Here is a 126,006-nt window from a genome sequence, read left to right on the forward strand (position 1 = left end):
AAAATAATGGAGGTGGTCTGCAGGACAGATAACTAATGATGGCAGGGCTCTGTTTGAACTTTAAAATGTGAAACAACTGACACCCATCTGGCACTTGTGTGAAACAGTTGCCCAACAAAGCTGGCATTAAGATGCACATGCATGAGAAAACATTTGCACTCTTAATGTGTCAAGTTGTACTTTAAAAACAACCTTAGTGCTATGATTTGAAACACAGGAACTTCAATATATTTCAAAGCCATTTTATTAGAAAACCAATCTGTTTATTTTAAATTTAGGCAATCTTTATGTAATTAAGCTTTACATTTAGTCTAACAATTTCAAGTGGCTCACGCTTTGCCAAGACTCCTGGAACAAAGTCAATCCTCATGTACAGCACACCCCACCACATAAAACTGCAGCATTTACGTGCTTACTGGCACAAAGTGCTACTCTGGGTGGCTCCCAAACTAATCCATTGCAATCACCCACCTGGCACCCTCAATGGAGCATTTGGATAAAATATATGTATACAGTAAAGGTCAAAGGATAGCCAATCAGCCCTGGTTATATCCAAGGCTATATGGACAATGGCCAAGCTAGCCTGAATGCTAACAGTACCAAATAAGCTAGACAAGCCCTTACAGCACTATGCCAGAGAGAGATGGGCTTGAGTATCAAAAAGGGCAAAGTTGCCCTTAATAACATGCCTTTGTGGCACATACTTCCAAAAAAGCATTTTTTTCCTTCTTCCATCTTTACCCAAAATGCATTACCTTGGCAAAGCAGTAATCTTCTTCTGAAGCAGCTCTCCACCTTTCCACTAGACCCATGATAAAAAAGTGCAAAATATAACAGCACAAGACCTCAGAGGTTCAGTGCATCTTGAAAACTTCTTGAAAATGAAATTGTGATTTGTGCGTGTAAAGAAACTCCTGTCCTGCTTATTACTCGAGGTGGAGAAGCACAGAAAGAACCGTCAGCATAGCCAGTCTGCACACAGTTCTGCCTGCTGCAATACTGAGCACATGTATGGCACATTTAGGGTTGGAATAAAATACTGAATGAGAGAAGCTGAAAGTGCCTCCTAGTAAAGGAGTACAGCTCTCCAGAGATGAACAGCGTGCTGTTTACAGCTCTCCACAGAATAAATAAATGCAAGTGACCGTAGGAGTAAAAAAACAAAACCATGGCTTATTAATCCAGCGAGAAGCCGCTGAAAATGACAGTCCTGCGGAGCATGCCAATGTAAAAAAGTGACATGTGAGCAAGGGAGTGAAAGGATGAAACAAACTCTGCACGTGCACTTCGTCTTCTGTATCCTTCAATGTGATGGACAGCTTCTGCCTGGCTCAGATGCAGTCAACTTGAAAAGCTTGCATTATCATGCTGGAACTTCTGGGGTTTCGTATATGGGTGGCAAATCGGAGGAGGTAGGGGTACTTCGGGCTTCACTGACATTGAACACCGACCACACATCACTGAGCTCTGCAAGACAGGAGCCAGGAAAGGGATGAATACAGTATTATTATTACATTTTATTTATTTGTAGGCACCTTTCTAAACAATCAAGGACACTGAACAATAAACAAAATACAGATTATAAACAAAAGTAAAATACAGAAGTTATAAAGAAAAGTGACACATCTGTAACACTCACAATCTTAAGTAAAAGCCAAAGGGATGGACAAGATGGTTAAACTGAGGCTTATGGAAATGTCCAAAGGGGGTCAACTTTAGTATTAAAAAAATAAAAATAAATAAATAGGAAGGAATTGTTAAAAGCATTCAAACAGTGACACTTAATACAGAGGGGACAAGACTGCAACTAATAAATGAAGACAGAATAACTCCTTCAGTTATTATATTCTCTTGGGAATACATCTTCTTTAAAATCAGTCAGCAGTTGCAATGCTTACCAGTCCGGAATTTGCTGTACGGCCCAGTTTCGTGAGTCCGACTCCTGCCAGTGCAGCATGGCAGTCCCCTTTCCCGCCACCTACAGGAAGAAGCCCCCAAAACAAAACCATTCACTGTAGAGCTAATTTCTGTAGCAAGTAGTAGTAGTAGTACAGGGTCTCCAAGGTGGCCACACAAATATTAAAAAAATATTAAATGTCAATCTAAGTCTTTGTGCTAAGTCAGAGGTGTTGAACTCTGGGCCTGGAGGGCCGCAGTGGCTGCAGGTTTTCATTCTGCCCAGAGGGGACTGGGCGGTCTCGTGGTCTGGAACCCCTGCAGATTTTTTTTTTTTTTTCTCCAGCCCTTGGAGTTTTTTATTTTTTTTATTTTTTTGTCCACCCTGGCCATCGGATCGCACTTTGAGCTACATTTTTTGTATGAAAATGTGCTATATAAATAAATATTGATTTATTGATTGATTCTAATGCTTTTCCAAATCAGTGACCAGTTTTCACTGCTAATTAACTTTTTCATTTTAATAGCCTTGTTTTTAAGGATTTACTTCTCTGAATTTATTCCTTTCTTCATTAAATGACAGCCAATCAGAAATGAGATGTGAAACGAGGCAACAGATGGCCAGCTAAACTGGGATTTCAAACTCCAACCAATCTCTTAATGAGAAGCTGATCCTTGCTGTTAATTAAACCCGTTATTTAATTCCATGGCTTGCTGCTGCTCTCATTCTGCCACAGCAGACATTTCCAAAATTGTCAACTTCCATCACCTTTCTTTATTTTCAGATATTGTGTGATGGGTGCAGGTGAGCTGGTCATGTGGCGCCTTGTTTTGTATCTCATTGTTTGGCTGCTAATTAAGGAAAAAAAAAACAAGGGGACTGAGTCAAGTTAATGAAAACTAAGGCCAAAAAAGTTAATTAGCAACAAAAACTAATCACTAATGAAGAAGATGGTGAGAATGAAAACCTGTAGCCACTGCGGCCCTCCAAGACCAGAGTTTGACACCCATTTGCTAAGTGAACAATAAGTGAAGGACACATAACTGCAAAAAAACTATTTCAACAGTCATTGATAAACCACTTCCCATCAGGACAGTTTCTGCTGCCTGCTGTCAGCGATGTAAGCTTTTATTCTTAATTGTATCCCTTTACTAACTATGGGGAGTGGAGAAGCAACAGAGATGGGGGATGAAGACGGCCTATCCCAACAGAAACCACAAGGCAGGAGGCAGCTTTGGATAACCCGCTGATCCACTCCAGTCTACACACTGCATTTGTCGTCACCTAACAAGCACCAACAAGGAGCACCATGAAAAACCCACATGAACAGAGAACAAATACATCAAATGCACTAAAATGGCCTCAATGGAGAGAATGAAGGCCAAACTCCTGAAGTGAGAAACCTAAATGGTTTCCACTTAACATGCAACAGTTGAAAACAATTAACACCATACAGAAGTAACATTACTGGAGGAACAGCAAAAAATCTAGCCAGTCCTCTGCACCGTCCCCATTCTAGCAACACAGGGCACAGCATTCAATGGTCAGAAGTCCTGCCCTGCTGTAGCTCACTTATTGGCTATCATGGGGATATCAACAGTGTAGAGTGCAGTGTGAGAGAGGTGTACGCTTAAGAGATCAAACATAAAGGAACAGCGAGAGAAAACAATCACATGGAAAGTGCCCATCGTATTTGTATGTATCTGAGATACTTCAACAACCAGAAGTTCACTTCACTTACTGCCCATAAATAACCGAGAAGCACTGCAGTTGTGGCAGGACAACCGGCAACACAGATCGGCGGCAGGTCCTCAACTCAGAAGCTCATGTGCACAATTTTATTTAACAATATTTTACCCTAATTACATGTGTTTGGCACATTTTCAGCGTACAACTTGATGCCTAATTTGTGAATTTGTTTTTTTTTTTTTAAATGGACATTTTGATATTATTTGGATTCTCATTGAAGCCAACAACTTCATGTGATGTTTTCATGGAGAACACCAAAAGCTTGGCTTACTCATCACTACAAACAAACTGGGGTAACAGCAACAGGAAAGAGCGCTTGTTTAAAGGATGATGCAGGACTAGAATATCAGCTTCATCGATGCTGAAAACCCCCTACTGATTTTCGTGGTTATAAGTTGCATCTAACAGGCAAAGAGTTGCACCACAACCAATTTACCACACCAGAATAAAGACGGTGAATACTATGGACTTCTATTTGATGACGTCTATACAGTTTGATTTTCACTCATCAAAGAGTGTTTGATGCTGACCAATGGTCCACTGAAGACCCTATATTCACGTAACATTTTATATCAACTGGGTTGCAGAAACTGGGCAGCATTATAGTATAGCATTATATAGTTATAATTGAGCATAGTGAATACACGGATTTGGGGCCAAGTGAGCCTTTGAGACTGTATTTGGGGGTACCCACAACCCTGGAGGTGGGCCAGCAAGGTTAGTCAGCAATTACTAACCTTTATCAACAGAAGCCAATTAAGTTTTAATGAACTGAGAACACTGAATATTAAATATGTGAACTTCACTCAAGAGTTTACTCAAAGTATCAGAAGACTGACCTGCAGCAAATGGCCTCCTGGAGCTCCAACCCAAAAACAAAAAACTCTACACGCAGTAATGATATTTCTTGAAACCAACAGCATTTTGTATCCCTAGAAGGTACACTGTTTCTAGCCTTGCATACAAGAATGAAATGCTGAGCAGTTTGTGAACAGGAGCTCACACAGTTTGGGTATCATTAAGGAGTCTGCACCACTGCAACTCCTTCATTAATGCCAAGTCTTTATTTAGCATCCATTGCAACTTTTAAAGCAGATTCAACGCTCCACTAGACGGCGCTGGCCATGTTGCACTACAAACCCTGAGACAAATTCACTCCCAACAGAAAGAACACCATCCGAATGAGGAAGCTCACCAGTGAAAGGTGAACACGAGTGTGATGAGGACCGCAGACAGGGCGTCCGTTAGGATCCACATCATGCTGTACTCCTGGAATGTCTGCAAAAAAAAAAAACAAAAGATAAAAAAAAATGAAAGGGCAAGAAAGCTATGCAGGTACAGAAAATGTATAAGATTTAAATTCAGAATAAAACTGTAAGACGATAAAATGCACTGGCAAGACACCTTAGATGATGATGTCAAATTGGCAATGCCACACTGGCCCTAGTGTGGCTCTGGTGGGAGTGTGTTGTACAGTATAAAGAGACTCTGCTGCGAAGGTATTTATATGTTTTGGTGACCATCTTTGCCTGTCCCAGCATATGTCTTGTAAACCACCTCTGCACTGCACTAGAATTATCTATAAATATCCACAGAAAGAAAGGTAGGAATGAACAACTTATTATGCAAAAATTATTAAAATAATCTTCTTATAACATGCAAATAAACTGTAAGTTTGAATAGTTAACCAAATCGTGCTTTTGTTTATTTGTGGATTAACCGGTTAGTCATATTTGTGGTTAAAGGCGTCCAATGTTCCTTCCCCACAAACATGTTTTTAAACTCCAAAATGTTAGGAAAATGCTCTAAATCAATAAATAGATAAACCATAAAGCATCTGAACTAGTCATCTTGCCCGATAAACAAATTCAAAAGCTTTCCATAAGTTGTCTTATCCTGTGGTCCATTTTTGAACCAGGATTTATCTTTTGTCGTTCTGTCCGTCTTGTGTCTTTGTACGCTTTCACTTAATTATTTTATTCCTTTTTTTTTTAAAGGGCAAATTGGATACATGATACCAGTGACAGAAACCTTCATTTGTAAAACTATTATTATGAAGTACATTTTATACTCAAAAAAAAAAAAGGTACCACTAGCATAGGTACTGCAAAAATGTGTCTATCACTCCTTTACTCTTAAGTAACAAGACCTTAAAGGCTTCTTGTGGTGCAAATAACGCTTACAGAGCATCAGTGAAGTGGCCATGCATCTCAGCAATGGGGCCTACTAAGAGATGTTCACTTTAGAGCAGTCTGACGTGTCTCTAACTTGCAAAGCGTTCATATTAACAAGTCATTTTACCAGCACATCAGAGTCTTATTAGGCCTCACTTCACTGAGATGAACCTACTAATGTTTTATAAGTGTAATGAAGACCAAAAGAACTTTTCAATTAAGCTCTTGTTACATAAGAGCAATAAATGCATTCTTGCAGTACCTAAACTAATGTTTAAATAAAAAATAAATAAATAAATAAAATAAAAAAAACAAACCCACAACAAACATTTCTTCAGCATATAAAAGGCCTTTGAATCAACGAATAAGTCTGAAGAACATCAGCGCTGCACAAAAGCAGTGAGGACAGCGAATACAGGCCTGCACGCGGGATTTCTTCCATGCCTGCTCACTCCCGGCACATTCCCTTTCTGATTCCACTCATACAGTATATCTCAGACAACCTCTCCCTGTTCTCCCCCACTGTACATTCAAACTTTGCCATACCTGACATAGCTCAGATAGTTCAGCTCCTCTCTACGTGCATCTAAAACCAGTGGAAATCTGCTTGAAATGTCCCCCTTATCTACTTACCAGTTTCAATCCTTTTACACATCTGCTGACTACATTTTCTAAATACCCAGGCTTTGGAAAATGGCATCCTAAAAATGACAGCGTTGTGATTACTATTTTAATATTTAATCACCACACTATTTTAGCAAAAATGTGGATTTTATTCATTCAACCAAAGTAACAAAACTTGCAGGAGTTTTACTGAACGTCACATGCCTTTTCTCATCCTTCATCAGTCCTCACCTCCCATTCCCACCAGCATGAGTGTGACAGGGTCCGGCATTCAAATCTCATGGGTCCCTAGTCCCAATTCACAACTCAAAACTAAAAATGGAGATCCAAAGCATCAATCGTGATTATACCTTTGCAAACTTCTATGCATACACGTTATTGTTTTAAACTGATTTTTGAAATGAATCCTAAAGAGGCCAACACGTCACAGATGTGTCTTCTTTTTCAACTGCATGTGCTATTGATTAGAACGTGGGTAACACATTGCAACTGTAAAAGAACCTCATCAATTCTATTTGACTGCTTTTGAGGAAATCTTCTTCTCAGGCTCCCTTCTGCTCTGACTGACAGCCCTTCCTCAACTGTACAGTAACTGCCCACCCGAGTCCTGCAGGACTTTCACAGGAATGCAGACCGCTAATCTATAACTAAGCCCCTTTTCATTTCTAATTAAACCAAACATGAATTAAAATCATCCTATTTATTTAATTGTAGATTCTTGTCTCACACTACTCACCCAAGGCGAGTTACAAGATCATCATGTTTGATAGCCATTTAGGTGCTCTTACAATGCAAGTTAACAGACAGATACAAAGGTCACACTAAAGCAGAGGCAGAACCTGAACTTACAGTCTTCTGTTTTTAAAGTCCAGTCCCTTGACTGCCATGCCACACTCCATGTAACTTGTGTGGCACCTTAGTGAATAGTCTACAGAATTAATTTATTCATAGCAGTTGAGCCTGTTGCTTGCTAAGAAACAGAAAAAAAAATAAGAAACTAGCCAATGCACTCCACTTGAATTTTGGACAGGAGAACAAAATGTTCTTGTCATTTAAGTAAACCAGCTTACCATGAGAAACAGGGGACGCTGCAGGTTTCTGAGTCCTTGGACTGCATTGGTGGTAACGGAGTGTGTTCCTGCACACCACGCCAGAGAGTACAGCCATTGCTGGTTGACCACATACAGGTTAGTTGTGATGTTAGAAGCAGCATATTCACTGCAGAAAAGAAAGAAAATAAAAAGGTACATAAACACTTCTTGTTTTTGTACTCGTGAACAGCCACTTAAAGGGCACTTCAAACCAGAGGAAGCAAGTATAAGATGTGCAGATTAAGTACTTCGGCAATTTATACATTAATCTATGAATTCTTAAATAAAATCTCAGGAAATTGCATAGGTGAGGCTGGAGAAAGTGTGACAAACAGCAAAAACTACGGAACTGGTCATAGTCTTTGGAAGACAAAGCATACTCATGCCTGTGCTGTTGAGAGGGTTAAGCAGCTATACAATCTGCTGGAGTGACCATCACTGAAGAACTGAATCGGACAGAACACATTTCAGCTCTTGTCAAAAGGCTCACAAAGCCTCAGCCTTAGTCAGATATCCGAGGAAAAGCTCTGATCTCTCCACTTGTTCATGGACTTCTACAAGTGCACAGCGAGGTCCATCCTAACTGGCTGCATAACCTGCTGGTATGGCACCTGCTCATCTGAAGATCATAAAGCACTGCGGAGGGTGGCACAGAATAACTGTTCTGTGGGCATCAAGCATGCATTGTCTTATGTGGCATTCATTACCCGGGACTCCAGTGATTTTAAAGTGTAGACTGCATTTGCAAAATCTTAGCGAATTGTGAGTGGCAGTCGTGTAGTGTGACAAACCCAGCAACTTAGTCTGATGCTCATCCCACAAAGCAGATAATGATGTCTTAAGTCGCATGGGTGAACTCTATATACATGAGAGACGACAATCAATGCGCACTCACCCGGATATACAACATGCATGATGCAGCCACAAGGGATGAAGAACACGGGTGTTTTACACCTTGAAAACAGATGATGTCTTGTGTTTTACGTATTATGACTGAATGGACAAAACAGAAAGAAAGAGGCCGAGACTGTGGCTTTATAACTAGTCACCACACCTGTAAATCCTTCATATGCCACCAACCCTGTCAGACAGCAGGTTATTAAACAGTCCTTAAAAGCCATCACACACTCGGGTAATTTGACAGTCCTAGCAATTTATAGTCATAAAAACTGGCATACATCAACAACTGCAGTTTTCAAGTCTGACATAACCTGCGACTAGACGTAGTGTAATGTGAGAACAGTATACACTGTTACATATACATATACACACACACACACATAAAAAGAAAGTGTATGTATGCTGGCTGTAAGTTACATGTACAGGTAAATTCTATATATGCTGGCTTTTTCTGATATCTGTCTTTTACATTCCTGCCACTAAACTATGATAGACATGCAGGTAAGACTTACTTGAACTTGGTACACTTGACAAACAAGAGGCTTGTAAAACCTCACAGGGCTGACCAAAGGTGTCATTTGCTTTCTAGTTTTCGACTCGATTCGCATTCGATTTAGCAAAATCCGCCCAAAGCACAAGGAGCACATGCTACATCTGCAATTTAAAGCCTCACACATCACTTCTCCAAGTCTGCACATGATGAATACAATCTTTACTCTGACAAATCTTTTTCAGGAGTGGACTTTTCATTTATACAACAAACAGATAAGAACTGATATTTCAGGAGACATTAAAGAAAATGACAATTGCACCATATAGTCTCTTTTGGTTCACATATTTACTTTCAAAACCCATCTTTACAGTGTGTAGTGTGGATTTTGAAAAATAAGTTTGAAAGCTGGGAGCAAAAGATCAGTAGAAGAAAATGAGCATATTCAAAGGAACTAAAAGGGCTCTGAATTACCCGTACTTTAGCTTAATTATCTAGATGAGCAGCTCAATGGACATGTAAACTGCATTTTACAATTTACTGTATTTCCTAACCTTTAGGGGCCAGATCACATAAAGAAATTGTGTTTTTTTCACAGAACTCAAATGGCTTGCATTTTTTGTGTCTGCCCAGATGATCATTTATTTATCACGTGAAACAGTAATTCTTTATCATTAGTCAAAAGTAGCATGGGGAGTTTGGTTATTGCTTACTGCCTGTGTTTCACTTCTGGACCATCAAGGTCCTCTTTAGGGTAAGAGCAGAGAGGGTGGATCCTCGATTTGCTTCTATTTGGAGCAATTTGGCTGGTTTTGCATGCTGAGAGCTGATCAAGGGTACAGAATGATCCAAGCATTCAGACATTCCCGCTTCACCAATAACTGATGTATGTCCTGCGTAGCAAACCCCAATCACACACAAGCAATATAATTTAAGTCTATCTGCTGTGTTGAATTTAGAAATGACGAGTAGATGGCGAAGGCATTTATTGTGCTACCTTACTTAAATTGGGAATAAATGAGAATTTCAGGTTGGGAGAAAGTCAACTTTGTTATATTTGAAATACTTGGACTTGTGTCCATCTTGAGCACTTACTTTATTAAGAACATCTAAAAGGTGTTATTATTCAGAATACGTTGTGTGTTGTAAATAAAGAAAACATGGGCCCTTTAAAAAAAAAAAAAAAACAAAAATGGACCCAAATACACTGATCTGTATGTAAGTCCAAACTGGTCTACTTGAGCAGATGTCGAATTGTACAAACACACACACTACTTCAAAACAGTCCACACTCCCTTCGTGCCTGGCTCATTACCTAATTTGCTCTGCAGACATTTCACTGTAGGGTAGATTCAGCTTGACAATATGATCCTCCTTTAGCTGCTCGATTGAATCCTTTTGGCTGGAGGTCTGCTGGAACTCGGGTACAAGACTTTGAACCATTGACCTCTGCTCTTGTGGCAGCCACAGAATCTGTAAAATAGAAGCCATTAGATCAGCCTGTTACATTCCAGCAGTCACATTTAGTTTGTGAATGAACACCATGGGATCACTCATTAAGAAAATGTCACTTTGCTGCCTAATCCGAGCTATGCAAACTGGATTGACAATGAAAAGGAAAAGCTAAATTTCTACTGCAAAAGCAGAGGGCCATATGCCAGGACATTTTACTGTCACAACATGACACAAATATCAAATCTATAAAAACGAGACGGCGTGACTGCACTGGTGATCGAGGCACTTTCTTTCATGCTTATGCCCTCATGTTTTCCAAGCCATGCTAACTAACCCATTTGCTCAAAGAGTCTCGTGTTGCATATTAAGAGTGAGTATAATACAAAGCCTTGCTGCTAAAGTCATGAAGTGTCCACGCAAATACACATTTAGTACATTCTGTGTACAGTGCATACACACCACAAATGGCCCAATACTTAATTTCAGATCAGTTGTGTAAGGAAATAATCACAAACCTACCAAACTGGGGTCAATGGAGGATTCATTGATGACTTCCAGAGTCCTGTTAATCCAGGAATCTCTGTAGGGATGGCCAGGAGGAGGCTGATACAAGTCAAATATGACAAGTTTTTTGTGACTATCAGCTAAATGTAAGAAATCAATCAGTCTACAAATGGACTGGTTTTCTGCAAGTCTCTGGTCTTCGTATGACAGTGAAGATTTTGTTCCAAATGGATCATTCTGCAAAAGAGAATTAAAGAAAAAAGAAACATTGTGGAGACTACACTTCAAAAGACAAAATCCATAAACATGACTGCTTCAGTTTCAACATCAGTTACAACTACAGCAAACTTAAAGAAAAGCAAAAATCTATTGTTATTACTATTGCTGTAACAACTTGTGCATAAATTACTTTGGCTAACAGACGTGGAATTCCTGGTATAACTGTAGAAAATGCTGCAGTAGTCCACTCATCCATTTTCAGAAACCATCACAGGGATGCAGGATGCCAGGACCCCGTCAGAGAACACTGGGCGCAAGGTAGAAACCAATCTGGCTTTCCACAGTCAGTCATCGCACTGTGGGATTTGTCACATTTCAGGATTTACTTTATTCATAATCTCTCTGTGCCAGTCAGCTCAACACACTTTGTCTGTACTTCAGTTGGTCTTTACACGGAGGGGAACCACAAGTCACACATGGACTGAACAGAGATGCACCGTCACCATTTATGACGGCCAGCACAGAGAACATTGGGAACACACTGGGTCAGTAATGGGTACTTTAGAAAAAGAAAGAAAGAAAAGAATACTACTTCATTTTCAACATCTAATGTATACAGGCAACACGGCAAGGCAAGGTTTATAATATGCTATAGTGAATGAAATGTACAGCTTTTGTTTAAGGAGGAACATTCATTTTTAATATTTATTAGAATTCACAACTTTTTCAAATGTCTAATATTTAGCCATGCTATTAAATGTATTTCAATTAGAAAAGGAAAATAAAAAAAATTAACTTCTGCCTAATTTAAGCCTTAGCTACAACATCACTTCAGTGCTCTCTGGTTCTTTTCTTTTTTATAACTCTTGAAGCCCCACTCAAAGGCTGTTCAGTGCCTGCACGGCCACATGGTGCTGACAGAAGCCTTTCAGTTAAAGCCACCAAGAAAGGGAACCAGAATGTAAAACTTTGCCAGTCATGGAGAACACTACCTGATGTCGGGTTAGAAGCTTTAGTCTTGTGTGTGCACTGCAGAGGATACACCTGAGCACAATACTCATGCAAACAACCTTCATGAATTTAATCAAAAGTTGGAGAGAGACACTCAGGTGGCTTAACAATGTAGCAGCAGTGTACCTGACCAGCGTATAATACACACAGAAGAACTCGGCTTTCAGAAACCCTCACGATTTGTAAGCAAACAGGCTGACAGCAAGTTCAAAGTGCTGTTTTATTACTAACCATCCATTATCTTAAGATTGACATTATAGCATGAAAAATAAACTGATAGTTGGTCAAATGAAGAGTACCAGTACTACTAAAGCTGGTGAAACCAAGAGAGCTGACCAGAGCAATCACATGGCCTCTTTATACCCGGAAGACTCAAATGAAATCCAAATAATCACTTGTGATGGCTTACATGTGTTAAAACACACTCATTGATCGGTTTCTTTTGTTCCCCGGCTATGTTGCTATGGTTGCTCCTGGAGGCCACAGCATATAATGTCTACACTAATCACTCTTTTATATAAAACCAAGGATCTAGCAGTTTCAGAACAGATGAAACAACTCCTTGTAGTAAAGACTGCTTTGTGACAATACAGTATGCCCTCCTTATTATAATTAGTTATTTAGCAGATGCCTGTATATTTAAAGCAAGTAACAAAACCACTCATAAAAATAACTTTGAATATTATGGGGAAGCTACTAAACAATACAGAACAAAATCCGAGAGCAAGGCAAAAGAATTGTGGCAAGTGTTGGTTTTCATCCTCTAGTAGAAGGAGCAAGGGGTGACGTGGGACAAATTAGGGCAGGAGTTATATGAAGAAGGAAGAAAAACAAAAACTCATACAATGAAAGAATTGTTGATCCCTTCATGATGGGAGTTGCCCAAGACAATTCAATTGATTTTTGTAATAGTGCTCTTCACTAAGTGCAGGCTCAAAGTAAAATACAATTTCAGTGGTATGTGAACATTAGGAAAATGTCATCTACTGTATATTTTGTATTAATATTTTTTATTATTACTGTAACTGTGCATCCAGTGGTCACTTTTTTGTTAGTGCAGGGTTTGTGTGACTGCTCCACTCAACATACAGGCAAATGAACGCCTCTTGTGGCATCAAGACATAATGTTTGGCTGCAGCCATCTTAGGCCAAGAGGATGAACCTTACTGTGCAGAGCAGTCCTCCAGCAAATGACAGTGGCAGCTGCATTAATACAAGGTTGAGTGGAGAGATCTGAAACATATCTCATTTCAAATCATAAAAGGAGCTGTAAAAGAAATATTCTAGTTTCACATTTGAATGTGACAGCTCTATTGGAAATACATATTGTACCCAGAATAACCTGCACAAACACAAAGATCTCGCACACCAGGAAATCCAAGTGGTATGGGAGTAGCATGTGCGTCACTCAGTGTGTCTGCACAGCCGCCATTGTAAAGTTTGCCCACCAGTACTCAGTATTCATTCTTCCAGGCTTCTGTAGGACATGCTGCTTGACAGAGCCGATGCTGTATTAAGGGTCTCATGGTACGTAAAACATAAAACAGACAGACAGACAGCTAGCCTTTCTTCCGTTTGTGAGGTCCTAAAACTCCCCCCTCCCCACCACTCCTGGTTCCTCTTCACTGCATTATAAGCAATGTACTATTGTATGAGATCTCACTGGTTCTCCACATTCATACACACAAGCCCACTCCTTTGACTTAAGGCAAATCCAAATCTGTTTAATTTTGCCAGGGGGAGTCACAGACTGGTTGGAATTACGTTACTGTGTATGTCAAACTACACAACTTCATTATGGGACCTTCTGTGACTGCACCAAACTCACTAAATAAATTATAAATTAAGTCTATGACTGAAAATTGCTACAAAAATAGTAAATGATTAGAACATTATGAAGCAGTCACATTACATGGATTTACTTCAAACTACAATTTTGTCCTTTACATGTTTTACACCAGGAGTGCCCAATGAGTCGATCACGATCGACAGGTAGATCGGAAAGGGAGTGCAGGTAGATCGCATTGCACTCAAAAAAATTATTATTATTTTTTTTTTAAAGTTTTTAAAGTCTATCATATATCCTCCCTATGGCATTTGCCACTTGATTGACATACAGGACAGCCAGTCTGAGATCTCTTTTCTTCTAACACTTGAGAATCAATCTAACCTTGATTTGGGGAACATCCAAAACCTCGCATCAGAGCTGGAGACGCAATGGAAGGCGTGTGTGCAACTTGACAGCATACGCTACACAGAGCAGATTGAAAATTGTCTGTCAGACTTTATCTAATGGAAAAAAAGTGGCGATTCCAGTGTTGCCCAATATAGCGAGTAAGAGTAGCGTTTCTTCTTCACAAATGTACTCAAGTAAAAGTAAAAAGTATGGTGCAGTAAAACTACTCTTAGAAGTACAATTTTTTTAAAAAGTTACTCAAGTTAATGTAACTCATTACACATATATGTATCAAACTAAACAAATTCTTGTGCTTTAAATTTACTAAAGAGATCTTCATTTAGATCTTGATCTTTGTTTGCCCGCGAATTCCACGCATGTGTAGACCACTTTCCAGTTTAGTACGTTGTTGTTACTCACGGATGTCAACAATGTGCCGGAATAACGAAAGGGGTGGTGGGCAGTGTTACACTGGTTAGCTCCTGAGGCCTGGTTAGAGAATGAGATTGCCGAAGATAAAAGGTACGTGCCTATGTAACATATGAATGAAAGAAAGACAGTGTTATGACAATGAAACAGCACGTTCCGGAAATTATTATTGTTACGTTGTAGCCGGCGAGTGCTGTGCGTCTCACAGTTGTACCGCGGCTTGCTCACATGTCAGTGAAGTGATCCCCATTCATGCTTTAAAGAGCCTGGATACCTATGTGTCCCCCTTTTATAACCATTGTTCCATGTATATTGCCTTACTCTTTGGATTGCCACAAAGCAATCTGTGAGATTGGACAAAGGTTGAGAAGACATCGTGAGAGGAAACAACAGCATTGTGAAAACTAGACGGACTGTGAACGGACAGAAGCAGAAATGCTCCTACACCACCACATAATTACTAGTCGGACAGTGATTCCGAGTAGGCCGTTCCCATCGAATCAATATCCAAGGGTTTTCTTTTGTAATTTTGTTTCCCTTATAAAAAATAATAATGCTGTGCGACGAAGGGCCCAGTTCCTGGCAGCCACGCTTTAAACAGGGAGCCCTTCACAGACAACTTTAACACGCGCAACGTAGTTGGGCGCACATGGCTAGTATTATAATATAATTTTTAATGTGGGTAGATCATTTTGACCTGGTCATTTTAAAAGTAGCTCACAAGCCGAAAAAAAAAGTGTGGGCACCCCTGTTTTACACCCACTCCTTTGGAGTCCTATACTTGACCAGTACTCAGAAAAAGCCATAAACACAGCAAACACCAAGTGAATATAATGATAAGTAGTACTAGAACACCCCTGCTGCTGAGTTCTGCTCAGAAAACACCCCTACCTGCTTTCTCCCATTCTGGAGGCAGTGAGCACATGACATTGAACCCTTGTACTCCTTGCTTAATTATTTAAAAAATACTTTCTGTAAAGATCTGTTTCAAATCAGTTTCAATGCAATGTATGTTAACCTCATCTTCATGGGGGTACAAATTAGGCTGGACACTGTTGCCACACAGGATACCAGCCAGCCTAGATCCTGTTCATGTGAATTCTCCACATTCTGTGGGTTTTCCCCAACTAGTCCAATCTATTCCCATGGCTGCACATTTAATGCCATTGTGTTGTTCGTTAATTTGTCTCCAGGGTTATTTATCCATGCACTTTATGTTCCTACACAGGGAGGCCTAGACGTAAATACTTGTCATTATTGTACTCCAAGACAAAGCTGCAAGCAGCTGAGCTAAAAAATGACTGGCCACTCAATACAGGCCCTTGTAGGCGAGTGGCAGTATGAGCACAAGTGCAATGACAGAGATTTCACTTTCAGGGCAAGTTCCTGCCTTGCACTAGATGTTGTCAGCATAGGCTTGAGATCCCCACAGGCCTGAACTGGTATAACCAAAATAAATGACAACTTTGGTCATGTATGACAAGATTATGTACAACCATTTTCTGATCCAGCTGACATATACTGTGCAATGTCACAGTCAAGTCATTGTGAATGGTAAGTCACTTACTGCAATGAACCATGCACCAGCATTGAGGGTTTCCAGTTCGCTCCAAGTGAAAAAGGCAGCAGGCTGACTTGAGCGGTTTGGGAAAATCTGAGCCACATTAGTAGTCCTCTTCAAATTCTTGTCATGCATCAAGAATGGTTCTCCATCATAGCTTTAATTAGAAAGGAAAAAACACTTGGAAAAACTAGATTTTTAAACAAGATTTACATATATTTACCACTTATAAAGTCAGTCCAGATGGTCAGGTGGAGGTGCAATTGTCCTGCAATATTTTCACAATTTATTTTATGGATGGTCTGCTAACACAAAGGAGCAAGGGCCTAATTGACAGGGTTGAATCAATATCATACCTTTCTAGAAACATCACAAACTTTTTGAAAGTGGCCTGAATTAAGTAATATCACAACTACACTATTTGTGTGTTGGTCTGGTGGGGTTATTAGAAAGGTGGTACTCATTTACAGAGTACTAATTAAGGAAGGACTGTTTGACAGCATGGTGTGTAATGGAAGAGAATACAAGTCATCCAAACTAAAATGAAGCATGTGTGGTAGTACAATGTGACCTGCACATAAAACAACTAAATTAAGATAGCCCATTAAAAAGTTTATGGTCTTGTCCGCTTGAGCATAAATCACGTAGTACAGAAAATGGTATGAATATGATTGAGTTTAATGGGCTAAATGGAGACCCAGTAGGAATCTATTCTTTAAAACAGGTCAGGTAAACACAGGGCCAAGGCACCTGGGAGACTACACCAAACAGATTTCATCTCTACAGAAAAGACTGTTCCTGCAGCAACAGTCATTCTGAAGCGTGATGTTACATACAGAAGCATACATTTGTGTGTAATATGGCTAGGTTGCGCTCTTGCAGTACCCAAACACAAAAAATGCCAAAGAAATTAAAAAAATCTAAGGGAATTCAGGTTTCATAACATCTGATTAATGAAGGTTTCATGGCATAGGAGGCAAATCCAAACTCCTCTGAAGCACCTCCGGGTAGGCATGACCCTACAAAACCCCTAAGGTTGTTGGCCCTGAGCTCCCTCTAGTGGCCTCAGGTAATCCTGCCAGACAGCTACCCCACTTCTAACTAAAGGGCTAGACAAGCTTGCAGGCTTCAACAGGCCTCAACTTTATTGTCCTGCCGCTATTTACATCCAGTAACTCAAAGGATGCTTTTACTAGCATCTCCCTGTGGACTCCCTACTGGGGAAGGTTATGCATGGTTTTCTGTCTGAATAATGTCCTGACCCTGATCACCTTTACAACAGTTTTAACTGCTAACCTGCTATCAAATCAGTTGGAGTAAAAACTTTGAACCACTGAAACCTTCCATGTAAAAGATTGTGTGTTACAGAACATACAATATGGAAAACACAACACTGCGTTTCGATTCACATCAGAAGAAACAAAGACATTTTGCTTCAATATAAATGAAACATTCAGAAATACACATTTAACTTCCTTGCCTTTCTGATCATTTGTTGTGGTAAGTGAACAGGGTAGAATTCCAAGCTCAATCTCTGTCAACCTAACAAGTAAGCATTGAAAATTTTAATACAGTGGAACCTCGGTTTGCAAGCATGATTTGTTCCGGAAATGTGCTCACAATCCAAAGCACTTGTATATCAAAGCGAACTTCCCCATAAGAAATAATGGAAACTCAGATGATTCGTTCCACAACCCAAAACTAGTCATATAAAAATGATTAATACAAAATCTAAATTAAAAATACATAAAACAAATTAACCTGCACTTTACCTTTGAAAAGAATTATGGCTGCTGTAAGTGTGTTTCTAAGCTCTTGTGGGATTCCAGCCAACAGAACGACATGCGGAAGAGTGTCCCAAAGCAATCGCAGTCTCCCAGCGCTGTAGCAGTTCGCCGTAAAAGCGAATCCGAAAAGATCGCGGACATGCCATAAGCGCCTGCCGTTAATGGGTGATACAAGAAACATTATAAACGTGCAGGGCATAGTATTACTTGGCCACTAACCTGGGCATGACCCTGCCTGACTGCTGTGTCTGTGTATAGGAGAGCGGCAGATCCCACTACAATAAATAACCGCACTGTTACTGTTTCAAGCTGAATAAAGCTGGTGTCGCTAAAGTACTAAGACTCCACTTCATGTTTTGGGGTGCAAGACGGGGACTCGCATGTCGCAGCACACACACACACGGTCACAATGCTGTAATAAACAGTATATGCTTGTACGGATGTTGACTATATGAGTGAGGCACGGCGACTGACACTTACCGTATTTTTCGGACCATAAGACGCACCCAGTTTTTAGAGCAGGAACACAAGAAAAAAATATTCTGAACCAAATAGTACCGGTATACTAAAATATTTATTAAAATATAGAAAAATACGGTAATATTTAACAGCATAAACTCAACAGTGGTATTAAGCAGGGCCGTGGAGTCGGTAGATAAATGCTCCGACTCCCCGACTCCTCTGTATGTATATACTATGCTAATGTATTTTCTACATCCATTGAAGGAAAGGAAGGCAACATACCTGTCATTTCACCACAGAACTACTGGCTAGGAAGCCAACACTCTACTATAATGCCAGATTAAAGACAAACACAATTGATTGGCGGCCGCAGATTGCAGGTGTCCACATGGACGGGCAGATCCAGCTTGCCGAAAATCTCGACCACCGCCCCCATCCAAAGTAATGTGATGCCTCTGTCTGCTAGCCGGAAGTTTAGTGCATTGTGTCACTCACCGGCCAGCTGATCAGCAGAACGAGCCTCTGCTGGAGACAGGTAGGGAGATCTGTGTTCTCGGCTCCTTCGGCCCCCTTCACTAGCGCATAGCGAAGGGGAGCTGACGGAGCTGAGAACACACCAGATGATTTTTCAGGCGTTTGACGCGTGATGACTTGTTGAACGGGCGAAAAATCGGCAGTGCATCTGTAAATGTATGGGGGGCTTTAGGCTAGGTTCACAGTTCCCTGTAACAGTGGAACACGACACAATGGAAAGCGGTGCCGCACCTTACCTGTGCATTACATCCCATATAGTGACGCATACAGTCAATGAAAAGCATGCTTCATGGTTACTTGACATGTTCGTTTTGTGGTAACATTATGCACTGCATGCATTGGGCTTTATTCTTACAGCAGAGAAGTAGTTCATTATGACTGTTTGTGAATTGGGACATTTCAACTTACTTTTTTAATTCCCATTTAAATTTAGTAGGAGTCGGAGTCGGTTAACTTTTTGCCAACTCCGACTCCGACTCCAGGTACCCAAAATTGTCTCAGACTCTGACTCCTCGGCTAAAACTCCGACTCCACAGCCCTGGTATTAAGAACCATCATCACTTCCATTAACAAATGAGCAAAGACTTACAGGCTCAAGCACTTTCTAGTTTTCTGGAAACCAAAAATTCATCATCGCTAGTGTCAGAATTTATGAAGCTCAGTTGCTCACAATCACTTATATCACTTTCTTCGCTATCTTCATATATGATATTATCTTCAGTTCCATCTAAGACATTGCTAATGCCACATTTTTTGAATGATCGTGCAACGATTTCCTCCCTCACTAACTGCCATGATGTTTGAGCCGATTCACAAACTTGAGTGATAGAGGGCCTCTTCATTCGTCCAGTAGGAGTCAGATCATGATTCCCAGTAGCCATCCATTTGTTCCACTCTTCTCTCATAAAGACTTTAAATGGTTTGTTGATTGAAACATCGAGTGGTTGCAACTGGCTGGTAAGACCCCCAGGAATTACAGCTAGATGAGTCTTCACCTCTTTAAATCTGTTTTTTGTTGTTTCGCTAATATGTGCTCTGAACTGGTCAAGCACTAATAAAGCAGATTTTTTCAGAAGCCCTCCAGGACGTTTGGACCACACTTTTTCAATCCATACTTTCATTCCATTTTCGTCCATCCATCCTTTTCCATGAACATGTACAACTCCTCCTTGTGGAATAACATCTTTTGGAAAGGTGTTCCTTTTGAAAATTAGCATCGGTGGCAATTTGGTGCCATCAGCACAGCAGGACAACACAGCAGTGTAATGTGTTTTCTCATGTCCTGAGGTTTTCACGGTTATTGTTTTGGCACCTTTGAGGTCAACCGTTTTATTAGATGGCACATCAAAGGTTAGTGGGACTACATCCATGTTCCCAATCTGGTCCATTGGAAAATCATTTTTTTTCCTAGCATTAATTACAAATTTATGAAAAGACAGAATCTTCGATTCATATTCTTGTGGCATTTTTTGTGCAATTCTAGTTTTGGTGCACATAGCAAGGCCGCTTCTCTTCATAAATCTATAGCACCATGATGGTGAGGCAGTAAAATCCTTAATGCCTTTCTCTACAGCAATGCGTTTGGCTTCATAGATGATCATTTTTGTAGAAACTGATAAGCCCATATTCCGGTGACGTGTGATCCATTCTTTCATGTTCATTTCTAACTGTGGCCATTTTGCAGCATGCCCACGCAATATGTGCTTACCGGTACTTTTATCAAGTTTTTGCAGCTGATCCTCCTGTTTCCTCCACTCTCTTATCATTTTTTCAGTTGGAGGTGGCCCAAAATGTCTCTCCGCTGCTCTGTTTCCATGTTCTTTTGCATATTTTACTACCTCCAGTTTAAACGGAATTTTATATGCTAATCTTTTCGTCTTTGACGTCTTGCACCCCAAAACACGAAGCTGAGTCTCAGTACGGTACTTTAGCAGCACCAGCTTTATTCAGCTTGAAACAGCAACAGCGTGGTTATTTATGGGATCTGCCACTCTCCTATACACATACACAGCAATCAGGCAGGGCCGTGGCCAAGTAGTACCATGCCCTGCGCATTTATAATGTTCCTTGTATCATTCATTGACGGCAGGCGCTTATAGCATGTCTGCGATCTTTTCGGATTCTTGTTTACGGCGAACTGCTACAGCGCTGGGAGGCTGGGAGACTGCGATTGCTTTGGGACACTCTTCCGCGTGTCGTCACGTTGGGTGGAATCCCACAAGAGTTTAGAAACTCACTCACACCAGCCATGATTCTTTTCAAAGGTAAAGTGCAGGTTAATTTGTTTTATGTATTTTTACTTTATATTTTGTATTAATCATTTTTATATGAATAGTTTTGGGTTGTGGAACGAACCATCTGAGTTTCCATTACCGGTATTTCTTATGGGAAAATTCACTTTAATATACGAGTGCTTTGGACTGCGAGCACGTTACCGGAACGAATTATGCTCGCAAACTGAGGTTCCACTGTATTTTGTTTTGTAAGTGCTGCTGGTTAGTGTCCTTTAAAAAAGCACCTAGGCAGGGCTTTTTTTATTTTAAATTTTTTTTAATATACCACTGTACATTTGTTTTTTGTTTAAAAACATTTTGTTGTAGAAGTACGGTACCTAGAACACTTCTGGTGATGGAATTGAATTCTGTCTGGACCTGTCCTTGATGATCTGATCCTGTCAGTCAGTCAAATCAGTATCTCACACACACACACACACACACGGGAGGCGTGAGCTGTGCTGATCGTGTGAACTGAATGACTGACTGACCATTGAGACTCCAGGAGGCAGGACTTGCAGTGCTGTCACGAATACAGCTACAACAAGCTGGACATGGAGCAGCACATTAGTACCAGCACAGTAAGAAGCGGGAGGAGGGAGAAAGGGAGACGACTGTCACAGGCTGTCATGGTTTTAATAATCTTTTATTTTCCCAGGTACCAGTACATTAAGTCCTTTCCCCTTCCTTCTTCGCGGCATCATCGCCATCGAGGTCATCTGACTCCTACTGTTGGCAGACGCTATCCCGCCTCCTTTCGTGTCATTTGACGCAGGGTGTGTGGCATGTCAGAGTCGTGGGCGGGCATTGCCTCGGCGCCTGTCCATACGGCATCGCTGATTGAGTGACTCTGGCTATGAGGGGCAGGGAGGTCTGACATCCCCTCCAGCACCTGATTGGTTTGGTGTGTCCAAGAGTGGTGGGCAAGCGTTCATAATCAAAAAGGTAATTTAAATAACTTATCAAAATTGAAGGTAAAGGATAAACAAATATAGCTATGATAATTAACTTATAAAATATTTTAACGTTTTGTTGATTCAATCGGAAGAGCCTAATTGCACATTCAATCTTGTATGTCTGTTATCATCCACTTGACGCTCGGAAACGTTTGCACAATCATTAAAAATTACTGGAATCAATTTGGACACAGTCTGTTTCTCACATGGACAACTTTATGTGGCATGTTCAAGGGTACAAAGTCCTAAGAATCTTTATGGCTAAAGATGGAAAAACTAAAAACACTGTATATAACAAGGCACTTCAGTAAATAATACAAGCGATATTAGTGAGTCTTCATTGTTTGTTAATTTATTTTTATTTTTAAAGTTGTGTTTTGTTTTTTTTGTTTTTTTTTAAATGATATTTGTCTCAAACAATTAAAAAAAAAAACCCAAAAAAACCACTATTTTCCTCCCAGGCAATGCCTGGTATTTCAGGTAGTTTATGCTAAGGGTCAAAGTTCCTTTTTAGATTCAATTATGAGTCATTACCTTGTACATTTAAAGATTAACCACTTGCACATTTAATGTGGATGATCTCTTGTCAAAAGTGCACGGTTTATACAGAAAACAATCCTCACATGCAGCATTCCACCGTTTAGCCAAGACTCCCATTTACAAATGGTGGTTACACACGGGGCACTATTATGGTCTTCACAGGATACCCTGACTATAAGCTACTCCTACTGGGTGACCCGATGCATGGCAGCCGCCTCTATTCACAATCAGTGTTTAGGGACTTACCTAATAGTGACATCCGTCTCCAGTCCATCAGCTTCCAATTTAATGGCTTTCTCAAATGACATTCTGGTGTTTTCTGGTGCTAGCTGCCATTAAGGACAGACAACTCCATTAGATAAAGGAATTTCACATAACATTAAGTACAATCTACTTGTATATCTAAATGTTATTGTACCCATAATGGTGCCTATCCAATGCAAGCAAGTCTCATAATAAAAATGTAGACAAGTACAATAATCAGAAGGCACATACCATTGGTGCACCTCTGTGCCCAATAAGCAACGGTTTAATTCCAAAAGACTTCTCTTCTTTAATGCAGGAAGAATATAATCCAAGAGGGAGCAGAAACAATGTCAGCAACACAGAAAAATATATCGCCATTGTCAGCCCCTGGTATACTGAAAGAGAGGCGGAACAGAGATTGTTACATACCAGCATGACATACAGAGAGACACCGGCCATGGCACCATGAACTGTATATTACTACCAAACAAACAATGTGCAAAAAAGCAGGGCCTGGTCATTTACTTCATTGGCTTTGGAATGGCAGCAACTTCCTCCACATCCTGCAAAATACACTAATGAGTGACTAAAAGATCTTCTAAATTCTAACGAAACAAGACAAAAGGATTAGAGGGTTATGAAATAAATGACAGTAATCATTCTGCCATATAGCATACTGAACAGTCCTTAACCATCTTCTGACTTTACTTCTTACCCTAATAAAAAGTAATAACTATTTTTCTTTGGCTATTGTGCTACCCACTTCACTCCTCAGTGCAGCTCCACCTCGATTGTACTGCATTCATGCGGATGACCCATATGGCATGGTTTCACTCCTCTTGGCTTAAATGTGCTTCATATTTGTAGATATTTCACTTTGTATAATTTAGTGTGTTTATTCTACTATGACAGTCGTCTGTACTAAGACTAGGAATGAGTAGATTTGGTTGATGGACGGTAGCCAGTAATGTAGAAGCTAACACACTCACACTTCAACTGACCAGCGTCCCAAAGAGTACATTCAACAATACAAACAGCAAACACCACTACAATAATGGATACCGATTAGACCAAAAGCCAGATTCACAAAGAGACATGTGGATCCTTTTAAGATTTTCAACTAGGTGATCATCAGCATAAGGACTAATCATTTTTCAATTATTAAGACTAGTGTTGCTCAACCCATCAACCAATGCTGTACTACTATACACAAGAGAATTAAGAGCAAATCAGCAGCAGAGGAAATGATGGCAGGGAGACCTGACATTAATTAGCAAAACTGCAGTTGTGCACAGGCTTTTTTTTTTTTTTTTCCCTCCAAGGATTATATTGATACAGCACACAGACATAGCTCTTTTAAGTTAACTGTATCAACCAGGCAACAAGTAAAGCAATTAAAGTCTGTTTTAAAGCAATGGTAGTGGAAACCAATTAAATTTCTTTTCTCGTTCTCTTGTGTAGACATTCGCGTTTTATTTAGTTTTTTGCTGTTGCCCTTGAGATGTACAGCTAGACATATAACTGATGTGTAAATAAAACAGTCATATACTGAGGCTGCTTGTTTCTTCACCATAATAGCTACTAGTCTTTCCATAGACATCATTAGCAGAGTAATGAAGGACTGAGCAGCAGAATGCAAAATTGCAGGCCCATAACAGAAATACTTATATTCAAACAAAACATGCTTTTCTTACTTATATGTCTCTCATTAAAATAAATTAATTCCCCAAAGGTGAACTACACCATGTCTTTAAATGGGACAATATGAATTTGCATATTCCCATGCATATTTATGGTACATTAACCACAGATAGAGTTGCATATACAGATTACAGAAGGTCACACAAGTCTGTCCAAATGAAGTGTACTACTGTGGAGCAGAATGAGTGATACATTCCTTACAGGAAGAAGGAGATTAAAAAAAAATAAAAAAATCACACAGGGTTATTGTACAATATGCACTTCAAACACCAGTGAAGAACAATCAGATAAATCTACTGGTGCCCTTACATTCAGTACTGATTCTAAAGGTTATTTCATTTTCAGAGTCTTCCACACTAACCACAAAATATCCATTTTAGACTAGGCTTTTCGGTTTTCATTATTTATTTATTTTTAAATACAGTGCAACTGTCAGGCTGGCCTCAAGCAACAATTGTTATGCTTGTTTCTAAGCAAGTAAATCCACAAAGGGTCACACGGTTTGAGTGTCATAAAATGCTATCGCTGGCTGTCACTTCTGAGTAAAACAATAAAGCCTGCTACAATTGGACGCCTGCCTGGTCACTGGGGCAGAAACTGAAAGCAGTGAAACAAAGAGGAGAGATCAAGGCAATTCCAAACAAGTCTGCGTTACTATGGCAAAACACTCCGCAAAATAAAACTACTTCTTCATTTCATTTTTCTTCCAAATTATCAACTTAATCTAGCAGAATAATATTCACTCTTTGAACAATTAGTGTTCCAATACACAATACACTGTGTTGCAGAAAAAGATAACAGGATCGTGTGCTGAGATACAGAACTACCGAGTTTAAATATAAGCCACAATAATTAGCCAAAACCTCTGAGTTATATCATCATTTCACTTTGCAGGATAAAAAGGGTCAGGTGGCAGCCAAGCAATGCGTGTTTAGTTTTCAATATGACCCACTGGATCAAATTTTCAAATTAAGAAAGAAAGAGATTTAAGGCATTTCCAGGCAACATATCATTTCAACATATCAATTGCTTCCAACATAACATATGGGCGGTATGGTGGCACAGTGGGTAGCGCTGCTGCCTCGCAGTTAGGAGACCCGGGTTTGTTGCGTGGAGTTTGCATGTTCTCCCCGTGTCTGTGTAGGTTTCCTCTGGGCGCTCCAGTTTCCTCCCACAGTTGAAAGACTAGCAGGTTAGGTGCACCGGCAATTCTAAATTGTCCCTAGTGTATGCTTGGTGTGTGTGTGTGTGTGTGAGCGCGCCCTGCCCAGGATTTGTTTCCTGCCTTGTGTCCTGTGTTGGCTGGGATTGGCTCCAGCAGACCCCCGTAACCCTGTAGTTAGGATATAGCGGGTTGGATAATGGATGGATGGATGGATAACAATTATTACCATAGATTCTCTTTAATTCAGTCATTTACTTTAGGTAAATGTACTCAAATGCTAAAGACATACACTGGAAAGGTAAGAAACTAAACAAACCGTCTACATTTTTAAGGAGCTGGGCACCACACTGAACTTATGAGGAAGGCAAAATTAGCCAAATGTTTGCCTGAAGGCAATGTTGTCTGCTTGAACCTTCACATTATGTTTGTATGTCAGCATCAATACCTACCCTTCTTATTCATCCGGGATACATGCATTGCCACAGGCCAGGAAATCAGTGTCATAACTGCCACCCCACCGATCTGTAGGTATGGTGCAGTTACCTAGAGGGGAAAAAAACATCAGCAATACTTGTGGGAAACAATCAGACGATCAAGTCTAGGGGGTTTGCTTAGGGAGTCAGTGACAGGGCAGGGCATCTCTTCAAAGATTTCAGTTTGTGGAAACTTAACTCATTACACTTAATGTGGGATTTAAGATTTATTTCAATTTAGGAGAAGCCACCACCTATTTTAATTTCCTATATGTACACAATAATTGCAAAATATGTACATCCTAAAGTGACTCCATAGTTTCACTGCACAACAAATGGAATAGTCAGTCTAGAATATGCAACACATGAAGTAAGTACGGTTTTAAGAACTTCTACTTTTTGAGTAAAAAGCACCCTCACCTGCACCCTTGCTGTGAAAATACAACCTACCTGGAAGGACAGTAGAAGTGTAGTCCATTCTTCATTCCACCGGTCAGAAAAAATCGCTATAGCAGCAACCGAAAATCCCAAAGTGACAACAACTCCAACCTGAAAAAGAGAAGTACTGTACAATATTGATATTTCTAAAAAAAATATTTTGTAGATTACAGTATAGAAAACACAGGTTGCTAAATTAAATACACACATTAACTCCAGGCTATAGTTGAATCTAAGATCCAGCAGGGTTCTGTTCCTGGCTATACAGCAGTGACCCATGTCTTCTTGTCACAAAACATTTTGACAAATTTGGACTTCTTGTGGAAGGTGCTGCCAGAGCCAAGGGTTTCAGGGCCAGGGCTGTTCTATGCCATCTGGTCCTTGCAAAGACTGAGTAGTCTGGGAAGAAAGTATTGTATCTCATTTTTAACTTTTATAAACAGAATAGCACTACTCTAAGACAGCTCAGATTGGATATCCAAGGGTTGAATTCTCTGCTGTCTGCTTTTGTGACCTCATGACCCTGATATCTCAAGCCCACTGAGAAGATTTAGATCTTTGTACAACACAATTAAGACAGAATCTTCTGACAGCTTGAGATCCAAGGTCACGGGCCTCTCCTATCAGAAAAGGAGGGGCTGACCCAATGTTCCTACTCTTAGAGCCCACTGCTTCAAGTGAAAAAAGTTAATTGCCTTGAGGTCTTGTTGACAAGCAAGATTAGAAGCAATCAGGAGGCTGACAAATGGAGCAGCACAGCAGCCACAGTATAGAAGGGGGATGCTGATGAAGGAGATAAATCCTCTGACTGGTGTTAACGAGGCCTGGTCTTAAGAACATTGTCTGTTGCTACCATAATATTTGTCATGAAAAGTTCACCAAAAAAAGTTAACATTAAGAGCACAATCTTATCTGAAAGTAAAGCATTTCTAAGTTCTTTAAAATTCTCTTTTTAGAAACTTCAACCCTTTGTTCAATCAAATTAAAATGTTATATTAATTTCATCACCATGTGGCATTACCTAAAGAAACAGATCACTTTATAAAACCTAAAATGCTACTTCACTCAATTTACAACAGAATGTTAAAATGTGAACATTTACAGAAAAACACAAAAAAACAAAAATAAAAATTACATTCTAGCAAAAAACTTTAATATGGAAGTACTAGCAGGTTCTGCCCCCTGCTCGCTTTGCTTGCCAACCCCCGTGCGGACCCTACACACTAGTCATTTCCCGGATCTGCCACATGCAACAAATCATGCTGTGCTTTTGGATAAACACAAATATCAACTCTGTCTTTGATATCCCCGTCTTTCAAAACTATTATCATAATAATTCGTCACATATTGGTTTATTATATATGTAAGCATGATCTTTCGGATTCATATAGAAATCCAAGAAAACTTCTTTGTCCGTGTTTTGAGGATAAATTGTGTAAAGTGCGATACTTTTGGACTTATGGATTTGTATTCATTATTGGCTGTGGAATTTCTAATATGTACAATCATTTAACTCTTTCGATTCTATGTTGCCTCACTTCTCTATGATCATAAATATAAACCTGAGCGAATTGTGGCTTCTTTGAAATCAAACTTCTAATAGCTTTAATTATTGCAGGACCACAGATTCTCATAACGCAAGATGTAAATCAACGTTTTGAGCATTGAATAATGCGAACATGAACAGATTATCGTAGATTCAGATACTTTGCCTGTAGTGTTTGTGGATTTCACCTTCACCAAATAACAAAACTTTTATTTCTCGCAGATATGCCTCTTCATTGGGAAGAAACACTACTTTTCCCTGATGGCAACATGAATAAGACAATCTGCAAGTCTCTGACAAACTTTAAAGCCAAACAACATCAATATACTTTTGCCATATCGCCTATGTCCATATATTTGATCTCTTTTCGTTGTTCTGTTACTTCACAGGAGTAATAATTTCCATTTGTTAGTGCTAATGCGATCTTTACTATCAGTTTGAGACTTTTGAATTTTAGTACTTTCATAATCTCTAACCTGCTCTGCATGTGTTTGCAACATTTTTGAACCTCTTTACGATGTTCTACTTTGTCTTCTACTCTGTCTTTTATTACCGCCCCTGCTTGGACCTGTTAGTTTTTCAGTTCCACTTGGTCCGGGCTCATTATAACTTTCCTTATTTTCTAAATTTGCACTTAGATTATTATTGTTATTTTTTAAATTCTTTTCTCTAAAATGCTTATGGGCATCTTTGACACACTGCCCTTTTTCCTTCGCTTAGTCGTTGACGTTATAGAACGTATAAAACTATTGTCCAGAAAAGGACTACATCGAAGGAAGTGTAGAGATTGTATGTCTTGTATTAAAATGAAGAAAACATAAAAATTTACAAGAGCGGAGAGCACAGGAACTGTGTCTGACAATAGCATTCACACGAATGAGAGGTGAGTGGACCGTGGGCGCAGTTAAATCTCTTGGCACAAAGTCTGAAAAAGTCTTGTCTCTTCCCAGGATTTGTTTATATGATAGAGAGAAATGTTGGATACTGGGATTCCTTGTTGGACTTCTTAGAAAACCATTATACTCGAAAAGATCATACCTTGTGGCTCCAGTGAAGGTAGAGACGCTGGCCTTCAGAAAGTAAGCATACGGCCAAAACCTGTTTAATACACACAGAGAAAAGTGTCAGAGGATTGGATGGCAATAAAATGTCTCTGCCAGCACAAGAGAGAAATCAGTCATACCAGTTCATTTTTTAAAGTTCATAAGGAATTAAAGTTAGGGAAAGAAAAGTGTAGATTTCCTGTTCTCTCCTCCAATAGTTCAGCAACTATGGTCATTCCTCAAATCTCAACTGAATGTAACTTCACTTTGGAAACATAAGGCCAATAAATGTCAGTGAATCCTGGTAACTATTGTCATTGCTCAAGATAAATTTGACAAAGTTTTGATTTAAAAACAAAAAAACATAAAATACTGTCGTTAAATAAAAAGACGAGAAAAAGGTTTGAGAGAGAATCTTGTTTTTAAACTTCATATTAAACCAAAAGATAAGCAATATTGAAGATAAGAGGCTTTTTCTCAGTCTTTGTCTTTGTCTTAAGGCATCTTACAAACAATACAATCAGAAATTCACCTTGTTATTTTGCTATGTATTGCTTATCTGGTCTGATAAACTTTAGCTTGTTTAAGCAGAGTATTACAGTCATTAATGTGGTTTTGGAAGTTCTTTTTAACATTTGTATGAACCTGGTGAAAGCAGACTTCTCACCAGTCCCAAATAAAATGATCAATAGCAATGTCCAATGCATTAATACTCACATAATCTCAGACTATAGACACGCTGTACCAAAAATGAATGTTCTAAAGGCACAAAAAATTGTTTTTCTCTACTGAAATTAGTATTGTTAACCTATTACTATGCTACCAATCCCTATTATACACACACACAGAGCATTTAAGAGAAATATTTAATGTGTTCTATTCTTATATCTACTGTTCAAGTCACAATTGTACACATGTCACTAGAACTGAAATAATAAGGGAGAAAGGTTATTGGAGAAAAGCACCAGACCGGGCGATACATAAGATATGAAATACTGTAAATATGTTTGTCTGAACTAAGAACATACCAGCAGAAGAGCCACATAAGAGAACAGCACTATAGCAAGTACAAACACCAGCAAAGACCAGGGAAACCAAAAGCCAGAACTCCTATAGCTGAACCTGAAAGAAAAAAAAAAGAAAGAGACTGGCTGGGTTATATGGGTAATCGTAAAGGGTGATGTTTTAGACACTAGAAATCAGTGTTTATGGATAGCTATCCTGAAGAATGAACAGAATAAAAGAGCATCTGTTATACAAACATAGGAATACTGAATTCTTGAAGTGGGCTTGTACATTAGATCACTCCCCGTCATATTCAATTACAAAGCTAAAACTGAATAAATGCTGGTGAGAATTCTAAAATAGCAGTGGTTAAGAAACCGGTCTTTCATCTATTGATAGCAGATTCTGAGATAGTTATGTCCTTGCAAGGTTAAAGCAGCACATTATACTCAGTGATACAAACTAAAAACAGCTACTCCCCGATGTCTTACATGTGAAAGTGCTTTAAAACAATCATAAGATGACCTATTTTACCAATATGGGTCTAAAACAGAACAGAGAGAAACTACAAGTAGATGGATTCACTGGCAGTCATCCAGTTTTGGCAGAAAGTTGGACAAGTGTCAAAATTACTTCAGGGGAAAGATCTTTCTGTTTGGAGTAAAAAAAAAAACAAACTTGGATGAAACTAAGCATTAAAAAAGTAAATAAATAAAAACACAAGGCTTTTTGTAATGAGACCTTTCAAACCATTATCATACAGTGTGTGTAATGTTATATGTACCTATACATTTCTAAAACTGCTGTATAGCTGTCACAATTCTGAAATTCTTCATTAACTAATGGCAATTTAAAGATCAGCTATACAAAGATAACCAGATTATTTTTTGAACGAATACACTTGTTAAAAAGCATCAAAGATTGACACACATTCGAAAGTTAATAAAATTAGTTTAAAAAAAAAAAATAACCGTAAAGGAGCTTTCTGTAGACATTAGCAATAGTTCAAAATTTTTACATTGGTTTACTTGTGATTGCATGACAGTGTCAGAGGTTTTTCAACAAGTCAGTAAAATACAAGTACTGTAGTTCAGTCTTCTTTAAATATTAAATGTAACCTAAAACTATGTTCTGGGGAGATGCTCACTTTGTTCACAGAATGATTCACATGTAATCTAGAATAAGAGCAAAATTTAAAAAAAAAAAAATAAAAAAAAATGTAAACACCTTACCAGTCAAAGTTATCATAGTCATTTTGTGCCTGGCTCCAAAAATATAAAAACACCAAAGACAGCAAGAAAGAAATGATGAGGACTGTGAAACAGCTGCACTCCAACTAAAACGAAAAATGGGTTTCTGTTAGAACAGATTTCAGGAAGTACTTTTCACAATATTTCCTGATATAATGTTTTACTCATACATTTGGGGCACAGTCTGGTAAAGAGGCTCTCAAAGTGGTGGCATTTGAATTTGGGAGCTCACTGGACAAGCAGTCCCCCAGGCACAGAGCCACATCACCCACCACAACCTAAAGTTTAACACGGTTATTACAGTCTCTGCAAAATTATCCTAATGTTGCTACCCCAAAATAATCAACAATATTATCTCTTTCAAATTTTGCAAAATGAAAGAATTCCATTTTATTGCGGAGAAAAAAAATAAAATTCCAGCCAGATAACTCCATTCATAATGTATGCACAACAGGTCACTGAAATTGCTACAATAGCTGTAAACTGCTAAATTTAGTTGTCGAGCCGCAAACAGCCCTCAAAGGACTTTCTCCTCAAGTGCCACTGGCATCCAACTTTTTTTTCCCTTGTTGGAGATAAGGACAATGTGGAACGTGTCAAGGAAAATATGACCTAATCCTTCAAACAGACTGCTTACTATCACCATATAAACTGGCTGGCCTAATAACTTTTTAAATTAAAATCACTGTGTATGTGTTGCTCAAAGGGACAACTCACTAAAAAAGGCGACTTAATTCTGCATTGGTTAGAAGGCAGTTACATATCCACAACATATCAATTTTATGATAACCCCAAAAAGAAAAAGTTATTCTACACCTCAAACCTCCAAAACAAAATACAAGTGGCAATAATCAGATTACATAACCAGATCTGTAATCTACTATGAACCCCGAACAATTCATTCCAGTATATTAAAAATCCACACACTCCAACCTCTAAATTTGTTCAAGAAAAATGACACTGAACAAATGTTAAAACCCGACAGATCTGGCTGGTCTTCCTTGTTGACAAATTTCCATTACATTTGTTACAATTGGTATTAAGAGATTTGTGTTAGAAACACAGCCTCAGATTTCAATGTATGGTTGCCAAAACATGCCTACAAAAACAATAGCAACAATCCCCAAAGGAGGAGTGTTTGCTTCATTAGGAAGCGCAGCCAGGTTAATGCAGCCTGCATTTGAGGTTTATTGCCTCCTGCAGGAGGGATGTGTCCCTGGAAAGGGGAGCCAACCACAATGGAATGGTCTTGTGACTGATGCAGAATTTTTAAATAAAGAAATACATTGTGGTGGTTTGGAATGAGACTTCTTTTAGAAGCCATTGATAGCTGAGGTTCCATAACATTTTTTGAGAGACATCACAGTGTGCCTAAAAACAAAAGGGAGGGAGGGAGAGGTTGGGGGGGGGTGTCTGTTGGGAATCATGCACTGATAGCACATTGCTGCACCAACCACACAATAAACCACCAGGATTGGGACTCAAGTGCAGTGGGTGACACTTCAGCACAACGCTGTTCCAGTGTGAAAGTTATCTTTTTTAAAAACATGGTGGCTGGGGTGCCAATCCTGCCACCAACACCCAAGTTTTCCCAGTAAGCTAGAGGACCTGCTTGCAGGGCTGGATGCAGATTAATGTCATACTCAGAATGAACAAATTGTAGGTTAAGGGCCTTGCTCAAGGGCCCAACAGAGTAGAGTCACTTCTGGAATTTATGGGATTCAAACCGGCAACCTTCCGATTGCCAGTGCAGATCCCTAGCCTCAGAGCCACCAATCCCTAAAAACAAACATACTGTACATACATGACCTAAACTAAATATTTCCCCAAAACAAATGAAACAGAATCATTTTTTATATATATCAGACAGTTTACTAGTAAGAAGCAAATTTACAACATCGAATCAGAGCCCAACAAGGTTACCATGGTAGATCTGTTATAGAAGTTATTACTTTGGCCAATTTTAGGATTAAAAAAAATATATATATATTATACACATATCTCACAGGTGGAAAAGGTCAATTTTACACACCTTGCTGCAGCAGCATTCCCCAGGCTGGGAGCGTGCCCGCTGGTATCTTTTCCACTGGCACCCATAAAAACCAGCTAGGCAGGATATGAAGGGCTGGTGTTCATAACGCTGGAGAAGCTGCCGACGCACCACTTTGAGTTTGCCCAGTTTCAGCTTTGTCAGGGTAGTGGGAGATCTGGCCATCTGTCAGCATTTGCTCAACATCCTCTCCTAGGAAGAAAAAGCATGCAGCCAGGTGGGAAAGGAGCTTAAAAGATGTCATATGGGAGAGAGCAGGCCGGTGGGATGTGCCTGTACACTATTAAATACAAAGAACTAGTCAACAGGGAGCTCTATATTCAATTTAAATAAAAATAAATTCAAGTGTGTGTTTAACTTCATATTATCACACAATATAACTTAATGAAAATATGACATTACCAGACCATACTGATCGAGTTCAGGGACATGTTCCCCAGTATACCACGTCACAAATAAAAATCCTTTTGTAGATTTAAAGACGTGTTAAATCTTCTCTGTGGGAATCTTCACAACAATCATGATATGAAACACAACAAATCCATTGCCCCATCTGTCCACAGCTGCTAGCGGCTACCTGCCCTTTATATCTGCCAGCGAAGTGAATCACCTCAGCTCACAAATTTCATAGTTAATAATGAAATGCACTTGTTCACATTTAATCAGAGCAACTCTGGAAATAAAGCCACGATTTTCTCACACTTGAAGGATTGCCTTTTTAACTAACATTTAAGTGTGCTTTATACAGCTACTCAGTGGCAGTCATTTGCTTGAATATAACGCATCTGTCACGTTCTTAATGCCGCTCTGTCCTGGCGTCTTTTCCTTTAAAGCCCACTTTTTTTTTTTTTTTTTTTATTATTAAATTGGGTTTTCCCCTTTTCCCTTAATAGGGCCAAAGATTTGTACAAAATAATAATTTTTTTCAGTAAAGTGCTAATTTTCTTAAATCCTTATCCTGTATTAGATTCAACTTACTTTTAATTATGGCTAGCTTCTAAATCCTGACTCTGATTTTAACATAAATTACTTCTGCCAATAAAGTGAAGTTATTGTTAATTATTCTCAAACGTTGAGGTGGGATTGCTTCTTTGTAGTGGGTGGGGATTCTAGTTTGTGAGCGCGGCAACAGGAAACAACCTGAACGAAAGCAAAAACAGGGAAGGAGAGAAGTATAAATTGTGTTTCTGCTTAAATACTGGAGGAGAGGAGTCTGTGGTGATCCTTATGACATGGATTGTCACTCTAGATACATAAAGGTCTGCAACAGAAAGAAGAGCAAAGCCAACTATTTTCTCACCAGACCTCCCAAAATGTTGTAATTTATTTTTGAGTGGACCATTGCAGAACCAAACCAGACAAAAAGGAGAATGTGATCACACCTTCGTTTATGGCTTTGTAGAACTGTACTTGAATGGGCTGGGAAACATTTAATTTCTTTACTTGGTGTAAAAAAATATCTGCCTCTGAGCCTTATTAGTATAGAAATGGCATTAATGTCCCAGGGGTGTGTGTTTGCAATAGTTGTGCTCAATAATTTGAAGGATTCCACCAAATTGACTGAAAAACCATTTACTTCTAGAGGGAGAAGGTGTAACTGCTGTTTGCAAAAGCCATATACCATTTCTGTTGTCCTGGTGGTATTGAGTACCAGGCTATTTGTGGCGTACCAAGACAAAAAGACATGTCACCTCCTTTCTGTATGCTGTTTAATTTTCATTAGTAATTAGTCCATTGATGGCAGGGTCATCAGTGAACTTAATGATTTTGACTGATGAATCAGTGGACCCACAGTCATTAGTGTACAGGGAATAAACAGGTTTGAAGGGGATCTGTGTGGATATAGAAGCTATCTGGGAGTGGGAGCCCATCAGAACATACTGTTTCATGTTCATTAAAAACTGTAAATTAAAATTTACAGATAGACACATTCATGTTACAAATCAATGTCTTTGGTGGTGAAGACTAGCATTTCAGAGGCTTCTCAGTTATGTGACAAGGAACCACATCCCACCTATTGGCATGGCCACAAGCCTTAAAGAAAAAAAAAAAAACAACAAACATACTACAAAGGATGCAGACTTTTGGACTGCACCAACAACCAAAAGTTAAAACACAGTAATGTGTAACCATGTAGTGAAAGATATATAGAAGAAAGTGTCACTACAAACACAAAAATTTCAATCCAGAAATAAGGCTCATATGCTGCCTGTGTAGAGATGGAAAACTGCAGCAAAACAGCTGCATGTGTTAACAGTAAAGCATGAAAAGGCATGACAATGGCTTTATCGATCCATCTGAGCTGGTTCCATTTGTTTTCTTGAAGTTGCAGTCAGTAAAAGATTTAACTTGTATCTTTACTATGGAAAAAGACTACCTGAAAAAAAATCCATTCTATATAATTATTCTATACTAGCCAACCCGCGGCGTACCATACGCCGCATAATCAGGCCGTTTTTTAATGATTTTTAAGCACAGGGAGAAAATTAACATTTGAAAAATCGGTAATGTAATAAATCAGCAAGAAAAGCAACATTGTAACAATGCACGGAACGAACCAACACACAATCTTCCCAAGGGCACTCAGGCGGGGAGGGTGGAACGGGAGGAGAGGAGGACGACATCCATTCCGCTCCCTCCGGCCATACTAGTGTGCCGATTTCTCGCTCAGTATGCACTGCCTGCTCATGTGCCCACTTCCAACTTGTCACTCGAGTCGTTGTCGTCTTTGCACAGTCCAGATGCACCTGTGACTCACGTAGACTTTTCATTGCTCTGTGCGGTTTTGGCTGCCTTTCTATATACAATCCACCAAGACACCCGACCACGGTAGTAGCGAGGTGGGAGGGGGGTGTGTACAAAGTTTAGGAGCATCCAAGAAGACGCATGTTTGTCGCGGATGCGAATAGCTGTATGTAGCATGTAAAACAGTTTGCTATGGTGCACGCAGTCGTGAGTCGTCACCGAATACTCGGTTTTTAAAGACTGCTTACTTCATTGTGTATACGACTGTAGGTGAATGAAAAGATGAAACTCTGGAGAGGGCAACATACAATACAGCGATTCACATTCGCACAAATTGTTTTACACATTGCATACAGCATTCACATCCGCGACAAATATGATTCTTCTTAGATGGTGCTGTCGCGCCCACCCACGCCTCGGCATACACACTGCCTGGTCATGTGCCCGCTCACAAGAGCAACTGACAGAGACCCGGCCACCAAGTCTAAAACCATGGGGAAACCCCTCGAAAACTGTTTTACACGCTGCATACAACGGATTTACATCCGTGACAAACATGCCTCTTCTTAGATAGTCCTGCTGCGTCCACCCTCGTTCTCAAAGCATACAAACCGCCTGGTCATGTGGTGCCTCTGTGTGAACCGGTCAGGCACAGAGAAGGCCAGCTGCTGAGAGAGCTGCCTCGACTGTTGCAGGGCCTGCATTGGTGAAGCAGGTGAGACGGTAATGAAACAGAGGCACAGGGCTTATTGGTTTTTAAAGACTGCTTCCTTCATTGTGGTTTAACCTCAGTTTTAAAGGATTTTTTTAAGGATTCCATGGGATACTCCTCACAAACTGTTTTACACGCTGCATATAGCGATTCACTTCCGCAAGAAACATGCCTCTATGAACAGTCAACGTGGCTCAAAGGTGCATGTGGACTCTGACAGACGAACATAAATGACGCCATTTTTCCTGTGTCGTCGCGTCCGAGTTGGTGTGTGTGGTTCTGCAAGTTGTCGTCATATCCAATGGTCTTAGAGTTGGTGGGCGTGGCTCCTTCCTGCATGCGCCATGGGCGTCTTAGTGAATCCACGCCTTCCGCATGCTTTCCATGGGTATCTTGCCTTAGTGAATTTTAATAATACACATATATACATATACACATATATACTAGAGAATACCAAGCGCGTAGCGGAGAAGTAGTGTGTTAAAGAAGGTACGAAAAAGAAAAGGAAAGATTTTAAAAATAACGTAACATGATTGTTAATGTAATTGTATTGTCATTGATATGAGTGTTGTTGTCATATCTATCTATATCTATATCTATATATATCTATATATATCTATATATCAAAATACCCGCTTGGCAGCGGAGAAGTAATGTGTTAAAGGAAAGAGCAAGAAAAGGAAACATTTTGAAAATAACGTAACATGATTGTCAATGTAATTGTTTTGTCACTGTTATGAGTGTTGCTGTGATATATATATATATATATATATATATAGCAAAATACCCGCGCTTCGCAGCGATGTCATGTGTTAAAGAAGTTATGAAAAGAAAAGGAAACATTTTAAAAATAATGTAACATGATTGTCAAAGTAATTGTTTTGTGTATTTGGTGGCAGCATCACAAAGTTATTTTCGTCTAGGTGCATCAGAAAATGTACCACAACGTCTGACACGCCTCCTTTTTACTGTTTTCTCACAGCTTGGATTGCTGCTGTCATATATACACACACACACATATATATATATATATATATATATATATATATACATATCTACATTATATATACACACACACAAATTATATTTTATATATATATATATATATATATATATATATATATATATATATATATATATATAAATATAATTTGTGTGTGTGTATATATGATGTAGATAGGTATGTATGTATGTATATATATATATATATATATATATATATATATATATATATATATATATATATATATATATATATATACATACATACCTATCTACATCATATATACACACACACAAATTATATATATATATATATATACATACATATACATATATACACATACATATACTTGTGTGTATGTTTGTATGTGTCTATATGTGTGTGTATAGCTTTGGTCACATAGTGCAAGGGAAAAATAATAAAATATAGTCTATAAATTATTAAACAGTAAAACATTAACGTTTTAAGAAGTACAGGTACATTGAGCTGCGGTGGGTTGGCACCCTGCCCAGGATTGGTTCCTGCCTTGTGCCCTGTGTTGGCTGGGATTGGCTCCAGCAGACCCCTGTGACCCTGTATTCGATTCAGCGGGTTAGAAAATGGATGGATGGAGGTACATTGAGCACTACTGGAATGGTTTGGGTAAACTACATTTTAAAGACTGTGTAACACAACAGGTAAGTAACTAACAGCAGCTAAAATCATCTCTCGGTAGTAGATCCCTTTTGAAAGCGCTACACGACGGCTGTGGTATAGAAATTACATTTTCTATGTGAACGCTCAAATTTGTGCCTCTGGTAATGTGCCTTACCGCAATTAAAGAAAAAATTAGTTTTGTGTCCTCTGCAGTGTTAAGAGAGAAAGGCTTTGGTTTGGGATAAAAGGAAAAAGGTGTAAAGAAAGGAAAGTTGCCTTTTCTTTTATATAGTATAGAGAGATGTGTTTGCTGACGTTATGATCGCCTTTTAGGGACAGTCGCGTGGGTCTTGTGTAGACTGGTGAGACGCCCCGCCATTAATCGGCTGTGATGGCACTGTCAGTCCTTCACTCCTGTGCGTATCTTCATAATCCGAGCTGAGGACCTCATAATCGTATCGTGCAAAAGAAAGTGTGAATCGCCTTAATATTATTTTGCCGTGGTGTATAAAAGGGGTCCCGTGTTTGCACTTGTCTGGGCTATAGCGCAGGGGGAGGAAGAAAAAAATTAAAAGTGCTCACTTTGACTTAAGGCAGAAGCGCAGTCAGCGTCTCAAAGGCCGGCACAGCTATGCGCACGCGCTGGCTGCTCGACTTTTGCTGGGCAGGAGACCCCAGTTTTTGTACACACGCTCATGATATCAAAAGTCTCAGCGCTCTTTGGAGGTAATTCATATATTATATATATATAGCAAAATACCGCGCCTGCAGCGGAGAAGTAGTGTGTTAAAGAAGTAATGAAAAGAAAAGGAAACATTTTAATAATACGTAACATGATTGACATTGTCATGAGTGTTGCTGTCATATATATTCCTGCCTAAATAAGTCACCTCGCTTTGCTCTTACTTTTTACCGTTCATTTAATCATGGCTAGTGGCGGAAAAATTATAAAATGGAAGGAGGATGGCTTTACCAAAACAATTATTGATGGCGAATCGATTATTCATAAAGCTTGAATTGGTGATCTGTTTTTCTGTGTTAACCTCATATTTTTCATACTTCTTCTCAAACTAAGGTGGTGCGAGGGTAAAATGAATCGGGGTGTGCTGATCAATGTAATCGGTGTACCAGGAAATCATGCATTGACAAAAGCTCCCCTTTGCTTGTAATGCAAAGTGTGATTAAATGCATTATTTTTAACGTTATGGAGCACATGCATCGAAGCTTCTCAGCTGTGCTTGTGCTAAGAAAAGGAAAGATTTTAAAAATAACGTAACACGATTGTCAATGTAACCTTTTTAAGTAGTGCCTGGAGGATTCAGTGTGAAGAAACTCTAGAGACAGCGTGTGTATTAACTTGTGGATTTTTCTGTGAGTATTTGGTGGCAGTGTACGAAATTGCTTCGAAGACGGCGTTAGCCGCGAAGCTCAGCTCAGAGCAAAATGAGGTAAATGGGAGGGGAGATGATGACGTGACTCCCCCACCCACCTTAACTGTCAATCCCCCACAAACACAGTCTCTCGGAATTTGCATAAGCACACCCCTTCACCTGCAATTTTAACTTAGTTACAAAGTGATCAACGCTCTCGTTTATATCCTGCGTCCTCTCATTAAACTTGTATCCCGCATTACCCGTGGGCATGTGAAACGCCAGCGGTAGCCTGTCTATGAACTTAATTTAAAGTTTAGGTTTACACCTTGCTTTCTTTCCGAGGTAGCAGCAGTCATGAATATGGTAGTATATGTCACTTTCGCCGCTTCTTATTGTTTCGCTGCCTTCTCAATTATATAATGCATGTTTTCTTAAGCGCTTTTGGAGGTCTTCCTGGTTTTCTACGCACTGCGCTGACAGTCAGTTCACGTGATTACGTGGGAGGCGTGATGATGTCACGAAACTCCGCCCCCTCACGTCATTCCAGCTCAACTCCATTACAGTTAATGGAGAAAAATACCTTCCAGTTATGACCATTAGGCGTAGAATTTCGAAATGAAACCTGCCCAACTTTTGTAAGTAAGCTGTAAGGAATGAGCCTGCCAAATTTCAGCCTTCTACCTACGGGAAGTTGGAGAATTAGTGATGAGTCAGTGAGTGAGTGAGTGAGGGCTTTGCCTTTTATTATATATATATATATATATATATATATATATATATATATATATATACTAATAAAAGGCAAAGCCCTCACTGACTCACTCACTCATCACTAATTCTCCAACTTCCCGTGTAGGTAGAAGGCTGAAATTTGGCAGGCTCATTCCTTACATCTTCCTTACAAAACTTGGGCAGGTTTCATTTCGAAATTCTATGCATAAAGGTTACTTACCGCATTAATCAAGTCTAGCTTATGATGCTGCAAGTTATTGCGAAGCTAGCCCACACGATGCCGAAGAGAAAAGGTGATTCTGAACATAGAGCCTTTAAAAATCGATGGGAGGCTGAGTATATGTTTACTGACATTGCCGGTAAACCCGTGTGTCTCATTTGTGGAGCTAATGTGGCTGTGATTACAGAATTTAATCTAAGACGGCACTATGAGACAAAACATCAAGATAACCTGAAAGACCTGAATGCAATGCACAAGATACAGAAGGCAGAAGAGTAAAAGAAGAATCTGACACTTCAGCAGACATTTTTACCCGTGCAAAATCACAAAGTGATTTCAAGTGAAGCTGCTTTTATGGGAGACACAAATGCACCAGTGCAACTTGCCCCACTTTCCCTTTTGCCAAGTAATCTTGAACCAAATCGGCACAACGGTGTTCCCAAATACGCACTTTGCTGATAAACTGAGTGCACTGCGCACTGAGTTCGCACGGCGCTTTGGTGACTTTGGAAAAAGAATTTTCAGTTGTTTCACAACCCATTTGCCGTCGATGTGGAAACTGCACCTGTGCAGATTCAGATGGAGGTGATTGAGCTGCAGTGTACGATACTGCAGGGCCCGCACAGTTTATTCACTCCATTCCCGCACAAATGCTCCAGCCCGTCTACATGCGGCTCGAACCTTGTGCATGTTTGGTACCACATATCTGTGTGAGAAGCTCTTCTCAGTCAAGAAGACTAACAAAACAGCACACAGGAGTCACCTCACTGATGAGCACCTGCAGTCCATCCTGAGAATCTCCACAACACAGAACCTCACACCAAACAGAAACGAACTTCTTGCCAAAAAAGATGCCAGGCGTCCAGCTCTGATAAAGTGACATATGAGCAAAGACAACTGAATGATTTGATTTGTTATTGCTGAAAAGAACAAATTTTATTTATATTTCCAGGTTTTGTTATGCACCATGTTCATATTTGAATTTGTATAATTTTGACAGGATATATTTCTATGGAGAGCAAAATCTTTTGGGATATTTAAAATTTAAGTTTATTTTTTATATAAAATTACATAAGAGTAAAGAAATTTGAATGTTTGTTCTTTTAACGTTTACTTTATTTCTAACTTGTATAAGTTAGACAGGATATATTTTTATGGAGAGCAAAATATTATAAGTTATTTAAGGTTTCACTTGATTTATTCCGGAATAATATTCTGTCGACTAAATAAAAATTCCTTCTATTTAAAATTTAAATAGAACTTGAAGAGATATGATCATGTTCATAATATCCACGCAGACTTGCACGTAAGAGCGGGAGTCATCCGTTTTAACAAGCAGCGTAGTGCACCGATCTGAAATAGCCTGCCCATTTAATTATTTAGGAATGGATAAATAAAGATTTTGTACAAATAATGTTTTTCATTTTTCTTCCTTCATGGATTCTGGCACCCCAGCAACAGTTGCTTGCACCCCAAAGACTGTGTGTGTGTGTATATATATCTATATCTATTACACACGCACACAATCTATTACCTATATTTAAATAAACACATACACACACCCACACGCACCCCCACACACACCTGGAAAGTTTTGATTAGTGACACTGGCTGCTCAGGGTGGTCTTCTCTTAAGACAGGTGGCACTGATGAGTAATTAAATAATAGTAGGAAATATTAATTCAAATAGCAAAAAAGGCAAACATACAAGTTTTAAAAATATAATCCATTAAATCACAATCATTTTGGCCCTTTCATAGGGTGAGGAAAAGTGTCATTACTTATACTTCTATACATGCTTAAGTTAGTGGAGGAATTCCTCAGGCACTTTTTTTTTTTTTTTAAATTATTTACTGCAATTTTTCTTTCTTACAGTAAGAGTATTATTGCTTTTAAAACAAATTAATAGTTTTTGTTACTCATAATGAAAAATACTGAATTCAACTTAATTTTTTATTAAACTGTAGAGGGCTCCACCCTGCGCTCGCTTCGCTCGCCCACCCCCAGGTTTGGTTAACCCGAAATATAATTTACAGAGATTGTTATTTTCATTTGAATTGTTACATATGCATTACTTTCACTTGTACTTAAAAACTTCAGTTAAAACAATATTTGCAATGAACTTTTCTTCAAGATCGCATTGAATTTTGATTCTGTGTTTGGATTTACATTGTGATAATGCAACGTATAACTGCCCGTGAGTAAATATAGTTTCTTTCTCTCTAATAAATAAACTGACTTTTTTGAATGTTTGTCCCTGTGATTTGTTAACTGTCATAGCAACAGCTATTCTAATGGAAAACTGCAAACTTTTTAATACGAATGGCATATCAACATATCCTTTTGGGTCTAATGTTATTCGCGGAATATGAACTGCATTACCTTTCTTGTCGCCTGTTAAAATTTTACATGTTAGAATTATTCGACCAATTTTTAATACCACTAATTTTGTCCTATTGCATAGTCCATCACTCAGACATAAATTACGCAATAACATTACGATACATCCTTCTTTCAACAGTAATTTAGCCGGTGGAAGACCGTACGGTGTTAACGCTTGTAGATATTCTACGGGATATTGTTAATTTAGGTTTTCATCTTCCACACAATCACCACCAACTGCTTCAGCATAGTCTACTGATAAGCATTTAATCAATTTGCCATGTAACCGATCGACAATTTTCGCATTAATTCGTTTGACTTCATCATTTCTCACTGCCATATTTAGATGAATGTGGGATTCTAAACTGGATCTTCATAAGTGTTTGTGTGTGTGTGTGTGTATGTTGATAAGTAAGCCCTTTAACAGATTGGTGTCTGTCCAGGTTAAGTGCTGGAATGCACCCGATGACTGTGGTCTTGTCTGAAAATAGTTGTAAGTAGTGCGTGACTTGAAAGAATCTCATGGCAAAAGTCTCAGTCTAGCAGGACTTCCATCAAAAAAGTCTCTTCAGAAAGTCACGTCTCAAGATTTTTTTATCATAACAGAGAGATACAACACAATATAATTCCAAATGGAAGTTCTAATTGGCAGGTTGCAAGATGTTTCAGCATATTGTTCCAGCACAGAAAAAACAAAGGCTAGGTGGAAATGTACCTGTGCTGAAGCATTTTTTTGTTTAAATTAACACCTGGCACTATCATAGGTTTTCTAACTGGACTTTACTCATGTACAATTTAATCTGAATACATGTAAACATTAAAATGAGGTTCCAGTGCTCACATCGCACCCGGACAGAGGACTTACTAGTTAGGTGCATGTACTGGTTTGACACAGAGCACTGCTATTCACTACTCTCCACCTTTGTATATGTTTGGACTGTTCCAATTACAAGTGAAACTATCCATAACTTTTTTTGTTAATTATCATATTAAATAATGAATCCCTAAAGCCAGACTTTCCAGTTATGTAAGCAAGATTAGTGGAATTGTGGTACATATACTGTTGGAAGCATCACTTTCTCTGTATAAAAGTTATGAATCATGTTTATGCATTTATAGAGTAAGAAAGAAAACACACACACACACACACTGTGTTTATTTTCTATAAATGCATTATGTAGGCTATTTCAAGTATTTTCAGCTTACTGCACACAAATACAAGCAAATAAACTAAAATGAAGGGGAAAAAAGATGAACCGACAGCTGTGTACTTACTCTGAAAACTCACTACTTCCTCTAAGCACTTCCTTTTAGTAAAGGGGTTTCTAATTTAAAACTGACAATAGGAACAAGCCATCTAAGTATTAAAGTGAGTGGAAAGAAAGGGAAAGCCACAAGCACTGTCTCAGTTGAATACGATAGCCTGACTTAACATTTAAATTACAATATTCCCATCCATCCATTATCCAACCCGCTATATCCTAACTACAGGGTCAAATAATCATAATGAATTTCAATTGCTTTTTTAAATAATAAATAAAACCTTCTCTAGAAAAGATCTGTGTGTTAGAAAAGATTCTTGTGTATGAATTCTAGGAACTCTTTACACATCATCTTGGCAATCAGAGATCTGGCAACACTTACATTTCAAATTGGTTCAATACAGTAAGTTTAGGTATGATCTGTCCTTATATACATGTATATGAATTGGGAATCCATCTATCCATTTGGAATCGGGAGGGGGTTGGGGAAACTGTATAAATGTATGCAATTAATCACAAATCTAACTTTAAAACATGCAATTATAATATTTATACATAAATCAAGACAAAGGAATTTATAAAAAAAAAATAATAACAATAATGAATGGCAGTTTACTAAACCTGAACTTTTAACAAAATACTACCCGAGCCAGTAGAACCTGAATTTGAATGCCTTCCTAAATGGCATGTTGAAAAGAATGCAACAAGAAAATGAGGCCAATGTATGAAGTATCAAATTGGCATAGCATATAAGAGACAGACGTGTCATAGTAAACAATCAAAATGACTGTTTACTTTGAACGCACTGCTAAAGACTGATCTAATTAAAGAATATGCACATCTTAAATGGGCATACATTAAAATGCATGTTAAAACTCTGTAAATATTCTCAATTGTTCAATGACTTGATGATTATACTCTATACAAGTGCTGTGCTGTGTCTGTACATTGCAAACTCCAAGCTCCCTTTTGTGCCACCCCTTGTCCCACCGTTTTGGACAGTTTAGTACGTCTAAGAGATTTCATACTTTTTTGGTTGGTACAATATTGGTGTGTCTTGGGATTTTTTGTTTTACAAAAAATGTGGGTCACCACAGACAAAACAACTGGAAAACACTGCTCTACCTACAACTTTATTCCTGGCATGCTAAAAAAGATCTCTGTAGCCAAATACTAACTTAAAAACTGACACACTGCATTACTTGGATGGTTATGTTGTTTTCTTAAAATAAATTAGTGAAGATACTGCAAACTTGAATAATGGGTAAGGATAATCAATACACTTCTATTTTGCACAATTTTGTCATTATATTAGGGCAGTCTGGACTTATTTAGCACTGAGGTGGTACACTGCACCTGTGTTGTATGAATAAATCAAGGAAATGAACACCAGTGCTATGTATTGACATGAAGCATATCATTGTGAACAGCACAACACGAAATTTTAAACTGTTAAATGAAAGTTAGTATATAAATTTGGTACTGGATGTGTATGTAATTCTTTAGGTACACACTTAATTTTTTTGTATTTTTGTTTTATAATGTTTAAAATAAAATTTATTTTTTTTAAATTACATGAAAATGCCATCCTGGCCAAAGCACGGCCTGAGGCGTTTGCCTTATTGCCGGCCCTGGATGTGACAATATTTTTTAAATTGCATTAAACAGGCCATATTAATCGCAAAAAATGTGTTGACTTGTGTGTGTGTGTTCGTGTTTATGTATATAATAAATATAAGTCCTGGGAAACTTATTTTTACAAAGTATTCAAAGTGAAAAGATCTAACATAACAGCGGCAAAAAGAAGCTGCAGGATTTTAAGAAGTACAATACACTGTGGCTAACTTGTACCTTCACTGACAGCTGCATAAAGCTTTAGTTTCCATTATACAAGTAACAGGCATCATCAGTTTCACTGCTGCATCTCTGCCAGCTTAATCACTTTGCTAGCTGAAAACACATTCATTTTGTTACACAAAGTGCTGTGAAAGGTCACAATTTTGCAGTAATTGGACATACTTTGTCCTGAGCTAAAATGAAAGCAGCACAGGATCTACAGTTCACTTTGTAAAGCAAACCCACATCAATGCTAGTTTGTGAAAACTCCTAGTCTAGTACTAGACTTGCATGTGTCATGATCCCAGTATTTGACAGCAGCTTCAACAGCACAGTCACACAATGCAGAGACAGGAAATTACTGAGAATCGGTGGTTTAGACCTGAAAAGTTACAGGCTTGAGCTTCCCAGCTTCCAAACTCCCACATTGTCCACAACATGCCTTCAAACTGACCTTTCACTGGCAAGTTCCTCTAACACACTGCATGTGTAAAATGGACTGATCTCTGCTGGGAATTATAGTTTGAGAGTGGAAATGGACTAGATTATACAGAATTAAAATTATAAATACTCTACTTATATGCAGGTATAATCAGTTGCTTTACCGAAGATCACTCAACATTTACTTTGTGTTTTAAATAAAACAATCAAATAACAGTGGTCTCGAGACTACCAATTCAAATGTAATCCTTTAAATACCAAAGTGAGAAAAAAAAAAAAAAGTAAAGCTAAAATTCACTTGCAAAATTTGCACTAATACATGACCCATTTTTTTCTGGCAAGGGACTCTGGATTATAGAAGATCTATACAGTCCCAAAAACACACACACAAGCCTTCAGCAGATCAAGATTAACTAAAATACACTAATAAATATGCTATTATATTGTAAGCTAATGGTTTCAAAATTCAGAGAAATAGTAGTTTTAATCTACACATTCAATTTGTATTCGTATTTTTTCTGAAAAACTAGGTATCTACAGTATGCTTTAACTCCCAAAAATGTACTTTGCCCTTGAGTCACTAGTATATACTATGCGGAATTAAAAAAGGGAACCCACACATGCAGAGAGGACGGTGATAAATGCCAAGAAATAGTTTTTTCTTGATATTTTATTAAGTTTCCCAGAACATTGAAATTTCTCAGCATGGCTGGTTTCCATCCTGCATGTGGAGCACGTGCGCTTGGATAGACAAACTTGTACTAAAAGCTTTGTGTGGAATATAATTTAGAAATTAGACTTTCTGCAAAAAGGAAACCTAACCTTTCTGGAAACAAAATAAAGTCAGTCATTAAAGTACTACTATGGTCCTGCAAAAGTAGGGATTCAATCCTTAGGTTCCACTTTACCTGCATGCATTTACACTACACCACTTTCTCTGCACATGCTTTCAAATGTTCAAATGAGAAAAACCTTAAAATTTAAAAAGCCTAAAGGAAACAAACAAACTGTACTCATATCCCCAACTACTCCATAGCAATCAAGACAATAAAGAGTTTAAAATTAATGCAAGGGAATTATTATATTTTAAACTAGAATTCCTCACACATACAATATGAAACAGTTCCTTAAATCTACCCGTTTAGATTTCCCAGACTTCCTTTCATACCAGGGTCACACCACGTACAGTACAGTGTCTTATTACATGCCTATTGAAACCTGGGCATCCTGAATTCTGAAGACAACTTTAAATAGCTGCTCAGACACAAATCCCATTGTTTCACTGGCACTAGGGTGTGTTTGTGTGTGTGTGTGTGTGTGTGTATTCATATACATTTCCCAATTTTTACATTTTTAAATTCAAGCTTAACCTATAATTTCATTCAACTTCTGCAGCTTCACAACAGCTGCAGATGCACGTTTCCCTAGAATGTCATCCATTTCCTGATTGCAGATTAATTTTAATATACTTTGCTTCAGTTTGATGAGTTTTTATTTCCCTGTCCTTCTGGCCACCTGACCTTCTCATCAGATTCCTCTTTAAAGACTTGCATTATGATATTGTACATAAAGATGCTACTCTTCTAATTATATACTTATGTTTGATGGAATTGTACTGATTTTTTTCTGTGTTACTTATTCATATTCTTACCCAATCTTACTGTATTTGGTTTTTGTTTTCTTGCAACTTTTTGACATCTTGTAAGCTACATTATTTGTATTAAAGAGTGTGCTATATAAATAAAACATAGTCGTCGTTAATCCTCCACAAAAATACGACTTGCATGGCTAATCGAGGACAATACCAAACAAAAGTGTTAATGTGTATTAGAATACCTGTTGTGTGGTCAAATTAGTGTTTCAATAAATACAGCCTGTTCAGTTAACAATAAAAAGGAGGCTGTAAACCGGGACATCATTAAAGTAGAGAACACACAATGAGACTCATTTGATTTTGCTATCCTCACAGAGTAAAGTTCAAGAGACAGTCAGCTGACAACCTGTAAAGTACTTTAAATTCTGAAAAAAATAAAACATACACACAACACCCAGCCCTAATGTCTAAATTCTAAAACATATTTCAATACATATATAACACACACTTCATAATCACAGGACTAGCATTGTTAACAGATTAATTACATGCTGCACAAGCAAGATTGGAAAAATTACTTCTTTGGCCTCTTATCCTATTTTGTGTGTCCCTCCCTTTCACATAACCATAATACAGTGCATCCGGAAAGTATTCACAGCGCATCACTTTTTCCACATTTTGTTATGTTACAGCCTTATTCCAAAATGGATTAAATTCATTTTTTTCCTCAGAATTCTACACACAACACCCCATAATGACAATGTGAAAAAAGTTAACTTGAGGTTTTTGCAAATTTATTAAGAATAAAAAACTGAGAAATCACATGTACATAAGTATTCACAGCCTTTGCTCAATACTTTGTCGATGCACCTTTGGCAGCAATTACAGCCTGAAGTCTTTTTGAATAGGATGCCACAAGCTTGTCACACCTATCCTTGGCCAGTTTCACCCATTCCTCTTTGCAGCACCTCTCAAGCTCCATCAGGTTTGATGGGAAGCATTGGTGCACATCCATTTTAAGATCTCTCCAGAGATGTTCAATCAGATTCAAGTCTGGGCTCTGGCTGGGCCACTCAAGGACATTCACAGAGTTGTCCTGAAGCCATTCCTTTGATAGCTTGGCTGTGTGCTTAGGGTCGTTGTCCTGCTGAAAGATGAACCATTGCCCCAGTCTGAGGTCAAGAGCGCTCTGGAGCAGGTTTTCATCCAGGATGTCTCTGTACATTGCTGCAGTCATCTTTCCCTTTATCCTGACTAGTCTCCCAGTTCCTGCTGCTGAAAAACATCCCCACAGCATGATGCTGCCACCACCATGCTTCACTGTAGGGATGGTATTGGCCTGGTGATGAGCGGTGCCTGGTTTCCTCCAAACGTGTTGCCTGGCATTCACAGCAAAGAGTTTAATCTTTGTCTCATCAGACCAGAGAATTTTGTTTCTCATGGTCTGAGAGTCCTTCAGGTGCCTTTTGGTAAACTCCAGACGGGCTACCATGTGCCTTTTACTAAGGAGTGGCTTCCTTCTGGCCACTCTACCATACAGGCCTGATTGGTGGATTGCTGCAGAGATGGTCGTCCTTCTGGAAGGCTCTCCTCTCTCCACAGAGGACCTCTGGAGCTCTGACAGAGTGACCATCGGGTTCTTGGTCACCTCCCTAACTAAGGCCATTATCCCCAGATTGCTCAGTTTAGATGGCCGGCCAGCTCTAGGAACAGTCCTGGTGGTTTCGAACTTCTTCCACTTACGGGTGATGGAGGCCACTGTGCTCTTTGGAACCTTCAAAGCAGCTGAAATTTTTCTGTAACCTTCCCCAGATTTGTGCCTCGAGACAATCCTGTCTCGGAGATCTACAGACAATTCCTTTGACTTCATGCTTGGTTTGTGCTCCGACATGAACTGTCAACTGTGGGACCTTATATAGACAGGTGTGTGCCTTCCAAATCATGTCTGATAAACTGAATTTACCACAGGTGGACTCCAATGAAGCTGCATAAACAGTTCAAGGATGATCAGGGGAAACCGGATGGACCTGAGCTCAATTCTGAGCTTCATGGCAAAGGCTGAGAATACTTATGTACATGTAATTTCTCAATTTTTTTTATTTTTAAGAAATTTGCAAAAATCTCAAGTAAACTTTTTTCACTTTGTCATTATGGGGTGTTGCATGTAGAATTCTGAGGAAAAATGAATTTAATCCATTTTGGAATAAGGCTGTAACATAACAAAATGTGGAAAAAGTGATGTGCTGTGAATACTTTCCGGATGCACTGTATATACATAAATACCTGCATAAGACAATTCTGGGATACTGGTTTCAAAGAAAAAGCCTTATTTATTCTAATTCTTACTTTGTCTTTTATTTCTCTTTTCTTCATCATGTAAAGCACTGTGAGCTACATTTGTATGAAAATGTGATATATAAATAAATGTTGTTATTTAAAACTGTCAAATGAAAGAAAAAGTTAAAATGGGCACAAGTTTGGAATCGCCCAGAAAAATCCCCATTGAATGCCCCTGTTCATTTTCTCCATATAACCTTTAATTTCACTGCTGTAGAAGACACAGATATTTGGTGTGTACTATATAAAGTAAGCAGCCAACATAGCCAACTGAGGATCTGTAAAATGCATCTGGGCTTTCCCCTTTCTTGCTCTCTAGATCCAGTTTATCTGGTTTTGTGTAAAAATCCCAGCAGATCAGCAGTTCCAGAAATACTCAGACCAGTCTTCCTGGCACCAACAACCAGGTCCCAGTCAGTCACTTAAATCACCTTTCATCCCCATTCTGATGGTCAGTTTGAACTTCAGCTGGTTGTCTTGACAATGTCTACATGCCTAAATGCATCGCGTTTCTGCCATGTGATTGGCCAATTAGATATTTGCGCCAAGAAGTAGTTGAACAGGTGTACTTAACGTAGCCGATAAGTGTATATATTAGTTATTTATTTATTTTTTAAATTTTATTAAATTTACTTCAATCATTCCATACAAATCAATCAATTTTTACAAAAAGTAGAATTGAGAACAAGTCGACCCCCACCCCGAGAGAGAGAGCAAGGCCAACAGAGTAAAACTTAAGGCTTGTAAACATACCTAAATTGATAAGTTTGATAAGCCAATACAGATGAACGGAGAAGAAAAAGAAATACAGAAATAATTGCTTCCTCTGTGCTTTAACAGTGTGACCCGACATTTGCGCGATAGACATATGAGCAGCGACAAAATAGCGCCAATTAAAACGCTGCAACAAAATCGCCCCAACAAAATTGCATAAGTTTCATTAAATATGAATTACTAGTTTAAAGCATATATAAGTGTTTATTTTAGAAGTCAATATTATGAGACGCGGCATGCCATCAGAACAGCACGCAGATAGTCATTAAGATTACGCCCTGCATATGTAGGAAGAATTGCAGCAAGACGTCTTGATAGTTGAGAGTATTTAGACTTGCTGGCTGCCTGACTGCTGGTAATTCCGCTTTGTATACGACGCGTTATACCAACCCTCAACTGAGTTATTTGTTCGCAGCATGCCATCAGCAGTTATAAACTAGCACATAATGTGCACGTACGAGTCCCACTCTCTTGGTCTCTCTCGATTTTAACGGCGCGCATTTGTCGAAAACCAGTTAGTGGGTTTGTTGGCGCTCATTTGTCCGTCGCAGTTTTGTCGGGGCTCAAATGTCTATCGCGCTTTTGTCGGTGAACCCTTTAAGAGCTTATTCTAAAATATTACTGATTAGATCCTGCCATGTTTTGAAAAATATCTGTACAGATCCTCTTTGATTTTTTCCAATTTCAAATAGTAATAAACATCAGTTTCCCACTGACTTAAAAGAGGAGAGTTAGGATTCTTCCAGTTTAGCAAAATAAGTCTGCATGCCAAAAGTGTAGTGAATGCAATCACAGTTTGTTCTCTATTTTAAACCCATCTGGAGGAACCCCAAACACAGCTGTTAATATGTTAGGAGGGATTGTGAGACCAAGGCGGTCTGAAAGGTAATTAAAAATTTTGGTCCACAATGATGTTAATTTGGTGCAGGCCCAAAACATGTGACCCAGTGAGGCTGGGACTTGATTGCAGCGTTCGCAGGTTGGATCTTGCCCTAGAAACATTTTGGAGAGTTTTAGGCGATACAGATGTGCTCAATATATAATTTTGAGTTGAATAATTGTATGCTTTGCACATATGGAGCTCGAGTGAATTCTCTGCATTGCTATTTTCCACTCCTTTTCTGATATACTGTATTAATTGAGAGATCTTTTTCCCAGTGTCCTCTTGGATCTTTGAAAGGGAGGGACTGTAAAATAATTTTATATATTGCAGCGATGACGTCTGAGTCCTTGAAATTGAGCAATATTATTTCCAGCATTGATGAGGGTGCAAGATGAGGAAATTCGGGAAGGTTCTGTTTAACAAAAGTTCCTAATTTGAAGATAGTGAAAGAAATGTGTAGCTGGAATGTTAAATTTGGAATGTAATTGATCATAAGATCCAAAGACGTTGTCTATATAAAGATCTCTAAGCAAGTTAATCCCAAATATTTTCCAGATATTAAAAACTGCATATGTTTGCGAAGGTTGAAAGATGTGGTTCTCTTGCAGAGGTGCCGCAGATAAAAGCTTCTCCATCTTAAAATGCTTTCTACATTGGCTCCATATTCTGAGTGAGTGAAGCACAATTGGGTTATTGGGGCACAGAGCAGGGAATATAAAGAAGTACTGCAGGATTTTACTTCTATTGCGGACCAAGCCTGTGTATGTTCATCTATTTGTGTCCAGGTTTTTAAAGGTTGTATGTTTACTGCCCAGTAATAAAACTGGGAGTTAGGTAGAGCCATGCCACCTTCTGCCTTTTGTCTTTGTAGGGTCGCTCTTTGTATACATGGATGTTTTGAGTTCCAAATAAATGAGGTTATTGTTGAATCTAATTGCTTAAAAAATGATTTACTGATGTACATTGGAATGTTTTGAAATAAAAAAGGAGCTTAGGAAGAACATTCATCTTAACAGTGTTAATTCTTCCAGCTAGAGTGAGATGAAGGGTTGACCATCTATGCAAGTCTAGCTTAATTTTTTCCATGTAAATGGCGAAATTTTGTTGATAAAGAGCTTTATGTTTTCTTGTGATGTTTACCCCTAGGTATTTAAACTGTTCTGCAATGATAAAAGGTAGGGTGTCTAATCTAATATATGCTTGAGAATTCACTGGAAAGAGTACACTTTTATTCAGATTAATTCTGAGAAAAGAGATCTTTTGAAATTCTGTGAGTGCTGTTAAGACTGCAGGCACAGAATTTTGTGGGTATGATATATACAGTACCATATCATCTGCATATAGAGAAATTTTCTGTTCCGGTCGTCCTCTGATAATCCCCTTTATCTGATCAGCATTTCGACAGTGTATTGCCAGTGGTTCAATGGTGATTGTAAACAGTAGCAGTGACAAGGGGTATCCTTGTCTGGTACCACGTTCGAGTTTAAAGTAGTCTGAACAAATGTTGTTCATACAAATTGAAGCTTCTGGATTGGTATACAGTAGTTTGATCCATGCAAAAATGTTCGGGCCAAACCCAAATTTCTCCAGTGTAGTAAAAAGGTATTTCCATTCAATCATGTCAAATGCTTTTTCTGCATCCAATGATATTATTTCTGGAGTGTTTGACTTATTTGGTGAGTATATTACTTTGTACATTAAACAGGCGTCGAAGATTTGAAGATAAATGTCGACCCTTGATAAATCCAGTTTGATCTTGTGATATTACCGAAGGGAGCACTTTCTTCTTCCTTCTAGCTATGATTGAGAGTATTTTAACGTCATTATTCAAAAGTGAAATTGGTCTGTATGATGCACATTGTAATAAGTCCTTGGCAAAAAGTTTGAGGATATTAGTTATTTAACACAACCGCACACACACAGGGACAGTGTGAAGTGCACAGTTTGTAGCAAAAGGTCAGAAAAAACTGAGGTACTGTGACTGGGACCACTGCGAACCAAAGGACAATTTACAGGGTGTTCAGCAGCTCAATCCACTTTACTTGCTGTGGCCTTTTAAGTCTCTTATCTTCTTCTTACCTATAGGCCAAATCTTTTAAAGATAAGTAGGTTGCTAGGTCATTTATAAATACTGCACTTCCTCCCCTACTAAATGACAAGGGTAAGAAACAATTTTACAATAGGGCACAAGTAGTGGGGCACTGGAAGATACAGTCACCTGCAGACTTAAGACTAAGAATAGAAAATTTGTTTAAAGATTAAAAAAAGTCAAAAAGACCAAAAAAGTGCCCTTACCCAATATATTGCCTGTAGTTAAGATTTTATTGACCAAATTGTTCAATTTGTGTTACATTACACACAAAGCAAAAACAAACAAAAAAAACCACAAACAGCAGATTATTGTTATTTGCATACTGAAAAACTAAAATGTACCAACAAGGAAAAAAAAAAAAAACAAAACCAAACACGCAAGCCCATACATCCATTAACTAGAATGCAATTGGTTTTATCTTTACAGCCTTTACTATCTTTAAAGATACCAAATAAAACCAACCACTCACAATACTACAAATGTATCACTCCATTTTATAGCTGCAAAGTGGTTCACATTCCTGTTCTATGACTGTTCACATGGCATTTTGACATTTTCCCAGTACTCCATTTTCCTCTTGCACTCAAGAGATATGTTCTGCTCGTTTGGCATCCTCAACTGGCGGAGCCCTTTGCAAGTGGAATGGAAGTACACAATTAGAAGAGCTGGTGACCGCGCAGAATCAGTTTAAGGAGACCCACTGTTTGAACATCCAGGTTTGGAGGGGGGGGAGATACCAACACAATGAACATGTTAAACAATATCACAACTATAGCTTTAGAGGACAACATGTTACCATTAATCATGTTAAAATGCCAATTGGTTATTAGAGAAACCATTGTAATTGTGCTGGCAAAGCTGAAACCTATTATTACTCTGTTCAGTAAAGCAGATAAGATGGTCTTTCCTTGGCTTGCAAGCTACTGGCATTCCTAATATTCAATTCTAGCTTCTAAAATGCCCAAAATGAAACAAACAAGTCAGTCTGTTTATTTTAAATTATCAGATGCATATACAGTACTGTAATCCACCCTGCAATGTACTGGTGCCTTGTCCAGGGTTTGTTCCTGCCTTGTGCCCCAGTGCTAGCTGGGATAGGCTCTAGCAGGTTAGAAAATGACATATACTGTAAACTGAACAGCTGATTAATGGAAAAGGTAGTAAAGAGTAAAAGAAAAAAATGTTTTTATATTAATTTCTTAGCTTTATGGAAGTGTCAACCTTAGTAAAATATCTAAAATCCTCAAACACTTACCACTCCGATCAGGTACTTTAGCACTTCCCCCCCTATTTTTTTCTACATCTGTAACCTCAACCAACTGGCCAGAGTAGACACAGGCAGGAATTAAATCATACATTTATGATGCATTATTGATAAAATGTTCAAAAATATTAAAGGAAGCAGAATACTACATGAATATTGGCAAAAACATACTCTTAGAGCTTAAGCAGCCATACATCTTGCATCCATATGCAGTTCTCAATTTATCTTCAGCCTAGCTTGCTTTGCTACCACATGATGTATTCAAAAAATCTAAATATGGTTACTAAGATAGAGTTGTTTTCATCATGGTCTTCTCTTTATAGCCAGAGGGTGAGAGAGCGGTAAAAGCAAGCTGGCCAACTTTATACCATTCTTGACGCAAAACAAGCCAGTGGGGTGTCGTAGTACAGAATGGCCTCTGATTCAAAACCAATCATAAACAATAGAATTAGTTTTCCTATCCTTTACTGACGAGTTATCAATGAAAGCACTCAGGTACAACTCATCTCCCAGTTGCTTTGTTCAGACATTTTATGACGTTCCTGTGGTGGATGGCTTATAAGCTCATGTAAATCCTAACATTGATAGCAATCCCAATCCCTTGATAGCTGGTCAGATACATGCTCTATCCTCCTCACCATATATTTCACATTCTGAGCCAGTACTAAAGACAGGTGGTTTGGGGAATTGAGGAGGGATGAGATGGAGCACGGTGGTTGGTTAGGTAAACACCAAAGCACCGCTGTTCTCATCAATGAAGTAAAACATGCCTCACGAAAGACTACCTAATATTACACTTACTTTGTTGTCAACTTCGTTCTCATTTATCTTAAAATAATCTGTATGAACAGTTTCAGTCTGGTTTTTGCACCCTCTATACTACAGAAACGGCACTTATTAAAATTACTAACCACCTCCTTATGGCAGCGGACTCTGGTTTAACCAATATTCTCATCTTTCTTGATCTGCATGTGGCCTTTGGCACTATTGGTCACGCTACTCCTCTCAATAGATTATTTTCGACTGGCATTACCCACACTCCACTAGATTGGTTCAGATCCTACCTTTTAGGCCATACTAAGTTCGTTCAGCTTAAAACTTTCACATCCCAAGCCACTGCTGTTACTTCAGGTGTGCCCCAGGGCTCTGTCCTGGGGCCCCTCCTTTTCATTATTTACCTCCTTCCCCTCGGCAATATCTTTCATAAATATAACATTAACTTCCACTGTTATACTGATGACACCCAGCTTTACCTCACTAGCAAACCTACTTTTTCCTTTCCACTCTCCTCACTTATTGACTGGAAGAAATTAAATCAAAATCAACATTATCCAGAGCTGATAATTTGTCATTTGTTATTGATAATGGCCTGCACCCATGGGGCTCGGCCGGGCACAGCCCAAGAGGTAACGTGGGTCCTCCTCCCCATGGGCTCACCACCTATGGGAGGGGCCAAGGAGGTTGGGTGCAGTGTGAGTTGGGTGGTGGCGAGGCGGGACCTTGGCGGTCTGATCCTCGGCTACAGAAACTGGCTCTTGGGACGTGGAATGTCACCTCTCTGAAGGGAAGGAGCCTGAGCTAGTGCGCGAGGTCGAGAGGTTCCGCTAGATATAGTCGGACTCACCTCGACGCACAGCTTGGACTCTGGAACCAATCTCCTTGAGAGGGGCTGGACTCTCTACCACTCTGGAGTTGCCCCGGTGAGAGGGCCGAGCAGGTGTGGGCATACTTATTGCCCCCACTGGAGCCTGTGCATTGGGGTTTACCCCGTGGGCGAGAGGGTGGCCTCCCTCCGCCTTCGGGTGGGGAAGGGTCCTGACTGTTGTTTGTGCGTATCGCCGAACAGCAGTTTGGAGTATCCACCCTTTTGGAGTCTCTGGAGGGTTGCTAGAGGGCATACCTTCTGGGGATTCCCTCGTTTTGCTGGGAGACTTCAATGCTCCGTGGGCAATGACAGTGAGACCTGGAAGGGCGTGATTGGGAGGAATGGCCCCGATCTGAACCGAGCGGTGTTTTGTTATTGGACTTCTGTGCTCGTCATGGATTGTCCATAACGAACACCATGTTCAAGCATAAGGGTGTTCATATGTGCACTTGGCACCAGGACACCCTAGGCCTCAGGTCGATGATCGACTTTGTGGTCGTGTCGCCGGACTTGCGCCATATGTCTTGGACACTCGGGTGAAGAGAGGGGCGGAGCTGTCAACTGATCACCACCTGGTGGTGAGTTGGCTTCGATGGTGGGGAAGATGCCGGTCAGACCTGGTAGGCCCAAACGTGTTGTGAGGGTCTGCTGGGAACGGCTGGCAGAGTCCCCTGTCAGAAGTAGCTTCAACTCCCACCTCCGGCAGAACTTCAACCACGCCCCGAGGGAGGTGGGGACATTGAGTCGAATGGGCCATGTTCCGTGCCTCTATTGTTGAGGCGGCTGACCGGAGCTGTGGCCGCAAGGTGGTCGGTGCCTGTCGTGGCGGCAATCCCCAAACCCGTTGGTGGACACCGGTGAGGGATGCCGTCAAGCTGAAGAAGGAGTCCTATAGGACTTTTTGTCCTGTGGGTCTCTGGAGGCAGCTGATAGGTACCGCAGGCCAAGCGAACGCGGCGGTTGTTGCTGAGGCAAAACTCGGGCATGGGAGGAGTTTGAGAGGCCATGGAGAACGACTTTGGACGGCTTCGAGGAGATTCTGGTCCACCGTCCGCGTCTCAGGAGGGGAAGCAGTGCAGTGTCAACACCGTATATGGTGGGGATGGTGCGCTGCTGACCTCGACTCGGACGTTGTGGGTCGGTGGGAGGAGTACTTCGAAGACCTCCTCAATCCCACTAACATGCCTTCCAATGAGGAAGCAGAGCCTGGGGACTCTGAGGTGGGCTCTCCCATCTCTGGGACTGAAGTCACCGAGGTGGTCAAAAACTCCTTGGTGGCAGGGCCCGGGGTGGATGAGATCGCCCGGAGTTCCTTAAGGCTCTGGATGTTGTAGGACTGTCTTGGTTGACACGCCTCTGCAACATCGCATGGACATCGGGACAGTGCCTCTGGATTGGCAGACCGGGGTGGTGGTCCCCTCTTTAAAAGGGGACCGGAGGGTGTGTTCCAACTATAGAGGGATCACACTCCTCAGCCTCCCTGGAAAAGTCTATTCGGAGGTTCTGGAGAGGAGGGGCCGCCGGATAGTGAACCTCGGATTCAGGAGGAACAGTGTGGTTTTAGCCCTGGTCGCGGAACAGTGGACCAGCTCTTCACCCTTAGCAGAGTCCTGAGGGTGCATGGGAGTTTGCCCGACCGGTCTACATGTGTTTTGTGGACTTGGAAAAGGCATTCGACCGTGTCCCTCGGGAATCCTGTGGGGGTGCTCGGGAGTATGGGGTACCGGACCCCTGATAAGAGCTGTTCGGTCTCTGTACAACCGGTGTCAGAGCTTGGTCCGCATTGCCGCAGTAAGTCAGCCCGCTTCCAGTGAGAGTTGGACTCCGCCAGGGCTGCCCTTTGTCACCGATTCTGTTCATAACTTTTATGGACAGAATTTCTAGGCGCAGCCAGGGTGTTGAAGGGGTCGGTTTGGTGGACTCAGGATTGGGTCACTGCTTTTGCAGATGATGTTGTCCTGTTTGCTTCATCAGGCCGTGATCTTCAGCTCTCTCTGGATCGGTTCGCAGCTGAGTGTGAAGCGGCTGGGGTGAGAATCAGCACCTCCAAATCCGAGCATGGTCCTCAGCCGGAAAAGGGTGGAGTGCCCTCTCAGGGTTGGGGGAGAGATACTGCCCCAAGTGGAGGAGTTCAAGTATCTCGGGGTCTTGTTCACGAGTGAGGGAAGAATGGAGCGTGAGATCGACAGGCGGATCGGTGCGGCATCCGCAGTGATGCGGGCTCTGCATCGGTCTGTCGTGGTGAAAAGGAGCTGAGCCGTAAGGCAAAGCTCTCAATTTACCAGTCGATCTACGCTCCTACCCTCACCTATGGTCATGAGCTATGGGTAGTGACCGAAAGAACGAGATCGCGAATACAAGCGGCTGAAATGAGTTTCCTCCGCAGGGTGTCTGGGCTTTCCCTTAAAGATAGGGTGAGAAGCTCAGTCATCCGGGAGGGGCTCAGAGTAGAGCCGCTGCTCCTCCGCATCGAGAGGAGTCAGATGAGGTGGCTCGGCATCTGATCAGGATGCCTCCTGGACGCCTCCCTGGTGAGGTGTTCCGGCACGCCCAACCGGGAGGAGGCCCCGGGAAGACCCAGGACACGCTGGAGGGACTATGTCTCCGGCTGGCCTGGGAACGCCTTTGGGATTCTCCCGGAAGAGCTGGAAGAAGTGGCCGGGAGAGGGAAGTCTGGGCCTCTCTGCTTGCTGCTGCCCCGCGACCCGACCTCGGATAAGCGGAAGAGAATGGATGGATGGATGGATGGTTATTGATAATTCCTCTGTTTCACCTTCCCCACAGGTTAAGAGTCTGGGTGTCATCCTTAATAGTACTCTATCTTTTCAGTCCCACATCAACAACATCTCCTAGTTTGCATATTTCCACCTGTGTAACATTAGTCATATTCGCCCCTCCCTCACTCCCCACACCACTGCCATCCTTGTTCATAGCCTTGCAATTAAAAAAAAAAAAAAAACCTTGCAATATAGATACAAGCCAACATCTGTAACTGTGCACATTTGTGTTTAGAAAATGGTACCTTATATCTCCACAGGAGAGTTTAGAAGACAAAAAGAGGCAGAAACCTATCGATAAAATTCCTATTTAAGTTAGTTGATAACCTAATTAAAAATTGTTTCTAAGCAAATTCAATCATCACTGGAATGCAAAAATTGAGATGTTTTAAATCAAGGAAAAAAAATTAGTGTATTAGTTCTTTTTTACTCCTAAAAGGACTTTAAAGGAACACTCCACCCAAACAAAAAATACTTTTTTTTTAATATTTTACTTACCGTGTACTTTGTATTGGTGGCCAAGAATTTTTTTTAATCCTAGGTTTTCTTAGAGAAAGTACATAAGAGAGATTCTCAAACAGAATTGACAGGTGACCAACACTGGACAGAGGCAAATGTAGAAAGAACATCTGACATTACAAGCATAAGCCTCTTTTATACAGTCGCTAGCTCAAAACAAATGCTTTTTTCACTAAAAGTTTGTTAAACCATTCTTTCCTGAATCATCAAGGACTATAAAAATGGTGAACAGATAGACTTTGTAACTTGAAGACCAACCTCTCCCCATCATTCGCTGGTCAAGAGTCCTGTCCTCAATTCAAAAAGTCCTTCCAACAAGTCCAAGTTTCCAATTGACTTACAAGCAAATAATTCAGGAAGTAACTCTCTAACAAAATTTTTTGAAAAAAAAAAAAAATTTACATTTTTTGAGCTTACGTCTGTAATAAAGATGTGGGTCATACAACACAAGTAATGTGAGATTTTTTTTTTTTTTTTCTTCTTTACTTGGACATTTTTCACAAAGCTTGCCACTGTCCAGCATTGGTCACCTATTAATCCAGTTTGAGGACTGTCTCCAAGAAAATGCAAGATTAAAAATTGTTCTCATCCACTACTATAAAGTACATGGGCTAAGTAACATCCTTTAAAGAGAGATCTAAAAACACATCCTTTCATTTGTGAATTTTTTTTTGCCTTCCACATGAAATTAAAACACAAGGCTTGAACTGTGTGTGGGAGGACAATTCAACTTATGTGTAACAGATGAAAATTAAAACAAAAGGAATTCTCTTTGGCACTTTTACTGTCAGTGATGACTGATAAGCATTTTAATGTAACAAATTGTTCATAAAAGTTACTTTAAACCTCCAAGGTTCTTTCACATTAGAAGACAAGTAAATTCTCAAAGTGCCTAAACTATTAGGAGCTAGATGCAGTTCCGATCATGAGCTGGCCTTTCCCAGAATTTGTGGATGTGTCGATTCTTCTTTGGATGATTTTCTCTAAAAAGGCAACACAATCTAACAAAAGCCAACAGTTTGCTGGAAAACCTTACCTAGCCAAGTCACAACAGGCCATATTCAAATTGCTACTTTTAAAAGATTGTTACTTCTGACAAAAACAGCTTTACATTAACACTCAAAATCATTGCTAAGTGTCAGTAAACAAAAGCTACGTCAAAGTACTATCCAAACTTTATTTCAATCATATGATGCTTGGAGAGGGAAAAAAAAAAAAAAAAACACAAACCACAGGCATAAATGTTAGCAATTAAAACATGCAACCAAATAAATTCAAATCAGGGCCAGACAGCACATTTCAAATAAGGTAGTGGCCATTGCTTTAGTTGTTGCAGTCTTTCTTCTTAAGTCAGCAGCGATATTTGCAAGCATAGGGACAGTTGATGGCAAACAGAGTTGTCTGATCTCTCGGCAGTCATGTGGACTCTCTAAATGCTTTTAAAAAAATATGAATTTATAGTGAATTGCTGGCAGCTTTATGCAAGACTAGCCACGTTACCCGTCAAAGGTAATAGAATACATTTTAAAATTTTGGATATCTCTTGCCCTATATGTACCTTTCCTCTCTTGACTGCCAATTGAGTGCGTTCCCATAAAGCCTGCCTCTCAGAATCTGTCATTTTGAGGTGCCTTGCTCACCTCTGGTCCGTTTTTATACTTTCTATTGTCGAAGGCAACTCTTAGCATACTTCCTAAGCCTTTACTCCACCTTGTGTATTTCACATTTCCTCTTTTGACTGGGTTTCAAAAACCAAACTGACCAATCAAATTGCTTCAAGGGCAACAAAGACTTCAGAGTTTTATTATATGGTAGATAGATTTTGCATCAGTTGTCCAATTGAGACTAATGAAACACGCTTCCATGGTCTTGTTTATTCTTAGTTAAGTAAATTATTTTTAGGTACACATCCATCCATTATCCAACCCGCTATATCCTAATGTGTTACTTAAAGTTCCAAACCTCCAACAAATAATGAAAAGAAAAATGTATATTTCATCAAAATATTGAAGTTAATATCTTAATCTGGTAATATAAATTTAAACAAAATCCAAAACAACATGTAAGCTCTGTAAAAGTAGAAGTTACAAGGACACCCTCAAGGACTTTTTGACCTTTTTGTTTGACTCCTGGCTCTGCCTCCAGAGATAAAAGCTCCCTAAACAACAACAACATTGTGTATTTCGACAGCACATTTATCATTCAATGGTGCATGTAACAAAGATAAAATTAGGCAATACTAAGTAACAAAGAATAAAATAAGGTCAGATGGCCAGGAAGACAGAAAAAACTAAACTCCAGAGAAGCTGAAGGGAGGCAAAAAAAAACAAAACACCACAAAATCTGCAAAGGTTCCAAGGCCAAAAGACCACCCAGCCCCCACAAAAGTGAAAAGGTGACCACAACCTAGTTACACAATATTGGATAACATCATCACTCTCCTAAAGGGGACCATATTATTGTCCAAACAGGACATTCCCAGCTCAAGATGTGAAGCCTTCACTTTATAGTAAAACTAGTCATTAAAGGGTCAGGTTTCAAAATTAACAAATACACTGTCACTAAGTAAATGAGGGAGGGATACTCATTATATTGGAGGCAACAGCTTCTAGACAGCTATAGTCACCGAACTATGCATAAAAACCATGCAGAGCAGGGTACACTCATTTGTTCATCAGGTTGTCTACTATAGCACAAAGTAAAATCTACAGCAACTCTGAGATGAGGTGGATTTTTGTGTCATGAATATTAAAGCTGTTGCTAAGTCTATTTACTGAGGCTTTGAAGCTGGTGAGAAGGACATCAGCTAGCAGTTAGAACTTAAGATCACAGAGTTCCTGACCAATGTTTATGCATGGATTCGAAATGAGAACAATTAGAACAATCTACATGAGCACAGGCCAGTCAGCACAACAAAGCTTGCCTGTCTATCCACTTAATTCTTCTAAAAATAAAGTCTAGCTTTGAAAGTTCCTACATTCCTACTGTCCTCCTCACTACTTAGTAATTTATTCCAAGTGTCTATGGTTCTCGGCGTAAAGAAAAGCTTTAAAAAACCTGAGCCTTTTCAGTTTAATCTCTACTCATAATTCATCCCCAGTAGCCCTGGAATTGGCCTAGTTGCCCTTCTCTGGACTTATTCTAGTGCTGTTATGTCCTTTTTGTAGACTGTAGACCTAAACTGCACATAGTACTCCAGGTGAGGCCTTACCAGTGGGTTATAAAGCTTAAGCATAACTTCAACTTTTACTCCACACATCATGCTATATAACCAAACATTCCGTTAGCCTTTTTAATGGCTTCTGAACACTGTCTGGCAGTTAATAATGGCAAGTCCACTAGGACTCCTAATTCTTCACATAGAGTGTAATTTTCAATTTTCAGACCCCTCGCTGTGCATTCAAACCTAACATTTTTACTTCCCATGTGTAATACTTTACATTTACTATCATTAAATTTCATCTGCACACAAAATAAAACTGACCACCTCTGAAGGATTTGCCAGTGTTAGGCTAATAAAAAAAAATTTAAAGCGAAAGAAAATTCTGTAAAGCTCATCAGAATGGCACCTTATGGTCAAAGTCCTTACAATACCTAAAACAATAATGCAAATGTGCAGGTGAAGTGCTACAATGAGTATGATTGGTGTATTAAGCATGGTCCCGAAAGGGAAGTGCTCTGTTGTACATGTGATAGTTTTGGCATATTTTAAATCAGTCTCCTCAGATGGCAAGTTACAATGCCAATTAAATATAGGGTGACTGAGTGATCACACACATCCTAAAGCAAAACATTTGCATCTGGGCAGAAGTTAAATCTTCCACAGCACATAAGTAGTCACTGAATAACATGAAGAGTATGAACACAAGCATGTGTGTAGTGGTGCCCGAGAATGCACTTTCTAGAATATACTTGCACCATCTATGGCCAGGCACAGTGACGTGGTTTGACAGCCTGTCACGGTCCAACAATCAACTACGGCAATCTGTATGCTTGCTTTATTTTATTTATCTGTATTTATTTCAGATCAGTTATGGGGGATACTCATCATCCTGTTTAGATGTCTGGATGGGACAGACAGACAGCAAGTGCATAGCCAGTGCCTTTCAAAACATACTAAGCTGCCTGCTTGTGAAAACAAAGGAAAAGTATTTAAAAACAGCAAAGAGTAGGCAGCGTTCAATTTTTTATGTATTCATTATTTACAAGTCAAAGTAGATGCTATGAACAGAGCCATTGATTCAAACACAATATTGTTACTTTTAACATCTCTTTTGATTGTTACACTTTCTAAACACATCTGAGAAGTTTAGTTTCTCAGTGTATGTCTAGTTCAGGTAATCTTTTTTGCTGCCAGTGTGAAAAATGTGAAGTTGCTTCAAACCCTCAGGGTAAGAGACTGTGAAAAAGTGTCCAGGCTGAAATAGAAAGAGAAGGGTATAAGAAATCCTTCATAAACTTCCTTGATACTTGGTAAAGATGGCATGCAAAGCTGTCACATTGGAAAGTTCTGTAAAACCACATTATGTTCCTTGCTTTGGAACAGTCTTATTTGGTTTTTAGATAGCAACCACACCACAGAGGACAACGCCCTTTGTAGTTAGATACCTCTGGAAACTTAACACACAAAAGTTCTTGTAGTACTGTCTGGCCACCAAGGTTCAAGAGCCCAGAAAATGAACTTGGCCAAAAACAAAAATACACTGCTTGTACAATGAAAGTTAATTACTTCAGGACTGCCATGTTTGTACACTTCAGAGTACTAAGACACAAATAACGAGGATCTTGAAGTCTGTTCTGCAGATGCTTTTGATAACAAGTAAATTTACAAGAAATCAGGAAGGCTTGAAAGCCTCAGAACAAAGTCAGGAAAAAAAAAACAAAAAAAAACACAACTCTGACCTGCAGGGAAAGTGGGCAACAGAAAACAACTGCAAAGACATCCTGAGATCAAGTATTACAAAATATGAGGAGAGTCAAACCAACCCACCCACCAATTTTAGGTAATCACTGGAAACCTAAATTGCCGCACAACTAGGATAATGAAAACAGAGGTCATTGGCACAATATTAAATATTTCCAGAAATAATTTTAGGACAGGTTTTATTATTAAAAGGTTAAAAAAAAAAGGAAAAAACATTAAACAAGTGCTGTTCTTAAAAAAATAAACCGATAAGAGGACTCTTTAAATTTTTACAAATTAATCATCGTAACATCCTCAGAAAGAATATAAAAAAAAACAGCAAACTATATTGTGACAAATGCTGAAATACACTTCAAAAGACATTAAGCTAACACTCTATTAAGTACAAGCTGGACGGCATCTGGTTAACAAACATCCCACCAGACAGCAAGTTTAGAAGCCTTGCCAAGAAAAAGTGCACACTAATGCTGCGGTCCATTTACCTCAAAGTCTTATGTCAAAGCTGGGAGTTACATCACACCGAGTTGATTGAGTTCCAGTTTTAAAAAAAAACAAATTTAGAAAACCAGTATGGACGCCTCCAGGAAAATATTTTTGGTGCTGCTTTTTCAGAAAAATTATCTGATGATAAAGCATTACACGGTATTCTAAGCATCCAAACAGTACAGCAGCATGTCCACAGATAGAAGATGGAGAGTACTGCGTGTACGACCCATTTAATGAAACACAAATAGAGAGATGTGCTAATAAACAATATAATACTACAGCTCTCACTAAAGTTCATGTGGATTGACATCATAAACCAAAGTCGGACAAACTCGGACTTGACAGACTGGGCCTGATTTTCCAAGTAGGAAATCGGAATTGTGTGGACATTACAGTTCAAAGGTCAGACTAAGAACCTGGAAATTGACTTTTCAACTCAAATGGAATGTGTCATTAGACTGAAGAGCATGTTCTTATCCAACAGGACAAAGGGGGAAAAAAAATCTCCATTACTATTGATGTTAATTTCCCAGATTTTGAGGAAGAGCGATAACCTCATTTTTAATGTATGTCTTTTGATTTGTTGAGAAGAGAAAAAAAAAAAAAATCAATCATTTCTTTGTTACCACTATAATGTATCACAGACAGTTTTTTTATTAAGATCACATGGTTTCCAATTAACAGCATATGAAAAAAACATACATGCCACACAAACAAAACAGGAGAAATGTGAACCTTATGGTGACTCTGCTGAGAATTGACTATCAATGCCTAAGGCTGTTACAGGCTTATAACAACAAGTCAAGTAAAATGACACCTTTAATTGGCGAACTAAAAAGATTAGAATATGGAAGCTTTCGAGGCAACTCAGGCAAGATGTCATCTTACCTGAAGAATGGGTCCGAGTTACCTCAAAGGCCTGCATATTGTAATCTTTTTAGTTTTCCAACAAAAGGTGTTATTCTGCTTGACGTCTCACTACATTCATAATGGCTAACACTGTACAACACCCTAGTACAACAGGCCTACAATAACTAACATTTACATGTCCTCCTCATCCATTAACAGCTAATCAAGTGTTGGTAATGTGCCACAACACTAGCACATACACAAATTGCTTTTATAAACTTGCCAGAATAAATGCTGGGCCATCTTATCAGGGGCATGTCATAAATGAGCATAATTAAATATTCTTCTTTGATATTGAAAAGTATGTGAAATCCCAATACTGACACTGTAACCATGAGCTGGTCACTTCACCTGCCTGTGCTCCAACTGGAAAAAAACAAAACGAAATGTGACCAATTATATGTCAAAATGTTTTAAGTCACATTGGATAAATGATAATGTTCTTGTTTATGCTGGGCCAACACTTATATTAGACAAGGTACACCATTTTTTGGGAGGGATGGATGGATGGATGGATAGATAGATATCAGTATTTCATTCTTAGATTATACCTGGTTCAACATACATCAGTCAAGTAATACCATTGACTTGTATTTCCCACAAAAATATCCAGTTGTTAACAAGCTTCCACCACAATTATAAAAACAACTGTGAAAGTAACAATTCCAAAGGACCTGGCAAATGGCAGTCAAACAGCAGCTGCCTTCAGAATTTTGAAGCAGAACAGGACATGGTTGTCGACAAACAAAGCACAGTTTGAAACAGCAGGGCTGTGAAACCATAAGCAAGAAAACGTCCAAGTGTGCTGGAGGCAGTAGAGCTATCACAATGCAGAACTTCCCAGCCTGAATGCTATAATTTGAAAAGTATTGGGTTAAAAAACATTTCAAGGTTATTGAAAATAATTTTATTAAAGATAAAAGGAGTGTGCTGGTTCAAAAACCTGACACTGTCAGATTCACAAGTCACTAAAATGCAAGTTGTGTAATCTTCTTTAAACATTACTGCAGCTTAAAGCAGTGCTTTCCAAATTGTATCTTTGAGGAATTTAAAACTCAATAGTAGTATGTCTTTTAAATATCTTTGTATAAAGTTATTAAAATTCAAGAATCAAATTATTTCTATATTTGTTTTTACTCTTTTTATATATAAATGGAGAATTTGATTTATTTAAAACTTATTCAACACACGATGTGCACACCAATTTAATTGATCATAAAACTAAACACCTCCTGAAGTATGGCATCTTTTGGCAAGTTATCTGTCATTTTTCAAAGAATGACCACCCCACTACAACAGCATGTTATACACTGTAAACTGAGACTGCAAACTCGAGGAGCAAAAAGCAGAGGAAGCGGCTGCACTTGCACTTTGCTGATGGATCATGCGTTAAATCAAACAAACAAACAACATGGAAAGGTATGCGAGCACAAAGACTTAGGAAACAAGACACATTCACTGGAGGGCTGCACTTTCACTGCTAATTGTGAAGAGCAGCCCACAAGTGAGAAGATGTGGGGCAGCTGCTCAGTATGGAGAGCATTACATGCATCAGGTAGTTTGCGGATCTAAACTCACGAGCAGGAAAAGGATTACGATGTAGATTGGATCTGCTTAGGAAATACATAACACCCTGGTTCTTTTCTTACATGGCTTCCGCTTTTGCTGTACAGTACAGATGCACCTCCAGGTACTTGCAAGCCTGGATCTTGGGTTCCACACTGTGAAGAATAGACTTGGTGAAACCTTGCTCTATTTAAAGTATAAATGGGGATCTTTAGAAAGATGCATATGATTATAATCCATGAGGAAATGTACAGCTACATCTTTAATGAATCCCAACTAAAAACGTAAACAGCACTCAAGTGCCTTAACACATATACTCAAGTCAGCAAAACCTCTACAAATGAATCAGTAACAATATTATGTAATGGTGGCTAGAAGACAAATAGAAATTACTTACATTGAAATTAAAAAAAAAAAGTTTTACAAAAAGTTAAGGGCTCTGTATTAATTGTTGAAAGTCAAAATATGAGCATTTATAATATCACAATCAAAGTACCATATTGGGAAAAGTGTTGGAATACTATTACGTTTCCACAGGCCAGTGTCTCACTCCCACAGGCCAATGGCTCGTCCTGCATTACAAGTTTCTGACATGCCTTTAAACACTCCATGGGACACTGTTCTGAAGAGTAGTGTGAGCCCCTTAATGGCACAGGGCACATACAGTATTACAATAGATATGGGCCACTGTTACGCTAGAGGGGGAGTTGATTGAAGTATAACAAAGTTTTCCATAAAAACACTGATTTTGCAAAATAATGTTGTCATCCACCAGATGTCAGAAAACTACTGTCCCAAGAGTTCAGGCTTTGCACAGTAAAACAAAACAAATCATTAAATGTCACCCATAGTCTTAAGTGTACTTAAATAAGATTCCAAGCCCAAGTCACCCTCAAGGGTTTACGCCAAGGAGGTTAAAGCAACTGGCTGGATAAATAGTCAGAAAATCAATGTCATCTTATTTTCTGTCTTCATATAATTTTTTTAAAGACAAAATGATTGACAGAACCAATGTGTTAAACAAATTTGCATTGTGATGGGACTCAAAGTAAAAAATAATAAAAACTTACTTTGATCTGTTGACAGATTAGTACTCCGTGGTTTACTCAATTGTTTCTATTACACAACACTTTTCAATAATGTAACTAGAATAATTTAATATGATTAGGCAGGTGGTTTTTAAACTATTTATTAGAAATTACAAAATTATTTGTAAGTTATTTGTGTACAGAAAAATATTAATATACATAAAGGAAATAAAATTTCAAAGAATATGCAGTTTAATTCGATTAGAAATTTTAATTGTGCGATTACATTTTTTTCATTACATCAAAGAGCAGCCCTAGTAAAATATTATATTCTGTAATTAGAGTGTTTGTGGGATAGAGTTTGGTAAATGTACCTACTATTAGATATTAAATCTGCACTAAAGGAAAAAATATTTAGTTTAAAGAGAAAACTGTGGGAGCGTATTGATACCAAAAAAAAAAAAAAAAAATCACATTATTTCACAAAGATACTGCCTGTGTCACTGTGACACTCCTAAAGGGGGAGAAAATGCCTTAAAAGTCTTACATAGCCCTCTAGTGTCAACAAAAACAAAGTTTCCCAGGTTGAAATTATACTTGAATTCCCAGTTGGCAGCAAAGAGAATTGGTCCACTCTTCAGAACACAATCATGCAAGCTTGTACAAACATCTATGAGAGCGGGAGACTCACCTATACAAACGTAACAGTACAGTACATTCAATACTATATAGACTCTTGATTTTTCTTTAATTCTGTTTTGCGCCCAGTACAATTAAAAATATTTTGTAATGTTCTTTGAATTTAGGAGAGGAAAAATGTTATTACAGCAACTGCAGTAGTGTAATAATGACCCCTGGCCTTTGTAACAAGCATCCTGTGCCATTAGGGGGCCCATATAGCGACTTAGCCCATTGTCTTGTAGAGTTTGTGAAGACACATTAACAGCCCGATACCGGGGAATGTAGGGTGAAATGACACCTTTTATTGGCTAACTAAATAGATTACAAATGCAAGCTTTCGAGGCAGCTAAGGCCTTTTCATCAGGCAAGGTGTAACATTAATAGCCCCTAATGCAAGGCGAGCCCTTGGCCGGTAAGGGGTGGTAAGGGGGGGATACACCTTTGGCCGGTAAGAGGTGGGTGGGCAGGCCACTGGCCTGTGAAGACAGAACAGTGCAGTACACTGCATTCTAACTGCTGCTGAATTCTATGGCTGTGCGACGTATTAAAATGACAATGTGAACTTTTAATACATCACCAGTGCAGGGTGGGAAGGGCAGCAGGGGGATAGACAGATGGTTGAGGATTACAAATAATTAAAAGTGCACTGCTCATGTACCATGGAAAGCGTCTACACAATGGGGCGTTTTATTTGGGGATGCATTATAGAAAAGAAAAGAAAAAAAAAAGCACTTTATTGTGCTTCATCATGGCTTGGCTATCGCACATATTTTGCCTTTTCTTATCATGCATGCAAGAACATGCTGCAAAGAAAAGTGTAACATCTCTGAAATGTTGCATCAGCCTGGAGATTAGTGACCCACAGAATGCACTAGTATTTCATAATGAAAACACCCAGGTTCAGAGTCCATTAAAGGGGACACTTTAAATATGGCAAACCTACTAAAGTAGCAAAAGAATTCAAACTTTTGCGACAACAGTGAGTGGTCGTTTTAAGGATAGTCAGCCTCCTAAAAAAGCAAAGTAAAGAGCAAGAAAACAAGGTCATTCTCAGCCTGCGTCTACCAAAGCACCATAAATATACCTGCGCCCCATCCCAATCAAATTTTGTGTGTAACATGTTTATCAGATTGCCTCATTTATGACACAGAGCATTCCTAATGCTTGATAAGAACTGTAGTCCCCTCATTGGTCAAAGTTTATTATATATATACTGTATAAAATCCCATTCTTCTGGTCTTGATGACACAAATTTAACTGGTCGCTTAACAGCAGTTTTGCAATTATTTTTATAAAAGAGAACAAATTTAAATTTCACTCAAATTGCTGGTTCATCACTAATATTAGATTAAAAGCGTCCAAAACCTAGGTGGCTCTGCTTTTTCTGCGGCCTATGTTCTGATCACTGTTACATACACCTATAAACTAAATATAACGATTCATCAAGAAAGAAAAAAAGTCAGCTTTACTGACCAGGCTAGTTGCAAACTAGCGATTCACAGCGACCTCTTGAATGGGGCACCTGTGTAAGGGATAACTTGGCCAATCCCCTGTCTCTGTTATTAAGTTTTTAGCTGTCCCTCCATTCACATTCTGTGGGGGCCACGATGGATAGCACTGGAATTTCACATGTCTCCTACTGCAAATAAGGCTCCTCAGCAGCTTTCTTGTGAACCATACAAGAATGGAGAGGATTTAAAAAAAAAAAAAAAAAAAAGGAAGAAGAAGAAGGAGATGGCTGCAGTTTGGAGCTTTTGTGGAAATTTCTGCAAATGTTTGAAGCCAATCGTTCATTTTTATTTACATTTACACACCGTACCAACAGCTAATATCAACTAAACACAAGCCTCTAAAATTGAGTAGGCAGAAAAGGAGCAAAGCATATCACTTATAAATAAAAGGTAACACAAATAAGAGGCTAAAGGAGAAAGCACCAAAGTAAAAGTGAAGGTTAGAAAAATTATTAGTCCTATAACATTCAAGCTTTAGGTCAGGGGACAGCTATCAAATAGAGGTATTGTGACAATTATGACAATGTTGTATATTACATAATAAAAAAAGTTTTAAAACTGATCAATGGGGGCAAGTCTTGTAGATCACCCTGCCAATTTATCATTAATTTTGGAAGAGCTGGCAAGTACAAAACAGTATATGAAAAACAGACACAACAAAGTAAATCAGCAGTCCTTTGACTTTCTATATGGTAACAGGACATGGTGCCATTACATAAAGTAGATCACGCAGTGTTCCAACAGTTATATATTCTTTGGGTGGAGCTACCATGGAACTGAATACAAAATTATCCTGATAGTTGTTTCACAATTTAGTAAAGGTTTTAAAATATTAAAAACCAACAGATTTACATTTACGATATGGAAATTATTCCATATAGGCAAATGTTTTTCTATACCTAATAATAAAAAACAACATTCATCGAAATCACCTAATCTGAAATCCATTTCCACAATTAAAGAAGGATGTTTGTATCTCGACAGTCTCCACAGTAAGACAGAGCCTACTTGGTCATAGCAAATAACATACACATTGGCTCGGCATATAAATTTAGCTCTGGGAGAGTCCTTGCGAGATGAGCTTTTGAGTCTGTGATATAACGGTCAATAAATAATTGAAATTAGATTTTTTTTAGATATCAATTATTGGTTTAATATAAATGTGTAAAAATGTTTAAAATTCTTGGGCTGCATTACGTTATGCTGTTATGAAGTATATGTAAAGCTTGAACTTCCAATTTCACAACTAAACTTTTATTCACATGCAAATACAAGTTGAACATAAACGGAGTTCTCAAATACTGATAAAAGAAAAAAAAAAATCGTATGACTCTTTATAATCCCCTACTTTTTATTTTAAGGACATTAGTCAGAAAATTCTGTTGCAGCTCAAACCTAATTAGACTTTGGCCAATGAAGATGGAAGCAAACAAAGCGTCTGAAGGAACTTGCAAACACCACAGCTGGATGGACGGATAAAACTTTAGTTGTCTTCAAGGGGAAAATTGGGTTTTTAAAGAAGCTTATTAAATATATAAAGACTGAAATGTATATACAAAAAGGAAGAAAGTTAAAAAGAATGAAAAACTTCTGACTTGGCAGTTACAGTGAGGCATAACAATAGCCAATTACAGTTGAGAGTATTTGTTCTATCATTTCTCTTTAACTATACACGTTGGCAAATTCTAAATACACCTTTCAAGTGTTTGCCTGCTGGAGAGACTGTACTACTTTGTATTGTACCGGGGTGCTTGATTTTAATATTGCAGTGCTTGAAAAAGTAGTTCATATTATTGGCCTTCTTTGTCGTAACTCTATGAAAACCAAAATAAACCCAACACTTTAATAGAATGTGGACGAAAAAATACAGTACTTATTCTCCACAACTGCATTACGTTTCTACCAACTCTTCACAATGTGGAACCCTCGTCTCATAGGTGGTAAGAAAGCACACATCGGTTTCCAAAATAACCTCCCGATACACAGACACACTTCGGCCCCAATGCCAAGATGACATCCCACAACTTTTAATACAGTAAAGAGGTCAGAAGAGAGGCGGACTGCTCAACCACTATAAGAGGGAAGGAGAAAAAAAGAAACCTGATGAACTGAGTAGTTAAGCCATTGTCAATTATTTTCCCTCTAGTTAGTGTTTTGCAAAAAGAAACTTTTGACATTATTTATAAATCCTGACATGGCTGGTACAACTGCATGATTAAACTTAATTCTGTAGCTCAGTAGCCTACATGAAAAGTTAAATGTTGGAAAGTACAAGGTGCACCTTATAAACACCTTATATAGAAAGCTGTATTGCATCTGTAAGCTTTCACAGAGTAATATAATCTCAGCATGAAATTGTGCCCACATCATACAGCTCTAATTTAAATAATGTAATGACGCACAATCATATACAACGAGGCTCCTACTTCACTTGTCACTTCCCACAACCAGACAGTGACCAGAGACACACTTTAAAGGTCTAAAAGGATGCTGGCTTACAGAGCAAACTGCATGCAGCACTAGCAAGGTCACATTCGGAATATGGTGTGCATTTTGGGTCTATTATAAAACCAAATGAGCGGTCAGACTTAAAGAACGGAAAGGTATGAACTATAGGAGTTGTGTGTGTCTGACACACTTTGTGATGCAGCAGGGAACACAAGCTTGTGTACGTGAGCGTGTGGATCTCAGTAATCACAGATGCAAACATTGAAGTACCTGGGCTGCGAAAAGCCGACAATCTGCTCCTAAAAAGGCATCCATAATGCAAATATTCCAGCTGGAAATTCCCATTGCTACTTAACCCAAATACAGGGCATCCAGAAATTTGCATTTATTCTACCTAAGCAAACAAAGACAAACAGAAGCACTTAAAATTATAAATGGAAGCAAGTCATCGCTCATAAATTAAAAAGGGGACATCACAGCACTGAAAGTGTTTATTTAGAAGTGCATTTCACAAATATTTTTGAAATACTTCTTTATGAAGAGATTTTTAAAAATAGCCAGTAGCATGATTAAAAGCACAACCATTGGACATTCAAATCTGGTCATTTACAAAACAACCTTCATTTTAAATTGTCAGGTGGAACACAGGCAGGTGAAGCACATTCCTCAGAGGCATATAGTGCGTCAGCAATGGCGAGTGGGCATCTCATTAGGATATTAAAGGGGGGGAAAGAATTAAGACAATCAGGGCTGAAATGACTAGGGAAAAATTGGAGTCAAATTCAACTTTACGGGGAGGCAGCAACTGTAATTTTTTAAACGATCTTTGGGGATTGTGGCTCAAGGATTGAACTCAATGGCAATAGAAAGAAATGTTTGCAAACGATTTCAAACACGTAATATTAAGGAATATGGAACAAGTTACCAATTTTGGGGGAGATGGAAAAAAATAAAGCTTCTTAAATCCGATAAACTGAAATTTGAAACTTTGGAAGAGCCGTACAGTTAAAACTGCACTGTTTTTAGCATTACTTGAAAATGAACATGTACTAGCGAACTGTGCAGCATTGCTCTATTTTACATCGCACTCTTCTTTACTCAATGCTAACACGAGCCGTCATAAAAACTGTACAACCGTGGAGCTTTGTAAACTGGCGAGACTTCTGACCGTTTTAATGGCACTGAAATAACATTACATTTGTTTTCTATTTACAGGTCCATTTCAACTACTGCTATCGCAATGTGAAGAAAGCTTTAGATGCTTGCCCATTTCCTCCTTCACGCCGGTCTATGATTTTTTCCGCGAACAGTAGAGTTTCCTTTTTCTTTTCTACCTGCACATCACCTTCTTAGTTTCTCCGCCATCAGACCGCCCCAAGCGCCGCCGTTCTCCAGTTCTATGCGGGTTTCAAAAAGGCGCTGGGCCATCGCGACCTCGGGAAAGTAAGCAGCCATCGGACGTAAACACGGAGTCACCGGTAACGTACATAAATAATCACCGATCACTTCCACGTTACAATAAAACACTTCATACTCCAATGTGACCCATGCCTTTCAAGTTTAAAATGTATAACCCTACATTTTATAAACACTCCATTAAAATTAAACAAAAAAATTCCTCCGACAGTTCTGACGCTTTAGTCACTGCAGCAGACGCCTTGTTATAACCGATAGAAAAGAAAGCATCTTTATTTGAAATTCGACTGGCAAGTGAACCAAACGGCGAATCCTTCCAACACAACGTAACTCGCATGCGGAAGGACTGCAAACCAAATGAATCGCAGTTGAGTTCGAATCCCATCATTTGTATGGCTCGGCGCATCCGCACTTAGTTTTTAAAGCCCAAAACGTTCAAGGCAACAAGCTATAACACACTGTAGAATTTACGCCTACAAAACACCAACATCTTCAGTTTCCCTTTTCATAGAAACCTAAAACATGTAACTTTCAACATACATACGCAAAATACTTTTAAACTCACGTGCATCGGCAAAGTCCAACCTGTTTGCAGCTCGCAATGTTTCAGCCGGAGTGACAGAAGTAAGGGAGGCGCATTAGGAAGGGTGTGGCGAGACGTGAGACTCCACCCACGGCGCCGATCATTGGAGGGTTTTGGGCACAGGACGCCACCAGTTTCGCTCTTTTACCATTTATTGATATGACACGGGCGGTGTGTGGGCTCAGCGACTGGCAGGCGATTGCTTTGGATTAGCCACATCAGTACACAGAACAGGTGAATGTGTGGGTGACAGTGTAATCTGGCGCGGTGTTCAGGGTCAACTCGTCCTAGAATAGACTGTAACACTCCTTTCTCAATGGAATCAGAAAATGGAAGGATGGATGGTGAGTTTCACGGATGGATGGACAGATACTTTATATGTTCCCTTTTTAGAGGCAAGAATAATAGTTTCGTTTTACTGGCACGCATAAAAAGTGGCAGTGGGAAAACGGTGGAATGCACTGAAAAGTTAAATATTACAAAATGGTTAATACCGCTGAACTCAACGGTGCAGCTATTCTCTGATCGGTTCAATCGCGGAACCAAAAAACAAGCAGGTTAGTGTGTTGAGGTGGTGACACCTTTCAGAAATTTCCGAAGCTACAAGCAGATCTCTTCGGGGGAGAGCGCGACTTCATTTGCACTGCTAATGTCTACTTGTTTGCTCTTGAGCTGGCCGTTCATTCATAACCAAAACCAGTTTATCCCATTACAGAGACAGTTAAGAAATAAAAAGCGCGCCATACATTAGCGCTTTACCAGGCGGCACGCGACATGCTGGGACTCATGGGACTCCGAGCCTGGAACGCTGCAGAGCAGCGTTAATCACGGCGTCACCCATCAATTAATTGTATTATAATGTATTCGCTTAAATTTAACGCTACAAGCACACAGTGCTATGGTGGTATTCCGGTGGCACTTCTGCCTCGGCTTCTTTAAACCCAGATTCGATCCACCTCGTGGAATGCCGTCAACGGTGATAATACGCTGTACACTGTAAAGTTCATGTTAGTGTGATATGCTGGCGTGTATAATAAGTGCTGATAGAAGCTGATTAGTGTCTGGACAAAGAGGGGAAACCTGCGAATTTGTACAGCAGGTGGTAAAAGAAAAGTGTGACTTGTTTTTTTTTAACCTAAGCAGGGAAAAATGGCATTTCGCAGTCGGTATTCGTATACTGTTTTAGATTAAAACGCCCCTTTATCCCTCTCCACCAGGGCTAGATTAAGACCTTTAGAGACCCCCAAGCACCTACAAAAATTTGGTGCCCCCAAATTGTATATATGGCGGTTACCAGGTTCTAATTTTGTTGTATTTTTAAGATTTTATTTTATATGGAACCAAGGTAAATTCGGTAATAGAAAATGTCTGTAGTGTCCCCCTTCCCTTGATGCCCTAAGCACGTGTTTATTTTGCTTAAAGGTTATTCCAGCCCTGCCTTCCAGATTACTTAAAACTTGGATGTGGATGAACGAGCAGATCCCATCATCCAAACGTCTTCATTTCTTTATGTGACGCCAATGTTAAATGACCGTGGGTGCTGAAGCAATATCCGCCTACGTGTTGCTGCTGTATTATTTGTGGTTGATATGAAAGATTTCTTTATAACAACTGGATGGGTTTTTTTTTCTTGCAAGTGAATAGTTGTTTGTAATCGTAGCTGATCACAACAGTCGGCGTGCTTCCAGATGAGTTAAACAGTGTTTTGAGCATTTGAATCCCATGCCCGGTTTGTTCCTCATGTGAAGTGTGCACGCTCTCGCCATATCTCACTACCCCAAAGACGTACTTGGCTTTATTAGCCTTAATGTATGATACCCAGTTCAGGGTTTGTATCGCGATCGAGTTTGTGAAAGTTGTGTTATGTAAATAAGTGCCCGAACACAAAAAGTGAAATTGAACGACAGCTCGCCAAACGTTAGAGAGGATTTTACACCTACTCTCTAAAGTGTTCAGGGTCCTCAACACAGAAATCAGTGCACGGGATTAAGTGCACTAAAGTTTGTTTTAGAGTTTTACCATTAAAGAAACGAAACTGCCTCAATGCGGAGACTCCTGTTGAATCAGTTTCGACCGGGACGCCGCCCGCCCACAACTCATCTTAGACATCAACGCACCGCCAGTGTAAAAACAGAAACAAGTGTTGGCGTTCTTACCTGAAGAAGAAATCGGGATTTATTCAGAAATGGAAAAAGGTACTGGATGCCGTCTGAACAAATTCGGCGTACAGTTGTGTTCACGCGTAGTTCCTAAACCAAAGCTCCACAGCGGTGCACATTTATGAAGAACACCAGCAGCCGCCCAGTGGAAAGCACGGGGATGGTCAAATGACGGGGTTTATGTGTTCTGTAATGCTAATCCGATCATTGCAGTCGTAACACTTGCCTTCGTTGAAACTGTGAAGTGAGGGTGCGTGTCCTGCGCTCACCCTGCGCCCCCCACGAGTTAGCCTCGACGGCCTCCCCACGGTTTTCGGCGGTGTATCCGACTCTCCGCGGCCGTGAGGGTTCAGTCTGTGGATGGGTGAATTAAACTGTAGGCAGGCAACTAAGAGTTTGACAAAAATTACCTACCGAGGGTTTTTTGTACTACACAAATTATGTTGAGAGGAAAATCTGGATTAATAATATAAGGTGCATATCTGCAAATTCCGGTGATCGCGCAAGCGTCCAAAGTGTACCGAAGTAATAAGAGGAATGATTAAAAAAGAAAGAAAAAGCAGATGTATTAGGTAATCCAACTGTTTCATTCCAGGCCAAGGACGTGACGTGCACAATAACGATCTCTTTTTACATAAATAAATTAAGAGATTCGCAGAAGAGCAATCACCTTACACTGTCGGCTGTGAAGTGGATGTGTGGGAGGCTATTTGGCGACCGGATTCATCTTGGAAATGTCAGGTTTTCATGAGCGGAATACACGGACACGCAGTTTTGTTTTCATTGACCTCATACAAAAGAACTTTTGAAGCCTACATCAGCAGCACTTCATGACTCAGGTTTGCTCGTTTGCAGAACATCAGCCACGCACCAGCAGTGACGTGCGGTGAGATTCATGGCTGATGAGGCACTGACAAATATATGAACCCAAAAGAGCAGCTTATTCACTGTTCAGCTGGTAGCATGCACATTGACTACTACGGTAGTTATGTTTCATATTTCATCAGCATTCCTTACACACAGATAGGTAAGGTACATATTTGGCTCAGAAAGAACGTTACATTTATTGTATAGCGGCGAGAAAGAGAGGAGAGAGCGCATTTGCTCTGCACCCTCCATGTGTTCTAATTTGGCCATTGCAATTCCACAATTTATACTCATTCAATAAAAATGAAAGTAAAGAGTGGTGTACAAAGAAAACGGATTTCAATGTTGACATTATTTGAAATATTTAGTTGTTCTTAAAAGATTTTAATTCTGATGCTTTCATCAATTTTAATAAAGTCTGTTCATCGAAAGGATAACAAGAAAAACAAAAGAATATTTTATTTACGGTCAAAATTTCGTTTTAAAATATATGATTGTTTTTTTCTTAGTCTGATTCCACTTTTTATAAAATTGAAAACCGTTTATGACCTTACCTTTATTTGTAAATGAAGTCCATGCGCCTATCCTTCTCCATGAAAATCTCCGTCACTTTCTTGTAAAGGTTCTCATTTTCCTTTATTTTTAAAACTCATAATCTTCTATGTTGGCAGTCATTTGGAACAAAAAAATAAAAATAAACGGGCCACTGCAGTGCACTTGACTTTCTGATATACACTAACTTATTGGCGCCCAGAGCCTCTGCTTAGAAGAAAAGCAGCAACGAATATCTGTTGGGCCCACATGCGCCATTCAGTGCGGCACGATACCGTCTGCCTCAACTTGTGCCTGTTCACTGCGGTTTTATGTCCGATCAGCAAGCCTGAATATGTGAAACACATTCATTAAAGATATTAGCCAGACTGTGTAAAGTCAAGGTATATAATAAACGGTGTGCAAACATTATATTGGCGACATACAGAGAGACAGTAGTAGGCACACGCCAATTGCGTCCATCAACCCCGTCTGTAAGGAACAGCACAGTCCGAGGTGAGATGAGGCTCGTCACTACAGCACCTCACGTTTCTCCCCTGTATTTGAACAGGAAATGAGGACTATTAAAATGATCAAAAATATTCAAATCATACAGAAAATAAATTCATAGCACAGGCCAGTGGACAGATTCTTACCATTATTAGTTTTTTTACATAATTCACCTGCCTCCCCTGACCACACGTCACTGCGCACCAGTGCCCCCATATTTGCGTGGTGAGATACGCAGCTGGAGCTCTTAGCTGCGAGCTGGAGGATCTGCCATCCTTACGTCTCATGCTGCCATGACAGACACTGCCAGTGTAAGCAATATGAATGAAGTTTGTTCAGTTTACTAAAAATGCAAATGAAATTCGGAGAAAGAACGTGTTAACTGGTGTTGTTCTCTCCTACAGGTCTGTAGTAACAGGACAATCCAGCATTTTAAAATGAAATGTACAATGTTGATGTGTCAATAAACCTGCACAGTAACTCAAAAGATAATGGTTCCAAATTTTAATTTCATTTGACATCTGCCTGGCCCAATGCTTGTTACACAGCAAGTAAGCTCTCATACTGGTGTTCTGCACCTTGGAGGAATAAATACTAGTGTAACATGTGGAGCTCCACACTAGACAGGAAACATGTGACCAGCATGCCAGAGTTTTTCTCACTTCAAGTCAGATGTCAATCCCCATCCCCCATCCCTAATCTTTACCTCCATGTAAGCAGGGACATCATGGAACATCACCATTTTGTGCATGGAGGTCAGATGTTTCTTGCCTAGTGTGGAGCTAAACACCTTCCAGCATCTTCTTCTTCTTTCGGCTGCTCCCATTAGTGGTCGCCACAGCGGATCATCTTCTTCCATATCTTCCACACCTTCCAGCATCTACAGCCAGATATTGTTGTTGTTTTCTGATTGCAACAGTAATGTTGTTCATGATAACGCTGGTTGTTTTTTGTCATGTGGGTGAGGCACCTGATGTCAGTAATCTCACTATATAAGATGGCGGCATGGCTCCTTTAGTTAATCTGTGCAGTGGACTGAAGACAAGTTGAAACAAATAAGTTTAACATTAGCTAGCAGGAAATTATTTCTATGTCCACATAAATATGTTTTCATTTAAACATTGGTGTTTTTAGATGAAACGATCAATGACCACACTAGCGTTTTCGCATTGTTTAAAAAAATACTTCTATCTATACTAAAAGAACCAAAAATGGATATGATGTTTTGATTTGCATGGGCATGTGCACATTGGTGGACGACTCCTTGAAGGGATGGTAACGTCATTCAATGATTGGTGCAGCAAATAAATGGCAAAAAAGCAAGGCCTTCAGAAAGACCCACAGAATTCAGGCCAGATTCTTAACTGGACTGCCCCCAAAATAAGACTCACCCCAGGGGAGCTGACCTTAAGAAACTGGGAGGCGTCATACGTGTCTAGGCCTCAAAACGGAGAATAATCTTTCAAAGCTGAAAATGCAAAAGACAGTTTTAAATTTCTCAAAATATGGCCAACATGAGGGAGTTCCGTGAAATTCCAGCTTGAACAGAGACAAGTCCCACCAGGATCTTTATAAAAGAGGATTTATTAACAAAATTTGCAAAAGTAATAAAATACTCAATAAAATATCCAAAAAAAGAGTTAAAAAGGCAAATCCTCAGCAAACGCGTCCCAACACAACAACCAGAAACCAGAATCCTTTAAACAGTAGCTGAAGTTCACAAAATCCTATAAATATAAAGTAGCAAATAATCAAAGCGAGAACTCACCAAACCATCAAGTGCATTCACAATGAACAGCTGGGGACTCCATTTCCCATAAGGCTTTATAGGACAGGCGGCAGGCAGCAGTCCCTCAGAGGTGATGGACAGATGTCCAGCTTCTTGGGGAACCACCCACAAAATACATGGAACATCAGGGAACATACAGTATTCTTACACGTAGAAAGGCATAAAAACTAAAGAGTAACAACTATTACATAATTAGAAAAATAATAAATGAACAGAACAATAGTCTAAAAAATAACGAAAAACAATGAAAAATAAAAAGACAAAAAGAAACATTTTAAACAGGACCCAACTGGGGAACCCTGTCTTGACCATGACACATGACCAGGCACAAGAGTCATGCCAAAGCTGTAGCAACCAGTAAAGTATTTTGCCGTTTTACACATGTATGCAGCATTGAAACTGCACAAAACACAGTTTAGATGCATGCAAGTAAGCAACTCAACACAAGCCATGGAGAGCACCTCCTCTCTGTCTGCCATGTTGGAATATAGCTCAGGGAATGAGATGACATAATGAGCAGGAACCAACCAGGGAAAGGCTATGTAATAAGCACAAACTAACTGGAGTCCATGTTTGTAAAAAATCTACATTTTTAAGTGTCTACATTGCAACGTCAAGCTGGTGTTTTCAAAAGTCTCCATTTTCTGGGGTTAAAAACACCAGGGTAGTGTGGATGAAAGGTGGAAACAGAGTCTAATGCATGTACTTCGAGACAAAAATGTAGTGATGTGAACATGGCCTAAAATTGGAAGTTTAATACCCTCTGCTTTGAATGACTTTAGCTGCCTTAGTGTTCTGGTGCTTTATTCAACCTCTGTTTGTTTGAAGACAGCACATTTGCCTGCTCCTTTATGTAACCTTCATTTTCCAGTTTTTCTAATCATGACACCTCTGATTTCTATCCCTTTAGAGAGGTCACAACTCAGAGTTTTCAAGACTGCCGCACTATTGCCTCCATATACTGTATATATTTGGGTGGAGTGGTGGCTCTGAGGCTAAGGATCTGCACTGGTATCCTGAAGGTTGCCGGTTCGAAACTCTGTCACTGCCAAAAAGAGATTCTACTCTGCTGGGCCCTTGAGCAATGCCCTTAACCTTCAATTGCTCCATGGGGCGTTGTACAATGGCTGACCCTGCGCTCTGACCCCAAGGGGTATACGAAAACTAACAAATTCCTAATCCAAGAAATTGTATAAGGAGAAATAAAGAACAAAAAAAAAATATTCTTAAAACTACAGCACGCTGGCCAGTGGACACATTCAGGTTTGTCCAGGGGTGGACTCTCAACTTACTCACATATCCTTTAATGCCTGGGGCTTCAGGTGATTACTCTTTTATCTTATTACTGTTCTGAATCTTATCCTTCCTACAGATGTTTCCCATTTCTTCTTGATAAGACTGACATTTCACTAACAGCTATTAAGATTTTAAAATCATGAGGGCTACAGCGATGTCCAATTTTAGGTAAGCACAGGCCCACAGGGAGATGTGCTGTTAAACCAGACGATGATCAAACCTCACAAGGCCTGCTTATGTGTGTCTTTGATGAGCTGCATCTGAAAGGCCTCCTGTGAATTCATATAAATGACAGATTCAGATGATTAAGAGATTCTGTGATGGCAAATGAACAACAGGGCTGGAACGTGTTGGAAGTGGAGCTCAAACGCTGGTGATTCAGGCTCTGCTCATCAGTATTCTTTTCCACAGGTCCTTCAGTTGGGGCGGAGAGTTAGAGGACGACTGCAGCTCTGATTTCAGCCCAGTCATTAGTTTAGCAAGGATGGGATTTCTGAAGGATGAAGCCTAATTTCCACTGCCATATTGGAGCCCTGCAGATATCTTTTTTAAAATATATTTCAGATTTTAAAACCATCATATATGTTTACATGAGTACAAACAGAAAAGGTAAATCTTAAATGAATGAAATCAGAGTTTACTAATACAATCACATTGGAGCACTGCTGGGGCAGAAGCGGCATAGAGCTGGCCTGTGTGATATCCCACATAGTGGGAAGGTGGCTCCAGCCTACACTCTGGACATCTGCGAGTCCATGAGCCAAACAGAATCAGCAGAGAGAAAGACACAGACACAAACTGGACGGTGAAAGGTGCAAGTGCTGCACAAGAAAAATGCAGTAGTGTCAGGCGGACTTTGATTTCCTTCTTCAGAAATAAATAAAAAACACAAAAAAGGAAAAATATGGTATATTTACAAAAACAATGCACTCCCACAACAACTACACACACACACTTCAACAATGAAGGTAGTCCTCTTTTATCTCTGGCTCAAGAAGAAATAAAGTAAAAAAAATGCAAAAGAAGAAAAAATCAAGTGTGTGTATACAGTGATCCCTCGCTGTATCACGCTTCGACTTTCACGGCTTCACTCCATCGTGGATTTTAAATGTAAGCATATCTAAATATATATCACGGATTTTTTGCTGGTTCGCGGCTTTCTGCGGACAATGGGTCTTTTAATTTATGGTACATGCTTCCTCAGTTGGTTTGCCCAGTAGATTTCATACAAGGGACGCTATTGACGGATGACTGAGAAGCTACCCAATCAGAGCATGTATTATGTATTAAATAAAACTCCTCAATGATATACGATATGCTTCCCTCGTGGTGCTTCGCATACTTAAAAGCTGTAACAGCCCGTATTGATTTTTGATTGTTTGCTTTTCTCAGCCTCTCTCATTCTCTCTGACATTCTCTGCTCCTGACGAGGGGGTGTGAGCAGAGGGGCTGTTTGCTTAGAAGATACGGACACTCCTCTAAAAAATGCTGAAAGACTACCTTCACATTGATCCCTTCATTGCGGCCGCTTTATCGCGGTGCTTCGTATACTTAAAAGCCCAACAGCCCTATTGATTTTTGATTGTTTACTTTTCTCGCTCTCTCTGACATTCTCTGCTCCTGACGCACACTTCTTTGAAGAGGAAGATATGTTTGCATTCTTTTAATTGTGAGAAAGAACTGTCATCTCTGTCTTGTCATGGAGCACAGTTTAAACTTTTGACTAAAGGGTGTTATTTCATGTCTAGAGGACTCTAATAATGTTAAAAAACGTATTTAGAAGGTCGTAAACAGGTTTTCTATGCTCTAACTGCGAAAATATTAGATTTATAAATAAAGAATCCTACTTCGTGGAAATTCATTTATCTGTCTGGAGCGGATTAACCGCTATAAACGAAGGTTTACTGTATAACTGTGCGGAGAATATTTATAAACAGTGCGGGAGAGTTTCTAAGGGCTTAAAATATATAAAAATAACCATACAAACATATGGTTTCTACTTCATGGCTTTTCATCTATCGCGGGGGGTTCTGGAAAGCAACCCCCGCGATCGAGGAGGGATTACTGTATACAAAAAGAAAAAAAACAGGTGTACCAAATCCAAAATCAAAACTATCCAAATAAATATACTTACTCCACCAAAATGATCACTAGGAGATATATAAATATATGTACAAAAATAATATTTACAAAGCCGTCAAAAATCACAACTGCTTCTTCAATTGCTCAGGGGTGCTTACTCCTACCTCGCCTTTCAGTCCACTGACGACCCCTGTTGGCCGGCAACTCCTTAAATATAACCGGCCAGTCTGCCACCCCCGTGTACCCTACCTATCACGTAGACGGTGGCATGTTCACGCCACGCCCCGAGCAACTTTGCATTTAAAGTCAAACCCCTGCCCCCACTCTCCCAAACCTCCCCCCGGGGGTCGCGCAATACCACAGCCTGGCAGGGTCCAACCACGCACTGCTAAGTAAAGAGCCTCTCCAAGCTCCAAAGGCAGGGGCAGTCTAGGTTTATTAGGTCCTTATCATCATGCATACAGAGTACAGTAAAATTCTTAACATGCTAATTGACATACGACACATCACCATTCTCTGGCACCAGGACTAGTGGGTACAAGAACCTCACTCAAAACTTCCTTATCTGAAAATTGTTGGAAGAGTGTCCCTCTGGTACATTTATATTGTTTTGCTTAGCAGATGCTTTTATATAAAGTGACTTACAATAGAGGTCGACATAATCAAGTAACATCAGTTTGGGAACAAAAGTTACAGCACAAGGGTACCAAATTGATTTCCACAAATGAAAAGCTCAAACCAAAATATAAGCAAGTTTCAGTTCTCTGACTTACAAAACCTAATCTCTCAGACAGAAATCCACCAAACCAGAGAGTCTTCAAATGCATCTTGCACACATTCAGGGGGTCTTGTTCAAAAAGCAGATGCCACTTGTTTTTAAGATTAGGCACCCTTACACTATTTTAAGATTAGGCACCTACACTCAATTTTTAAGATTAGGGACCCTGGTGTATCTGACTTTACCCTCACGAACCTTAAGTTCAGGGTTTTTAGTAGGGGTAGGCCAGTCTAAAACAAGCAACAAGAAGGAGATGGTGTCCACTCTCTAAATAAGACCCGATTGAGGGAGTTGGAGTTTCACATGGAGGTGGACTGCTTGTTCCACTAGCTAGGAGTTACACATGAAAAGGGTCTGGACTGAGATGTGATACCATGCCAAAATAGCATCACCAAGAAGTCTATCATCAGCAGATCTGAGTGGTCAAGAAGGAGCATAGGACCTCACCAGTGTCTCCATTTATAGAGGAGCTGACCCTCTGACTACTCTCCAAACAAGCATGAAGGATTTGAATATAATATGTTTCACTCCAGGAGGCCAGTGTAGTGAACTGAAGAGAGGGGTGGCATGAGCTAACACCCCCCATCCCACAGCTCATTGAACACCAGTGGGACCACCCAAGTGGGAGAAAGTTATGGGGACTGGCAGAAGGACCTAAGAAGTCCTGCAAAATCCTGGATGGTAGCAAAGAAGTGCAACTCTATGCCATATCATGGAGAGCAGGCAGCCATGAAACTAGCAAAGGTGCCATGTCCTTTAATGATCTGGCGTTGCCAATGGGAGTGCTCATGGAATGTATGGCCTCAGGGTTTTTTTGACAGATGACTCTTAAAATCAGCAGAATGCAGCTGCCAGGGAGTTTGGGTAGCCAGAGCATGGAGAAAGATTAAGCAGTGAGTGGAAGAAGATTGTAACGCTTGGGACCAGTGAGCAGACTAACTCACCTGAACGTGAGTGGCCAGAATTTGGAAGGGCCTTGGCCTATGGGGCTGCTATGTCTGTATTTATTGGATACTAGCTGTCCCCCACGGCTCCACTCATGTAGTAGTTAAAACAGATAGTGAGGAGGGCGCTGCCCAGCTCCCCACTCCTGATGTCACGCTTCCCACTCCCCTCGGTCCGTAGCCTCTGTCTTGAATTAGTGTGAATATATCGCTCCTGCAAGCAAACTGTGATTCTTAGCACAATGAGGGAGGTTGGAAATTAAAATGGAATGTTCAAGCAAATTATAGAAAAAACCTGATCTAAATCCGTTAAGTAGTTCTCTTGTGAAAGCGGACAGACAGACAGACGTTGGATTTTATATGTATATAGAGAATTTATGTTTTTCCTTTGATAATCTGTAACCTTTCTATTTCAGGTAATGAAACTTTGATTTTTGATAAAGGCCTTGACTTATTGGGCTACAAGAGGCACTGGGGTGTTTGAGAGGTGGGCAAGTAGCCCAAACACTCCGCCTGATACCTGGGCAGGCAGAGCAGGCAGGCCTCGTTTTTTTATCTTTTTTGTTTTTATATATTTGGGTTCCCCATGGATCATCTCTCTTACATGCATTCTTAACAATTTTAGACCTCTATTGTAGAGGCATGTAGTGATTCCCCATCGTGCTATGAAGCTTCAAGTAGAATTTAATTAGCCGTGTTCCTGACTTTGCCTTACAGACCACCATATTTTATTGCAGTGCAGATCTTAGTCACTGAAAACCATCCTTCCATCATCTTTATTGCAGGCTCACAAAGAGCCTCCTGCTACATAAAATGTGGTGGCCAGCCCTGGATGGGACTTCCAGTCCATCACACCAGAATGACTTAGAGACCCCAGCTAGCCTACCACTCACATACATCTCTGGCAGAGGGTAAGAAGCTGGGCATCCAGTAAGAAGAGGGTGGCTGTGAAGCTGAGGCTCTGAAGCCATGTGGCATCAATGCAAACCACTGCACCTCCATTCTGTAAGTAATCTCCTCTTATTTTATATTATCTGTGGCAAGATATTAGGCTCGTGAATATCCAGCGAGGTAAACTGAAGGAGGCACCGTATGTGAGTGGACACAAGCTGCGCTTTGCAGAATGTCACCATCAGCCTCCTCCACGGTGCAACTGAGTCACACAAAGAGCAGCAGTCTTTCCAGTTGCTCATTTCCATCTTTAAGTATCTCACTTTGTAACTTTGCTGTCATCCCTGTTATTTCTCCCTCTGCTTCAACTGTAAGAAAAATCTGGAAACAGTTGTACTACGGATGTGTCCCGGGGGAAGTTCTTGCTTTAGAAAGGCACTATATACAGTAAAGTAAGGGTATATGCCTGAAAGCTGCTCTCAGTCTCCTTTGGCTTTTGCGGCTGTTTTGCCAAGCTACACTGATGATGATGATGTCACATCTGACCTCAGCTTGCCAAGATTGCACTTGTGGCATAATTTAAATTTTCATAAGTACAATATTCAGAAAGATCTTCTCGGGGTGGATGCAGAATGAGATGGGAAGCACTGAGATGACAACCTGCTGCCCGGAGTGTGAAAGAGGAGCCCACATTGGTAAGCAGAGGATACTGCATGCCAGACTGTTCTGTAATTCATTCACAAACATGACATTTATAAAAACAATTAAAAGCTTAACATAAAAAAAAACTATTTTGAGCCCCTCAAAGTGCCACTGTGCTTATGCAGCCACCACTGGGGGTGAATATTGACCTCATGAAGAAGTCAGGTGGTTGGTGACACAGGCTAGCAAAAGTCCCACTAAGCAGTAAGTGACACCAAGAAGCTCTTGCTGCATGTTAGGGTAAGCAGGTAGGTGGCTTGAGGGTGTCTGACCTTTTACCTAAACCCTGTCATGCAGGAAGCCTTGGTGGGGCAATCCTAAAACTTCCAGAGGGTGCTCCGGCCACTAGAGGTCGAGTCCAGGGTGTGGCTCCTTAGGGAATCTTAGCCAGGAGTCATAGGCTGCTTCATGATGATGGAATAGGATCATCAAGCAGAGAGGCGGTGCCATCAGAGTATGAAGAGTATTGTGGTGGGCAAGTGGGTAAGTCATCCCACCTGTCAGTCCGGAAGAAGACCCTGAAACAGCCGGTTCCAATGGGGCACCTAGGATTTGCCGTGTCCAGATTTATAGGACACTTTGTATTGTGCCATTCGTCCATTGCTTGCCATCTTCACTGTTACCCTGCCCTACATCAACAGCTATAAAAAATGGATGGATAGTTCATTCCTCCCATGCATATTTTAATAAGTAAATCAATTTATTTGCTCTATGCTGTAAATTAATTTGTTATATTAAAACAGCTTCCGATTGACCCAGTGTGAGGGCAAGAAAGCAGAGGCCCAAATCATGAATAACATGAGTGCTTTGGGCTGAGAGCTCCAGCAGCAGCACCACAGACATCAACCTTTAAGAAAAGGGGTCAGGAGCTGCAGCCTTCCCTGGCAGCAACAGGCACAGGGCAGAAAGCAGACACCGGGCCTACATGTTAAGAGAGCAATTAAAACTTTGGGAAGAAACCAAACAATTCAACAAAATAAAAATCAGCTAAGTGAGGTGCAAATTATAGGCAAGAAAGGGCTACCCTTGGAGCTCTGAAGGAGAAGTACCAACCTCTGTGCCATGTTTGTTCTGTGATCAGGCCAGGAAGAGCTGAATATCCTGTCCTTCCACTTCTGAACCCTGGTGCCTTTCCCCATAACACGACAGTGTATCGTGAGGCCTGGCTACTGAAATCCAAGGAGTTTGGAACTCAGAGTATCTAAGGAAGGATGTGGTGGCCTTGTGGACTGAACAAGGGAATGTGACCGGGTTGAGAACGTGGAGTGGGGTGTAGAAGTCCTCTAGTGGGGCAGTAGTGTGGATTTATGGAGGTAGCTTGGACCTCAAAGTTGATCTGTCATTGAATAAGAGCTATTGATTCATTTTCAGGTAAGACTTGAGGTAAACTTTAATGTGATCATCAGGTTTTCAGGAAGCTGAATGATGAGTCTTCATGTGCACTTTGGGTTTTTGATGCCAATGACACTGACACCATGACACCAGTCAACCTTTACACATCACAACTCCACAAATCAAGCTCTTACCAAAAAGGTCATGGAAGAATACCCACTCAGTCAGTCATTGTCTAACCGGCCGAGTCCTAAACAGGGTTATGGGGGGACTCTGAAGGCTATCCCAGCTAGCATTGGGTGCAACACAAACCCTGAACATGGGGCTAGTCCAGTTTAGAGCAAAAACACACACAGGCTAATTTAGGATCACCAATCCCATCTAACCTGCATGTTTTTGGACTGTGGGAGGAAACCAGAACAACCAGAAGAAACCCACGCAGACACGGGGAGAACATGGAAACTCCACGCAGGGAGGACACAAACCCTGATCTTCTTACTGCGAGACAGGAGCGCTAACACCATGCCACCCACAGAATGGTGCCCACAGAATACAAAGCTCTGTCTCTAAGTTTTCACTATTACAAGAGCAATGAGACCACCACCCAGCTCTTATAAGGGTCTTTTTTAAGGTTTGAATAACATGAAAAAAGGCAGCACACTCAAAGGAATTATAAAAAAATATGACATGTAGAAATCAAGGGAAGAGTCGACTAATCACTGGCTGTGTGTACCCAGGACCACTGAGCGCCAATCGTATGGGAAGTCAAGGTGACAGCCAGTCGGTGGTAAGCTGTGACAAAGTCATCTGAACCCCTGGTACTCACAGACACTTCATTTCTCATTTTGCAGAAGCTTTTCAATTGAGCAGTAGACATTTACATACACCTGTATGGTTTTTTTTTTGTTGAATCCTGCTTATTCTAGGAAAGGGTGCCACAAGAAATCAATCCCACGGGAGACAGCCATCCATCACCAGCCACACTCAAGTGCATACGCATTATTAAAACACCCAGACCATAATATCATTAATTAAAACAGGAGCTGGGGATCCTAAAAAACCAAAAAATCATCTCTTACTTCTGCAGTATTACTGTACAGTTGTCCCTTCCATGATCCATCCATCCATCCACATGACCAGAAGCTTTTGTCCTCTTCAGGCTTTACTGGTCTGCCTGTCCCGCCTGCTACAAAGTAAGAAATCACTGCACCAGAATCTCTCCCAGCTCTCCCTCACCGCCTCCTTCACTCTCATCTGACACTTGTGTGAAGCAGCTGCCTGCCTGCCTGCCTCCTGCGTCTGCCTGACGTCAGCAGAGATTACTGCAGCAGCGACCTATAGGCCAGAGAGGTACTCTGGAGCTTGGTTAAAATGTCCAAATTGTGAGGTGACTGAAATGAAGAATTCCGGGGAATCACCCTGGACGGCCCATGAAAGCTTCAGAAAGATAATGAAGGTATGGTGAGCAGGTTCACACCTTTCTACTGGTCAGCGTTTGCAGCAGGGAATCCACCAGCCTTTGAGCTGAGGACAGCCGAGCTCGGCACGTCCAGCTTCGAGTTAAAAAGTCCCAGTCTTCACTTTTTGTGGCCCTTTTCCATGTCCCAAGGTGAGTGACAAGCACAGTGCCACCAGTTATATATTTATTGTTTTTCAGATTTTTGCAATGGCTGCTCAGGTCCTAGTAAGGGCCGCTGGGGAACTGAGCAGCCATGTCTTGGATTGTTTTTTAGTTCCCCGGCCACATCTTCAAGGTAGTTTGTGACTTGGGCCACTTGCAGCGTGTCATATTTGCTTCACAGTTACAAATCAGGCTGAATGTTTGTTGATCAGACGGGGACAAACCTTAAAATTCATGGACTGTCAAGTTTAGGAAAGGCAACAAACTGGAGCTTCCTACTTTGACACCCACCTCTGGACTCGATGCTGCAGGTATAACACAGGGTGATATGTGCAGGTTCAGCACTGTGAAGTCTTCATTGAACTGATGGAACAAGAACATGCTACCTACACTTAAGCATTACTCCAGAGTCAGCAGCCGTGTGCATCTCTTGATTTAAGGGAATTCAGCTGAGTTTCCCCGTACTAAATCTCTGCTCACTGAAAGAGCAGGTCCTGCAACATCAGCATACTATGTACAGTATATTAAGCCTCGCACATCATAAATCACCCCGACTTTAGGGAAAGCTGAACCATCTGCCTGACGCAGGTACGGCGAATAGCCCACCCTCTGCCTGGCTACGTCAGCCATTGTGCTAAAGCAACATGGTGGGGCTGCTGGCCTGCGGAGAGAACTGGGGGAGGTATGTGCAGCAGTGTAAACTAACCCCAGCCTGTAAATCACAACACCCGCCTGATTGATCGGCGACTTTGGACAATCTGTGCATTTCCATCAGAAAATACTAATGAAGTGGGAGACTATGGGAATGAAATCCAAATTTCCCTGTGGGATAATAAAAATCTGCCTGAGCTGACCTAATCTAATATGTTGTAGCAGGATCGGGACATTTCAGAGGGATTTGCTGAAAATTAGCGAAGAGGCTGTAAATCAAACCAATTTTGATTGAATGCCAAGCTCAAATGTTGAAAGAGATTTGTTTTGTAACATCCTCCATGACTCTCTAGTCCATCTTTTTCTGCGTTAATCGGGGCCGCATCCTCTCTGGCCTCTTCACAGAGCTCCTCTTTAAATAGCCACATATCGCAACTTAGGGCTCCCACCAACCAAAAACAGCCTGGAATGGCAGCGTCCATGATGAAAATAAATAAATAAGTAAAACTAAGATGTTAAAAATGAATAAGTATAGAATTAAAAGAAAGAACCAAATAATAACACTTATCAAAACTCAAAGTTATCATAATAATACTAAAACTGAACTTATGTGTGTTGTGATAAAAGAGAAGCTGACATCAGCCCGGTAGGAGTGGACGAGTGTGTCATGTGATGGATGAATGGCCGCTAGTTACCATTAGATGGACTGATGGTCATGAGTCGCCACTAGATGAACCGATGGCCACAAGTCGCTATTTGATGAACCGATGGCCACAAGTCGCTATTTGATGGACCAATGGCCACAAGTCGCCATTAGATGGGCTGATGGTCAGTAGTCGCCACTAGATAAACCAATGAACATGAATGTGATGGACTGATGCCCACAAGTCGTTATTTGTTGGACTGATGATCACGAGTCGCCAATGATGGGCTGATGACCCATCCTGGGTCATTTGTGTCCTGTACTGCCACGTGTCAAACATTTGCTTTGTAGAAGTGTATTGGGTGCTCAAAGCAGAAAGACACAACAGGGACAGGTCACGTGGAAGCACATGTACAAACGTCTCTTCGTCTTCCAGCTCAAGGGTGGATGAGGATCTCTTTAAAGAACACTGACATAACTTCCAGAACCCTCCGGTGATCCTGCCCCTTCTGGAGTTGGCACCACGGTGATCAGAAGTCAACATTTATCCTTGGGCCTGTGACTGCTGGAGCCACACTCGCCCACATGATTGCTATTTAAGAAAGCCTGGAAGGTTCCACAGCTCTTTTCCTTTTTTCTTTCTTTGGTTGCCTCACGGTGTTAGCCTTGCTGCTAATAAACGGATATCTCCTGGAGACAACAACACTTTATCATGTCATGTCCTGTTTCCCCCAACACAGGATAAATTCAGACCCTTAATGAATTAAATTCAGAGACCTGGAAAATGAATGTATGGTTGGACATCAAAGAAAGAATGCAGAAATGTTTGATAAGATTGTCATGTTGTTATTTAGTTCTTTTAATACAAATCAAACCTCATTAATCTTTTCTTGGCAGTGTGTACAAGTTCCACACATTCTGGGAGATGATACCTTGACAGGCCTTGATGTGAGCAGTGTCACTGCCAGTGCCCTTTTTGACGCACTCATTGCTAGAAGAGGAGGAACCTGAGGCCGTCGGTCTTTTCCCTCAATGGTTCCCCTACCTGTGTGCAGGTTTTGGACCATCGGTCTGCGACTAAAACCGATGTCGCATTACGTGATTTCTAGCCACGAGAGCATGTCAATTTCCAGGACTGGAAATCGCCAGGCATGTCACATTTAGTGACTACGTGACGACTTTCCAGCGCAGTCAATAACAGCCAATAACAGGCAGCGCTGTTCGAAGTGTTAACAGGTATGGTGATTTCGACTGCCTTCAGAATCTTCTTTTTTTTTTTTTTAACATTTTTCCATTCTGCCATGGTATGTAAAACAAAAGACAGCAGACAGAAGAGGTTGTGAGGTGTAAAACACACACATTCTTTATTCCTCATCGCTGGGTTAAATACATTGCACTTCTGGATGCACAGAACTCTAACCTCCGACTAAAGGTAAACTCAAGCCTGTTTGATTTTGTTGGCGCGGGTCGCTGGGTAGGTCACATTACTTGACCAGCTTCACAGGAGCACACCTCCAACTTACTAAGAAAATGAAGGCTTCAACTGAAAGTCGCTGGAAAAGTCGTGTAATATGACATGGCCTTAACTCAGCGTTTCTCAACCTTTAAGTATTTGCGCCCCGAGTTTTCATAACAGTTTTAATCGCGCCCCCCCTAACATTTTTTTAAAATGTAGATGCATATTTTATTATACCTACTTAACTTTTATCGACATTTATCTAACTCTATATTTATTGTTCTAGTATCAGAATGTAGTTTAATTTAATTTGTTTTGGTTTCAACAGATTGTTTTTTTCATATTTCTTTTTTTCACATCTTCGCACCCCTCTTTTTGTTACTTCGTGCCCCCCTAGGGGGGTCCGCCCCACAGGTTGAGAACTACTGCCTTAACTGTTTGCCATGGGTTAGCCGACTTGGGGAGCTTTTTGTTGAATGGATGGAACCTCAGTGAATTAGGACTGGAGACATGACATGGATTACCAACCACAAAACTACTACTCAACAAGAGCCACCATGACACTAGCGTCAACTGAGGAAGTGGAGGGTAAATGAGGACTGAATACCATGTATGTGTCTTGAAGAAGCAGATTCAAGGTGCTGCACCAGAAAACTCGCATCCTAAGCAATGCAATAATGAAGTGTGTGCTCTGTTCAGAGCCGAGCCGCGTGGACAACTCACAGCACAGCTGACATGAGTGCCATGGCTACGTACAGAACAACATGAGACATTCATTTTTGTGTCATATCTCCTTCCCAAAGGACCTGACTGACTGAACTCGGGAGAATGGTAGCTTCTGACTCAAACTCAACTGCCAGTGCTTGATGAGGTGGGGAATTGTGGTGCAAATTGTTTTTAATGGAAAACTGTCTAAATAAAGGAGAGAAGAAACAAAAAAAAAGGCTCTCGCTCTGGATCTAACAAAATTGAAATAATCAAGACCCAGAGTGACGGCTAAATGTGGCACGATGCACTGATGGCACGCATGCCAGTGCCCAGCCTAATGCAGCCAGTGAAGGACCATCTATGACAGAGGTAACCAACCTGGGGTGCCCACCTCTACAGGGAGTGTGAGATGGCAATTCAGGTGGTGTGACGAAGAAGAAGAGTGCGTTGCGATATGCCAAAATAGAGAGATGTGCGTTGTCACGTTGCAATCGGTGTCTTGCAGTGTGCCGTCGTCATTCATTAGGTAGCGTTCCTATTCTATGAAATGAAAAGAATCAAGCATTGCATGTGCAATTGTCATCTGAGAATCAGCCACAGAAATGCGTGTTCTTTTGGGTTCCTTGCTTAAGTGTTCATAAAGACGAAAAACGTTTTTTAAGAGAATGGAATTCGCAGGGTGTCTGGGCTTTCCCTTAAAGATAGGGTGAGAAGCTCAGTCATCCGGGAGGGGCTCAGAGTAGAGCTGCTGCTCCTCCGCATCGAGAGGAGTCAGATGAGGTGGCTCGGGCATCTGATCAGGATGCCCCCTGGACGCCTCCCTGGCGAGGTGTTCCGGGCACGTCCAACCAGGAGGAGGCCCTGGGGAACACCCAGGACATGCTGGAGGGACTATGTCTCCCGGCTGGCCTGGGAATGCCTTGGGATTGTCCCAGAAGAGCTAGAAGAAGTGGCCGGGGAGAGGGAAGTCTGGGCCTCTCTGCTCAAGCAGCTGCCCCCGCAACCCGACCTCGGATAAGCAGAAGAAGATGGATGGATGGAATTTGGACCCTGCAATGACTGGCAGAGAAGGGCAAGGCCTAGTATTGATTTCTGTGCACGTCCAGACTGTGAAACATCACTGATTTTGAGGTTTGATTAACATGTTTGCCAGGGGGAGATCAAGGGGGACTGAATTGGATGCAACAACTGCTGCTTACCCTCAGCCCATCTCTCCTGCTGGCGGTCCTGGCAGTAGCACAGCATTTTAACTGTGCGGCACATCTGTTCTTGAACTGCACTGCAGGTGTTATTGGAGGACAAAGCCTGTCGACTGTGTTTCAGTGTTTAGCGGTGTACCAGCACCCACTGCTTCATGAGGGTCTCCAATCTCCCAAACCCCTCGATCACTAATCGTGTGTCATTTCCTCGCGGTGCCTGATGCTTTGTGAAATACCACAACCCCCAGTATGTTAATCGAACATCTAAGCATCGTGGGGGGCACATTTACAAGACTATTAAGATTTATAAATGTAAATTGCTCAGTTTATATTTACATTTTATGCACTAAGTTAAAAGCTCGTTTTTTTAATTCCGTTTCTTCACCTACTGTACTGTATATGGTTTTTGACTTCTTCATCTGCAAATGTGACGTCACTTTTGTAGGAGATCACGAACATAATTCAGACATTTTCTAGGGATGTGGAGCAGAGAAAAAGTTGGCCTGTCAGTCCATAGTTTATTTACCTTTGATGATCTTTTCATTTTCTGCACTTTGCTTTCTTTCTTTAATGATATCTTGGGGAGCTGAAGCCAGAAAACATCTGGAAAAGGGTAGGACAATGGTCATTTGAAGGGCATTGTGGGAGGCTGATACTCATATTTGCTGAATGATTTAGTTTCCTGTGGGGCTCAGAGGCAGAATTCCTTGAAAAGCACTTCACACGTGCAATCTGGGTGATTACGAAATCCGGACCATCAGGCACAAGGAGGCAACTTAACATGGCAGGGAACAGACGGTCACTTGGTGCTGGACATTTTAGAGACCACCTGAAACGTCTTTAAGATCTGGGACTGACTGGGATCTGGGGCACTACTGTGTGTCTAACGGGCCTGTGAAGTCTTCATTACAGTTAAACCTTAAATTCTGAAAATCAAGTCATTAAAAAAAAGAATGAAAAACGTGTGCAGACAAGGGTAGAATGTGCAAAGCTGGGCACGACCTCGCCTGAGCAGAGATTTGGACTGTAGAAATGCTCTGTACATATGTAGCTAATACATCGGAATATGGATTTGGATTTCATCAAAGATAGCAAAGAAAAAAAGATCTAAAGAAAGTGCAAGAATATAAAATTACAAGCAATCAGCACAGGGTGTAGAAAAGGAATGAAACAAAACAGCGGCCAACAAAAATGAGTGATAATGTGTTGACTTACAAAAGAGCAGCCACCCAAACTGTGCCTGCACCTTCAGACTGGGGCCATGACGTGGGGGCGAGCATCAGATTATCAAAGTTATGCTTGGCGAAGATGACAAATGGCAAGAACAAAAGTAGAAGTAACCAGAAAATAAGGTCTAAGTAAGAAAAAATATAAACTACGAAACGCCAAAGCCTAAAATGTATCTTAAATTATTTAGTCAAAAACACATGGGGTTGTGTCTCCACCAAAAATACCAACAGAAACTCAAGTCACCGCCGCAAAACCTTCATCTGCAATCCTGGGCACCCACTACACCGTGACGGCAGCTTAAATAAGAACACATCGATGGTGTCAACTACCAAGACTTCTGATGGACACAACAGGCTATCATTCTTGGTGACAGAGAAGTTAAAAATGGCGGCGCCTGTAAAAAAAAATAATAATTATAATAAATGGTGGCATTAAAATAATAAAAAATAATATTAGCAACAGGTCCTAAAGAACAAAATGATTGTGAACATTCAAAAGCTCAAAAGATCCCATAGTCCAATGGTGCAGTTGAGATGATTGTCACATCAAGGGGTAAGATGTTTCTTCAAACTCAGATGAACCTCATTTGACGATTTTCAACCCTCCAAAACATACAGTAACTCAGCGGTCTGCATGCTGCAGGTTCCCTTCGGTCTGGGAATTCAGGTTCTTTCTGCTCTTTACAATCTTTTAGTTGGCATGACTGGAGGCTTGAAATCATCCTAAGCTCATCAGCCAAAGCTCCTGAAGGGGACGTGTGAATTCGTTACTGAGGGTCCCCCTCTGATAGGCTGGCATCCCGTTCAATGGTTACCGTACTGACTTCAGCTCCACTGGGATAGACCCCATCATTCTATGTTTTACACTGGAGAACTGTGAGGAATATTTCGGAATGGTGCAAATTCAACCAAGTTAAACAGGAAACTCTTAGAACTACACTGTGTGCACAATTATTAGGCAAGTGAGTATTTTGACCATATCATCATTTTTATGCGTATATTCCAACTCCAAGCTGTACTAACTTGAATGCTTATTGGATTTAAGCACGTCAGGTGATGTGTATTTGTGTAATGAGGGAGGGTGTGGCCTAAGGAGATCAACACCCTATATCAAGGTGTGCAGAATTATTAGGCAGCTAGTTTTCCTCGGGCAAAATGGGCCAAAAAAGAGATTTAACTGACTCTGAAAAGTCAAAAATTCTAAAAAGTCTTTCAGAGGGATGCAGCACTTTTGGAATTGCTAAGATATTGGTGTGTGATCACAGAACCATCAAACATTTTGTTGCAAATAGTCAACAGGGTCGCAAGAAACGTGTTGAGAACAAAAGAGCATAAATTAGCTGCCAAAGATTTGAGAAGAATCAAACGTGAAGCTACCAGGAACCCATTATCCTCCAGTACTTTCATATTCCAGAGCTGCAACCTACCTGGAGTGCCCAGAAGTACAAGGTGTTCAGTGCTCAAAGACATGGCCAAGGTAAGGAGGGCTGAAACCCAACCACCACTGAACAAGAAACATAAGTTGAAACGTCAAAACTGGGCCAAGAAATATCTGAAGACAGATTTTTTCAAAGGTTTTATGGACCGATGAGATGAGAGTGACTCTTGATGGACCAGATGGATGGACCTGTGGATCAGTAATGGGCACAGAGCTCCACTCCAACGTGGAGGTGGGGTACTGGTATGAGCTGGTATTTTTAAAGATGAGCTAGTTGGACCTTTTGCATTGAAGATGAACTCAAAATCAACTCCCAAACCTACTGCCAGTTTTTGAAGACACTTTCTTCAAACAGTGATACAGGAAAAAGACCATGATTTTTATGCAGGCCAATGCTCCATCACTTGCATCGAAGTTCTCCACTGCGTGGCCAGCCAGTAAAGGCCTTAAAGATGAAGGAATAATGACAAGGCCCCCCTTCCTCATCTGACCTAAACCCTATCGAGAACTTGTGGGCACTTCTTAGCGCTAGATTTACGGGGAGAAAAACAATACACCTCTCTGAAGAGTGTCTGGGAGGCTGTAGTCACTGCTCCACAAAAAGCTGATCGTCAACAGATCAAGAAACTGACAGACTCCATGAATGGAAAGGCTTATGACTGTTATTGGAAAGAAGGGTGGCTATATTGGTCATTCATTGATTGATTTATTTTTTTTGAAATGTCAGAGATGTTTATTTGTAAATTTTGAGGTGTTTGTTTATTATTCTCACTATAACAGATGAAAATAAACAAGTGAGATGGGAAAATTTTCATTTTTCCTTTAGTTGCATAATAAATCTGCACACTAATAGTTGCCTAATAATTGTGCGCACATATGTATTCCCCTGATGATGTTCACACTCACCTTTCCGTTGTGAAACATTCAGGTTTCAGGTTTATTAACATTTTGGATTGACTGATAGCACTGTGTTTGTTCCATATTAAAATTAATCCTCAAAAATGCAACTTGCCTAATAATTCTGCACTCCCTGTAGATGGACTTGTCAGACTAGCATGGAGCAGAAACCATGGATAGAATGACAAAACCAAAATCACAGCCATACCACCTGCATTTCAGCACATGTCATCTACCTGAAGGGAAGCATGTTCAGGCCTGGCCAGTACTTGGATGGGAGACCATCTAGGAAAAGGCTTGGGTTTCTGCTGATACAGGTGTTTGTGAGGCCAGCAGGGGGCGCTTACCCTGTGGTCTAAATGTGGACCCAATGCTCCAGTGCAGTGATGGGGACACTGTGCTGTAAAAATTGTGCTGTCCTTCAGGTGAAAGGCAAAATCAAGTTTTGGACTCGCGTTCAAGATCCCTGGGGATCCTTCGCAAAAAGTAGGACATATCTTGATGCCCAGGCTAAGTTGCCCACCATGGCCTTGCCATTCTGGCCCCCTAATTATCCCCTATCTGTAATTGTCTCTGTCTCTCTCACAATTACACCACCTAATAGGTAATGTGTAGTGAGCGTACTGGTGTAATAATGGCTGCCGTCATCTCACCCAGGTGGATGCTACACATTAGTGGTGGTTAAAGTGGCTCCACAATTACTATGAAAAGTGCTTTGAGTAGTGAGAAAAGCACTGTACAAATGTAAATAATTTTTATTAAAGTCATATGCGCTAATATCATTTAGAGAGACACTCAGTCCTTGTGAGAAGGTCTTTCTGTTAAACGGTTTGGACATCCTGGATTTCACACCACCATCTTAAATAGTAGCAGATTTTGTGTGCTATGTACAACCTAAAGCAACGTGACCTGTCACCCTCGGGAATTTTTGAAGTCTTTACTCTTACACTGCGTTCACATGCTCTTGGATTATTCGTAGCTCCAAGTTGTGACTTTTTGGAGAAACATTTGATTTGCTAAAAAAAAAAAAAAAAAGAAAAAAGATTTAATTATAAGATAAACAAAGCTTTTTTGGGAAACGTGTGAGAAAAAGTAATACATGTATATTGCTTCACTCCAAATGCAATTTGAGCTAAAAATTTAATTTCTGTGTTTTTTATACAACTGACTAAGGTGAAAGGTTATCATTACATCACAACTTGGACAACTGCAGCAGCTCTGTTTACTAAAAATTGTCCGACTTACAGCACGGAGCTCATAATGTGTCATATGGAATTTCTGGCTCGGATTTGTCGCCTGTCTGAGAGCACACGAGCGCAGCATTATTCCCTCTAGAGCAGCAGTGATTGGGTAAATCATAAGACAAATAAATAAAAATACATGACATGTGGTAGTGGGCTCAAACAAGAACATCCCACCATTAGTTTCTTTTATTGCATACAGTTGGGTGGCAACAAACTGTCTTAGAGCAACTGAGTAATATTTACAACACATGCTGACCAGCTAGTGCATAAAACAGCCCAGCACACACACCTACACCAAGAAATGATCATTCGGTTCAACAACTTTAAATACAGAAAGATTCAAATGTGTGTATTGTAACAAAGGACAAAAGAGATCATAAAGAGTGAGGGCACCAAATGGTGAACCCTGGATAATTGTTCACAAAAACAACAATCACATCTTTCGAGTTGCGAGTCCAAGAGTGAACGGACCCAAGATGGCAGACGTGGTTTTCGGCCGTTCCAGTAGGATGAGGCGGGTCCAGGTGGACGGCACCGGAAGTGACATCAGCTGTGGTAAAGCCGTCAATCCTCTGGTTTGCAGAGGGAGGAAGAGAAAAGGCATTAGGACACAGTGCCAACCCCTGGAGTGGCATCACTAGAGCCTTTAGGCTGTCCCCTAGGCACACACATGGGACAATATCAGCAAGCATACCTCGCACAAGTATCTGAACACCAGCTTCATGCAACTGTTAACTATAACAGTGCTGTTTAATTTGCTTTTAACAAAAGCAGACTTTTACAAACAGTGCCAGCCTGCCAACTAACAGTCTCTTTAGCTGTAACGTTATCATTTATTCAGAATTACCAGCTAACTTTGAGAAGCATTCTCCGTTATCTCTTGGCTTGTTGCACATACCAAAATGTCCTGCTGCACATGCAGTCACACCTGCAACGGGCACCCACTGCAGAACCTTGAACGCTGAAAGGACTAATGCCCCATTTACCGATGCCCAAAGAAGCCCCCACCACTTGGCTACACTAACCATGTGACTGGCAGCACGTGTCATTGCCAAAGGGCCAGCTTTGCCATTCAGGAGAACTAGGTGGTCATCTAGAGTGGAAAGATTTTTCTGACATCTTTAAACAATGCAGTCTTTGACTGAAGAGCACTCTGACATTACAACTGTCCGACTTCCCAATAACAAGCAAAATGACGGAAGAGAGTGGCGCGCGCACACACACACACCTCACAGGACATGCAGGTTTGACGTCTCAGACGGCTGGGCACATTTATTGTTCAGAACTGGCAGATTGCTAAACCTCCCTGCTGTTAGGGGCCATGGGGAACATCAGCTAAAGCAAAGAATGTGCTGCTAAACCCCAGGACAAGTCATGCCCGCTTCACGTTGTTCCATCTGCTCATACACTTGACTGAGCCATCCATCAGTGAATCACTGAGGCTCTCGACTCCGGTCTTTATCTTCACTCCATTGCACCCAGTAGTCCTGTTGTCAAACTTCACCGTCACCTTCTGGGAATGCCAAACTACTTGACCCTAATGGGTGCTTAGCCCCTAGAAAGGCCTGGAACAGACAGGACATCCCTGCCATCAGTCAGATGGCTGCCTCCACATCATCCATACTGTATGTTCGGCCTCCCTGCAGTAAACGTGTAGGTGCTTTGGCCCAAGCGAGCGGCAAGTCTTCTGGCTGCTGCAGTTTTATCTTATATTTTGCATGCTGACAGCGCTTGGCCTTAACATCTGACAAACTCTTTATAGGTGGTCTTGCAAAACCCCAGGATGCTGAACTACACTCCCTTTATGCTGAACGTCTTCACTTCTTTATTTTCTCCAGATGCGACTTCTGTTCCCATTTCCCTTTCGACAAGTTATCTCATTTTCCATTGTTATCTAAACACTGGGTTGATGTAAATTTTGGAGACATACTATTAGATGGGTGAGTGTGGGAAGCATTTTAAGGGCTTGTGGGTAACCGGTGTGACCGTAAAGCAAGAGGTTATGTGAACCTAGTGCACTACTTTGATTTTAGTCAGCACATCAGCCAGCCCACCATAAGGGAGGACACAGGATTTAGTCATTTCAAAAGGAATTAAAACTAATGAGAGGCAGATGTCAATATATCAATAAATATTTGACCATTTTTAGTTTCTTTTACATAGAAATACTAGTAACAAAAACATAAGAGGAGTATATTGTGTCACACACGTGCGCGTTGGAGGCAGTCAAAGAGCCCAAAGGTGAGTGAAACATCGCGAGACAGAGTTATCACGTGATGCTTACCTTAATCTCTCTTCACCTACAGAAAATTTGAAGAAAAATAAGAAGTCTCACTTCCGGGTTCAAAATGGCTGACACGACATCACTTCCGGTTCCATCAATCCATTGCTCCTGTCCAATCCTGATGACGTTGGTTCCGTTTCCCTGCCTCCAATCGTCACTTCCTGCCAACCATTTCCTGTCCCATAATCCATCCTGCTATCCATCTTGTCTGCAGTTGATCATTCATTTTGTACTGTAAAGTCTTATGAATCAACATTTTCTATCATTTGTCTGGACAAACCTTTATTTTGAGTGGAAAATATTTTCTTGTGGAAGCATCTTATCACAATTGTTAAAATACATTATTTTGATGCATCAGTACCTCTAGGTTTGCTAATATTCTGAATAATCAGGCTAAGTTTAGTGCTTGTCCTAATGCAGCCAGCAATGTCAAATTCTAAGGCGAGAGCTGCAGCCAGCATAGTGGCCACTGAAAAAGTGAAGAATGAAATATCCTGGAAAACTCAGAGAAAATGCTGGAGAGCCAAGCGTATGTGGAGAAAACCTAAACCAACAGTCTACCATAAACTTAAAAAGGCACAAATAACTGAATTAGCTGGTTTCAGTCTTATTTAACAGTACAGAACATTCTTTGTGTTGATTGTACTTCGGAGATCCCTAATATTATACACTAGATGTGTAAGCTGGTGTTGTAATAAGTCCGGGGTCCTAGAAACTATTGAAATTATCAGAAAATGAACTGAAATGTAGAGATGTCAGGTGGTTGAAAGGTACTACTTTGGGCATCTCTCTCCTAGGAGGTTTCGTGTTGCCAACATGCTTGCATCGTTTGTTCATTAGCGGTTAAGCAACTGTCTGTCTTTGGAGATTTCCTTTTGCCAGCGCGCTCACCTCACTTGTGTATTAGTGGTGGGAGGAAAAGTAAAAGGGATACCGTTTTGCCGATGTGCTCGCCTCGCTTCTGTATTAGCCACTAAGTGAGTGACTCTTTCTTCAGAGGTTTCGCTTTGCTGACGTATCCTCAGAGGTGGAGCCCTTACCCGGACTCCACCTCTCACTTCTGGGCCGAACATATACATACACACACTTCCACACGTGGATGTTTATATATAAGATGGTGTACCACAAGGATCTCTCCTGGGCCAGCTATGTTTTCAATCTAAATGCTTCCATTAGGTCAGATTATCTCAAACACAAGGTGAACTCCACAACTTTGCAGATGACACACAGCTTTATTTATCTATAGCGTCTGATGATGTTGATGCTCTGGACTCTCTGATCCAATGTCCTTCTTGAATTTTTGAATACCATCCATCCATCCATCCTCTTCCGCTTATCCGAGGTCGGGTCGCGGGGCAGCAGCTTAAGCAGAGAGGCCCAGACTTCCCTCTCCCCGGCCACTTCTTCCAGCTCTTCCGGGAGAATCCCAAACCGTTCCCAGGCCAGCCGGGAGACATAGTCTTTTTTGAATACAGGAATAATAATTTCCTCAAGCCGTGTATGGAAAACTTACAGATCTTAGTAGTTAGCAAAAATGAAAATAATGAGAGTATTAGAAATAAACTTGATGCCTTAGAATTAAAAGTCTATGCAGAAGTAAAGAATTTAGACATAACTGTGGGCTCAGACCTAAACTTTCAATCACACATTAACCAGATTACTAGGACTGCAAATTTTAATTTAAAATGTAAAAGTTGGACCTCTTATAAAACTGCAAGATGCTATAAAATTGTGTTTAGTTGGCTAGATTACTACAGTGCACTCACTCCCTAACAGGACTACCTAAGAAAGACAGCAATCAGCTACAAGGACCTTAACTAGAAAAACAAAATCCAATAACATCTCACCAGATTTAGCATTGTGACATTAGTTACCTGTGTCTTTTAGAACTGATTCTAAAATGTGAATAATGGTGTATAAAGCCTAAAAAAATAATTCTGGAGTGCCTGTCACCTTACACTCAGTTGTAACCTTAGATCTTCCAGTGGTGGTCTGCTCATAATTACAACAAACAGGCTTAAAAGAAGTGACGAGGAGACCTTTTGCTGTTATGCACCAAAAATTTGGAATACTTTACCAGTAGAGGTTTACCAGACTAATACTGGGGAAACATTTAAACAAACTGCTAAAATCCCACCATTCTATTCTGACTTTATCGTAACTACATTTCAGTTTAGGCTATCCAAGCACAGACCTCTTGTGTCCTTCATGGATCTGTAATCTTGACTAATCTCTACTTTTCTCTCTTCCGTTCTTTCTGTGGTGGCGTCTCACACCTGATCCATGTCCTGTGTAGCCACCTAGGATGTCTGAATGAAAGCGGATACCCCAGCTTTCCATGAAACCCACTGTATGGAAGCCTAAAAAAAAAGAAAGAACTACATAAGAACATTCAAGGTGGGTAGGAGGCCCAGTCTGGTGGTCTTTTGGCCTTAGAACCCCAACAGATTTGGTTAGTTTTTCATTAGTATTCTTACCTGCTTTTAATTTGCTTTTCTTTTCTTGTAATTTTGTCTTTGGCAGTTTTTAAAGGACTTTGAGCTACATCCGGAGTATGAAAATGTGCATAAGAAATGAATGTTGGTGTTGACATTGTGAGGCAATTGCTACTAAGTCTTCTGTTTGATCCCCCAGAGTGAGAAAGACATCTGATGTAACTTCTGACATGTTTGCTCAAGCCCTGCCCCTACTGGAGACCACTGAATTTAAGACACCGTACCCCTGGACGTTGGTGTTCACTCCTGGACCAGCTTCACACCAGGATGGAGCTTCTCCAGTTGAACCCTGGCCTGGGCAAACATGGATGCCAGAGGCAGTTCATTTCCCCACACAATAGGTGGCAGTGTCCCTCAAGGCTGGTCCCAGTTAGGGTTCCCACAGGGGTGCTGGGGGCCACCAGAGGGTGCCGCTGAGGAAGACTGATCTGGATTCTCTACAACCCAGAAGTGTTCCAGAAGACCACTGCTGTGACACTGGAAGCATTCCTGGGTCTGGTTTGAAAGAAGCCCACCATCTCCTCAGATGGGATCAGAGTTGGGAAGAAGGAGTAGAAGAACATTTCGCTTGTGTATTTATTGGTTGATTTCATTTGGAAAGGTTTGTGAGAAATAAAAAACTTTTATTTCAATCTATAGTTGTGGAGGGTGGCATGTCTGTGGTTTGCAGCTAACCTCACTGGTTACAATATAAAGAAAAATATATGTATTGTAAGACTTGTCCGGATACAACCAGTCAGAGACCACATCTTTATAAAAGTCACACGTTTATTCATCCACAAATAAACACAGTCCCAGACATGACACAAAGCACACAGCAATAATCTCCCACAATGAACTCTTTTATCACTCAGTCCTTAGCCGCCAATCTCCTCCTGGGAGCTGTTTCCTGCTCCCACTCCCAACTCTAGCTCCTCGAGTATAAGGAGGTGGCGCCTTTTATTCCCGCCCGGATGTGCCCCAGGTGGTGGTTCCGGCAGCACTTCCTGGTATGGCGGAAGTGCTGCCCTTTGCCCCAGAATCACTCCGGGCACACCTGGCAGGTTCCTCCGCCATCTTGCCAAGTGTGGCGGAAGTAAAGTTCTCCCGGGTTCTAGGAGGCTTAAGGCGCCTCCTGGTGGTGGCCACGGGTCCCAACGAGTTGGAATGTCTTTCCTCCCCTCCCGTGGTCCTCTCCTGCTCCAGGGCGGTTGTGTCCTCCTGACCCGGAAGCTTTTAATGTCTCTATCCAGTCCCTCCAGGCATCCTGGCCAGGTAAGAACCCCAGACATCTGTGACAGTATTTATATCTCACACATTATATCCACTGCTCAAAACAATTAAAACACTTAAATCACACATCAGATCCTGATGAACAAACTATTCAAGTAGAAAATCTTTACTGATTATACTGTGTAATTCATAAAATACAAAATGGTGTAACAACAGTCAAGGGAAACCAGAATCACCAACCCATTGAGGGCTGAATTCAAAATCTCACCGAAAATCCGAGTTAAAAATGGAAATCAAAGGCTGATCCAACATATATGAGTTTAATCACAGCAACTCATAATATGACTTAGTAGTGTGTATGACTCCCCCCCATGTTCCTGTATGTACAGCCGACAACATCTGGGCATGCTCCTGCTGAGACAGTGGATGGTGTCCCAGGGGAACTCCTCTCAGACCATCACTGATCCCCCACCAAACCAGTCATACTGGATGATGTTGCAGGCTCTTTCATTTCTGTCACATGTGCTCAGGGTGAACCTGCTCTCATCTGTGAAGAGAACGGGGTGCTAACAGCAGAGCTGCCAATTGTGGTATTCTCTGGAGAATGCCAATCGAGCTATGAGCACAGGTACCACTAGAGGATGTCGGGCCTTCATGGAGTCTATTTCTGACAGTTTGGCGAGAAACATGCACACCAGTAGCCAGCTGAAGCTGATTTTGCAGGGCTCCTCATACAAAGGAGCAGATACCAGTCCTGCTGTTGAGCTGATGCTGTTCTATGGCCCTGTCCAGCTCTCCTCTTGTAATAGCCCATCACCTGATATCTCCTCTATGCTCTTGAGACTTTGCTGGGAGACACATCAAACCTTCTTGCAACAGCAAGTATGGACATGCCATTCTGGAGGAGATGGACTACCTGTGCAACCTGAATGGACGGCAGGTACTGCCTCATGCTACTAGTAGTAACAAGGACACTAGCAAAACACAAAACTAGAGAAGAATCAGTCAGAAAGGATAAGGAGAGAGCAATAGTCCACAGTCACCACTGAAAAACCATTCCCTTTTTGGGGGTTGTCAGGCTGTTGCCTCTCCAGCGCACCTGTTGCCAGAGCAGGTGAAGTTGATTCACAATCGCTTATGGCTTCCTAACTGGACAGACTGATATCCCAGAAGCTTAACTGACTTGGCGCTTGACTGTGATGATTAATAGTGTCTCTTAATTTTTCTGATCAGTTTTGTAAATATAAATATATAAATATATATTTTTTTTAATCGATAAATCTGCCATTTATTCCAATTAATCTAGACACTGACACAATAAGCCATAACAAAACAAAAGCATGTTTTCAGAAAAATTAGCAAATTTACTACAAATTAAACACCTCTCATTTACATATATAAGTACTGAGGCCCTTTGTTATGACACTACAAGTTCAGTTTGTTTTAATTATCCTTAAGATGTTTCTAGAACCTGATTGAAGTCCACCAGTAGCAAACTGAATTGACTGGACATCGTTTAGAAAGTCCCACTCCTGTGTATAAGGTCCTACAATTCACACTGCAAGTCAGGACAAAAACTAAGAAATGAAGTCCAAGGGACACTCTGTAGACCTCGGTGAAAAAACTGTGGTGAGGGTTAGGGGTAGGGTTAGGGCGAGGATATAAAACCATTTCGAGAGCTGCAAGTGTTTCCAGGCACATTACAGTATGGCCTCAATAATTGTGACCCAGAAAAAGTTAGGAACCAACAGGAGTCTTTTAGACTTTGCTGGCCAGCCAAACTGTGCAGCCAGACAAGATGGGCCTAGCTCTGGCATTTACTCAGAAACCCAATGGTCCCTCTAACAGAGCTACAGAGGTCATCAAGCAGGCTGGCCACTGTACTGTAAATGCCTGATTGATGGACTGGTCATCCTTTCAAAAGGTTCTTCCATTTCCGCAGCAGTCCACAACACTGGTGTGGCTTTGGGGCAAATCTGTGACTGTCCTTGCAGGGCTCAGCCAAAGGACAAAAATAATCATATGGTTTAAGTGCATATCTGTCTCTCTGTTACAAGCCATGGCAGAACTTAACTGTTGAAGAAACAGAATTGCAGAAGCAAAAATAGGATTTTAAGCCTAATATAGCTTGACAAAGGGGGAGTGGAAGTGTTGTCATAACTCCTCTCGTGGCGGTGGCTGTGAACAGATGAGTTAACAAGAAAAGTATTATTACCTCAAGAAAAATAGGGCAAAGAATCTGAGATAATATTTTTAGTTTCCTTTCATTTTCACAGGAATAACTCATAAATGCAGAATGCATGTTTTCTTAAATCAAAACCTTTTGCTGTTTCAACGTGGACATTTTTGGAAGGCTTTGAGGCTTTTCTATAACCTAAGGACTTGTGTGCCCTTCTGTCCCATTGTAAGCTGCAAGAACAGACAAAGTATTTTTAAAATTAACAAAAAATACTTTAGAACACAATTTCATGTGGCAAATTAATATATACCATGACTGTGAAGAAATAAATTTTGATTTGAAAAATACCAAACCTATCCATTAACGTGTGTCACAGGTAACGTAGTGGAAGCAATAATTAAGAAAAGGCCTGAGCAGCAGGAGTCTAAACAGGCGAATTAGCAGATACTCTGCACGACTTCACACCGGGACCCTTGTGTTTCACTTACATGCTGCAAATCCATGCAGAAGCAACAAAAGCAAATGAGAAGAGAGGTCCATCCATCCATTATTCAACCCGATATATCCTAACTACAGGGTCACAGGGGTCTGCTGGAGCCAATCCCAGCCAACACAGGGCGCAAGGCAGGAAACAAACCCCGGGCAGGGCGCCAGCCCACCGCAGAAGAGAGGTGCTTATGATATGATTTATCTGGCTTCTCAGAAGGCTTTTGATAAGGTGTTACATGAAAGGTTAGTGACCATGCTAAACAAAGGGGGAATTCAAGGTGGGCTCAAAATTAGAATACCTTCAAACCTTAACGTGATGTTATTTTGGAGAAATTTGGAGAGTAGGACTGATGAGCTTTGCTCGGATGAATGGAGTGTTCTTGTCCATAATGTCATAATGGACGAACCATCTTCAGTGATGTCAGGCCACTGTCACACCTCACTCCAGGCCTGTCACGCTCACCAGCTCAGTATGTGTGGTGTCACGTGAGGCTCACTTACTTTCGGCTGCCTCTGTGGTCTCATTCGGACTGGAGATTGCCAGGGGCCAACTGGTGATATCCCACGTGGCATGCATCCTCACATAACAGTCTCAGGTGGGCATCCTGCAGTTAACACCATTGCAATTGCTTTTGTTCCCCCACAAAATGGCCACATCCTGTATTTGTTCTTATGTTTTATTTCTCAGTTTGTTCCTCTAAAATCTACACAAAGTTGTACACCCGCTATATAATTAATTCTCTGGATGGGACGCTGAACAATAGCATATTCAAATACAAAGCCTCACAAATGCGATGGCATCTGTGCTTGTCCTGAACGCTGCACACATGGGCGGACATCACAAGAAGCCCCCAGTCATTCACGTGCCCGTTGTCTTTACTGGGGAGACTGAAGCTACGGAGTGGACCCCACAAAGCCACCTCTCGTAATAATTCGGCTGAGCAGCTTCTCCTTTGGCTAATGATGGAGATCGTGCTCATACTTTAGAAAAACTAACCGAAGAGATCCATGAAGCAATCCGGCTAACTGCAGACTCCCAGAGCTCATGAGTGGTGTTTTCTGGGACTCCTCTTCTTGCATCAGCATCACAGATTTCTACAGCTCTGTAGCTTTGTTCACACATAAATGTAACACAACAAATTCACTGAGGGGCACAAGGGCCCTGGCAATCATCCCAGCAGCAAGTAACAGTGGTGGACGGGGTGCCAGTTCTTCACGTAGCCCACTCGCACACACCCACAGGGCCAGCTTGGACTCGCTGAGGAACCTGACCAGTGCAACCTTCATGAAGAAAGCAGGAGTACCAGGAGGACAAACAACTCTGAGTAGGGAGAACATGCAAACTGCACAGCCATGAGCCGCCCCATATACACGGACAGACCCGCTAAAGTAGCCAGGCTAAGGTAAGCAGCCTTACCTCTTGGAATTTGCTGAAGTCTGCTTTCCTGGGATACTCACTGGTAAATTTCTGGTATGAGACTCACATTTACAAGAGGTCAGTGAAACCTAAGTGGACTGCTCATGTTATTATTGCTCTAGCGAGGAGAGGACCAATATGGGTCAATATTCTCTTATCATAGATCTTAGCAAACGCCTCTGGATCAGTTTCAACTTGATACCTCAAACACTTGGACTCCAGCAGTCGTTTAAGTTAGCCACCTTCTTCTGCTGCTGTCGGAAAAATGTCTTCACCCAAACTTGAACAACAAATCAACTTGAAATTTCTTGTTAAACTTCAATGACTGATGACAACGTCCAGAAAAACCAGTGAAATCGTGCAAGATGACTGTCGACTGAGTGTTAGGATGATTAGTGGAGCCGTTAATATTGATAAAATGACAGCGTGGAATATTTTACATGAAAAACTTTTAACATGCGGAAAGTTTGTGCAAAAACGGTTCTGCGAGTTCTCATTCTCACTGTTCTTCAGAAGAAAAATCACTGAGCAATTAGTTTGGATGTTTTGGAGCCGATTGATCCAACCAAAAAAATATCCCGGTCATGGATCACCCACCGCACTCACCCAACCTGGCACCGTGCGACCGCTTTTTGTTTCCAAAAGTCAAAAGCACATCGAGAGGGAAGCATTTTGAAATCAACAGATGTGATGAAACAAGCAGCGATGGCTGCCCTGAAAGCACTCAAAGAATAAGACTTTAAACCAGGGGTAGTCAATTAGATTTTTCATTGGGCCAAATTGTCCTACGGCTTTTGCCAGTGGGCCGCACATTTCCCTGTATTTCTTGTATTGTACCATTAATACAAAGCACCACTGCATTTTCAACATTTTTATTTAAATGAGTCAAATGGCATTAGAATTAACCGCTGGCTTCTAGTGCAAATAATAAAAACTGCAAAATACAGCCAGCTTTAGTTTTAACAGAAATCTGAGTCACAAACTCACAGTGACAGTATTTGCTTTTTGCTTAAATAAAATAAAGCCTAGAAAACAATAATTACAATTTCTTTTTGTGCAAATAAGAGCAAATATCAAAGTCACAAACTCACAGAAACAGTAATAGCAATATCATATTGTGCAAATAAGAACAAACATAACTTTGAATGAAATCACAAACTTAAACTGCTGGCTTTTAAAGCATATAAAAGTAAACAATAGTGTGTCTAGTCTTCATACTACAGGACATTTTAATCTATCTCTAATGAGAAAAGTGACCCTTCATTGACTGGGCAAGACGAGAAAAGTTAGGTTCATATGGGGTGACAGCAATTCGCAAACAATGATGCAGATGCTCATTTGTCAAGGAGACCCGATTGTCTGTTTTTATGGCATTCATGTGAGAGAAGGATGATTCACATGTATATGTTGATCCAAACATTGTTAACACACACACAGCCAATTTTTTCATGTTTGGGAACATCTCTGGGACAATGTGCTTTTTTTTTTCCTGAAGGACATCCTTTAATTCACATGATGCTTGCATTTCAATCATTTCAAGTTGCAGGGGACCTTCATCAATACCATGCAACTTTAGGAACTCTGCTGCTTTCGGGGAAGTATTGGGTGTGCTGGTGAAAGGGTTCCTCACAACATGCAGCAACTCTTTGGGAATGTCAAAGTCATTGAATCTCTGTGCAAAGTTGTGTTTCAAATGGTCCAGAAAGTCTGACATGACCTTTGTGACTTTACCACTTTGTGATGACTTGATGAAGCCACTGAGGGTTGGAAAGTGCAGCAGTCTGCTACTGAGATCAGATGAAAAAATATCCAGTTTATTTTGAAAAGCAGTTAGCATTTCAACCACATCAGCAACTGTTTTATCTCTCCCCTGAAGTCCCAGGTTAAGTACAATTAAATGATGAAGGATATCACATAAAAAACACATCTCAGACACAAATTTATCATCCAACATGTTGGTCAGAAATGTTTCAGCCTTTCTGTGCTTGCATTCACAAAGGAAAGTGATGATTTCTTTCCTCAGTTCACAGACTCTCTTGAGTGAGTTTCCCTGGCTTAACCACCTCACATTGTTATGCAAAAGTAGGTCAACATGCTCAGATGACACATCAGCAAGAAGTTTGCGAAACAGTCTCTGTTGGAAACTAGATGTTGATCTGATAAAGTTAATTGTAGTCATAACAGAATCCATTGTGTTTTTCAACTCACCACTTAATTGTGGGCAAAGGACACTCTGATGGATGAGGCAGTGCAGCGACTTCATTTTTGGCGCAAGTGCACAGTCCTTTAATCTTCCCTGACATCGAGGGCGCACCATCTGTAAAAAGCAGGTTGATACGCTCCAAGTCCAGTCCGTTCTCTTGAAAAAAAATCAACAATCTTCTGGAAGAGAATTTCTCCTGTTGTATTCCCTTTTAGTGGTATTAATCCCAATATGTCCTCTTTGAAACAGTGACCATCGAAAAAATCGCACAAACATACAAAGTTGCGCTACATCCAAGTTGTCTGTTGATTCATCCACAGCCAGAGATATGAAATCAGCCTTCCTCAGTTGATTAAGAAGAGTGTCAAAAACATCCGTAGCTAAAACGTCCACCCTTCTCGCAGCTGTTGTATCGGACAGTGGGATTGATTTAATCGAAGATATAACTTGCTCTTTCACTTTTTCATCCGTTACCACCTCCTCGACAGCAGCGTGTATGCATTCTTTTACTGTTTCAGAATCTGTAAATGGTCTTTTATTTTTAGTCAGTATCCATGCAATTCGGAGAGATGCTATTGTAGCTTTCTGTTGCAAAGTGCAGGTTCGGGTGAAAACCACACAACTTCGCTGGTAGTTTTGAGTCAGTGTCTTTATTTTTGTCTCTCGAGCCTCTGAGCCCGGGGATATTCATTATCAAAGTTATTGTGAGTCGTCTGGAAGTGTATTCTTTATTTACCGAGCCAATGACAAGACAGACAAGGCACATGGGTTTTCCCTCAGCATTTTGTATGTGTGCATACTTATCAGTCGACTCGTTGTTAAATTTTCTATTTTCGCTGTCAACCTTACGTCCCTTCTCTTTTGAATGTGACATGTTCGCTCTGTTTTAAACTGTCATAAACGTTCCATCAAGAGCGTAAACAGCTGCGCGACGTCCCGTAAAAAGTTGCAAAATGTTATAAACTGTCGCGCTTACAGTTAAGTCGCAGCTATTTAATAAATAGTTTATTAAGAGGTATGTAGTCAGTGGGCCGGTCCAAAATGACTGATGGGCCGGTTCTGGCCCGTGGGCCGCCTATTGAATAGGGCTGCTTTAAACTCTGCTTTGAGCAACGCAACAAGCGTCTCCAGTGGTGTGTGGATGCAGGGGGACATTATGTTGAAAATAACAAAATATTTTATGGCATCAGTCTGGTTACTTTTTTATGCACACCTTGTACATATTGTGCCTCTTTTTAATCTCATAACTGCTAATATTAATTTAAGGTCACAAGGACGGAGTCAAATCAAAACCCAGCAGCAGTGGTGCAAGGCAGGATACCAACCCTGGAATGGGCATCAGTCTGTTACTGGGCTCACTTACACATGAAGGCCAACTTGGAATCACCAATAACCAGAGACGCAAGTCGTTGGGATGTGGCAGGAAGGCCGGAGTCCTTGAAGAAACGGGAGAACATGTAAAGTCTGCACACAGATTGGCCAGCAGCAGGATTTCAATTCCAATCACTTGAGCAATGAGACTGAAGTTTTATTGCCTGCACTGCCCCGACTTTTAGTTTTGCACCTGTAAAAGCACAACAGCAGAGAATCAAGACGACTTGGCTAGCAGAACAAGAACGCCACTGGCAGGTGAGCAGTACAGGAGCATTCAGGCGATGCCTAACACAGCATGAGGAGAGCCGCTCTCCCTCTCCATGGTTTTCCTATTAACGCTTACTTATTGGAGGCAGGGTGTTGTCTGCTGGTCAAACTCCAGGCCGAGAACAAGAAGGAAGTCGGGTTCATTAAGGCATTACTCCCAAATCACTCTCCCAGTGTGCCCTTAAAAGAAACAGACACAACTGACGCCACTTTTGAAATGGAAAAAACAAAAAACAAAAAAGTGCTGGCATGGGTTCATAATGTCCATAAGCTCATTTTAAAGGAGTGCTGCCACGCGAATGAAAAAACAGCTTTGCTGTGTTACCTTACAAGGTTTCGGGTGACAATACATTATCAAGTGTCAAGTTTCTGTGAACAACACGGAGGGCGCTTTTTGAAAATGTCATCTCGAGAGAACAGTTTGATTTAATTTGATGTGAGACTTCACGGCTGAGCCACACACGGGCCGCACACAGATACGCCACACACGGGCCGCACACAGATACTCTTCAAACTGTGCAGATTTCGGATTCCTGGGGCAAACTGCACATTTATAATCCTCTTGTTTAATTTGAATCCATTCAGCAGAGATGGCTCTGAATGACACCTGCATGCCCCATTGTGTGAACTCAAGGTCAGCGTAACTTCTCAAACTTTAAATGTATAGCGGACCTAACTTCGACATAAGAGGAATGTCATCGTCCCTATGTCATCCATGCAGAAGGCCATGCCATCTCTGCTTCACTTGTTCATTTTTGCTAATATAGCGTCTACCCAGCAGCCACTGCAGGACCGGAATCACCTCAACTTTGTATACTTTATGCTGATAGACTCTGAGCACTCATATTGATACACAAATTTATTAAATATCTGCACAAGTACACAAATTCATGCACAGGGTTTGGGAGACCTGCATATATTTTGCACTTCTTCTGGCATAAAAAAAACCTGCTATATAAAAATAAGTTATATGTGTTAATAAAATAATAAATAAGTAACAAGCAGATCTTGAGTCCCTCTATTTAAAGATCATTGCTCTTGTTTGGAGAACGTCAGCACAGAGCAGCCCTGCACTTTCTAATCAGGCCAGAATCCGAGACAAATTAATTGGATGACATAAGCAAGAACATTCAGGGTGGGCTGCTTTTAGCAACGTTTAAGGGACGCCATCAATGTGACTTTCCAGCTAACAGTCACTTGAGAGTCATCAGTCATTCAGAAAGGACCTGCTGTGCTGCGTAAGAAGTGCTAGCCTCTGATTTCTTCTTTCGTACGTAAGTGTCCGTGGACATCAACGCCTGCACCACATGTACTTCACTCCTCCGAGAAGTGTCACAATGGGAGCCTTTCACATGCTGCTTTAACTCCTTATATTACCCCAATTTAAACAACAGACGGGGAAATTAAGTCAGCCGTAGAGAGAGGAGCTGAAGTCTTGATGAAAATCAGTCCCACTCAGTATTTGTAACTCTGCCCCAAAGGGCCCAGACTTGTGGCACGTTTGTAATTTCTCCAGCTGTATAACTCGGGCCCATCCACAGCACGCTAGTAAATCATTGATATTCTGTGGCATCAGTCATACCATCATGGAGGAGCACTGGACCACAGCACTGCACCATCAGGTAAATTACCACTTGTTTTCCCCCACAAAGACAAACACAACACAGAAAGCTCCAGAGTTATCATTCGCTACAAAGTGTCCCTTCCTGTTTCTTACAGAGAAGCCCAGTACAAACTCTCCAAGCGCCATGGAGGAATGTACCCAATATCATCCTAGGGTTCCAATCGCCATGACAGCTACCATAGAAGAAAAAGCAGGCATTGCAATACCAGGGCACCACCAGTTTAAGAAATATCGCCTGAGACTGAATCACCACAGACCTTCATTTTAACAGAAAAAGACAGGCAGAAACATGAAAAAGCACCAACTATGCACATTACAGCAATGCATACATGGACATAAAAATATGGAAAACACACACACATTATTGCATACCTCTGCACACACACAGGGGGGTGACTTAGGCCTTAAACGCACAATGAAAAGCAATAATAAAGGAAGGAAAAAAGTGGCTTTCACTTAACAGTTCTCCACTAAATCAAAATGAGATCAACTGACGGCTCAACTAAAATCGAATACTTAAGAGGGTATACGGGCGGCAAAAGGAAAAGCATTTCTCATAAAATAGAAAACATTTAGGGCTTTATTAGTATGGCATGTCTAATAATGGGAAATGTCTTATGGGGAGAGAAGAATCATGAAGAAACTGCTGCCGTTATTTCCGTAAGAGACATTGAATGAAAAGAACTCGCGCAACAAGGAACACCAGCTTTAAACTAATAAAACAGAAGAAATTTGACAAATCAGAGGAGGCCATTCATTCAACAAGCCCATTTGTTTAGCTAAAAGTTAAGCTGTCCTGATATCTCAAGCTGCCTTTAGTCTTTAGCACGATCTCTTAAATTTTCGCTGATGTCCTGACATATGTGATTCACCGTTAATTCTACAGAATTCAGCGGGCATGACTTGATCAAGGACTTTCAGGATTTTAGAGAGTCCCCACTCACTTTCTTCTGCTTGTGACTAAACAGGTTTAATTCAGGGTCTGTCAGATTAGGATGTCTATCTCTATTATATAAAAAAAATCCTGGGACGAGACTAGAGAGATTTTTTTCCAAGTCCCGTGAGACGAGACTTTGGGCATGAGATTTTTTTCAAGTTACGTCCTCCTCTCAACCATATTCAACCATGAACATGGAAAGATATATTGTCTTTTATAATAGACATAAAATATATAAAAACTTGTGATTTAGTAAAAGTTGCAATCTCTAATGAAGATATTCCTAGGGAGTGTGTGCCCTCTGCTGGATACAGTGCACACATTTGATGGCACCTTTCATAAAAAGTCACAATTCTCAAATTGAAAATTGAAGTCATAATGCCAGTGAGTAGTGGTTTTGGCCTTGTTCATGGCAGGTGGCTGCAGTCACGTCTGCAACTCACTTTGTCCTTCAGTGGACGTTTGTTAAGTCGTTAACAACTTTCAACTGTAACAAGGAAGCTTTCCTGCAGCACATTTACTATCATGTGATATAGACTCTATTTTTAGAGTCCCACATGACATTCAGAGCCTCATAAGTGGCTTGACAAGTGCGGGAATGCACTTCTCTGACGCTGCATGCATACTGATTTAACATGAGCCAGACGCTCCTGCCCCTATAATTACTTAATTTACCATGAATCATCCACTCATATGCAGCACTATGCACACATCAACCACTCCAAAGTACCATAATGGAAAAATTATGAGTTCCAGAAGTAACACCAAAAAAAATTATGCAGCTACGGCCATCTACTATGGATCTGCATTAAAAGGAACATTTTTTAACCACTGCTCTTAAGAACATTGATAAAACTTTTTTAACAGGTACCTCACTGTGTAAAAGGCTCCTCATGGAGTCACTCTGGAGGTATCCAATGTAAACACTGGGTGGGACCACTGGAGTGAGTTACATGTATACCGTGAATAGTATAAAAGAGTGAAAGAAGTGAAGTTAGCTTAGCTCACCTTACCTCACATTACTAGCAGGAGGTAGTGTGGAGATGTTCACCTTCAACAGGTGGCTCACATGTCTCTTCAGTGAAGTGCTCCTTGCAGCTTCCTTTAAAGTCTACTGCTTTGCAATAAGGAACTTCTAAAAATTGAACTGAAATACTTTTGAGACCCAGGAAAAATGGGGGTATGCAGAAAAATGTCTGTCATTCCTAAACAGCTCATATGATAATTTTGGTAAACCCCTTAAAGCAATGTCTACACTTTAATCACACCTTGATTGCTTTATTTCAAATTCATTGTGGTGTCATACAGATGTAAAATTAAGAAAATTGCATTACTGTTCAAATACTTATGGACTGAACTGTAGACATATCTTCAAAGACAAACTGTCTTTGGGATGCACAGACAAATATTACTTAGCTCTAAAATGACATTTCATTTTTCACAATTACTGTCACACAAAATATACTGTGCTTTATATGATAAGTAACACATTAGTGCAGAAGCTTAAAACACACACTTCACTTCTGTCATCTGTTCTTTGAGTGTTCCATAAAGTTTTAGCATTGCTTGGGTGGTGTCATGTTAAGAGGTCTGTGAAGAACTAATTTGTCACTCCTACTGCTACCTCATGCCCCACTGATTTCATTCTGTGCTGCCTCACTTGTGCAGGACTGTGGATTAACTTCTGAAGTAAATTATCAGAGAAAAGTTAAGTGTGACTACAGAGGCTGCGACATGTCTGTCGAGGGGAGGCCTGGAATTCAAGCCATTGAGGGCACCAAGGCAGTACCCAGTGTAATCAAGATTTACTGTATAAGTGAAGTGATGCCCACTGGCTAGGCTACAGTACATGAAGTGATCAGACGGTGTTTGCCTAAGGACAGCATAGGCACTGAAATGGACAGCTGCTTGAATCACTCCGTGCATTCATCTAACATTTTCTAGCTACATTGACCATTTCTTCAACATTCAACAGAATCAGAGAAGTGACATAGCTATCATGCAAAAGTAGCTGTAGTAATTTCATTCTGTGAAAATCTTACTTGCATGTCCAACCAACATGCAACATTATCACTTTTCAGTGGCTAAAAAACAAGGATATTAAAGTACATAGCTTAGTATTACTTAATGGGAATCACAAGTAAACTTACCTGTCATCATGGTTTTTGGCTGATGTGGAAGGCATTGTGTTTAGTCTATAAAAACAGTGCATTAAATTTGCTATTTCTCTAAAAATCTTTTACTAGTTATATCCTAAGTCTAGTTAAGTGCCAAAACAGTGCATCACAGTCGATTTTAACCTATGCAGATTCAATTCAGACTCTCAAGATATTTTCACATGGACAAATAAAAGATTCACTCACATTAACTTGTTTGTTTTTCCTTAGAAAGGTTCTAGGGTGAACCTATTCTTTTCAGTACATGAACCTGAACAAAGTGTCCCACATTCCCAGTATAGTCATCATATTTACACTTAACAGACTGTTACAAACCAAAAAAGGACAGAAGGTTTACACGTTTATTCATTCATTCATTACAGATTAACATTATATTAGTTCTTAATGCCTAAAGCAGAAACAAATGAATGTGTTGACACGTCATATCTAAATACAACCTGACTGGAGGGGTTACCTTCTTGCTAGGAGTCTGGGCATCTAATATGCCCTAGACAGCCAAGTGTCTCTTCGTCCTAGTTAAGAGGATTGGTTTCTGATCCAGCTTGGTCTCGGGATGGATGAAATCAGAGATAGAGTTTGGTATAGCCCAGAATTTATGCTGGTCTTGTGCCTACTTGATGAACATCTTGGACCAATTGTGGTGTCATAGTGTAAGGCAAACTTCCATCATATTCAAGCCTTATGCTCTGTAACCTATTCTGTTTAGGTATATCCTTCAGCCTTCTATCAACTCCGGGCTTCACAAGTAAACCTTATGCTAGGTCAAATTTGTTTTTTGCCCTTGCATAATTAGAATTTCCCCGTAAAGGTTCTTAGTTTATACTGGTTCTGACCAGGTACTCTCCAAGTAGAATGGGCATATAAGATCTCATCTACTGGAATATGGTGGGTTACAAGAAGTGTGTTGGTTTGGCTTTTAAATTTATTCTCTAAACATATGCTTTATCTTTCAAAATAATACATACTAAATAATTATTTAAAAGTTCATCCTCATGTCACTATTAACTACCTGCAGTATTTTATTACTAACAATGTATGAGTTCCTAGATTTTACACCAACACTCATCTGCATGATTAATGTGTTTTATATTGTCACATGTATCAATTACAGCAAAATTCTTAATCACTCTGATGTTGTTAGTACAACTGACTTACCTTGAAGTTTATCTTCCTTATCTGAAAAATTTGTGATCACATTTATCAACACATATTAGCACCAAATTATTTACCAAATATGGTAGTGCATTTTATTTCTTCCACCCCTTCAAAAATGACAATATTGGACCACTTTAGAGTGGCTAATACACCTAAGACATTATTGGGATATTTATCAATATTGGCATATCCAGACAAAGCCCACTGACACTGGGATAATGTGGAAAACGCCAAACAGGCAAAGGCAGAACCAGAAATTCAACAAGGAGTGTCAGAAATGATAATAAAGTAACCAATATGTTGTAGACTCAACTATGGTAATCTTGACAGTCAACTAATTAAAGAGTATTTATAAAATCTCAAAAGGTGTCTGGAGGTAGAAGTGCAGATGTTTAAAATAATTCAGAGAACAAGTGGACTCATAAATGTGCACATATTGCTACTTGTGGCCATATTAGAAGCAATACTAATCATGCAAGAGCAAAGTAGCTGAAATAAATTACTGTATAAAATTATTTCAGTCACTGTAAACTTGCATGTTTGGCAGCAGCAGAGGAAGTTGCACAGTGTAAACATTGCAAGCTCATTTGATACAAATGTATACTGTTATGTTCCTTCATCTGTACCCATCTGTAATTGTATAACAATAATAATAAAACAAACAAATATGAAGACATTTGTACAATCTGCTTTAGAAAGGACACAACTTTATTCAGAAAACAGAGATCCAGCCACTCTTGGTATAAATCTGTGCCATTATTACCCCATTAATTCATTTTAAAATCATATTGCTTAAATAAATATTTTTAAAAGGTTTAGGGAATTGCACCCACAAAAAGTATTGTCATTGTACTCACAAAAACTTGTTCAACATTCTCTATTTAAAAGAATTTAAGAAAACATTTTAATATTGAACCCAAAAATAATTTATTAAAAAACAACTAAAAAATTTTCAGTATAAATGTAGGAACAGTCCTGAGCAACATGCAGAGATCTGAGCCCTGCAGAGTCAATGCCTGCAGGTACAAAGTATCAGGAATCCAGGCACATCTGACCCATGTGTTTTACTTGCTAGGTTTGACATTCACACACACGGAATTATGTGCCATATAGGTGGGTTAGCAGCAAAATAGACAGCTCTGAAAAGGGTAAAAGACTGAATATGGTATTTGATGTATGCAGATGAAACTCAAAATACAGTAAAACCTAAACCAATATTCAGTACCATTTAATGGAATTTGACACACAAAATAATCTTTAACAAATTTCAGCACCATGGACAGCTTTTAATAGGCAATGAACTGTAGTACCATGAATAAAGTAAGCTATGGGCAGAGGATATTAATTTAAACATCACTGACCAATACTGGACACAGAAAATGCAGAGCAGTAAATGTCATGTCTAAGTAAATTAATTCCTTAGAAACCAATTTGGCTACAGTTATATAGGCACAATAAATGATAATCTCAAGTTTGAACTGCACCCAATGATACAAATATTTGGTACACCATAAAATTAGACAAAATAAATCAAATACCTATGAACTTCAGCACTGCAGGTTATAGATTATATAAATGTAGATATTTCTGCACAAACTAAAATATATCTTTTCTTTTCGTTTTCTGGCAGTCATATTAATAAAAATGACTTTTTTGGGATTTGTACGAAGAAAGAAATGGCAAACAATGAAACAACACTAGACAATACAATGTAATTTGAGTGATTCATTGCATTTCATACCTCTACCGACTTATAAAATCAAAATACATGTAATATGAATGCCAGTTATGGAATAGTGTAGTAACTTCTCCTGACATACATCAACAGGGAAATTAGTAATTTTTTTCTAGAAGAAAGAAAAACAATAAGTGCATATACCTTTTGAATGAACGACACTAATGTGTTCAGGGAGCACTGAATTACAGAGGTCTAAGTGAAAATCAAATTATGTTTCTTTAGAACCAGTGATAGCTAATGCAGGAAAATAGGAAAGCTAACGTTTTTTTAAATCCTCTCAAATATGCTGAACCATTCAGAACTTTTTCTCCCCAAGATTTAAGATAATGAACAGGCATGCAAACAAAATGGAAACATGCCAGTACCAAGATGAAGGTATAAAAATCATAATTATTACAAAAATTAAGGAAAAAACTCAATATTTCAGCTAGCCACATTCTTAAATAAAAAGAGGAAGAGGAAAAATGTCCAGATTCATTCTCTCTTCCAAAAGCATTAAAACTGTTAGTGCACGTGGATCAGTCACTAAAAAAAATCCAGGTAAGTTTAATTTTCCAGGATGTATTAGTAATGTTTTTTTTCACATTTAAAACATTTGTGCAATTAAATCAAAACTGATTTTACTCTCTTTAACAAGAGATCTGCTGCATCTCAAAGAGATGACACCTAGTCAAGTCTGTATATAAGATTTATACATACATATAAATATATATATATAATAAAACAACTTCAGAGAACATGACAACACAGGAAATCCTGTGATTCATTCCACTGTGGCTTCTCTAAAATACAGTGTGTACCATCTATTGTAGTTCTTTTGCTGTACTACTTCCAACGGAACTAAATCCTTTGTGAAAACAAGTCAGATGATGTATCCTCAATCCTTTAGTAGACATTTGAGTAATTGTATTATTCCAAAACATAACTAATGTTATTATATTCTAAAAAAAATCTTACCCTGATCTATTCCAGACATTTACTGGTTTAAAAAAAAAGAAAAAGACATCATATAAATGTGCTATTCTTCACAAAATTTCACAATATTAGGCTTACATTTAAAAAAAAAAGTTTTAACTGGGAATAAGAAAGCAATTAAGTCAAATTTATTAATATCTTTTTTCTTAAGAAATGAATGATGTCCTGGAAGCATACGAATCAATCAGGATTTTGCTACATTAAGCCATGATTCAGGATGCCCTTCCTTGAGAACAATTCACAATGTTCACACCCTTTAAAGACGCCGAAATTTACAATGTTCAGCAGTTTGCATTTTGTTTTGTTCTTCCTTCAAACATGTAAGTCTACCATTCATCATGGCCCTGCCATGATCAATTCCTGTAGCTACTGAAATTTGAAACAGAAGGCCTGCCACAGTTAAAGTGTACCAATGAGCTCAGGATTGAGGAAGAGGATTAACGGTTGTTTTTTGCTGCCTCCTTTGCTGCCAGAATGAGAGGGGTAAGACTTGACAGTGGTTTGGCTACTTTCAAAAACTGGTGCTGAAAAACAAATGAGAAAGAAACAGGTTTACTTAAACACATCAGATACACATTCAAACTCAGGAACAAAAACATTTTTTCACATAATGGCGCTCACCTGTAAAAGTTCCTTAGCTGATCCTCTCTTCTCCACATCCATTTCCAAGCACCGATTAAGAAAATCTCTGAATATTGGGGAGAGTTTTTCAGGGTTCTGCAACTCTGGAGTGCCATTTGTTGCAATGAGATAAAGAGCCTATTTAAAGATGCCAAAAAATAATATTTATCTATAGACAAAATTAAAAAAATAGTTTTAAAATATGTAAAGTTTTAACTTTTTTTAATCTTAATTTTATACATGCATGCATACACACACATATATACACTATATACACACACTATATATACACATACATATACATACATATACACACATATATATATACATATACATACATATATATATATATATATACATATATATATATATATATATATATATATATATATATATACACGTATATATATATATATATATATATATATATATATATATATATATATATATATATATATATATATATATATATATATATATATATATATATATACATATATATATACATATATATATATATATATATATACGTATATATATATATATATATATATATATATATATATATATATATATATATATATATATACATATATATATATATATATATATATATATATATATATATATATATATATATATATATATATATATATATATATATATATATATATATATATATATATATATATATATATATATATATATATATATATATATATATATATATATATATATATATATATATATATATATATATATATATATATATATATATATATATATATATATATATATATATATATATATATATATATATACATATGTATATATATATATATATATATATATATACATATATATATATATATATATATATATATATACATATATACATATATATATATATATATACATATATATATATATATATATACATATATATATATATATATATATACATATATATATATATACATATATATATATATATATATATATATATATATATATACACATATATATATATATATATATATATATATATATATATATATATATACATATATATATATATATATATATATATATACATATATTATATATATATATATATATACATATATATATATATATATATATATATATATATATATATATATATATATATATATATATATATATATATATATATATATATATACATACATATATATATATATATATATATATATATATATATATATACAGTGGTGTGAAAACTATTTGCCCCTTCCTGATTTCTTATTCTTTTGCATGTTTGTCACACAAAATATTTCTGATCATCAAACACATTTAACCATTAGTCAAATATAACACAAGTA

At 39.9% G+C, this 126,006-nt stretch overlaps 2 protein-coding genes across 5 annotated transcripts in view; both read right to left on the bottom strand.

Moving 5' to 3' along the window:
• Positions 1–226: 226 nt before the first annotated feature.
• On the bottom strand, positions 227–91,655 carry gdpd4a (glycerophosphodiester phosphodiesterase domain containing 4a). Of its 4 annotated transcripts, none has more exons than XM_039744224.1 (16): positions 91,489–91,655; positions 33,732–33,941; positions 31,682–31,785; positions 30,473–30,566; positions 29,440–29,499; positions 26,868–26,966; positions 26,394–26,487; positions 23,328–23,473; positions 23,079–23,161; positions 16,287–16,437; positions 10,900–11,121; positions 10,241–10,398; positions 7,515–7,662; positions 4,842–4,924; positions 1,899–1,978; positions 227–1,467 (listed from the first exon to the last, which is right to left on the bottom strand). In XM_039744224.1, the coding sequence occupies exons 2-16, from the start codon at positions 33,912–33,914 to the stop codon at positions 1,364–1,366; spliced, it is 1,809 nt and encodes a 602-aa protein (XP_039600158.1). In that variant the 5' UTR covers positions 33,915–33,941; positions 91,489–91,655; the 3' UTR covers positions 227–1,363. The 4 variants fall into 4 exon arrangements, with proteins under 4 accessions (XP_039600158.1, XP_039600160.1, XP_039600159.1 ...); XM_039744226.1 differs by lacking the exon at positions 91,489–91,655 and adding an exon at positions 78,685–78,811; XM_039744225.1 differs by lacking the exon at positions 91,489–91,655 and adding an exon at positions 76,511–76,590.
• Positions 91,656–121,999: 30,344 nt separating this feature from the next.
• Positions 122,000–126,006, bottom strand: part of pak1 (p21 protein (Cdc42/Rac)-activated kinase 1) — a 70,997-nt gene continuing 66,990 nt past the window's right edge. The window contains exons 7-8 of the mRNA XM_039746246.1: positions 124,643–124,780; positions 122,000–124,545 (exon numbers count right to left, since the gene is read on the bottom strand). Of these exons, the coding sequence (XP_039602180.1) occupies positions 124,459–124,545; positions 124,643–124,780 (225 nt within the window). The 3' untranslated portion in view covers positions 122,000–124,458. The remainder of the gene's footprint in view (positions 124,546–124,642; positions 124,781–126,006) is intronic.

Source organism: Polypterus senegalus, chromosome 2, assembly GCF_016835505.1.
Source record: "Polypterus senegalus isolate Bchr_013 chromosome 2, ASM1683550v1, whole genome shotgun sequence".
Classification (NCBI taxonomy): Eukaryota; Metazoa; Chordata; class Cladistia; order Polypteriformes; family Polypteridae; genus Polypterus; species Polypterus senegalus.

Bases quoted from the DNA above. Each gene is read 5' to 3' on its own strand.
- gdpd4a (XM_039744224.1), bottom strand. From the start codon at position 33,914: ATGGCCAGATCTCCCACTACCCTGACAAAGCTGAAACTGGGCAAACTC. The intron at 23,474-26,393 runs GTAGGTATTGAT...CCTCTCTTTCAG, and splicing joins ATCCCGGATGAATAAGAAGG to TATACCAGGGGCTGACAATG. The intron at 16,438-23,078 runs GTAAGTCCCTAA...TTCTAATTAAAG, and splicing joins GAGACGGATGTCACTATTAG to CTATGATGGAGAACCATTCT.